This window comes from Furipterus horrens, unplaced genomic scaffold (genome assembly GCF_987537825.1).
Source record: "Furipterus horrens unplaced genomic scaffold, mFurHor1.1.pri manual_scaffold_2, whole genome shotgun sequence".
Classification (NCBI taxonomy): Eukaryota; Metazoa; Chordata; class Mammalia; order Chiroptera; family Furipteridae; genus Furipterus; species Furipterus horrens.
Window position 1 is genome coordinate 168,025,566 of NW_028327172.1, and position 144,179 is coordinate 168,169,744.

The 144,179-nt window shown below is 38.6% G+C and overlaps 2 protein-coding genes, 3 long non-coding RNA genes and 1 other non-coding gene across 6 annotated transcripts in view; 2 read left to right on the forward strand and 4 right to left on the reverse strand.

Moving 5' to 3' along the window:
* Positions 1–6,641: 6,641 nt before the first annotated feature.
* On the reverse strand, positions 6,642–10,790 carry LOC150019905 (uncharacterized). Its single transcript, XR_016509095.1, has 3 exons — positions 10,692–10,790; positions 8,020–8,065; positions 6,642–6,860 (listed from the first exon to the last, which is right to left on the reverse strand). It is a non-coding gene; the product is annotated as an uncharacterized LOC150019905 (long non-coding RNA).
* A 1,516-nt stretch (positions 10,791–12,306) lies between these two features.
* Positions 12,307–14,512, reverse strand: LOC150019906 (uncharacterized). Its single transcript, XR_016509093.1, has 3 exons — positions 14,374–14,512; positions 13,734–13,843; positions 12,307–12,526 (listed from the first exon to the last, which is right to left on the reverse strand). It is a non-coding gene; the product is annotated as an uncharacterized LOC150019906 (long non-coding RNA).
* Positions 14,513–26,937: 12,425 nt separating this feature from the next.
* Positions 26,938–29,433, reverse strand: LOC150019907 (ankyrin repeat domain-containing protein 26-like). Its single transcript, XM_090267379.1, has 3 exons — positions 29,302–29,433; positions 28,366–28,932; positions 26,938–27,168 (listed from the first exon to the last, which is right to left on the reverse strand). Exons 1-3 carry the CDS (start codon positions 29,431–29,433, stop codon positions 26,977–26,979), a joined length of 891 nt encoding a protein of 296 aa, XP_090123505.1. The 3' UTR covers positions 26,938–26,976.
* A 21-nt stretch (positions 29,434–29,454) lies between these two features.
* On the reverse strand, positions 29,455–63,467 carry LOC150019908 (uncharacterized). Its single transcript, XM_090267380.1, has 5 exons — positions 63,096–63,467; positions 59,113–59,227; positions 58,786–58,959; positions 53,720–53,817; positions 29,455–29,578 (listed from the first exon to the last, which is right to left on the reverse strand). The coding sequence occupies exons 1-5, from the start codon at positions 63,317–63,319 to the stop codon at positions 29,455–29,457; spliced, it is 735 nt and encodes a 244-aa protein (XP_090123506.1). The 5' UTR covers positions 63,320–63,467.
* A 58,562-nt stretch (positions 63,468–122,029) lies between these two features.
* LOC150019909 (U1 spliceosomal RNA) lies at positions 122,030–122,193 on the forward strand. Its single transcript, XR_016509411.1, has one exon. It is a non-coding gene; the product is annotated as a U1 spliceosomal RNA (small nuclear RNA).
* A 19,826-nt stretch (positions 122,194–142,019) lies between these two features.
* LOC150019910 (uncharacterized) overlaps positions 142,020–144,179 on the forward strand; it is a 22,027-nt gene continuing 19,867 nt past the window's right edge. The window contains exon 1 of the long non-coding RNA XR_016509098.1: positions 142,020–142,134. This is a non-coding gene — a long non-coding RNA (uncharacterized LOC150019910). The remainder of the gene's footprint in view (positions 142,135–144,179) is intronic.

Here is a 144,179-nt window from a genome sequence, read left to right on the forward strand (position 1 = left end):
AATTTTCTTTGAAAGTTAATCAGGAAACGAATATAGAAAAAAACTTTATTATGTTGGCAGAGATACACAGTGCTCAGAAGTGAGATGTTTTGTAATGTCATAACCTTGACAGCAGCAGGGGCTGGAGAAGAAGGGGAGAGATCAGGCTTGGATGACTTTGATCACTTCAGTTTAAGAGTACCAGATTTTTTCTTCTGTATATTGAGGGAGGTGTGAGATTTTTCCCTTTCTGTACTCTTGTTCCTAAAGTGGGTGCAGTGGGACCAAGCCTAATTTGAAACTGAAGTTAAATGCAAGACTTGGGTCAGGCAGGTAAGGAATAGCGTCCCCTCCTACTAGGGGGATAGTGATCAAAAGCATGGCCTTAGGGGATTAGACGGCCACTTGGCTGGAAAACAAACACAATTACTTTTTAAAGCAGATAGTTATGGGGGGGCGGTAAAGAGGTAAATGGAGCAGCCAGAGAAAGGGGGAAAAAAAGACTGAGTGAGGGAATTTGAGCAAAAAGGCCTAGTTAGGAGAACAGGACCTGGAAAAGCCAGGACTTTCCAACTACAGGCTAAAATCTTGCTTCTCCTCTTGAGAACTAAACCTAAGTGGGGAATGCACCACAAAGATGGGACAGTGAGATTGCTTTTACAGAGTGCCTCTCACTGCGTGGGCTTCTGCCTGTGGCTGGCAGGAAACCTCGCATTCGGCCCTGGTCCATGTCCCAGGTTATCCTCTCATGGATGTCCTTCTTTGCAGTGAGCACCCTGGTGGCTTTTAAATGCTTGACCTGTGCCCACGGGGTGCAGCAATTTCTTGAGAAGAAGACATTCACTTGGCAAACTAACATTGCCCCTCCTTGCAGCTCCTGCAAGGAGTATTTGGATGCAAATTGAGTTGCTAGAAGTCATCTGGGCTATAAAGAAATGCAGTAAGCTTACAATAGACCAATGATTTAAACTGACTTTTCTCCTGGCCAGGTTTAGAGGCAGAAAAGGCTAAGGAACCCCTTTGATGGGTCAAATGTGCTGTTTTGTGAGAAGGGCTTCCAAAGGCTGCTATACCTTTGGTCATTTCCCGACTCTTTTACTCTTTTACGTCTCAGTTCCTCCTGTCTAAAACAGCCAAGGGGGCTCAGAAGACCACTCCTTATTTTGAGGGTTCCCGGATGAGCCACAGTTGTATTACAGTGTTGGGAGTTCCCTATGAGGCCCCCGTACCTCCTAGGGATTGACGCTAGACACCTCTGCCAGGCCCCTACTCATGTAGGGATGCTAGAGAACTTGGACTGGATGAAGGAAGCGCCTCTTTTGTCTTCAGAGCTTGGGGGGAACCCGAGCACTCATTTCAGATTTCATTGTTTCTACCTCCAAAGACAGGTCTAGCACGTTTGAATGCTCCACCCCCAAAGTGCAGCATCTCCTTTACCCCAAAGGTGAGAGACTGTACTCACTATGTTCCAAAAGGCTAGAGACAGAGTGGAATCCGAGACATGGCAGCATTTCTGTTAAATAATGGAGGGAGGAGAGTGGGAAGTGGCAGGTGATTGGTGAGCAGAGGGAAGGAGTATCTGGGCCTTAAGCTTGACTAGAATACCTCAGCAAAAACATATTCTTCTAAGGAGCACGGAAGGACAGGAATAGTGGACGGTTGCGAGACTATGCAGTCAACTGTGAGAAACACCTCCATCCCATCCAAAACTCAACAAATGGACGTGGAGACAAAGAGTACAGCGAAAGTGAGGCTTTAATGGAGGCCTTACAAGACCGGGTGTCTGTCTGGTATGCTGGCACACCCAGTGGAGGCACAGCAGGATTTTTATTCCCTAGTGCGGGGGTCTCTTCCCCCAGTTTCTCATTGGCTGAGTACTGTGGGAGGTACAATCTTTCTGATCGTGTTTAAAAATGATTGGCTATCCCCTCCTCTCTTTGTTCTCCAAGGCATTTACAGCACGTTGCAGAAATCCCCAGCTCCTGTCACACCTTCTCTCATGTATCCTGTTCCTTTTTTGTTCTTCAGTTTCCTCAGAGACCCTCTAACCAACATTTTGCGGTTTTGGCATGCCTACTATGCTGTTTGTGCAAGCTGACCACCAGTTGTTTTCCATTAACTGTACCACCCTGAAAATAAGACTATTAACATCTCTCTATTCTTATATCAACCCAAACAATCAAGATTGAGGAACTGGTAAGTGGCCCAGTGTATCAATAAGAAAAGATATTGGCTTCCCTGTTACTGATAGAGCTACCCAATGTTCCATCCTGAATACAGGCATGGGGCTCATGCAGCCCCTGGGCAGCTTCGGTCCTCCACTGCTAGTCCCAGGAGCTCTGGGAGGTCAGAGCCAGGAGTCCGTCCCAGGCGGGTAACCAATATCCCTGCGCCTCCTCTAGTGTGCACAGCAGGCACAGCCCTGGTGGGGGGGGGGGGGCTCATGGATTTGGGCACTGTTTAGCCCAGAGTCCAGGCTTGCCGCATTTGAAGCAGCGCCCTGGAGGGGTCAGACTTTTTCCTTTTGATGGGTTAGGTCTGCCGGACTGTTTCAGAACAGAAGCCAGTAATTGGAAAGCCTGAGTTCACAATTGGGCATGCTCCTCATCTTGATGGTTAGACTTTTAAAGCCAGATTAACACATTTGGTCTGACTGGTTTGAGGGCTAGCCTCTAATTTTTGGAGCTTGTGGTGTATGTTGGGAGCTGACTGTGAAATAAAATGCATATGGAGAAAATGTTCTTGGGGAATCAGGATTTAGGTAAGTGAAACGCTGGAGGGCTTCCCTCAATCTGGCCAGGAGGCACACTATCATATGACTGTGGGCCTGTCAGTTTAGAGTACAATATTCCCTCGCTTATTGTGGGTATTACATTCCAGATGCCCCCGGCAACAGGTGAAAATCCACTAAGTAGGAACCTTACATTTATTTTAGTATTTATATATATTTTAAGGCTTTATAAACCCTTCCCCCACACTTATAAACCATTCCCAGTCCCTTATTAACCTTTCCCACTCCCTTATTAACCTTTTCCACACTTTTATAAACACTACTTATGTTCTTAAACATATTCTACAGTCTTAAACCTACATAACTTTAACCTATGTATACAGTACCACAAAATCCCATGATATAGCGAAAAATCTGCGATAATTAAATATAATATTTTTAAAAATCCTGCGACGCTGAGTCTCCCTCCACAACTAGGAAGGAATACAACTACCTTAAAACTAGAGACAACCACAACTAGGAGGGAATACAGCTACCTCAAAACGAGAAACAACCGGAAGTTCCAGGGTGTCAAACTGCATGGAAGTCTAGCAAACAAAGATATGAAGAGGAGATGCTCATCCGGACAGGTGGTAGGGCTGGAGACAGGGTGGAGAGGATGTGGTATGGTGGTGGCAGCAGCGGCGGTGGCGGCAGGCCGGTAGAGAGCCCAGTCACACGTTTTGAAAGGTCAGGAGAGACACCTGGGGAGCGTTCCCAGCTCCTCACTGGACCTCGCAGCTCATGGTCCTAGCACTGGGGAAAATCGAGCCTCATTGCTTCTGATTGTGCAGACCAGTGGGGGTTGGGGTGGAGGCAAAGACTGCTGGTCTCTCAGCAGAGTCCACTTGTTTAAAGGGCCCCCATGGTCCTAGATGGTCCGCAGACCCGCCCACCCTGGGAACGATGGCCAGGGCAATAGCTGGAGGGGCGCTGGTCCGGTGCAAAGGTGAGAGAGGTGCCTAGAAGAGGGGCGAGTGCTGGGCAGGCAGCATTGTTCCCTCTCAGACCCCTCCCCCACATACAGCGCCACAACGTGGTGAAACAGGTCACCGTGTACTGACGAATCCCTAAGGCTCCATCCCTTACAACGTAACAGGAGCGACAGCTCTATCTGGGACACGAAGGCAAACAAACACAGGAGCCTGTCAGAACGAAGAGACAGAGAAGTATGGCCCAAAAGGGGGAACGGATCAAGGTTCCAGTGGGAGAACTAAGCGATGAGGAGATAGCAAACCTAACAGATGAGGAGATAGACAACCTAACAAATGCAGAATTCAAAACACTGGTGATAAAAGATGCTCCCAGGCTTGACAGCTATGCTTGAGTATGGCAAATGCATAAGAGAAGAAGTGAAGGCTATGCTAAGTGAAACAAAGGAAAATCCACACAAAACCAATGGTGAAGGGAAGGAAACTGGGGTTCAAATCCATGATTCGGAACATAAGGAAGAAAAACACAGTCAACCAGTGCAGAATGAGGAAGCAAGAATTGAAAAAAATGAGGAAAACTTCGCAAATTTTGCGAAGGAGATGGACATACAGGTCCGGGAAGCACAGAGGGTCCTAAGCGAGTTGGACCCAGAGGGGACCACACCAGGACGCATCATGACTGAGATGCCAAAGGTGAAAGATAAAGACAGTCCTAGGGGCAACAAGAGAGAGGCAGAGAGTTGCTTACAGGGGGGTGCCTATAGGACTATCAGCTGATTTCTCAGAGGACATTTTGCAAGCAGGAAGGGATTGGCAAGCAGTATTCAATGTGATGAAAGGCAACCTGCAACCAGGATTACTCTATCCAGCAAAGCTATCATTTGGAATGGAAGGGCAGATGCAGTGCTTCCTAGACAAGGTAAAGCTAAAGGAGTTCATCATCACCAAGCCATTATTATATGAAATGTCAAAGGGACTTAAGAAAAAGAAGATCGTACAGGTGGTGACAAATATATCAATTTGCTCTTTAGCTATATTAAATTCAATTTTGCATAAAAGAAAAAGAAAAAGATCAAAACTTATGAACACTAAAATGACAACAAACTCACAACTATCAACACCTGAATCTAAAAAAGAAAAACAAAATCCAACTAAGCAAACCAGAATAGGAACAGAATCATAGGTATGGGGATCATTTGGAAGGTTATAAGCTGGGAAGGGGGAGGGAGGAAAATGGGGAAATGGTGCAGGGATTAAGAAGCAGAATTGGTACAAAATAGACAGGGGGAAGTTAAGAATAATATAGAAAAGGTGAAGCCAAAGAACTTATATGCACGACCCATGGACATGAACTAAGGGAGGTGGGATTACTGGAGGGAAGGGGCGTACTGGGCAGAGGGGAGCAAAGGCAGAAAAAAATTGGAACTACTGTAACAACATAATCAATAAAATATACTTTAAAAAAAATCCCGTGATACAGTGAGGCCGCGATAAGTGAACCGGGATACAGAGAAGGACTACTGTATTGGTATGAGGCTGGGCTGCCAGCCACACCCACTCTCTTTCCTCACTAGCTATACAGGTGGACAGAATGACAAAGAGATCTTGCCAGGTAATAGGAGACAGTGAGATATTTAAATTCCTTAATGAAATGGGTTGGGTCAGTATAGTAAGAACCAAGGCGTTGTTCTACTTGAGAGAGGTCGGAGAGGGAAAAAGCAATGTGAAGCCGAATGGGTTCCTGGAGCTCAGCAAGCTGTCTAAGACAGAGGACAGGATGAGGCTGAGAAATTGTCTCACGATGTAGTCTGGGGAAAGCGGTGGGTTGGGTTGGCCACCCCTGGGGCATTAGGAGGTGGAGGAGCATAGGGAGGAGAAGAGGAGAGGAGGCAGTCTTCTAGGGCATCTGAAGGGGTTTTAGGAGTCAGAGATGGAGTAATGGGATCAATAGGATCAGGTGGATGGGTTTTTGGGAGGGTAGAGTGAAGGAGGATGATTTGGTAAGTGGAACAGGATTGACAGAGGAAGGGGTGCTTGTGTAGGTCAAAAAAGCCTTGAATGGGTCTGGCTCAGTGGATTGAGAGTCGGCCTCCGAACCAAGTGTCGCTGGTTTGATTCCCAGTCAGGGCACATAACTAGGTTGCATGTCAGGTCCCCAGTTGGGGGCGCGAGTGAGAGGCAACCACACAGTGATGTTACTCTCCCTCCTTCTCCTTTCCCCTCTCTAAAAATAAAAAAATAAACAAACAAACAGATAAATTATTTAAAAAAAAAAAAAAAGCTTTGAATGGAGGGAATTTCACTCTACTTGCCCAGGTGGTGACAGTAGTTGTTGAGATCAGTTGATATTCGGGGCCCAAGAGTCCCTTTCTCGGGCCAAACAGACCTGTTGTCTAATTTATATTGAGGCCAGGCAGTATTACAGAGAAATATCAGTCTTTTTGTTTTGAGGGCCATTTAAGGCCTAAGTCCTTGAGGTTTCTCAGTAGTCACTCCAGGGATGGTGTTCCAGGGACGGTGTTCCACTAGGGCTTGGATTGGCCTGAATGTGAGAAGGGTGAGGAGTAAGGCCTGTCTCCCAGCTTGAGGGCCTCTCAGGGGGTGTACTGCCCTGTGATCCATCAGAGCAGTGACAGAGGAAGAGGAGAAAGGAGAGGGGTATACCTCGGTCCTCTTATCCCTCAAGGGTCCAGAACCTGGTAGCGCCTCTCACCCAGCACTGGGATTTCGGAGTGATGTGCAGTGACAACAGGAGCAGAGAGAGGGCTGGAAGTGCGGGGAGAAGCAAACTCCTTACCCTGGTAGAGATCAGCCAGTGTGGATGCAGGGACAAGGCAAATGGGTGTCCCTGAACACATCTCATTCTAGGTTTCAGCCAAAATGTTAGGCTTGTGCGAAGAAGACGGTAGGAGACATGTAAACCAACTCAAAGCCTTTATTGGGGAGGTCTGAGCAGGCCTGGCTGAATCTGGAGTGACTGCAGCCACATAGTATGTGTTTAATGGAAAATAATTAGAATATTATGTAAATAGTCCAGTAAATAATTATCTTTCAGATCATATATTTTTTCTTTAACATTTGTGTATATTCTTGGGATGTTTTCAGAAGTAGATTTTCATATGTATCTGCCTGACCTATAGGATAAGCTGTGCAGGCTTCAGATTTAAATTCCGCAGCACCTGGAAAAAGAATTAAAGGATTATATTCTTTATCTAAAATACAAATAAGTATGTGTTAAGAAGAATGAAAACATTTATATATGACTACAATACACACACAAGATTACTATGAAATATAATTTGTCCATGGTTGCCGACTGTATTCATTGCTATTGTGGCTAAGTATCAGAGCTTCTGGTTTTTTTGTTCTTCATTCATTTAATCAACAACCATGCACTGAGTATGACAAGCACTGGAGTTACAAGGTGGAGATGACACAGTCCACCCCTGAACAATCATATATTATAAACTCAAAAGACAGATGAATGTGCAATTTCCACTCAGAGTCATATATAAGATGACAAATATTAAGGGCGCTCACTACTGGAGCACACAGAAGGGACATCCAAGTTTTGTGTCAATATTGTCAGCTATTTGATGAAGGTGATATATATATATATATCTGTAAGTGGGTAGCTGAAGAATTAGGAAAGAGTGTGCCAGAGAAACAAATGAAGCAGATGCCCAGGCTATAGGTGAGGGAGAACACTTGTGGAATTAGAAATAGTCTAGTTTGGCTAGATGCTAGAGCAAAGGGGCAGAGAAGGGTAAGTGGTATTTTGAAATAAGTCTGAATTATTTGGCAAGAACTAAATGGATTTCTGTGTTTTTATTCCATGCAAAGGAATCTGGAGTTTTTCCTGAGGGTCAAGGGTAAACCAATGACAAAGTCGATGACTGGAGATTTAAATGTTGCCCCTCAGCGACAGCTATATGAACTGTAACTGCTTGACTAAGCATTACTAGATGAGTCAGGTTATTGGGCCTTATATCTCTAGCAAAAACATGAGAGGTGGATGAAGCCCACTTTTCTGACAAGAGGTTCAGTGTGCAGGTTGACAGACCCATAGGCATGGCAGAGGAAAGGAAGGGGACAGCCAGAAACTAAAAGAGATACATGGACTTTTGAGATTTTAAAAAAGCTATGAAATGTGATAAATGAATGCAAATAAGTGTATTCTTCCTTGTGAATGTTTATGCTTTCACATTTTTCAATCCCTATGTATAAGAAAATACTTAATACAGTATGGGTTACTCAAACATGTAAATGGATGCCATTTGCTATTTATTTCAGAAATCAATAATATCAAAATTTAATTAATAAAGTATGGCAACATACCTTCTTCTAGTTCTCTAGTTAGAATTTTTTCGAACTCCTGCCGCATCTGAAATAAGTCAAGTATAATTTATAACAATGAAGTTAAACAAGAGACATTATTATAAGAATGACATATAGCTTATGAAATGTGAGCTTTAAATAATTTTATTTAATTTCTATCTATTTTTAAAAGGTTTCATTTATTTATTTTTAGACAAAGGGGAAGGGAGGAAGAGAAACATCAATGTGAGAGAGAAACATCAATCAAGTGCCTCTCACACGCACCCTGACCAGGGATGGAACCCACAACCCAGGCATGTGCCTGAACTGGAAATTCAACCAGTGAACTTTCAGTTTGTGAGAGACGACACCCAACCAGCTGAGCCAGGGCTAAATAATAATTTTAGAGACTAGCCCTAACTTGGGGATTGCGTAAATAAATAAATAAACAATCACATAAGTAAAATCAATTCCCACTAACTTTTATGAATATGTAAATGCTACTTAGATTAATCTGATAAAAGGTACAGTTGATATTGGTCTATTGAGTAAACATGACTTTAGGAAAGTGATGTTTGATCCCATTGGTACAACAAAGTTTAAACAGGTGAAGTCATATTTTACAAGGAATGCATTATTTTGCAATTGTTAGGAAAACTGCCCTTTGTAAAAGTTTAATCAGGGACTCTGCTCAAGATGGCAATATAAGTAAATGCAGTACTCACATCCTTCCACCACCACATCAAAATTGCCACTAAACTACAGAACAACCATCATTCAGAACCACCTGAAATATAGCTGAATAAAAGTCCTGCAACAAGGGATTTAAAGAAGCAGCCACATTGAGGCTGGCAGGAGGGGCAGAGATGCAGAACGGGCTGGTCCCACACCCATGTATGGTGGATAAATATCGGGAAGGATATCTTGGCTGCAGATATCCTGAGAAGCGAGGTGGGTCCTAGCCCCACACCAGGGCCCCTAGACCAGTGTTCCCGTGCCAGGAAGAAAAGTCCCCATAACTTCTGGCTGTAAAAGTCAGTGGGGATTGAGGCTGAGTGAGATGGAGGGCTTCTGAGTCCCAGGCATTTTTCTTAACTGTCCCACACACAGACTTCCTTGGACTCACTCCCTTTGAGCCCCAGTACTGGGCAGCAGCTTAAGACACAAGAGACACCCAGGGAGGAACTGAATTGCCTGGCATCTGGGTAAGAGCTGGGTGGGGGGCAGTTTTCTGCCAGACAAAAGTGCTAGCAGAGGCCATTGTTCTTTTCTGAGACCCTGACCCACTACAGAGAGGACAGGTGGGCACCATATCTGAGTCTCCATCAATCAGACAGACTCACACCGTTTGCCCTGTCCTGGTTATTCCCTGAGACCCCACTCCACCCAACCAGTGGGCCCACCTAAGCTGTTTATAGTGGCTTTTTAAAAAATATGAATGGCCTGTCTTGGCTCATGCTTCAGACTTTCCTAAAATACCTCAAACAAGCAGCAGCTGGCCTCAGTATGCCCTGTACCTATCACTAAGTGGCCTCAACCTAGCACTAGCAGCAGCTGGCCTTGGTTGGCATCTTGTCCTTACCTAAGCACCCTGAAGCCCAGCATAAATAGATGGCTTTTTACAGATTTATTTGTAGCTCATGCCAGTTGGCCCTGGCAGAACACAGGTGGCAGCTGACCCTGAACCTTCCAAGAGGCCCCAGAGCCCGCGCTCCCGTTGGATATATCCAGACCACACTGAAGCAACCATCCGACCACTCAACATGTGAAACACTGAAGGGGCAGACTCAACTGGCACCAGACCCCAATGAAGTAAGTCCTGCTCTGTGGGGTGGGCCGCTGCACAGCTGATCCTCCACAGTGGTTGGTGGTCGCAGCCAGTCCTTGCAGCCAATGGGCCTGAGAGTAAATATCTTCCATTGATGTGCCAACACCAATCAAGGCTCAACTATAAAAGGAGGGAGTATAGAGCCCACACAAGTGGCACGCCTGGAGTGCCAAGCTTGTGTGATCAGGGAGGTTGTGTCGCTGGACCCTGCAGAACACCTACTACATAAGGCTACTCTACCAAGCCTGAGAGATGTAGCAGCTCTACCTAATTCATAGAAACAAACATAGGGAGGCTGCCAAAATGAGGAGACAAAGAAACATGTACCAAATGAAGGAACAAAGCAAAACTCCAGAAAAACAACTAAACAAATGAGACAAGAAATCTACTAGACGCAGACTTCAAACACTGGTTATAAGGATGCTCAGTGAACATAGTGAGAACTTCAATAGCATAAAAAAGGACATGGAAATCATAAAAAAGAACCAGACTGAAATGAAGAATAATTTGCAGAGAGTTGACTCAACAGGACAGTGGATGAAGCTGAGAATCAAATCAGCAAAAGATACCCAATCAGAACAGCAAATGAAAAAATAATCCAAACAAATGAAGATAGTATAAGGAGCCTCTGGGACAACTTTAAGCATACAAACATTCACAGCACGGGGTTGCTGGAAGGAGAAGAGACAGAGCAAGAAATTGAAAACCTATTTGAAAAATGACAGAGACTTCCAAAACTTGGTGAAGGAAATGGACATACAGTCCAAGAAGCACAGAGTCCCAAATAAGATAAACCCAAAGAGACCAACACCAAAGGTTAAAGACAAAAAGAGAATCTTAAAACCAGCAAGAGAAAAGTAGTTACCTATAAAGGAGTTCCCATAATACTGTCAGCTGATTTATCAACAGAAACTTTTCAGGCCAGAAGGGATTGGCAAGAAATATTCAAAGTGATGAAAAGCAAGGACCTATAACACATGTGAAATGTGCAAGAGTCTTGTTAGATTCAGTGCCAAGGTTTTTATGGCACACTAATCACACAGGCATCTTCCCCATAGCATGTGCCAAAATACAAGATTCCCAGAAGGAAAGGAAGTGTTCAGCATGAACCCCACTGTTTGTACAAACAGTTTGGGTATAGTGAACCATTCTTATCAGTTAGGGAATGGTGGGAACCCTCCCCAGATTCAGGTTTCCAGACACCAACCAAGGCCAGATATTGAAGCAGGACTTTCTAAGGATAGCAGCCTTAGGCCTGCTGTATGAAATTGTTCTGCACAGCAGCTATAGCCCTGACTTAATTTCTGGCATTGTCTTAAAATTTATCTAACACAGATTTAAAGAACACAGATTGAGGAACTATTATGTCATGCACTGTGTTAGGAATACAAACACTGACAAACACTTGAACATAAAAAAACTGTAAACCAGAGAAATCTCATCTGTTATGAAATTGTCTGAAATAAATTTTTAAGTTTTCAGTTCTAAGAAGATCTAATGAATATCCGTTCAATGATATCTGTATTTTATAATATCATTAAATAACACAATTGAAAGAAATTATAAATTACTTCTGAGGTATTGGACAAACATTAACTAAAATGTGAAAAGTCAAGGTAAAAATTAGCAAAACAGATATGGAGTAGTCTACAGTACAATGGAATCAAGTGGGCAATGCTAAACTTCATGTAATGGTAAGAGAGGCAACAAATTAAATATCATGAAAGACGAGAAAATATGCTTCAATAACCAGTGCAACTAAAGTCACAGACTTAGGTGATATGTTATTATAATTATTGTCTTTAAAGTTAGAATAACAATGCTGGGTAAGAAATTCACAGTATAAACAGTCCAAAATGTTAAATAAAGCTTGTATAAATAAAAATAGCAATTAAGAATATTCTCTCACATAAGATGACCAAAATTTTAACTTAAAAATAGAAATTAACCCATTTAGTGTTACAAGATTATTTAATTCATAAAAAGGATTTATCTCAGTTTCATTTAAACAATAAATATCCAATATGCTTAAGTACTTGGATATCAATCATTCACTTATTCTTAAGCGTGGAAAAATCAGGGTGCAGCAAAACTTTTAAATTGTTATGAAGCGTCACCAAACTAAAACCCATTACAAAGTAAACCAAAGCATCGCCCAGTATACCATAAGTTATTAGGCAGTAATATTTAGTTTCTAAAATTGAAATTATATGTAGCTTTAAAAAAATTTTTAAATGTGTCAGTTTAGCTACATTTGTTGAGTAAAGTTAATGATAGGCATCTCTTTAAAATGAGAGATCTGGGGACTTAAAAACGATTGTAGAATTTATGTCTCCTTTCTATATTAGCACAAATAATTAAGGCCTTTACTCAGTGTGCATTAGTCAATTAAACAACTTGGAATTTCACCAAATTAAACACTAAAATTATATCAGAAATCTGAAGCCCAAGGGAAAAAAGATACTATAACTAAGCTTGGCCAAGTAAGTCTCCATGCTATTATTTGAAGTCCGCGGCCTTAAAGTAGGAATCAAGTTTTCTTTTGGAGTATAATTTCCATAGAGTACAGAACTATTACTAAGATTTCCAACACAAGGCGTCTCCAGGACTAGCCTTGTATTAGGAGTGTTGAGTAAAAATCTGTTACCCTCTTTCTGCAGGAGAAGTTCAGTGTTGACTTCAGCTAGCCTCTCGTTAGTCCTGTGAAGATTGTAAAAATAAATGCTTAGTATTTCATTTTTCCCTAAGTGACTTGCATTTTTTAAAGTTGCTGTAGTAGTAAATGGAATTTCCCATTAAACAGCATTTTAACACTGAAAATGTGTAGGAGTAGACCTACTATATACAAGTTTAAGTTCTAAATTGTTCTAAAGAAGTACATATGCTTGAGGGGGGACTGTGGGTGTTCCCGACGAATGAGTAATCGAAAGCAGGGAGGGGAGAGAAATGGCTACCAGTGATGTACGAGGCTTAACAGGTAATACTTGCTGCCTTCTGGAAGGGCTGTACTTACAAGATTCTTGAGGATTACCTTGGACATATTTAGTAAACAAGTTTAGAGACTTAAAAAAATCCTTCATAGACATTGTCAAGCGTTTGCTTTCACCACCCTTGTGCAAATCACTCATTACCTTGGAGATTTTAACCACTTGGCACTGAGGCATGATTTAGAGCAACAACCTCTAAGGGAGAACAAGGTAGCCTAGTTGGTGATCAGAATGAACCAGAACAGCTCCAGAGGCAATTATAACGTTGTCACCAAGGCACTGGAGGGGAATCTGCCCTTTCTGTCTTTCACACCCCCCTCAGACAGACCACCTTACTATTTTTAGCCACTTTGTCAATTATGCTGCCCTTCACCCCGATATTAATCTTTCCCTATTTAACATGTATGCCTTTATGTAGAGTACAAAAACTATAAAGGATAGTTAGTCTCAAGCCGCCCTCTAGTGATAATAACAAAGATCACAATCAAGAAAATAAATTTGCCAAACACCAGAATGTGCCCAGTATTGAAACTTTTGGGTTTAAGTTGTTTTCTTTCAAAAAATAGTTAAACTCATTAACATTTCTATTTAGGGAAATTGCAACAAGCAATTTTATAATAATATCACTGTCTAAATTATAAAGCTTCAAAAACACCTAGCTTAAAGACTAGTAGATCAGGTTAACTATATGAAAACGGGGGGAAAAAGCCATGTAAAATTTAAAATGGGGGAAGAGATGCAAACTGTTCTGGAAAAACATTTTAAAGATAAGTTCATTTACTAACATAATTTTCCAAATGACACTACTTAGTGAGCTTCCACTTCCTACTAATCTCATAAACCTGGTTAGATAAAAATTATGCTTTTGAAACTAATTAATGAGGTAAATTTGTTTTCCCTGATTCCATGTTTTGACTTACTTCTTTAGTCCAGATTCTAGAGCTTCATTTCTGAGTTCCAACTGCCTTATTACTGAAGCATTATGAGTCTCTCTTAACTGCTCCCGATGTTCTTGAGATGTTGCTTGTGTCTAAAGCAAATAAGCAGAATATATTTTAAAAATAAGTATAATCTGAATAATTATACTTATTTTCTTTAGTTTTGAGTCAATGATTCAGAGAGCATCTTTAAACATAAAAAAGCTGAAGTTTAAAATATTTATTAACAATGTCACAACTAAATTATAATTATAAAGTTACATCTTTTATTAGTACTCTTGCATTCTGATAATTCAAAGAATAGCAGAATCAATGTAAAATTTTAAGAATTGCATAACAATAATGGTATAATTTTAAAATTGCAATTTATTTTTTATTCCTAATATTCTTGTTTTATATCAACTGGTCTTTAAAATAAAATTATCCTCTAGTAAGAATTATTTTGAAAGAGCAATTTAGTAATAACAATGATAGAAATTGAAATACTGAAAGGGAGAAACATTCTACCTTCCTTCCTTAAATTTACAAAACAAATTGCTATTAAAAGAAGGAAACATACAATGTCTATTTCCAAAACGTAATCTGCAGTGAAATGAATTACTTTAAATATCAAGAAATTAACCTGTAAAAATAGATAGACTTCTTTAAATTTTTCTTCTATATCCTGTCTTAGTCTTTCTTCAATCTTCTGTTTATACTGTGCTATTTCACTGTTTTCTACCATATGCATTTCCATATGTCTTTTGAAGTTTATTTCTTGTTTCCACTTTTTTTCATTCTTTAGTTTTTCATATTCTTTTTGCATTTCTTTCAGAGATAATAACTCCTGTTGAAGAAGTTTATTTTTTTCATCCAGACATAGATATCTTAAAGATGCAGTTTCCAGTTCTGCTGTAAGATGATCATTCTGCATGAATAAAATAATATAGTTTGGTTATGAAGGTGTAGACTGAGAACAGTCTAACTCAACACAAGTATCAAATTTTGAAACAAATTCAGTTGCAATAAAGTTATTGGTACTGTAGTAGAGACTTATAATGTGAAATTTTTAATTACTCAGAATAAAAAACAAAGTTAAAAAGACCAGAAGTCACAACAAAATATATTTAATGTTATTGTCTTTGTCACAGAATGTCTGCATTTCATTTTATACTTTTTTTCCTATGACTGTTTTCATGTCTTCCTCCACAAAATTACCGTGAGTCACCTCTTAGTAGAAAGTCTATTACCTCTTCCCCAATACGAATTCTCCATAATTTTTAAAGGAGTTTTAGGGATAGCATATTGAGTTATTTAGGCCTAACTCAATAAATGCCTCCCAAAATAAGACTTAAAAAGTAATAGTGTAATTAATGAATCTTATATAATTTTTTTATTTTAATTTTTAAAATATCTTTTATTGATTATACTGTTACAGTAGTCCCAGTTTGTTTTCCCTTTGCTCCCCTCCAACCAGCGACACCCCCTCCCTCCAGTTGTCCCCCCCTTTTAGTCCGTGTCCATTGGTTATGCATATAGTTCTTCTCAACATCTTTCTGTCTATTCCATTCCCTTCTACTATGCTTCTTAATTCCTGTACTATCTCCCTCCCTTTCCTCCTTCCCCCTCCCTGCTGACCTCCCCCCAGTATGTTCCCCATACCTATAGTTTTCTTTCCACTCAATTCATTGTCTATTTAGTTTGCCTTTGTTTCGATTCCCTAGCTTCTGTTGTTGGTTGTTGTGATGCAGTTTTCATTTTAATGTTCATAATTTTGATCCTCCTTCTTCTAAACCAGTCCCTTTAACATCTCATATAATAGTGGTTTGGATCTAATGAACTCCTTCAGTTTTACTTTGTCCTGGAAGCATTTTCTCTGCCCTTCTATTCTGAATGACAGTTTCACTGGATAGAGTATTCGTAGCTGTAGGTTTTGGATTTTCATTACTTTGAATATTTCTTGCCAGAGCCTTCTTGCCTGCAGGGTCTCCTTTGAGAAATCAGCTGATAGTCTAATTGGGACCCCTTTGTACATAATTCTTTTCTTCTCTCTTGCTGCTTTTAAGATTTTCTCTTTAATTTTTGACTATTTGATTTTAATGTGTCTCAGAGTGGCTCTCCCTGGGTCCAGTTTTTATGCAACTCTCTGTGCTTCCTGGACCTGTAAGTGTATTTCCTTCCCCAAGTTTGGGAAGTTCTGCTTCATTATTTTTTCACATAATTTTTCCATTTCTAGTTCTTCTTCTTCACCCTCTGGCAATCCTATTATTCAAATGTTTGTTCGCTTATAGCGGTCCCAGAGGTTTCTAAGCCTCTCCTCGTGTTCCTCCCTTTTGTTTCCTCTTTCTGCACTGGTTGACTCTGTTCCTTCCCTTTGTTCTGATTCGTTGATTTGATCTCTGATATTCATTTCCTCACCACTTGTTTTGTATGTTTTCGTTCGTTTCAGTGTGACTAGCTTTCATTCCTTCCCTGTCTTGTTCCAATTCTTTTGTTAATTCTGTAAGCCACCTTATGACTATAGCTCTGAACTGAGCCTCAGAAAGATTTCTTATTTGCTCATCGGTTAGGTCCCTCATCTGCTGCCTGGTGAGCTGCGTCACCGGGATTTCAATCATGGTCTATTTCATCTTGTCAGTTTTCTGTTTACCTTTGTTTCCTGGGCGGGCTGTAGGGGGCGGCACCATGTGCACTCGTCACTACCTGGCGACCAGGGACCTTTTTCACCACTCCGTGGCGCTTTGTGTGGGGTCAGGGGTCCAAGATGGATTCCTGCCATTACTTTCCGCTGAGAGACCAGGAGCCTCCTTCCCTATGGTCTCATCATCCAAGGCAATGAGGGGTCTGCCTTCCCCAGCATTGGAATTGCGAGCTGCTGGGTCTCAACTGCAGCCGGGATTGCTCCCCTGGTGTTTCTCGCAGTCCCGCTGCTACCACGGACAGCACGCCCAAGCTTTCCATCCCGATTCAGGTTTCGCCCTTCCTACCCACCCAGACGAGCACCGCTGGTTTAAAACTTCATACGTTGGGCTTCTATGTAGTTTTATTTTCTAGAATTTCTGGTTATTTTTGGTTTTGAGGTAGTTGTATTCCTACTTAGTGGTAGAGGGAGACAGAGCATGTCAGTCTAAGCCTCCATCTTGGCCGGAAGTCTATTTTTCTAATTAATGAATCTTATCTAGATTCTAATACCATGAGCCTTAAATGAACTACAAATGTTTGATGCTAATTTGAATTGCATTCCAAGAAGAAAGGATTCCTAGGGTTAAAGAGAAATCATATCTTCCACTATAAATGTTTAGTGAGATGAGCTATACATTTTTTAAATCAACCACAAAAGGCTTAATTCAGTAGTGCTGTCTTGCAATTCTTTGTTACTTCCCACAAAGAGAATATACTAAACAACAAAAACTCCCTAGAAATTCTGTCATACTGAGTTGAGAAATACTGAGTTGGCCAAAAAGTCCGTTTAGTTTTTCCAGTAAAATAAAAGACATACAAGTATTTTTCATTTTAACCAATATCTTTATTGATTTGGAAATTTTGAGTATGTTGGCTGTCCCCCGTGGGGTATAACGTTCATTGTTCTCAGTTAACGTCTCGTTTGATAGCTATCAATTTCAACTGGTCTACCTGACCACGGAGTATTAATAGTCCAGCGAGATATCTCCAGCACGAAACTTCACACTTTTGACACATTGGATCAGTCATAGCGCCTTCTCCATACCCTACACAAATCTTTTTTTTTTTTTTTTTTTTTTTTTTTTGCATTTCAGTTGTAATTTTACCCTTCTTGAAATAATAAAGCATAATGTGCCAAAAATGTTGTGTATTTTCTTTCATGTTCAATATTAAAATGGCTACACAAAAATTCAATTTTGATCAGCTTTTTAAAAATGTATGCTGATATAGCAGCTATCAAAATACAATCTAACAAAACTGTTTTGAATGAAGTTCAAGACAACTAAGTGCTATTAGAGCCATCTCATGGGAGAGAACAAATGAACCCAATACTACTTTCCTTTATTTGATAAGACAAGGTGAGTGATGCAGAGTTTTTAAAGGATGTCTACAAATTCTTTGGCACTCCTCCCATGAAACAGGTGCTGGCCTTAGTTAAGTAACTATTCCTAGTGAATAGAATATGGTGGAATTGCTGTGTGACTTCTGTGTCTGGGTGATACAGCTTCTATCTGACTTTCTCCAGGGAAGCTCACCCTGAGAGCCCAGCCACATTGTCAGGAATGAAGCCACCCAGGCCACAGAGTCAGTCCTCATATAGGTGTTCCAGCTGGGATTGTTCCAGCTAACGTCCCAGCCGAAAGCCTGCTCCAACTGACAAGCATGTGAATGAACAAGTCCTTAGCTGCTTCTAGTTCCCAGCTTCACATCATCCCAGCTGGATGGCATGTGGAAAAGAAACGAGCTGGCCTCACTGAGCCTGGCCCAACTGCAGATTTGTGAACAAAACAATGCTGTGTTGAGCCACTAGGTTTGGAAGTGGCTTATTAAGCAGCAATAAATAACTAGCACAGACACTGATATTTAAAACAGAGTGCTGCCACTAAAAAAAAGAGAAAAAAAAAAACAACAAAAACCCAGACACATGTATGAGTGCCTTTGAAACAGGAGGCAGGTGGAACCTGAAATAAAGTGAAGACGCGTGAAAATGGAAAACAGAAGGGCCTCCCAGAGACGATTAGTGGAGGCCTGATGGCCCCTGAAGAGGCTGACAGCAAGGGATTCCAGGCAAGTGAACAAAAGGACCCTGGAACCTGGACAAAAGGGGACTCCTACTATAAAGGAACTCAAAGTAAAATGGATGTGAAAGATAAGCTTAAGAAAGACTATTAAATATAAAAGAACCAGGACTTACTGGTTTCAAATACCCATTTCTCATAGCTTCTCCCACATGTCCAACTGTCAAGTAATGCTAAAATAAACAAATGGCTTCTAGGCTAAGATAAAATCCAGGGTGCTTCCAGGAAAACATGGTCTGAGGATGAAGCCAAGACTGGAAAACCCTTAAGGCCTCAGAAAGATTAAGATGGTGCCTCCAATTCCTTTAAGGATCTTCAGAATATAAGAATTTTAAAGGCACTGTCTTATAATAGGTCCAGGAAGCCCTAGGTGAAGTTCTTATCTTAAAACAATTTATAAGAGTGGTTTTTCTAATGGCATGAACCTGATAAAATTTACAGGAAACTCAAAGCTTCTGACAGAATTGTAGAAGCACAAACCCTGCTTGCTAGCTTGGACTAAAGGAGACCGAGACAGGACACAGTAAAGAGGCCTGTGGATCTCAGATGTTCAACAGGGAGCAAGCAGGCTGAGAAAAGAGCTGCAATCCCAGGTCATTTCTAATGAAAAGGGCACAACAAAGAGCTCAGAGGGAGCAGCCAAGGGCCATAGAGAAGCAGTCCATGGTTAGGACTAAGTTTTCCATTCCTCCTTCAGTGAGGAAATAGAGGAAAGTTTGAAATCATTTTAAATCCCACTATTAAAAAAAAGCAAAAAAAAAAAAAAAAAAAAAAAAAAAGCAGTGTCCTTTGGCACTATTAAATACGTACAATTTCTCCTCTACCTTACTTCAAGCTTGTTTGTATGAAAAGGTAAGAACATCTCATCTTTATGTTACACCACAATGTTTTTCCACAGCACACAAATTAGCTTTAAAATTTTGAAATTTCAGAAGGAGACAGCCCACATTTTGTGTGTGTGTGTGTGTGTCTGACTTACTCCCCTTGAAAGCAGCACCACTAAGTAGAGCAAAACCTGCAAAAAAAAAATCCATGATGGTGATGCTTTCACCTATTTTCAAGCTTTTTTAAAAAAACTGAGTATTGGGGTGACATTGGTTCGCAAACCATACAGGTTTCAAGTGTACAATTCAATAAAATATCATCGACACACTGCATTGTGCACCCACGGCTCCAAACAGTCTCTTTTTGGCCCCATTTTCCCTTCCTTTGCCCACCTCCACCGACCTGCCATCCCCCTTTCCCTCTGACTATCACCACACTGCTATCTTGTCTGTGTTTTATGTACCAGTGTATGTTTTATTTTAAATCCCTTCACCTTCTCTCATCCATCCCCTCAAACCCATTACCCTCTGACAGCTGTCAGTCTGTTCTCTGTAGCTATGCTTCTGTTTCTACTTTGTGACTTTATTTTGTTCATTAGATTCCATGTGAGATCATTCAGTATTTGTATTTCACTGACTGGCTTATTTCACTTAGCATAATAACCTCCAGGTCCATCCATGCTTTTGCAAAAAGGTAAGATCTTCTTAATGGTTGCTTAGTATTCCATTGTGTAAAGGTACTACAGATCTTTTACCCACTCAACTACTGATGAACACATGGGCTGTTTCTAGTTCTTGGCTATTGTAAATAACACTGCTATGAACATAGGAGATTCTTTGGGATTGCTGGGTCAAAGGCAGTTCCACTTTTTTATTTTTTGAGATATTTTCCATACTGCTTTACACAGTGGTGGCACCAGTCTGCATTCCCACCAACAGTATACAAGGGTTCCTTTTTCCCCACATCCTCACCAACACTTGTTGTTTGTTGATTTATTGATGATAGCCATTCTGACCAGTGTACGGTGATATCTCTTTGTGGTTTTAATTTGTGTCTTTCTGACGATTAGTGACATTGAGTGTTTTTTTTCATGTACCTATTGGCCACCTGGAGAAGTGTCAATGCAGGTCCTCTGCTCATTTTTTAATTGGGTTGTCTTTTTTATGTTGAGTTGTATAAATTCATAGTATATTTTGGACATTAATCCCTTACCAAATGGATCATGGGTAAATGCGTTCTTCTATTCAGTGGGTTTTCTTTTCATTTTGTTGATGGTTTCTATTGCTGTGCAAAAGCTTTCTATTTTGATGTAGTCCCATTTGTTTATTTTTTCCATTGTTTCCCTTGTCCAGGAGATATAGCAGCAAAAACACTGCTATAAGAAATATCTAAATTTTTTTTAATTTTGTTTTATTTTTATTTTAATTAAAAAATTGTAATTGTTTTTCTATTACAGTTGTCCCATTTTTCCTCTCATTGCTTTCCCCTACCCTGCCCACTCCTTCTCCCACAGTCAGTCCCCACAGTCAGTCCATGTCCCTGGGTCATTTATACATGTTCCTTGACTAGACCCTTCCCCTTATGACCCTCCTTCTCTCTTTCCGCCTTCCCCCCTTGTCACTGTTAGTCTGCTCCTTGTTTACATTGTCTCTGGTTCAATTTTGCTCGTTTGTTTGTGTTGTTCATTAGTTTCCTGTATTAGGTGACATCATATGGTATTTGTCTTTCGTTGCCTGGCTTATTTCGCTTAGCATAATTCTCTCTAGTTCCATCCATGTTGTTGCAAATGGTGGGAGTTCCTTCTTTCTTTCTGCTACACAGTACTCCATTGTGTAAATGTACCAGTTCTTTGATCCACTCATCTACAGATGGGCACTTAGGTTGTTTCCAGCACTTGGCTATTGTAAATAGTGCTGCTATGAACATAGGGATGTATAGGTTCTTTCGAATTGGTGTTTCAGGATTCTTTGCATATAATCCTAGCAGTGGAATCGCTGGTTCAAAAGGCAGTTCCATTTTTAGTTTTTTGAGGCAATTCCATACTGCTTTCCATAGTGGCTGCACCAGTCTGCATTCCCACCAGCAGTGTACCAGGGTTCCCTTTTATCCGCATCCTCGCCAGCACAAGTTGTTTGTTGATTTGTTGGTGACAGTCATTCTGACTGGTGTGAGGTGGTATCTCATTGTGGTTTTTATTTGCAGCTCTCTGATGGCTAGTGATGTTGAGCATTCTTTCATATGCCTATGGACCCTCTGTATGTCCTCTTCGGAGAAGTGTTTGTTCAGGTCCTTTGCCCATTTTCTAAATTGGGCTGTCTGTCTTCCTGGTGTGGAGTCGTGTAAGTTCTTTATATATTTTGGAGATCAATCCCTTATCTGAGGTATCACTGGCAAATATGTTTTCTCATACTGTTAGTTAGTTCCCTTTTCATCTTGCTGATGTTTTCTTTTGCTGAGCAGAAAATCTTTAGTTTGATGTAGTCCCACTTGTTTATTCTTTCCTTTATTTCCCTTGCCTTAGGTGATGTATTGGTGAAAATACTGCTGCGTGGGATATCTGAAATTTTCCTGCCTATGTTTTCCTCTAGGACTTTTGTGGTGTTACAGCTTACATTTAAGTCTTTGATCCAACTTGAGTTTATTCTCTTGTATGGTGTAAGTTGGTGGTCTAGTTTCATTTTTTTGCATGTCCCTGTCCAGTTCTCCCAGCACCATTTGTTAAAGAGGCACTTTTAACTCCATTTTATGTTCCTTCCCCCTTTGTCAAATATTAGTTGGCCATATAGACCTGGGTTTATTTCTGGGCTCTCTATTTTGTTCCATTGATCTATATATCTGTTCTTATGCCAGTACCAGACTGTTTTGATTACGGTGGCCTTGTAGTATAATTTGATGTCAGGTATTGTGATTCCTACTACTGTGTTCTTCTTCCTCAAGATTGCTGTGACTATTCAAGATCTTTTTTGGTTCCTTTTAAATTTTTGCAGTATTTCTTCGAGGTCTGTGAAATATGTCGCTGGTATTTTAATAGGGATTGCACTGAATCTATAAATTGCTTTGGGTAGCACAGACATTTTAATGATGTTGATTCTTCCCATCCATGAACATGGTATTTACTTCCATTTATCTGTATCTTCCTTAATTTCTTTCTTCAGTGTTCTGTAGTTTTCCAAGTATAGGTCTTTTACCTCCTTGGCTAAGTTTATTCCTAGGTATTTTATTTTTCTTGTTGCTATAGTAAATGGGGTTTATTCTTCTCGTTTTTATCTCTGATATTTCATTGTTGGTGTACAGAAATGCCTTTGATTTCTGAATATTGACTTTGTCCCCTGCTACTTTGCCAAATTCACTTATTAGGTTGAGTAGTTTTTTGGTGGGGTCTACAGGGTGTTCTATGTACACTAGGACGTCATCTGGAAATAATGACAGTTTTACTTTCTCTTTTCCAATTTGGATGCCTTTTATTTCTCTTTCTTGTCTGCTGTGGCTAGAACTTCCAACACTATGTTGAATAGGAGTGGAGAGGGTGGACATCTTTGTCTTGTTCCTGACCTCAGGGGAAATGCTTTCAGTTTTTGCCCCTTGAGTATGATGTTGGCTTCAGGTTTCTCGTATATGGCCTTTATTATGTTGAGATATGCTCCCTCTATTCCCACTTTGCTGAGTGTTTTCATCATAAATGGGTGTTGTACTTTATCAAATGCTTTTTCAGCATCTATTGATATGATCATGTGATTTTTGTCTTTCATTTTGTTTATGTGGTGTATTATGCTTATTGATCTGTGAATATTAAACCATCCTTGCATCCCTGGGATGAATCTTACTTGATCATGGTGTATGATCTTTTCAATGTGTTGCTGGACCCTGTTTGCCAATATTTTGTTGAGGATTTTAGCATCCATGTTCATCAATGATATTGGCCTGTAGGTTTCTTTCTTTGCTGTGTCTTGACCTGGTTTTGGAATTAGGGTAATACTGGTTTCATAGAAAGAGTTTAGGAGTCTTCCCTCTTCTTGGATTTTTTGGAAAAGTTTGAGAAGGACAGTAGTTAGTTCTTTTCTAAATGTTTTGTAGATTTCACCTGTGAAGCCATCTGGTCCAGGGCTTTTGTGTGTCGGGAGTTTTTCCATTACTGCTTCAATTTCACTAGTTGTTATCAGTCTGTTCAGGCTTTCTGCTTCTTCTTGATTCAGTTTTGGAAGATTATATGTTTCCATTTGACCTAGGTTGTCAAATTTCTTGTGATACAGTTGTTTGTACTAATTTCTTACAATCCTTTGTATTTCTGTGGTATCGGTTGTGATTTGTCCTTGAAATGTCTGAAATTCTGCTGCCTATGTTTTCTTCTAGGAATCTTATGGTTTTCTGACTAACATTTAAGTCTTTAATCCATTTTGACTTTATTTTTGTGTATGGTGTATGTTGGTGGTTTAGTTTCATTTTTTTCCCCCACATGTTTCTGTCCAATTTTTCCAACACCATTTATTGAAGAGAGGTAGTGAAATCTATCACTGAGTCTATGAATTATGAGTTAAACACAGTGGAGCAAATGCCTAAGTCAGCATATCCTGTTACCAGGACTTAATGGAAATGGGAGTGAAGTGAGAGGTGTTGAGTTAGAGACTGAAGGTTTGAGTGGAGAAAAAAAGGAATGAACATTGTCTCTGTAAGATTACTTTCCCGTAATGTCAGGTCAGCAAAACATAAAGTGGCCACAGGCTTTATGAAGAAGCAATAAATCTCCACAAAAGTAGAGTTAAGGACATTCCACTACACTGACTTTTTATTATTACATAAAAAAAAAAAAAAAAAAAAAAAACAACTGGTAATATGCAAGATGACCAGGAAAGAGTTCTTATAAAATTTGATGCAGTAATAGAATAATGACAGACATATAGACCAATGAATTAAAAGGGAGAATCCAAAAATTAACTCTCACACATATGGCTAAGTGCTTTTCAATAAGGGTGTCAAACAATTAAATAAGACATGAATAGTCTTTTTAACAAATGATACTAGGAAAACTGAATATCCACATGCAAAAGAATAAAATTAGACTGCTACTTCATACCATATATAAAAATTAACTCAAAATGTAAAACCTAAAACTATAAATGTTTGTCAGATCAGTGGATGAAGACTGGCAGGGATAAAAATAAAGGTACAAATCCAGGAAAGAATGTGCAGGCATCACTGACAGAATGTTCATGAAACAACAGAAAGCAAAGAGGGCACCACCATGCTACTCTAGGTAAGAAGACATGTGGTGCTCTGGCTGATGATAGAGTTAGGAAGGAGAAGTGGGTTCCAGCTGGTTGCAGGGAGAGGGATGAGTCTTCCATTTTGATTTGAATATGCAGAGGTTTGACAGGGCCATAGAATACCATTAATATCTTACAGGTATTTGGAGAATACCTGGCTGGTTTGGCTCGGTGGATTGAGCGTCGGCCTGCGAGCTAAGTGTCGCTGGTTCGATCTTCCAGTCAGGGCACATCAGAGAAGGAAAACTCTGACTCCAAAAAACCTCCACTGCCTTGTGGCATACCTCTTCAGGGGAAAGGCTAAGGGAGTAAACCCCGACAGAAAATCCGGAGCCGGAGTCCCTAAGGCGGTTTGACGTTGTAGTCAATACCGGCAACTCCTGCGGCGCACCTGAAGCCAAGCTGTATTGACTCCGTCTTTCCCTTGGACCCTTCAGCTGCGAAGAGAGGGGGGGTCTGCTGCATGGGCAACAGCAGACCCTCCATATCACCCTGCCCAGGCTCTGTAGCTTCAGCTTCACTGGAGAGGACACTCCAGCGTCATCGTAAAGATGTCGATTCAACACGGGAGGAGACAGATACCGTGTCACTCCCGAGTCGGACTGCACAGCCATTCTCGGCGGTGCAGATAGACTCTTAAGAAGCTACACCATCGTCTCTCGAGATGGACGGCTGCCGCCGCCGCCGCCGCCGCCGCCGCCGCCGACGGAATGGCATATCGATATCAGAAAAGCCCTTCCCAGAGCTTTACAGATGGTAAAGTGTTATAAATCTCTAAATCCCAGGTCTGGCTGCATAGTGAAGGAAGGCTGGTTTCTATTTTGTTTGTTTTCTTACATTGGGGACAAAAAAATGCGCTTCTGATCAAATAATTCTCTATTATATTTATATTTAATTGCTTAAAATACATTGAGAATAAAGCTTAATTATATCAATGTCTCCAAGAAGAAAGTAGTGGTGTGATATAAAATAATTTTATCCAAATAGTTAAGCTAAAATATTTTCAATTTACTCGTATACAAAGATAAGTACCTTCATATCGAATAATACACCCCATAGACAAATTTATACTTAAAAAGACAAGATTATGTCTCATAAAAAGAATTAAAGCAATGTAAAATTAAGGACTGGATTGTTCAGCACAGACAAGATGACAAGTGCTGAAAAGAACGAGGCCAATGAGAGGACAGTCAGAGAAAGCTTCATGGAGAAAGGGAGGTTGGGAGCTGGGTCCGAATAGATGTCGGATTAGGCAAGAGGAATAGAAACTGAAAAGACAAAATGGACAGCATGGGTAAAGGCCGAGAGATGCTGAAATCAGCACGGTTAAAGCCAATGGCAGGTAAATAAAAACATATGTTTACATAATAACTAATGTTCATAGTAGAATTATTAACAGCTAGGAAGTGAAAACAACACAAAGTTTCATGAACTGATGAATGGATAAGTGGTTTAGCCACATAATGAAGTATTGTTCTGCAATAAAAAGAAATACATAAATACTGATGTGCTATCATATGGTTGAACCTTGAAAGTGTGACATTAAGTGAAAGAAGCCAGTCACAAATGCTGCATACTGTGTGATTTCATTTATATGAAGTGTCCAGAATAGGCAAGTCTGTAGAAACAGAAAGTACACTGGTTGTTGCCTGCCTGGTGGTGGGGAAGACAAGAAGCTGGGAGTGACAGCTAGGAGACGTGGAGTTTGATTTTGGAGTGATGAAAATGTTCTATAATTGACTGAGGTGATAGTGAGATGCATAACTCTCTATATATGTCAAAATATATTGCATGTATAATTTAAATGGGCAGATTATATGATATGTGAATTATAGCAATATAATTTTTTAAAAAAGCCAATGGTGGATCTAAATTTAAGTTTTAAAATTTTCTCTTGTGGACGTGCATACTATAATGATCTGAATATTTCCATGCTTTTGCAATGTTTCTAAGTGAGAGAAAATGAAGGAAATGCCTATTTCAACTGGCTTGTAGAATGATGTTTCCATACAAGTTATTCTGAAGTCTATGAAGTAAATATGGATTCTTTGTCCATTCACAAAAGTGAAGATAAAAAAATTTCTGGAACATTCCGTTACACATTGTCCTCCGATTTTATCTGTCAGTTCATCATGATAATGGAGATAGCACTAATAATATTGTATAGTAGAAAATAAAGTCTCTTGAATTCTGTGAAGAATAATGCACAATTCTCGACTTTCCTAAGGGTAAATATTATGAGAAAAAACATAAATACAAATGACTGAATAAAGCAACGGTTTAATAAATGTAAGTGCATTATAAAGATAATAAAATTATAATAAGTTAATTACAATAAAGATAGAAAGAAAGCTGCCCATGAAAATTAGTATCCTAAAACATATTCTATTACTTAATCAGCTATAGATTAACTGATGGCATGTTAAATTCCATACATACTTGACTTCCGATTTCTTCTAAGTTCTTCTTTAAATCCTGTGTCTCTTCTTCCAAATTCGTACGATAACGTGATGTAACCTCCAGTGAAGCCTCTGACATAGATAGTCTTTTCAGAGTATCAGCCAGTTCTTCTTGAAGTTGTCTCACAGCTGCCTAGTAAGACATTTCTGTTACTGATTTTATAAATCACACTATTAAGTCATGTTAATAATACATAACTTCATATACAGAGTGGGGCAAAATAAGGTTTACAGCTGTGAATATGCAAAACAAAGAGTTTACTCTTGTATTATTTATTAATTACTGTATTATTTTCCACACAAACAACTGTAAACCTACTTTTGCCCCATTCTGTATGTACTTTGTTAGTCATATTATTAACACAAAATATAACCGGGAAAGTATCACCAATATACATCAATTCACCTTCTTTTCCTCAGATGGACACATTCCTGTTTATTAGGTAATCTGGCCTTGATCTCCCCCCCTGTTACATATAAATCCTACCACCCCTCACTAGTCTGAACTGGAGAGCCAATGCCAAATTAATAAATCACAGAAAACTACAATTTTCTCTGTATTAAACAAACTTATCTCCAAATGATCATAATTGGATCTTGAAACAAAAAATATGAGCAAATTACTTATAAAAATATTCAAACAAAATTGTAAATAGTGGAAAGATTAAGTCAAGTATAGTTTTGCTAAAACTCATCATGTTTGTCTCAAATTATGATTTAATGAAAAGTAGATATTTTTAAAGCGTTTAGAGGTCATAAGATTATATTACTCAAGAATGAAATATTTCCAAATTTAATTCAGATTGACATAAATAAAAATAGCATTATACTAACTAAAATGTATCAGAAGCCACTGAGGGAAAGGTACTATAAGATACAACGTCTACACTTCAGTTCATCTGGGAAATCTGAAATTAACTGTCAAGATAATCCACTTAACTGAAACTTAATTTCAAAATACTCCTTTTAGGAATGAGTATTTCCATTTATCTGCTTCATAATGGTATTGAAATGTGGTGAGATTAAAATTAGTATTTTATCAGTATAAGGCTAAATTGTTAATATAAATCTATATCTATTAACAGTCTATAATATAACCTCTTAAAATTTCATAGACAACACAATGTCTTTACTCAAAACAAAACACCTCTCAAGTCTAATTTTCATTTGCAGGATACAATATCTGCATTTAAACTGATAGAGCAAACAGTTATAATCTATATAGTTTTAATGTTCAACTAGATTCAAAATTTAGCCATCATCAAAAATAATATTACTTTGAATTTTCTTCTAGGAAATTTGAAAAATATCTATCTTTTTGGATACTTACATCTCTCTCTGCATTACTGTTTTCATACTGATGCATTCTTTCCTTTAAATGATGGCATTCATTGGTTAGTTCCTTATTTCTTTCTTTTAGTATAACAACTTGTTTTTCACTTTCGGCTTGAAATATTTTGATGATATCCCGAAACTGATCTGGAATATTAGTTACTGTCATTTCTATATTGTTGGCTTTGTTGTGAGCATCATCTAGCTGCTGTCGAAGCGACATGTTTTCACTTTGTAGGTGAGATAGCCTCTCCTCTAAGGAGCCCTGCTTTCCAATGTACTTATTCATTTTACCTTGTTCTTCTTGATACCTGTGTTCAATCTCCTTCTTTTGACACTGTGTTTGGCTTAGGTCTCTTTCTACACCTTCTAAAACCAGTGTTCTTTCTCTGAGAGCATCTCTTGTGTGATGAAGCTCAATTTCTAGGCTATTGGATTTACTTTCTGCTTTACATAGTTGTTGAGAAAGCATCTCGTTTCTTTTTTTTAGGTCAGAGATATCACGATTCATTTTTTCCCGAAAATGCAACCATTTTTCTTTTTCTTTTTCGTAACTTGCAGAAACCTAAGGAAAACATAGGAGACATGTAACTAACACTCATTGAAATGACGTATCATGATATCCTCTGAAATTAAAGAGTAACATATGTTTACAGAATGAAAGGTTGCAATAAGTGGATATCCCCCTGGAAAAAACAGAGTTGGATCCAAACTTCCAAATCTGTACAAGTATAAATTCCCCAAAATTCAAAAATGTAATATAAAATGATAAATCCATGAAAGTACAAAAGGAATCATAAGAGAAATTTTAAGAATCTCTTAATTAGATAACTCTCCACGATGTCAGAGGAGTGAGTGAAGGCTGCGCTTGCCTCCTACCAGGACCAGTCTGGAATTTTGGCTTAATTGTGGAGAAATCATCTGGATGACCAACTGGACACAGGCTGGAGTTAGCTTTGTAGCTGTAGCAGGCACAGGAGGCTGCTTCGTCACGACCTGTCTGGAGCAGATCGTGGAGGAGATGCAGGAGTGCCAGGAGTCCCAGCTGGGCTCCCTTGGGTGGCATCTGGGGGTGCGGAGAGATGTTTCAGTGCCGCGAGGATTCTCCAAGAAGAGTGGGGGTGGACCTCAGGCTGGGTCTGCTGTTAGAGCAGACAGTGAACCAGGTGGTGCCTGGCTGCACGATGCGTAAAGCAGGATCTCCCTCACCCCTTAAGACCAAGGAGGAATGGCTGGAGGTGCAGTGGGATTCCTGAGAGGAGGGTGTGCAGGATTGCATTTGTGTCTGCTTGCCCTGTGCCCTGAAGTGGACTAGAGATGCTTGCAGAGAGTTCAGGGTGGTGGTGTCGGGGAGAGAGCTGGGGGAGCAGCGGATGGGATCCCAGTGCTGACTCATCGCATGTGCTGCGGGAGAAATATTTCAAGCAGACCACTCTCCTCCAAGTGGCATCAGCCAGAGGGAAAGCAATAGCCCCGCCTGAAGAAATAACTCAGCCCTGTTCCATGGTGTTTGCACCTGATTGCAGATCACACGTAGGACGACTAGAGTAAAACCCAACCAAAAAAGACAGACACAGCAGCAGAACGCCGGTAATTTCAATAAGGCTGCCTAGATCCAGACTGGGATATGATCTGACGTCACCAGGGGTGGGTCAGGAAAGAGAAGAAAGTGGTAAAAACTAGATACTATGGAAACCAATTCCATGTGATCTTCTACAGGAGTTATTTGTCTCCTGCATATGTTTTCAACAGTCATTTCTTGTCCTCCCAGTCTGTGCATTATAAGTAACTAGTTTTTATATTATAGTTTACTTAAAATCTCATACTTTGCTCCTCCCCTTTCTCATTTAATGTATCATCTGGTTTCCTCTTCTTATTTTTGTTTTAAACTCTATCTTCTCTCTTGCCACGACTCGTTTCCAATCTGCACTCATTATTTCTCACCTCTTCAGCCTCTCCATACCATTTTTCTTGTCATTAGTCACCCCGCATTTTTTTCCTCATTCATAAAATACACTTATTCTCTCTCCAGCTTGATCAATCTGTGCCCATTGAGTGTGATATGGTGGTGGTTGTGGCATTTCTGCAACTGTATTCATAGATCTTCACTGTTCTGGTATTTCAAATCTCAAACCTTCTCATCCGCCTCTCCTACTCCATTTGTACCTTCCTCCAGCCCTTTCCTTCTTTAATTTTAAATTTGAATTTTACCCTGCCTTAGCCTGGTTTCGATTCCTCACTCTTAGTATTACTTCTCCCTCCATCATTTCAAAATCACTTCCCTTTCCTCCAGACTTCTCTTAAGTTTCTCTTTCTTTTTTACCTCTTACACCCATCCCACCTATATAAATAAATCTTAGCTCATAGATTGTTGATAGTGTTGTGGTGAAACTTTTTCTCAAATTTGATTCCTATTTTTTCTTCTTATTCATCTTCCTTACTTTTTTTCGTTTGTTCTCTCACACACTATATATAAATATTATAACTTCTGTTTAAACCTAATGCTATACACTTGTCCTCTCTTCATTCTGCCTTCTTCCCATCCTTTTTTTTATATATGATATAAATTTTACTTTCTCTCTCTCATTGCCTTATCCCTACTTGCTACTATTATTGCTCCTCTCCACCCCTCCTCAAAATCATTTTTCTTTCAGTTATTCAACTCTTGTTTGTTTTTCTTTTCTTATAATAGTCTTAATCTCTTTACATCCTTATTCATACTGGTTCATCTGCAGTTTATATGGTGACTGAAAGTGGGGGATGTCTTTGTGAGTGTGGGATTCTTGCCTGGGCTGGTGGTTTGTTCGAGCAGCAGCTCAACAACTGTTTACAAGACAGAGTGGGCGGAGTGACTCTCAGTCAGCTAGCTGGAGGGAAGGACCCACCAGAGAGCAGGACAACACCAACAGAAACCAAAACACTACCAGAGTCCAAATAAATGGCACAAGGCCATCCCAAGAGCATCAGGTTCAGGAGATCAAGGAGTCTGCACCACTGAATCCCACAGGACTCCTACCACAGACGGTAACACCATGAGAGTAGAAAGTCAAAGTAGATCAACCTAAGAAGCAGAAACAAACAAGAAGTCACCTAAAATGAGAAGATGAAGAAACAACATCCCATTAAAAGGAAAGGCGGAATTCGCAGAAAGAGTGATAGATGAACTAGAGGCAAGCAAACTATCAGACATGGAATTCAAAATAATGGTCACAAGGAAGCTGAATGAGCTCAGCAAGCTCTGAGAAAACTACAAAGAACTCCAGGGGAACTACAAGGATCCACAGGGCATCTACAAAGAACTCCAGGGAAACTAAAAGGAACTCACTGGGGAACTACACCAGCATTAAAAAGGACTTAGAAACTATTAATAAAAGCCAGGAGGAAATGAAAAATACAATTTCTGAACTGAAGAACACAGTAGAAGGAATCAAAAGCAGGACAGATGAAGCAGAGCATCAGATCACCAAGCTATAGGAAAACGTAGAAAAAAATTCCCATACAGTGCAACAAAATGAAAAAAGACTGAAAAACAATGAAGAGGGTTTAACAGAGCTGCAGGACAACATGAAACACAATAATATCCGTATCATACAGATAACAGAAGGAGAAGAAGAGGACCAAGGGACAGAAAACCTGTTTGATAAAGTAATAACAGAAAACTTCCCGAACATGATGAGAGAAAAAGTTTCACAAGTCCAGGAAGCACAGAGGGTTCCAACTAAAATGAACCCAAAGAGGCCTACTCCAGGACACATCATAATTAAAATGGTAACATTAAAGACAAAGAGAGGATCGTAAAGGCAGGAAGAGAGAAATAGCAAATAACATACAAGGGAGCTCCGATAAGGCTATAAGCAGATTTCTCAACAGAAACACTACAAGCAGGAAAGGAATGGCAAAAACTATTCCAAGAAATGAAAAACAAAGGTCTACAACCAAGATTCCTCTACCCAGCAAGGCTCTCTTTCAAAATGGAAGGTGAAATAAGGGGTTGCCCAGACAAAAGAAGGCTAAAAGAATACATCTCCACCAACCAGCACTGCAAGAGATGCTAAAGGGACTGCTTTAAGATGAAGAAACAGAGCGAGACAGAGAGGAACACAAGCACAAGGGGAAAAAATCACAATGGTAAGGTTATCAGTAATAACCTTAAATGTAAATGGATTAACTGCACCAATGAAAAGACATAGGGTAGCTGAATGGATAAGAAAATGCGACCCACATATATGCTGTCTACAAGAGACCCACCTCAAAACAAAAGTTCTACACAGACTGAAAGTGAAGGAATGAAAAGAAGTATTTCAAGCAAATGGACATGAAAAATAAAAGCTGGGGTAGCAATACTTATATCAGACAAAATAGATTCCATAACAAACGCCATAAAAAGAGACAAAGGAGGACATTTCATAATACTTAATGAACAACCCATCAAGAAGATATAACCCTTGTATACATATATGCACCCACATAGGAGTACCCAAATTTACAGGGAAAATCTTGGAGGATTTCAAGAAGAATAACGACAGCAACACATTCATAGTAGGGGACTTTAACACCCCATTATCAACAATGGACAGATCTTCGAAGCAAAGAAACACCAAGGATATTTAGGAATTAAACAACACTCTAGATCAAATGGACTTAACTGATAAACACAGAAACTCTCACCCTCAAAAAGGCAAAATATATATTCTTTTCAAGTGCACATGGAATATTTTCAAAGATAGACCACATGGTATGATACCAAACAGGCCTCAACAAATTCAACAAAAATGAAATTATATTAAGCATATTCTCAGATCACAATGGCTTGAAATTAGAAACTAACCTCAAGGAAAAAACTCAAAAACACTGAAATTCATGGAGAATGAATAACATGCTATTAAATAAAACAACAAACAAAGCCCAGAGCGAGTAGAAGAAAGGAAATCATCAAGATCAGAGCAGAATTAAATGACACAGAGACTAAACAAACAATTGAAAAGATTAATAAAACGAGGAGTTGTTTTTTTGAAAAGGTGAACAAAACTGACAAGCCTTTAACTAGACTCATCAAGAAAAAAAGAGAGAAAACCCAAATAAATAAGAACAGAAACGAAAGAAGAGAAATCACAACCGATACCGCAGAAATACAAAGGATTGTCAGAAATTACTATGAACAACTACATGACAAGAAATCTGACAACTTGGGTGAAATGGAAAAATTTCTGGAAACATATAATCTTCCAAAATTGAAACAAGAAGCAGCAGAAAGCCTGAATAGACTGATAACAACTAGTGAAACTGAAGCAGTAACCAAAAGACGCCCGGCACACAAAAGCCCTGGACCAGATGGCATCGCAGGCAAATTTTATCAAACATTTAGGGAAGAACTTACTCCTATCCTAACCACATACTGATGTTTCTCTCCCTCTTTCCCCCCCTTCCCCTCCCTCTAAAAAAATAAATAAATAAATACAAAAAAAAAAACAGTCATAAGCTTAAGAGCAGAACCTTTAAAATACTGTTAAAAGAAGGTAGCCTTTTTAAACAGAAGGATCTTATCTTCCATGAAAAACTCAAATCTAAATTTAAATCACAGCTAAATTGGTCAAAGAGTGAAAAATACAATCACTGTGAAATAAATTTTTTAAAAGACGTCTGACTACTTCCATAATAGCCTCAAGGCAACTTAGCCTGAATGCTAACATTTCAAAAAGCCAAAATTTGAGACTTCTGGCCAAGATGGAGGCGTAGACAGTCACACTGCATCTCCCTCCACAACTAAGAAGGAATACAACTACCTCAAAACTAGAAACAACCAGAAGTTCCAGAAAATCAAACTGCATGAAGTCCAGCAAACAAAGATAAAATGAAGAAATACTCATCTAGACAGGTAGGAGGGGCAGAGAGGATGCGGTGTGGTGGCAGCAGCAGGCCCGCAGAAAGCGCAGTCACACATTTTAAAAAGTCAGGAGGGACACCTGGGGAGCGTCCTCAGCTCCTCGCTGAACCTAGCAGCTCACAGTCCCAGCACCAGGGAAAATCAAGCCTCATTGCTTCTGACTGTGCAAACCAGTGCGCGTTGGGGAGGAGGCAGAAACTGCCGGTCTCTCAGCAGAGTCTGCTTGTTTAAAGGGCCCTCACAGTCCTAGAATGTCCGCAGACCCACCCACTCTGGGAATGACGGCCAGGGCAGCAGCTAGAGGGGTGCCAGTCTGGTGCGGAAGTGGGAGAGGTGCCTGGAAAAGGGGGGAGTGCTGGGCAGGTGGCATTCTTCCCTCTCGGACCCCTCCTCCACATACAGTGCCACTACGTGGTGAAACAGGTCACTGTGTACTGACGAATCCTTAAGGCTCCATCCCTTACAACGTAATAGGAGCGACAGCTCTGCCTAAGACACAGAGGCAAACAAACACAGGAGCATGTCAGAATTAGGAGACAGAGAAGTATGGCCCAAAAGGGCGAATGGATCAGGTTCCAGTTGGAGAACCAAGTGATGAGGAGATAGCCAACTTAACAGATGAGGAGATAGGCAACCTAACAAATGCAGAATTCAAAACACTGGTGATAAAGATGTTCACAGGCTTGACAGATATGCTTGAGTACGGCAAACGCATAAGAGAAGAAGTGAAGGCTATGCTAAGTGAAACGAAGGAAAAGCGACACAAAACAAATGGCAAAGGGAAGGAAACTGGGGTACAAATCAATGATTTGGAACATAAGGAAGAAAAACACAGTCAACCAGTGCAGAATGAGGAAGCAAGAATTGAAAAAAATGAGGAAAACTTCCCAAATTTTGCAAAGAAGATGCACATACAGATCTGGGAAGTATGGAGGGTCCTGGGCGAGCTGGACCCAGGGGGGACCACACCAGGATGCACCATGATTGAGATGCCAATGGTGAAAGATAAAGAGAGAGTCCTGGGGGCAGCAAGAGAGAGGTGGAGAGTTGCCAACGGGGGAGGGGGGGTGCGCCTATAGGACTATCAGCTGATTTCTCAGAGGACACTTTGCAGGCAGGAAGGGACTGGCAAGCAGTATTCAATGTGGTGAAAGGCTACCTGCAACCATGACTACTCTATCCAGCAAGGCTATCATTTGGAATGGAAGGGCAGATGAAGTGCTTCCAAGACAAGGTGAAGCTAAAGCAGTTCATCATCACCAAGCCATTATTATATGAAGTGTCGAAGGGACTTACCTAAGAAAAAGAAGACCAAAACCATGAACACTAAAATGACAACAAACTCACAACTATCAACAACCGAATCTAAAAAATAAAAACAAAATCCAACTAAGCAAATCAGAATAGGAACAAAATCATAGGTATGGGGACTATTTGGAGGGTTATCATCCGGGAGAGGGGAAGGGGAGAAATGGGGATATGGTGCAGGGATTAAGAAGCATAACTGATTGGTACAAAATAGACACGGGGAAGTTAATAATAATATAGGAAAGAGTGAAGCCAAAAATCTTATATGCACAACCCATGGACATGAACTAAGGGGGGTGGGATTACTTGAGTGAAGGGGGGTACTGGGCAGAGGGGAGCAAAGGGGAAAAATGGGAACTATTGTAACAGCATAATCAATAAACTATACTTTAAAAAAATCTCAAAAAATAAAAAAAAAGGCACGATGGAAAACCTGAAGGACTTAGAAAAGACAGGTGTTTATAGGCAAGGCTCAATGGCAGGTAGGTGGCTCAGCTCCTGTGCCCTGAAGGTCACCCTAAAGGTTCTTTGTGTAAGTTCCAGCAAAGCAGACTTAAAGATCATATGTGATCATTTGCTGCTCTTGTTTATGCAAATGAACAGGCTACATTACAAATGGACTTAATGCAGTCCCTTTAATGACAAGGAGGATAATCTTAGGGAGAAAAATCGCGGTTCAAGGAAAATCACAATGCTCAGTGGTAGACTATAAAGAAGTGCAGCTGTCTTTAAAGTTTATTTTCATCAAAGTTTGTTTTCTTTTGAAAGTTAAACTAGGTCTGTGGCATCATCAAAGATGCTTAATTTACAGGCAAAAAGAATGTCAAATGCCTTGCAATTGGATGTCTTTCCAATAAGACAGTCTTACAGATTTAGAGACTTGTTTGTGTGTTATGTTGCATAAATTAACATGTGTTTGCTGTTTTCAGAGGGCATAAGCCCATGATCTCATTACCTGAGTAACTGTCCATACATATAGGCCTCACTTAATCCTGTCTGCATCGCTGCCTCCTGATACTCAATGGTTTGGCTGAACTAAGTGGCTGGGTTGGTGAAGAATGGAGTGGTCTGTGGGCTTCACTTTAAAACTGGTTTCTCTTTTCTATCCTAATGGCTTGGACAGAAAAGGCCCAGAGGTCTGAGAGGGGGGGAAACCTAAACTATTTACCTCAGCTCAAACTAAGTATAATGGGCAAAAGGGTTTTGGACAGGCAAGATGTGCCTAGCACGCCTTCTTACAAAGAAGCCCCCCCCTTTTATTTTCCCCTAATATGGAACATTGAAAAATTAATCCCTGCCTTTTGTCATCTAGTAGTTATGGATTGAATGATGTCTTTTAACCATTTTCGCCAAATCTGTTGCCCCCAGAACACAACAAGGACACCAGCCTGTTAAACCAAGCACGCCGTTGACCAGAGACAGCCAACTGACCTGGAGTCTGCACGATCCTTCCCCATGTGGGAAGGCCACCCTCCACTCCACACCCCAACTCTTATTGGGGTTTTCTGGACCTAAGGGTAGGTAGGACGACAACCATGTCCAGCTTGAAGCAGCTAGAGGAGCCTGAGACCTTCGCCCATTGTCCTTTACAAGATTAAAAAGGGTCCTAATATTTGAGGGGGGGGGAATAGTTAATTTCTACGAACCAGGGGTATGGACTTGGGGGGGATTGCTGGGGGAGGGGGTGCTGGGTGGAGGGGAGCAAGGAGGAGAAAATTGGAACTGTTGTAACAATATAATCAATAAAAAAAATTGAAAAAAAAAAGAAACTATGCAGCCCTATGTTCATAGCAGCACTATTTACAATAGCTAAATGCTAAAAACAACGTAAGTGCCCATCTGTAGATGAGTGGATCAAAAAAACTGTGGTACATTTACACAATGGAGTACTATGTAGCAGAAAGAAAGAAGGAACTTCTACCATTTGCAACAACATGGATGGAATTAGAGAGAATTATGCGCAGTGAAATAAGCCAGGCAACGAAAGAAAAATACCTTATGCTATCACCTATATTACAGGAGACTAATGAACAACACAAACAAACAAGCAAAATTGAATCGGAGGTATGTAAACAAGGAGTAGACTGGTGGGGGGGCATAGGGGGTTAGAGGGGGGTAGGGGTCTAGTCCGGGAACAAGTATAATGATCCATGGACATGGATGGCTCGGTGGGGACTAACTGTTGGAGAAATGGTGGGCAGGGTGCAGGGAAGCAATAGGGAAAAGAACGGGACAACTGTAATAGAAAAACAAACAAACAAAAATTTTTAATGGGGGGGAAATAAAAAATAAAAAATGGAAGTGCAATTTTAGTGAATATTAGAAGGACAAGGATTTTCCTTCACACTGTATATTTTTCTCCCTACCTTATCCCTCCAGAATCTGGCATCCTGAAGAAGTAATGACATAAGGTTCTTTGCATAAAACTAATAAGACCAGTTGTTAATAGAGGTTTTGTTGAGCAAGACTTTGACTGGAATGTCATGCCTAAAGGAAAGATGCTTGGGCTCTAGTTGTTACCAAAAAACCCTGAGTAACTAAGGTTGACCTTAGAAGGTAATAAAAACCCTCGAGAAAAAAGGCCTGGTACCTGGGTTGGTAGTGCGGTCTATGGCAATCTCTCCAGGGAAGGAAAAAAGGTTGCTTTCCTGAAAGATGGCTAGAAGGGACCTTAAGGCAAAATAGAAAACCTGAAAGACTTGGAAAAGACAGGTGTTTACAGGCAAAGCTGAATGGCAGGTATGTGGCTCAGCTTCTGTGCCCTGAAGGACAGACTGAAGATCACCGTAAATGTTCCTTGTGTAAGTTCCAGCAAAGCAGACATAAAGATCATAAGTGATTTATTTGCTGCTCTTGTTGTGTTTATGCAAACGAACAGGATAAATTAAAATTGAGACTTAATGCTGTCCCTTTAATGACAAGGAGGGTAATCTTAAGGAGAAAAATCACTATTCAAGGAAAATCACAATGCTCAGTGGTAAACTATAAAGTAGTGCAGCTAACCGTCTTTAAAGTTTCGTTTCATTTAAAATTTGTTTTCATTTGAAAGTTATACTAGGTCTGTGGCATCATCAGAGATGCTTAATTTACAGGCAAAAAGAATGTCAAATACCCTGAAACTGGATGTCTTTCCAATAAGACAGTCTTACAGATTTAGAGACTTGTTTGTGGGTTATGTTACATAAATTAACATGTTTTTTTGTTTTCAAAGGGCATAAGCCTAGGATCTCATTACCTGAGTGATTGTCTGTACGTATAGGCCTCACTTAATACTGTCTGCAGCGCTGCTTCCTGAGACTCAACGGTTTGGCTGAACTAAGTGGCTGGGTTGGTGAGGCATGGGGTGGTCTGTGGGCTTCACTTTTAAACTGGTTTCTCTTTTCTACACTAATGGCTTGGACCGAAAGGGTCCAGAGGTCTGAGAGGGGGGGAAACCTAAAATATTCCCCTCAGCCCAAACTAAGTATAGTGGGCATCAGGGTTTTGGACAAGTGCGACGTGCCTTGCACGCCTTCCTCCAAAGAAGCCCTTTTTTTTTCTCTAATGTGGAACATTGAAAAATTAATCCCTGCGTTTTGTCATCTAGTGGTTATGGATTGAATGATGCCTTTTAACCCTGTTGCCAAATCTGTTGCCCCCAGAATACAACAAGGATGGCAACCTGTTAAACCAAGTATGCCATTGTCCGGGGACAGCCAACCGACCTGGAGTCTGCACGATCCTTTCCCATGTGGTAAGGCCACCTTCCTCTCCACACCTCCACTCTTATTAGGCATTTCTGGACCCAAGGGTAGGTAGGATGACGACCATGTCCAGCTTGAAGCAGCTAGAGTAGCACGAGATTATAAAGCGTCTTAAGTCTGAGAGGGGGGATTGTTTTTTATTGTTATAAAAAGTCAATCAATCAATTAATTTTTTTTTAAAGAATAATTTAGGAAAGGGTGAAGCCAGAGAACTTGTATTCATGACCCATGGGTATGCACTGGGGGTGGTGGGATTGCTGGGGGGAAGGGGTGCTGGGAAGAGGGGAATAAAGGGGGGAAAATTGGAACTATTGTAACTATATATTCAATAAAATACACTTAAAGAGAGTAAACAACATCAAAAAAAGGGACTCGCAAGAAGTATTCCAAGTGATGAAAAGCAAAGACCTACAACCAAGATTACTGTATACAGCAAAGCTATCATTTAGAATGGAAGGGCTGATAAAGTGCTTCCCAGACAAGGTAAAGCTAGAGGAGTTCATCATTACGAAGTCATCATTATATGAAATGCTAAAGAGACTTATTGAAGGAAAAGAAGATCAAAACTATGAACATTAAAGTGACAACAAACTCACAACTATCAACAACAGGATCTAAAAAATAAAAACAAAAACAAACTAAGCCAACAGCCAGAACAGAAACAGAATCATAGGTGTGGGCATCATTTGGAGGGTTATCAGCTAGGAGGGGGAAGAGGCAGAAAGGGGGAAATGGTACATGGATTAAGCAGCATAATTGGTAGATACAAAACAGACAGGGGGAAGTTAAGAATATAGGAAAGGGTGAAGCCAAAGAACTTATATGCATTGACCCATGGACATGAACTAAGAGGGGTGGGATTCCTGGAGGGAAGGGTGGTACTAGGCAGAGGGGAGCAAAGGGAAAAGAAACTGGGACAACTATACCAGCAGAATCAATAAAATATACTTAAAAAATAAAATAAATATGTAAAATATTTTTTTAAAAATTAATGAAAATGACATAGAAATCAAAGATATATAACTGCAATGAAAAATACATTAGCTGGAATCCACAGCCAATTACATGATGCAGAAGATCTATTCAGTGATTAGGAAGACAAGGGAGTGGAAAACACCCAATCAATAAAACAAAGGAAATATATTTAATAAAAATAAGGATAGCTATGGGACCTCAGGGGTGACATCAAGCATAAGGACATTTACATATAGAGGTACAAGAATGATGAGAGCAAAGGATTGAAAAGCTATTTGAGGAAATAATAACTAAAAGCTTATCTTTCCTGACCGAGAAAATAAACATACAAATCTAGAAGGCACAGGGCGCCCCCCCCCAAATGAACCCAAAGAGACCCACACCAAGACACAACATAATTAAAATGATAAAGGTAGAGAAAAAGAAAAAAAAAGAATCTAAAAACAGCAAGAAAAAACACATTTAGTTACCTACCAGGGAGTTCCCATAAAACTGTCAACTGATCTCTCAACAGAAACCTTGCAGACCAGAAGGGATTGGTACAAAATATTCGAAGTAATAAAAAGCAAGAACCTATAACCACAACCATGATTACTCTACTCATCAAGGATATCATTTAGAATCACAGGATACATAAAGACAAGAAATAAATAGTGTTCATCATCACCAAACCAGTATTACAAGAATGTTATAGGGATTTCTTAGAAAAAAAAATATATAGATGAATAATGAAATGGAAATAACTACATAACTATCAATAATTATTTTAAGTGTAAATTAATTAAATACTCCAAAGAACATAGTGTGGCTGAGTAAGAAAACAAAACCCATTTATGTGACAGCCAACTAAAAAATTTTGCACAGGGAAAAAAAAAACATCAACAGCAAAAAAAAGGACAACCTAAAGAATGGGTGAAGATATTTGCCAATGATCCATCCAAAATAAAGTGTTAATATCCAAAATACATAAGGAACTCATAGAACTTAGCATTAAAAACATAAACAATCCAATTAAAAAATGGGCAGAGAATCTTAATAGATAATTCTTCAACAAGGGCATACAGATGGCCAATGGACATATGAAAAGATGTTCAACATCCCTACTCCTAAGAGAAATGCAAATTAAAACCAATTGGAGATGTCACCTCACACCTGTCAGAATGTCTATCATCAATAAATCAACAAACAAGTGTTGGTGAGGATGTGAAGAAAAGGGAACTCTGGTGCACTGTTGGTAAGATAATAAATTGCAGCAGCCCCTGTGGAAAACAGTATGATCCAGCAATACCACATCTGGGTATTTATTTGAAGAAAGTCAAAACACTAATTCAAAAAGATCCATGTATCCCTATGTTCACTGCATCATTATTTACACTAGCCAAGATATGGAAGCAACTATAATGTCCATTAATAGGCAATTGGATAAACAGGAGGTGGTACATACATACAATGGAATATTACTCAGCCATAAAGAATGATGAGATCTTACTATTTGAAATAACACGAAACAGTGATTTTCAACCTTTTCCATCTCATGGCACACATAAACTAATTACTCAAATTCTGTGGCACACCCAAAAATATATTTTTTGCCGATATGACAAAGACAGATATCATTTTGATTCTTTCACTCCACATGGCTATTGTTGTGTTGACTCTTGCCATTTTAAAAAATTTGACAATCTAAGAGAAAAGAGGTCATGACTAAATAGTCCAGCATTGCATGTTTTAAAAATTCTTGCTGCACACCAGTTAAAAATCACTGACACGGGTAGACTTAGAAGGTATTGTACTAAGTGACGTAAGTTGAAAAGAGAAAGACGAACACAGTATGGTTTTACCTATGTGTGGAATCTAACAAACGAACAAAAAAAGAAACTAATAGATACAGAGAACAAACTAATTAATGATTACCAGTGCTGTGGTGGGCGTGGGGAGGTAGTAAAATGAAGGGATTAAGAACCACAAACTGGTAGTTACAAAACAGTGATGGGGATACAAAATGCAGCATAGGGAATACAGTCAATAATATTATAATGACTATATATGATGTCATGGGAATTCTAGCCTAATTGGGGATATCACTTCGTGATTTATATGAATCTCTTACCACCATGCTGTACACCTGAAACTAATACAATATTGAAGGTTAATTTTAATTGAAATAAAAAGTTTAAAAAGCAACAACAAATTTTCTGAAATTTGATATTTTACTATTTGGTTATTAAGAATTTCTGCTTCTAGAGCTGGTTATTATTTTAAGCAAAACATGTATTCTTTAATTAAATAAATAATTTAAAAGACTCTCAATGGAATGATTTAAAACACAATGGAATCCTTTTGCAATACAGCTTTTGAGAAAGACAATTTAAATTTCTAAAATTACACATTTTGTAATATTATTTCGGTTCAAATAAATATTATTTCTAACCAAGTTAGAAATAAACAAAATAAAACTCTCTCCTAACAATATGATACCAAAATAAAAGCAGTCCAAGGAGAAAAAAAACTATATATTATATAATATATAGTTTTGGAACTGAGAGACACCAAGATTTCTTGATTATTACAGTAAGTAATGGGATCCACTAAAGAATCATTTAGGCATGTGTATTATAAAAATCATGCTGGTATGATTTAGAAGTCATATTAAAAATCCTTATCTCTGATCAAATTTCCTACCTCCTCTTTTCGTGGTAAACTTTCCTCCAATATAATTTTTCTATCACTATATATTTCCCAGCCCCCCCCACCTTCAATACTTAAAGTTAAAAAATATGCAACATATCATACTTCCACCAAAATGGTTTGCTTTGGCTAATTTTTCGTTATAAACATAAAACAACGATAGGTAGACCACTACTAAATTTTAAGAGCAGGAACATTAATTTCATGAAGGAGCACCTTACTTTGGTATCAGAACCGAAGTCTTCATCCTCTGATACAGTCCATGAATCGTCAATGCTAGGGTTGCTGGAATGCCTTTAGAGTAAAAATAGCCAACAAAAATTTTCATTTCTTTAAAAATCCAACCAAAAACCTGAGTGAAAGGTCAGCTATCTGTGTATTAAATGAAGATTCTTGATATAATTAAAATTTGGCCTGTTTTAGAAAAGCTGTCAGTTCTCTATTTCTGTCTTCACCTCTCCCAATCTATAAACTAGTCAATGGAGATATGCTCTAAGTTCCCACAAAGGGTGACAGCCAATATACTGGCAAAGCCTGAAGTTAATTTTTCACCAGAAGTCCTGAAGCCTGAATTAAAAATCCAATAAATGGCTGACATAACTTTTGACTCCTGAACTGGAAAAGATCTGATGACCTGAATCAAGGTGGAAAGACAGACTGTTTCTTCTCTCCATTGTCTGTCCTTGGTTCAAGGACTAAACTATGTCCATCAAAGGACTAATCTAGGTTCTTTAGGAAGGAACTTACTAAGGTGACAACATTTCTTCATTTTACCCTAGAATACTACAGGGAGTTTCTTGAAATGTTTAAAAGTTAAATGTCCAAATGTCAAAGAACAAATGTGTATGACATTAGCCTTCCTACTCCCAGATTACCCTTCTGCAGCCTCCAAGACCATCTCCAAGCTTTAAATCTTCAGCCTACAGAGGCACACACTCTTGAAACAAGAATGGGTTCAAATAACCAAGAGTAAGAGCTCTCGACTTCCCTGCTCCTGGAAAACAAGCTAAATGGATTCTGCCATCCATACCTAACATAGGCGTGTTATCAACTACCCACCTCCATTACTGATTTAACAGCCAGTCCTACCCATTTCCTACCCCATTCCTACATGGGAAGGCTATCAGCTAATTGGGAAAAGGGGCAGAGGTGAGGAGACACCTGCCTTGGGCCACAGATCTATATAGTTCAGCAATCTCCAGCCCCCTACGACTCGAGGGGATCAAAGCCCCACTCTGTAAGTAGGGGTTCAGATAGATGATACCATAGTCCTGTTTGCAATAAGGAGAATCTTTCTAAATTATTCTAATACTTTTCAATAGAAACCTTGAATTTTGCTAGTTTTCCAAATTAAGCAAACAAACAAAAGAACAGGAACATCTTCAGGACTCTCTTGAACCCTTTATTTTAATCTGCCTTTCTAGAAAACTCCCAACATCCTGTGGCCTTCCTTCTTGTAACTTGTCTTTAATTTGTCATAAACCCCTCTACTCTGATCTCTTTCCCCTATCTGATCTCTCCCATCTCTTTTCTAAAACCCTTATTCCTATCCCAACCCAGTGTTCTTCCTCCTGATTTCCCTGCTAATTCTATTCTGTCTTCTTTCACTGCATTCACTAAACCCAATCCTACTAGGCTTAGAAATCTGAATTTACATCTCACTTCCACCACTTACCACATCCAAGTAAGTCACTCTAATTTCTTTGAGTTTCAAATTCTCCATGTGAGCAATCAGTTGGCCAGAATGTTAAACACAGGTTGAAGTACTAGTGGGTGTTCTGATTATTTAATTGCTAAGATTCCTTAAAGTCCTACAATTCTATGTGCTCTTCATTCTATCTATAGAAAAATGGAGAACACGTAACAGGCTAAAGTGGAAAAAAACTAACACAATGAGAGAAACTCCAAAAAAGGCAGAGAAGAAAGTTAAAAATCTAAAACGTCATGAAAGAAAAAAGGACTCTATGAAAAAGAAAAAAACTACAACTAGGCCAAGTTACTGGCCTGAAGAGAAAACCAGACTGGGAAGTCAGTGAGTAGAGAAATCATTGAGAAATATCTTTTAAATAGATGCTGAATTTAATTAACATAACATGGTTTATACACAGATATTTTTCACTTACAGAAAATAATTCATATCAAGAAGAACAGATACTATTATACTTAAAAACACTTGCCTGATTAGGTTTTCCTTAGGTCAAATCTATGGTTCTGTGGCCATAGCTAACCATGATGTGCCCTAAAGTCTTTGTTGTGAAAAACAAGGTACTAGTTACCACTGCAATTGTCGAGTATATTAAGACAAATGCTTGGCTTTCTTAGGAAAACTCTAAATCACAGTTAACACACAACTAGTTCTGACATTCTGAGGTGATCTGATTTGTATCTGTATCTTGATGCCAGGGCCACACAGAAACTTGGCAGTGTATGTTGAAGGACAACAGAAGGGATCTGGGAGCCAGGCAGAATGACACTCCAATCATGGGTCAGCCACTTGTTAACTATGGAATCATGGGTCAACTCATCAACCTCCCTGAACCACAGCTGCCTAATTAATGAAAAGTAGGCTATTAGGGCATAGCTACTTTGCAAAGGTATTGTGGTGACTATATAACACATGTTAATTCCATAGCATAGTGTCCAGCCCAGGGCAGAACGCTCAAGAAATGTTAAGTTTCTTTTCTCTGCATTCCCTTAGCTAACATATAGTTTTTAAAAATCCATAAAATCCTACCTATTCAAAGAGTCTTCTTCAGACTTCTCACTCACTGTTAAAAAAAAGTAAAATACATTTTAAATCAACAGTGGAAAAATCCAGAACTTTAAAAGTACCAGACTGATGCTTTGTTAGAAAGTAGTCCTTTGGGACCTAAGATTATACTACAATGAATATGAATGCTACTATTAGTAGGCAATTTATACATTAAAAATATTTACTTCTCCTCCTTTATATATATCAAATGCAAAGGAAAAAAAAAGAATGAGATCATAATCTGATATCTACAAGTGAACTGCTATTTACAATGATCATAATTCTAACCAAATCCTATCAAACTGACAGAAAATAGTATCATTAGTAGAATCAGTATCATAAACTAACAATGTCAAACTTGAAATGAATAATTTTTCCAGACTCCTACCCTTAGTTAGAAGAGAGTATACTTATTTTGCTGTAATACAATACAATTTCTCAGCTCTGTCCACTCTATCACAAGGGAGCCTGGCTACAGGCAGTACACTTTGCGCATGGCAAAACATAGGAAACAAGACACTTTCTGGCCCTATTTCCCATCGCAGGGTAATTAGACAGACTTTGTGGTTCCAGTTTTATCAAGTATAGCTCCTTGAGACAGTCTCCTTACATGGCTAGAATCTATCTGGACCCACCTCAGAGAGAAAGATGGTCCAAATAGTTAGGGCTATGCAGTAGTGCGTGATGTAATTTTTCTCAACCCTCCCCAGTATGTGACAAATGCCTATAGAAATCATGCTTTCTCAGCTTGTAAGGCATATATCATCAGATCCTATACTGATGAACAACAACAACAGCAGCAACAACCCATAAAGGACAAAAAAACATCTTGGATAACTACATTTAATTACCTTGGAAATTTAGTTTTTTAAACATTAAAAAAAATACCTACTGTATGATTCCAACTATATGACATTCAGTAAAAAGATCTGTGGTTTCCAGGAGTTAGGGGGGAGGGTGTGATAAATAAGCAGAGCATGAAGGATTTTTAGGGCAGTCAAACAATTCTATAGGATACTATAATAGTGGCTACATGTCATCAGACATTGTCAAAGCCCATAGAATGTACAACGCAAAGAGTGAAACTTAATGTAAACTATGAACTTTGGGTGATAATGATAAGTCATTATTTGGGCTGATGTGTTATACCTGTCCTTGAATTTGTTTGTGTTGAGACTTGTTTTGGAAATTCCAGTAGATCTACATCCATGTGAATAAAGACATAAAAGGAATAAAGGAAACAATGATGTCAGAAAATATGTGAAACCAGTAACAATCCTATTATAATCAGAATAAGAAATAAAGACTTCTAATGACTGACAATACATTCTATGGTATGAAACTTCCTATAAAGAAAATAAAAACACCACTGTTAATTTTCTCCAACTAAGCAGTGCTTAATTTTTTATAATAACTGTGCATCAATCACTTGTGATCGCTATAGTTATCATATGTAGTATGGTTACCGGACCCTGGTTCTTCTCACCTATGCAGTAAAGAATTATAGATCAGCGAGCCTGGAAGTGTGCATGCAAAGTTTATCAATGAATGGGAAAGCCAAAGCAAGGGTGGCAAAAACAAGGGTGGCCAAAGGCGGGTGACTAGCACCCATGTGACCAGAGCCCAGGTGGCCAGGTGGGATGAGGGTGAGGGAATTACAGATTGATTGATGGGTAAAGATGGTGCCAGCTTCCCCCAGGTAGATGTGACTACCCAAATGTAGGTATGAGTGGGAGTCTGTTAGTCCCAAACCTTATCTCGCTGCGGACTTTATTTGTTCATTTTGCATACGTGACAGAAGGCAGGCAGTTAACTGAATTCTTGTATGGATGGGCTTTTTCTCTGGACACCGTAGACCCCTCCCCTCCCCACTTCCAGGCCTTGGGATGACTACCTGTCTCAAGGTTTTTCCTTTCCCAGCTAGTGGACATGATACGCACAGACTTTCAAGGGCTCCCCCTGCACTATCATAGTTTACTTCTGTAGTTTGGAATGCCTGGCAGCCTTATCGGACCAGGCTCACGACTACTGGTCAACAGGTGAGACATGTCTCCCTCTGCTTCTTGCCTCCTCTATTAAGTTCTTTGTTAGACTGCGATGCTGAGAGTCCTGCCTTTACTTCCCCCCTGCTACTCATTCTATTTGCTCCCAATTTTTTCTTAATTTCTTATTACGCTAAAAATATAGCTCACTATTAAAGGCACTTGTTGACAGGACAAGGCAAAAAGTCAAAAATAATTGTCTACAAAATGTACATAAGTTATCCATGGATATTCCATCTCAACACGTATGGAAAAAGAAAACTGGTCTTCTCTGTTGACCTGCTGCTCTTCCCTGTTCATGTGATAAAGTCCTAGTCTGCATGTCCAATTAAAATACTAGTACACAACCTGCAAACCTATGAATCATCTTAGATTTCTCTCTCCCTGCTAACTTTTTAAATTCAGTCATCATTAAATCATATTAACTAGACCTCTTCTGTCTCTGCTTTACTTTGCCACTGCTTCTGCCCTAGTCAATCATGGGCTCTTAAGAGATGGCTTTCAAAGGGAAAAAAACACTACCAACTATTATTGCTATTTCTTAAATGAATAAGATTTTTTAAGGAAAATAAATAAAAAACATGTAGGCCTAGAAACAGAGCACATTTTAAGTGGAATAAATGAAGCTTCCTGGCTTTTTTATTTCAACATGGATAGGTGAAAATTTCATAAAGAACTGATGGTAGCTGAAAAAACATTCTACCCACTTTTTAAAAACCCTAATTCCCCATCATGCACTTAAAGTGTATGGGACATATTATGCATTAATAGAAAAGAATAAATAATGATAATTATAAATTCCTAGTGGGCTCTGGTACCTAGTAAGCACTGAATAAAGTACAGTAAGTAATACAAATGACAATAACAACATCCTCTTGAAAGGCAGGGACTGTGTTTTTAAAATATTTGTATTTTGCAACATCAGAGTAACACTTAGCACCTAAGGCACTTGAGAGTTAAATGGCACACCATTAAGCAGACAAATGAATAAATGAACTTTGAAAATTTCTTTGAAAAGTACGTTTAAAAAAACCACAGAAATAAACCAAGGACAGCTCTATCACATTATGAATGCCTTAAATATCAAAACTCTATTTCATCTTTGTGTTTCTTATAACTCGCAAAACAACCTACGCAAGTCCTTTGATAAAGGTCTACTAAGTCAAAGGCGTCCTCATACAGCTCAGGCTGCGCGACGCACTAGGTGTCACATCCAGCTAGCACACCAGCGATTTTTGTTACTGTGAAGCATTTTTATACTTTTATTAAAAATCTGTTGACTTTGGGCTATTGAATATTTATTTTGATTATCTTTTGACCAATGGCAACAGAGTATCTTGTTCTAAAGAAATTACAGTATCATGACAATTATCCAACAAACAGAAGGAAACATCTTGTTCTAATTAAGTCAAAATATCTCATTCTGTTTTGACCTATGAGAAAGGAAGTTGATAACAGTGAGACCCTGTTCGTATAACAACATATAGAATAACTTACGCTTCTCAACAAGGCATTGCTTTTCTGACTTATCTATCGGTAGATATCTTTAAAAAACAATCTCATTGGGAATGCTGCACACTGGCTAAGTTTTGTAGTTCTTACCGCTTGCCATTTGTTTATGGCACTAGGAAGGTATTGTTGAGTTCCCAGTTTTAGTTACTTTTCTTAGTCAGACAAATCAGGACATAATAACAAGTATTTACTTACTAAATATAATCCATTTGTTGTAAAAACTAAACAAAAGAACCATTTTTATAACAAGTACCATTTGTTATTATGTGATTATAGAGGAAACATACAACATCCTAACTTTAAAATCTTTTTTCGTTTTTACATAAGGATATAATATGAAATTTTAGGGGTCATGACTAAAGAAATGAACTTCTTTTCAGACAATACTGTCCCAGATTTTGAATTACCTACAATAAACTGTTTAAGCAGTACTGAATACTAACTATTCTATTAAGAAAGAAATTATGAAAGAAAAACTGTACGTGAGATTTACACATTTTTTTTCACCGCTCTTTCTTATCAAAACTTCTTTACTCTTACTTATCAATGGCAGGACTGCCAAAAGTAATTCACTACTAGATGTCTTACCAAGACTTTTGCTACTTTCGAAACCCGTTTTAGATCTCCTTTCTTCCGTATTTTCACAAGTTAGTTGATTGCTGTGCATAAAATTGGTGATAAATAATATTACTACCTTAATACTGATATCAAAAATATTTTTCAAATATATTAAATTCTTAAGAGTATTTCAGATAATATCTTGAGCTAATATCAAGACTTTATACCATACATTTCAAATTTGTAAATTCTACAAACTTTTTATTAAGGAAAATAAAAACATGAAACAGTCATGACTTGATGGCAATACACTTCTGTAAATTAATTAGAGTTAGCTTGACATAATGGCAAGTGTCTTAAACTCAGAAGTCCTAGGTCTGTAACCAATAGCTATTTGTTCTAAAACAGTACTTCTCTTTGGCTCGAAATCCTCCTCTGCAATATAAGAATCTTACTGCCTTATTCTACAAGGTTGTTAGGATGATTGACTAAATGAGATAATACACCAAGAAGAGATGCTTAGGGAAACAGCATGGTAAAAGTAAAATCTGTTCATGAACTTTATTTGTTGAACCTACTATGAAATCGCAAATCAACCCCAAAGTGGGTTTTTCATAGTTTCTAACATTTAACTGTTGCAGTTTCCAGAAAATAGAATTAAGTTAGTTATTAGCTGCTCCTTCTTTGTGGCTTGTAATTCAGGGCATCTCAGCAATTATATAACTTGCAATGAAATTTATTTAGAAATATATTACTTCATTAAGTCAGATAACATAATATTCCCCTCTTATTGTAGCTAATCATACAAATGGCAGAAAATTAATAGAAGTCAGGACCCGGCCTGGACTACTAGCATCCTTCTCCACCTGCTCAGACTCTGAACCAGCAGATCTTTATGAGAACGATGCTTAATCTCCCTGTTTATCCCCAATAGACTTGGAAGATAAAATCCTACTTGTCAATCATGGATACTGATGAGTCAGGGATAGGGCTTTAGCAATTCTAGTACCCAATAACCTACTTTGACTTAAGAGCTTTCTGTTTACTGACTTCCACATGAGGCATAATTAAAATATTTTGATAAGTGAGGTAAATTCAAGCAGTTGGGAGAGTTTCATTGTTACGGAAAACAGATCACTTGAGGGGTCAACCTTAACTATAGAATCTCAGGCAAGTTGATGCCTATTATTCTAGGAAAGGTGATATGGGACCTTCCTTGACTTAAACAAAGATGCTCTACAGGACAGAAAGTGGCCTTGGGGTAGAAATCTCATAATGAAAAAGAAAGGAAAGTCTGATCTTTTCCTGCAACATTATTTGAACCTCTCTGACAGCTTAGAATGCTTCCAACAAATACCTGCTAACAGAAAAAAGCAAATAAGATGCTCAAAGGATAACTAGTGCACAAAGGTCTGGACTAAGTTGTGAGCTCTCCATAGGTTTTCAAATGTGTGTGGAAGACTGTGGGTGTCTAAAGCTAGGAGGCTCAGCTGCCAGAACAAGGTACGAGTAATTAGAATAAGGGCTGAGCATACAAGCATATGTATGTGAACTAAAAAAAAAAAAAGCTGCAACTTTCAAGTCCAAGTGTGGATCAACGTGAAGACTTGGGAATCTGGATCAGCAAGGGTAACCTAGGAGCATAGGTCTATCATGACTGTAGGACCAGTTTCAATAGCAAGTCTGCAGCAATAGAATCAATGGAAACAACAAAATGATTAGTGTCTTTGTTTTACTTCTCCATCTGACCTGTAAAGGATAACTGGCTCCCTTGGACTTACGGAACCCTTTAGGTTGTTGAAAAATTCAAAGATGAGATTATAGGAGTTCGCCCCCAGAAAATACAGAATCTTTGGCTAAACCTAAGATTTCAAGGTCCCAAATAACTAGTTAGAAAAATCAGAGATGTGACATTATTTTTACCCCATGCATAGGGTTTTACATAGAATGAAATGGGTAATATTAGGATCCAAAACAATAAAGATCTTAAAAGTTCTGAGCTAAAGAATCTGGCCCATTGCTGCTTCTCACTAGTCTAGTCTTTTGCTTGGTTTCTGGCTGCTGGCACAGACTAATTCAGTGCCATTCCCAGACTGCCTGAACCAAACTATGAAATCTTACCTTTTACATAAGAAGTAATGGTTAAATTATTTTAAACCTACGTTTAGCGATACCTAGCATTTTACTGTAAACACTTACAAATGAAGACCACTAACAAAAGCATATTCTTCTGTAGTCCATCCATAGTTATCTTGAGAAAAGAAATCAGTGCCGTGCTGAAGAAAAAGCCTGACTATATTTGTGGACTCATCATTTACTGCAAGCATGAGGACTGTTCTATTATAACACAGAGGTAAACTTCACCCTCGGGAACTACAATTAAGTCATTTAAACATCTAGTTTGATATATGTTATCAAGTCAATACCCTGTTTATCTGTGTAGAATTGATCATTCACATGCTTAAGTGTTTATCTTTGTAAATTACTTCCAAGGCTAAAATAAAGGGACAAAAAGAAAGCCTCTTGTCCCACTTGGATATTACACAGTAGAATTTGCTAATTTAAAATCCTCAAATGGATAAGAAACTATGCTGAGGTCACTAATCTGAAGTAGGTGAAGATTTAAAAGAATTTCCTGTTTCATCCTTAGTCTGTTATATTGTACTTCAAAGTCAGCTAGAAGTCAGGTAAGTAAGAGCTTTTTGGCAGGCTTAAAACAATAATATCAATAATAATTATGATGTTAATAGTCATAGTGTTATTTTTTGTATGTTTTATTGATTATGCTGTTACAGCTGTCCGAATTTCTTTTCCCTTTGCTCCCCCCTTTACCTAGCAACCGCCCTCCCTCCATCAGTCCCCCTGACTTAATCCATGTCCTTGGGTTGTGCATAAAGCCCTTCTCAACATCCTCCCGTACTATTCTGCATCCTCCTACTACGCTTCTTAATTTCTGCACCATTTCCCTCCCTCTCCCCTCTTTCCCCTCTCACCTGACTTCCCTCGACATGCTCCCCACACCTAGTCATAGTGTTACTGATGCTGACAAGCATGAGGTAGGCACGAAGTTAAATGCTAGATAATCTTACACACAACCAGCCTTGAGGGATACATTAGGATTCTCTTTTTCATATCAGGAACATATCTGGGGATGATAAGTAATGTTGCCAAGGTCACGCAGCTGGCAAGAAGGAAAGCTAGCCATTAAACCCAGTCTCAAGTGACCTGAAAGCTTATCTCTTTCCTTTATCACCCGCCTATGACTCATCTTCATTAAAGGAAAAGTTTATTCAATTAAAGTTATCTTCCTTCCTTCTACCATACCAATTAGAAATAAAAACATCAAAATATACTAGAAATGAAAAAGGATGAGTACATAGTATCTAGCAGCAGTAATTCATAGCCACTTAGGGATAATCTAATAACACCAGTATTCATCAGAGAGAGAAATGTAAAGCAGGGTCATCCAAAAGACAAAATCAATTCCTACTTAATTTTAATATACATCTTTTAAGGAAAACTATATGCAAAGTAAAGGTAAAAAAAAAAACTATTAAGGGAGACTAAATCCAATATTGTATCATAATATTAAACTAACAGAATCCATACAATATAAAACTAATAAAACCAAGAGGAAACCCCTCTAGCTGAGATCATATAACCAAAAAATCAGATTGCAAATGACATCACTCAATATTATAAATGAATATGAAACCATGTTATACTCTCCTTCCAGTTGCCTAGTCAGAATAATTGTTTTTCTACCTAGTTGATTATGTTTGGTATTTTTCACTATATAATTATAAATTAATCTTATCATTATTAATTTAATCTTTCTGACTTGAGTGATTGTTCCACTCAAAAACAATAAAGAAAATGAACAACTGTACCTTGCCAACTGATGGACTTTTGCATCTCTGTTTTCTAAAAATTCCACCATTTTCTCTCTGTGTTTACGCTTAGCAAGTGAAAGTGGTGTGAGGCCCTCCTGTAAAGCAGCAAAAACAATTTATAATTTATGAAATAACATATATCCAACCAAATTTTAAAACTTATAAAAGATCCTCTGAACTTAAACACATAATACAGAAAGTAAATAAAAGTAGTCCCTTCCACCCTGACCAGAGTGACTCAGTTGATTTGATTCCCGGACAGAGAACATGCCTAGGTTGCGGTGGTCCCTGGTCAGGGCAGTATGAGAGGTAACAGACTGATGTTTCTCACAGAGATGTTTCTCTCCCTCTCTCTCTCTCTCTAAAAACAAATACATAAAGTATTTTAAAAAGAAAAAAAAGCAGCCCCTTCCTTTTCACCCCTGTGCTGTCACCGGCTGCTCCTTCTCTTTAAAATGCCCACCTCTCCCTCTTCAGTAGATTAACTGCAACATCACTCTCCAGAACTCACTTCAAACACGTACAGTACTGGTTTCAAGAGTCTGTGTTCCTATCACAGTATCTATCTATCGTGGGATACTGGCGTTATTTCATTGCTCCCCATCTAAAACAAGAGCTTCATGAGGGCTGAAGCTATTTTTTGATCTCTGTATTTCCAAACTATAAAACATAGTAGTAAATGCTTTCAATACTTTTACTGAATTAATAACCTAAATAATTAACTCTAGTGTTTCTTAAATTGTATTTCAAAGAATATGTACCCTACTTTGCCAGAATTGTAGCACTATGTCCCAGCAGAGAAAGGATCCAGAAGGATCACCTGTGTTTAAAAAATATGACAAAACTGTGCATTGTATGCTCAGTACTAAAAAAGTATTTAACTTTGCTTAATCCCAATTTGTCAATAGTTTTCTGTGGCAAACATTAACATTTGTAAATTACAGAGTTGCATGGATACAGTTTTGAGAGCTTTGCAACAGAGGTGAAGGTTTTCTCCAGGTTATACACAGTTGCTTGACTCTCTTCTACTGAAGCTATCAGGATCCCAGATGTCAACGTCAGTCACTCCTGCTTCAAAACGGTTTCTAAAAAAATGGACTCTAAATTAAGAGACAGGCCAAACAGTGTGAGCAACTCACAATAAACTGGTTATCACAAGACCTTATTGCCTCTAACCAAGGACACCGGAGAGCAAATGGTATACCTCTCCTCCCTAACCAGAGAATACATAGCCAAAATCACCCTGGTCTGGAAAATAGAGAACAGAGACCCAATTAATGCTAATTGTGCCAGCTAAACCCAAGCACAGATGAAGTCAGGAGTACAAATAACAAAAACCTCATTAGAAGCCTGTCAGACCTAAGGTAACAGTAAAATAGTATAGCCGACCAAAGAATAATCCCAAACCCCTCTATATGCTCATTTTGACGCCATCAGCATATTAAAAATGCACCCAGAAAGCTGTTGAATAGTCTACTGAAACCCTCCCCTAAGATTCTTGCCAGCATGGGAAAAAGAAAAGAGCGAGAAAAAGCCCTCAGGACAAAGACTCACTGCGGGCTTGCACTGGAGCACACCCATGCCCCGTCCGGGCCATGAATTTTTTACTTCTTTCTAAACTCTAAGGGTGTCCATGAGACGTACAGCCAGGGGAGCAGCAGGCAGCAGCAGCTAACCAGTGAGCTAACAGCTGCCCCACCTGGGCTCACTTCCTCCCTACAATGTTTCCAGGGAACCAAAGCAGAGCACTGCCTAGGCTCTCTCCTGTTGCCACTTCTACCCTAAGCCCTTCCTTTGTTTCACGGTCCCCAGCTATAATAAATGTACTCTCAAAATCACTTAGACTGCTGTTGCAAAATCCTTCCTACATGAACTCAAGAACCACACACTACAAGCTGGCCTGATGCAGACCAGCTCTAGGCTGGTCCCTGTGCAGTAACAAGAATATGATTATTTATAGGACCTATAAAGGAAAAGTTTTTTAAAACAACAACATAAATTCTAACTTGAAAAATTCAATCCCATTCTTAAAAGATCACTATAAATATATATATTATAAATGAATGCAGATGGTCTTGAAAATATTGATGTCTTTAATAAAATATAATACAGGAATTGTAAACTCAAGTGCTTATAGAGGTAAAGTAGGTAACTCAAGTAAGAAAATAATCTAGGTAGGGATGGCAGCAAACTAGAGAACACATGTCTCATATGAAAGGGTCAGATTCTCCACAACATAGCAAACAGCAGTATGGGCTTATGGGGTACCATATTTGATTCGTTAAGAGAAGCTTGAAATCCAGATTTCCACATGAGTCTCCTAAATTTAAATGTTGACTCAATTTATGGAAGCAAAATAAACATTCAGGGCCCACATTTAGGCTAGAGCCCACTTGTGTTTTTATTTGCTATGTTTTTAAATGGTTGTGTATAAAGCAAATATTTATATTTAAACCCATTTCTTTCATTAGCATCATATGTCTTACCAATATTTCGGGCCATGTATGTAATAAAAATAATTATTTAGACTAATAATACCCACTACAAAAATTTGCCAATACTTACTAAAACTATAATCAATTTGTATTTAATTCTCTGAAATTGTTAATCAAATAGATAATTAGTTGACAGAACTGCTGAAACTAAATTACTGAAACAATCCTCATCGTCATTGTTATTAAAATTCATGGTTTTTGATGTTTTAATGTTTAAAGCTGCCATCCTGATTATGCCAGGGTTCTATGAATTTAACACAAACTGAAACAGTTCATCACACTATTTCAACTAAAAAGAAGCCTCAAGACTTAATATTATTGCAGGAAAATCCTGCTTGTGGTAAACATTTGCTGATCTAAGGATCTGAACAAGAACAAATGATGCAAAATTCTTAAAGGGTCCGATTCTACTAATTAACAGATGACCCATAAACAAATATCTAAAGACTGGATGGTTGAAAGGAAAAAGGTGTTCTTTAAGTCAGTAGATATTGCCAATAATGGTCCCAGTAACTTCTTAAGCGAAGAGGTGGCAACAGTTGAAAGTCAGGCCAATATTGCTGGAAAGGAGAGAGTTTAAGGAAGTTTCACTTATCAAATTCCAAGTCTTTTAGAGATTGCTTAAGTTTGTGCGATCTGTGAATTTACACATTACACTTACCCATTCAGTAGTTCTTAACCAAGTGTTATATCAGAATCTCAAGGAAATATTTCTAAATACACACGTCCAGGATTATTAGATTTACTCAGGCAAAATCTTTAAGGAAGAGCCTAGAATTGAAAACTTTTTAAAGTCTATCAGGTGACTGTGGTTCACCAGCACACTTCAAGTTGAGAACTAGTAAAGTACACAGTCACTTTAGTCTCGTCTCTCACCTGCCTGGCCAAACCCCTCTGTCACTTGAGGACTGGGACAACTAAAAGTGTAAGAGATATAAATAACTTATCAAAACGGCATTTAATTTCCTGGGTAGGGGTCAAAAGGGACTATTAAACTCAAAATGCAACTCGATTTCATTATTTATAAACTCCTTACTTCCCATCAAGACCTTCTAGATTTGAGAACAGAGTTCAGACTCTTATCTAAGTGACTGTTTCTGCCAGAATAGAATAATAGCTCAGTTAATCACCTGTCCTTTCCTCTTGGGCCCCACTTAATGATCACTGTTCAATGCCAGTCTGGTGGCCTCAGAGCCTCCTAATATTGATCTTGAGGCAAGTTTATAACTCACTGATGCACCCTCCCAAACTAAAAATCACTGTCCCTGAAAAATGAAGAGCGCTTTATCCAAACACATAAACTGCAAGGAGAGGAAAAACAAAAAATAAATCCCAAAAAACCCCAAAAAACCCTTTTCTGGTTATTTCCTCTCAATCAACATATTTCCAAATTGGCCTCGGTATTTCTAATTGCTCTTCCTCTTTCGTTTTCCTTTTTCCCTCTTAGGCTTTGGCCAATGATAAATCACTTTTATATAAATCACTTCTTTATCATATAAAAACTTGTCAATAGCAGCAAGATTTCTATTTAGTATAAAATGTTTTGTTTTGTTTGAGTTTTAAGATAATGCCTATTTCCATGGGATATTTTGCTTTCCTGTGTTGTTTGACATTAATTAGGGAAAAACTCGGCTGAAAAAAATTTTTTAGAAGTTTTACCTCTAATAAATTGTTTTCATAAATAGATATCAGCAGGGCATAAAAGAGAGCTATATCCTCTACTGCTTCTTCAAAAGTATCATTATGTAAAGTGAAATCTTATACAATTAAGTTATTTCAAGATATTTTTATTCAGAGAATGCTTCAGCTTCCAAATATGTAAAATCAACCCCACCTGTGTCCGCCGAGGCTGTTCCTGTCAGGGTTGCAGTGGTGAGAGGTAATGTGTGTCCAGGAGTAAAACTGGGTGGACTGCTTTGCCATCACCTGCGCCCTGTGTACAGCTACAACCCCACTGAGGAGCCACCCGAGGCTGAGCAGGAGGTCCACTCTCACATGGAAAATCCCAAGGAGGTGTGTGGCTGGCGGAGTGGCTATGAGCACAAGTGGACGCCTTTGGTAATGTCAAGACATGGCCTGACTCTCTTGTCACAGCCTTCCAAACTCTGGTGTTCTGGAATGTTCAGGGCCTGTGGACTTCTGCTTCCCTTCTCACTTGCACTCACCCAGCTCCCCCTGCTGGGTACTAGGTCTCTTCCACCCACCCATCCCCAGCAGCGCCCCCCCCCCCCCCCCCCCCCCCCCCGTTTCCTAAGCCCCTGCCTGCACAGGACCCAGCCCCACCTTCACTTCACTCCCCGCAGGCCTTCAGTCCTGGGTGGGCTCTCAGCCTATCACCCAGTCCCAGGCACTAACAGAAACTTTTTCCTTCTGGGCTGAAGGGTGGTAGCTGGAGACAGTGCTTTGCCTTTTCCCTGGACACTACATTCTCCAGCCCTCCCTGACCTGGCTTGGAGTTGTTCCCATGGTGACAGGGCCTGATATATTATATTCAGAATATGCATGTGAGAAAAAAAAATAAATCCATGTATTTCAAATATTTTTTAAATAAAGTCGGTTGATCTATACCTTGTTTCTTGCTTCAATATCTGCATTATGTGCAAGCAGCTCTGCTACTATCTCTGTATTGTGACCCAGGACAGCGTAGTGGAGCGCAGTGTTGCCTTCGATGTCCATTATATTTGGGTCAGCACCACGTTCTAACAGAATAGTCGCACATTCCTCCGCCTGGCATCGTACGGCCTGTCAGTAGTATGCCGAGAAATAGATCATAAATGCTAGGAGTTCAAAGTAAACAGTTCAACAATAACTTACAGCTAAACAAGATAAATTCATTTTTATTCTAAGTAGTTAAATCAAACCCATCTCATGCTGACATAGTTGGCTACTCGATACCGTAATCAGAACTGTCCTTTCAAATATGTCACGGAAGTTCATCTGGCATTTTCTGTCTATTAGGAGAGTGACCACTCGCGCATGGTCATTGTCACAGGCCAAATGTAGAGCAGTTCTGTGCAAGTGAGAGACATTTTTAGGAACCTAGAATGCGCTATCTCAAAACATACAATTATTCATGCAATTGCAAACATTAAAAGTTATCCCCCCCCCAAAAGAAATGTAAACAGGGATGTACAACAACAAAATGACTTAATAATCCTTCATTACAATGATAAATATCTACATTTAGAACTTTATAGTTTAAAAATAATAATATGAAGATAATAATAAAGTTGTATACACTCATTGAGTTCACAATATCTACCAGGCTCTATGTTAAATGATTAATTAAGCATTTATTATTATATGTAAACTATTAATAAATTTTTAAAAAAGTTATCCCTATGCCTTCAAAACAAATATTTAGTTTTTTCCTGAAGACAGTACAATATGTATTAGTTTTTGTTACTCACCACATTAATGAAGGAGCAGCTTAATGGAATAGAGAGACCATGACCTGGGAATTCAGCTCAGCTTGGGTCTGATCCAATTTTAACCCTGTCACTTATTAGCTATCACTTAGCCTTTCTGTGCCTCAATTTCCTCATCAACAAAATGGGGTTAAAAATAGTAGTTATCTCATAGAACACTGTTTGCTTAAATGAAAAGTTATGCAGTGTTTACTACAGTACCTAGCACAAAAAAAATCTCAGTAATTGTTAGATTCTTATTATTACTATTACTATAACTTTACAAAGATATTCAACTAAGAAAATGGTAATATGATACCTACTTTGCAGATGTGTTTTAAGAATGAGAAGATATACTGTATTTCAGTGATTCTAAGATGTTATTTTCTCACACTTTAACATCTCACACTTTGATATTGGAATGCAATTTATAATTCAGAATGTCTTACAACTATAACTGGCAGCATTAAAAAAAATTCCTACATAAAATATTAGGCATCATACCATCCCTGGTGCCCCACATTAAGTGAAGTAATGGTAAACATAACAGATCTTTTGCAGTTCTAGTCATATGGTTGGTATGTAAATCAGTTTTAGTTCATAAAAGCATTATGGGGAAAGACAAAACAAGAAAACAATTTTTTTAAAAGTTTAAGAAACTTTAAGCCAAAGGGAACTATGGGTTCAAGTGAATAGGATGGCTCATTTTATTTAATATTTAGACTTACAGACTGTATGGAAATTAGATATTTCCAATGATCATTATTAGTATTTAATAATATTACACATTTCAAAAGGGGAGGTAAAGGTTATCTTTTACAATTTCCTACCTTCAGAAATACTTTTGTTTGAAAGGAGGGAGAAAAAGCTTTAGCTGTAGTCCTAATACTTCAATTTTAAATTTCTTACTTTGCTAATACTGAGCAACACCAAGTTTTTAAAGGAAAAGAGTCTGAGGATAGACTGAAAGGGCCCTGAGTAGAAGACACATGCTACAAAGGTATTCAGGTTATATTTCATGAATAAGTAAATTGAAAGAATGGGTAAATATAGTTTGAGAGTTCAATATTCTTAAAGAAAATGTTTATAAAGTAAAGCAATCCTTCTGCAATATAATAATCTCTTATACTTGCTAGCTTTGATTTTTTATTTTCATAAGAACACAACTAAAATGATTATAATCATTTACATATTACGCATAATAAAACTATATAAAATAAAAACCATATACATATAATTAAATATATGCATAAACTCTACAGGCACAGATAAAAAGATTTCCTTTACTTTTTTTTTAATTAATCAATTTATTTGTTTGTTTATTTATTTATTTTATTTTTAGAGAGAGGGGAAAGGAGAAAGAGGGGGAGAGAAACATCACTGTGTGGTTGCCTCTTACTCGCGCTCTCAACTGGGGGCCTGACATGCAACCAACCTTGTCATGTGCCCTGACTGGGAATCGAACCAGCGACACTTGGCTCGCAGGCCGACGCTCAATCCATTGAGCCTCAGCAGCCAGGGCTTCCTTTACTTTTGAAGATGCTAAAAGTTATCAAAATATATGACTCCTCAAAAAACATTAAAAAAATATAAAGTGAGAAATTATTTTTATCTGTTCAAGATTCATAGTCCTGCTCTTCACCAAGATTATTTCATTCAGAATAAAATTTTACTAAAATTTCTATACATGTTCATTGTAGAAATCAGATTTTTTAAAAAGGAAGAGAAATTTTCCCTTATAATTCAAATGCTCAGAAATAAATTTGATCACATTTTGCACATTTTTTGGTTAACATAAGGGCATAGTCTGTGTGTATATATAATCAAACTGATTTTTGTCTCCCTTTCTCATCTACCAAAGTACATCTTTTCATGTCAACATACGTCTATTATCTAGTCCACCTTTAATGGTCACATATTATTCCATCCTACAGATGCACTGCAATTTTTAAACAAAATCCATTTATATGAGTTTTTAATACGCTGTTACTTTAAGCAGTGCTGAGAAAAACAAATTGCATGTAATTTATCTAATTATTTTATGGAAATATTTTAGTATAAATAGGATAGATAAAAAACAATATATATTTAAATGTGGTACTTATAAACAAATTGCCTATTTGAAAAGTCAGAAGTGACTTAAACTTTAAGTAGCAGTATAAGGACTATTGCTGGTCACCTTCACAAACTTTGTGGATGGAAAACGGTATTTCACTACTTTTCAACATAAATTCCTTTTGTTTTTTTCCCCTATGTCCATTGGTCACTTGTAGATATGCTAAAAGTACTTTGTCCAATTTCAAATTAGAGTTCTCTTACTTGTTGATTTCAAAATCTCCTATGTAAAATAAAGATATATGTTTTCTCTGATATGCATGTTGTAAATATTTTGCAAGTACATTTTCTTTTATTTTATTAATATTAATTTCTGAGTTTTAATTTTTTTATATTGCTCAATCAACCACCAGAAGTCTTGCAAAATTTTGAAGTCTTTGTCAACTTAAAAAAATATATAAATATGTTCTGTCTTCTTCTGATAATTTTTGCATTTTGTATATTTGAAAATTTTAGTCTACATCCCATCTGGAACTTATTTTTTGAGATTAAAATTTAGCTAGTTTTCTCCAAATATTTAAGTTATTTCTCCATTTATAAATGATTCATCTTTTTATGTAAACATAAAATGTTAACAGTACCAAGTTCTAAAGACTTAAATCTATTTGGATGTTTGGGCATTTCTATTCTGTTCCAATCCCTTCTTTGTCTTTTCATCTATTGGTAAGTAAATAATTTGTGGAAATTGATAGCACATGTTGATGTCTAGAAGGGCAAATCTTCACTACTGTATACAGTAATTTTCTTAATTTCATCACAACAGACAGCATGTGTAACTCAATTTTTATTTAATTTATGTAAAATTGGTAATGATCGGAAGAGCACACATTTAAAAAAAACGATTCTCCCTATTTCTATTTAAGACCACAGCCATCTTCCAATTTCAAAACTCCCTTCTGAGGTCCTTCAACAAAGAACATATATACACCACTGTACACTGATATAAAACGGATATTGGATTTTATCCGAAGAATTTTTGGCCCAGAAGTCGACCTATTGTGGAAATTATTTCTCTTATTATGCACTTTTCTATAGTATACAGCATTACGGTATAAAAATGTGAACATCAAATAAAAAACGCTGCATATACTTCAAGTGTTCTGTGAGAGGAATTATGAATGGGTCTTTTAAGTTTGGGTTTTTGCTGCTCCTAAAGTCGGCCTGAGTGCAAGACCCCACCTAAGGTCTCCACCACCGAGGTGCTACGGAGCCGCGGGAGGGAAGACAGCCCAGCACCCTCGGCGACAGGAGGGCTGAGCTCCACCTGGCTGAGCCCCGGCAGGTGAGCGCTTCTCCCAGGTCCACACCACCTCCTCCCGGTCCACCCCTGGCTGTGGGCCTCGCGGTCCCTATTACCTGTGCATATTGTCTCTGTCATTCACGCCACTGATCCGGAGCAACAGAATCTGCTTCACTTTTGTTACGCTGCCCACAATGGCGGCTTTGTGGATCTTTCCCATATCTTCGTCCCGGTGGTGCCTACGTTGGGAATGCCTTCCTCTCACGCAGCTCCCCGGGGTGTCCGACTTGACAATGGGCGAAACGCCCTTCCTACTCCCGAAACCAAACATCTTCTTCATCTTGGATAACCTAAGGGCTTTAGAACAGCCTCATTTTCCCCTCCGCTTTTCACCATCTGGTGAGCCACATTACCGCTCCAGACGAGCCAACGTCTTCACGGAACAACAGCCCGGCAGGGTAGTAGGGCTCAGAACCTTTCAGCTCAGAATAATCGTAACCAAGCAACTACCCCACCCCCGGCCCCCGCAGACACAACTGCGCGTGCGCGCCTCAGGGATTACATCACAGACAGTGAGCACGGAAGCCTGCAGTCAGAGATACCCAGAGCGCATGTGCCAGGTCCAGACGTTTTAAAATCTCAGCGTTGCTTGTGGGTAGTGTGGGTTCCGTCTCAATGTCAGCGGAAGTTTGGCAGTGTTTTGAGACAGCTGCAAAACTTAGCTTCACCCCAGTGGAAAAGCTGTCTTTGCCTACGTCTGGGGCTAGAGTGGTGTGGAAATCTAGGGTGCTGAAGGCCTCCTCCCCCAGGAAACTCCTCTAAAAAAAAATCTATATGTCTTCTTGCCCCTCAGCTCATTCCTCTTCCACATCCCTCTGGGCCCCAGCCAATCCCCATGGAATTAGGTAGATGCAACAACAGCAAGAACTTTTAAAAAATTAGCTACTCACATGTGGCAAACCACATTTTCTCACCTAATTTAAAATACCACTTTATTTTGCATTAAATATTCCGTTTTGTTTTTGTTTTTTTCTTCTTTCTGTTTCTGGATTTTCTGTTCCATTCCACTGAATGATATACTTTTTGCAAAAGTACTCCAGTATTTGAACTTCTTTATAAGATGTATTTTAATATACATTAGGGATCCAAAGTTTCCCCTCTTTATTCAGTATTCTCCCGGCAATGTTTACGTCGAAATTTTTTTTTTAATTTATGTTTTGGTTATTCAATTACAGTTGTCCCATTTTCCCCCTTTTGCTCCCCCCTCCCAGCCCATCCCTTCTCCCACAATTATATCCCTCCCCGTTGTCCATGTCCATGAGTCATTCATATACGTTCCTTGACTAGACCCTTCCCTTACTTATCCCCCTTCTCTCCCTCCCCTCTCCCCCCTCCGTCGAAATTTTTTGAGATGAATCTTAGTGAGATTTTTATTTTAGGTTGAAAATTAATTTAAGCTGAAAATCTGTTGAATCAGTGTATCCAGATAGATATTATGTCTCTTAATTTATTTCTTATTTTATCTCCCTAATCAGTTCTTGGCAGCCTTTTTCTTATGTAAATCCTTCAGTATTCCTTGGGGTGACCTGTAAGACCAGTAAAGACTCTCTGTAGTGACATCTGAAGAGAAGAATATGACATTTTTTGAAACAGCCTGTAATGAGGTTCGAAGACCTTACCAGGCTACGGAGAGGTAGGAACCACACACCAAGACTCCAGGTCAGTTTTAGAGATTTGGTTGACACTAGTGTTTTCGTACAGACCAAAGATACTTAAGGAGTATATGTTAGACCAACTTTGAGCTTCTGTGTTACTTTGTCAAATGCAATCTGGATCCCCAGACTTTCTTACAAGCAACAGGAATTTAGGATTGCCCATTCCCAGACTTCTGTGGAAACTAGTTTCAGATCCACAGCAGATGACCTGTAGAAGGTTGCTACTTAGCACTCTCATGCCTATTTAACACTCAGATAATGCCCTGGTTGAGCTCTCCTGCACTCTCACTTAATAGTTATGCTAACGGAATTAATAATGGGTAGAGTGATATTTGTTTTGTCATGAAAAACAACTCGGAGGTGGATGCCTTAACAAATGCCATAGCTAAGGTTTTCCAATTCTAACTCAAAGGCTATTATTAAAGTCTTCTTCATGTTAATGTTACTACAAAACAATCAAACACTTTTCCACAACTGGTTAATTTGTTCTTTGCGATGTCTTCCCATGCATTCTGCTGTATCTATTAAGGAAATCTGAAGTGATGGTTATTTTAAAACAATATAAAAATAGAGTCTGTTTTGTTCTTTCTGAAAATCTTTTAGCAACCAGTTTCTCCAGTTGTTCTATGTTTTTTGTTTGTTTTTTCCCTTTTTTCCTCCATTTTCTCCTACCTCTGCTTCTTTTCATTACCTGGCAAAGTTATATAGATGTAACTAATGTCTCAGGTTGAAGAACTGGTCTTTAACATTCCTCAAAACTGAACGGTAGAAAAATTTGAGGAGATAGCCTGAAATCATTTCTATGGAACAGAAAGTAGGAAACATGAAAGATACAGCACATTTTAGTGAAACATATTCACTCAGATATAGTTCTCTGTTAGACTGACACACAATCCTTCCTTGCATTTCTGTATTTTCTAAAAAAGAAATCAGATTTTCCTCTATAAGAAAAACACTTCAGTCATTTAAAGGATATCTCCTTTATAGTTATTCTCACTGTGATATTTTCAGAGATGAAAGAGTCATTCAATATTCATTATCTACATAGCATAGTAAGCCCTCTGAAGTGAGTTGATCCATCTATTCCTTGCTCTGCCTGATGGTGGGAGAATTAGGATAATTAATCTACTGAATACCTATTCTTTAACTCACTGAAATAGTGTTAGCTGATGACCTAGAAAACACTCTTTTTAGTCCTAGAGATACAAAAGTATTCACAATTTCTTCCTAGAACGCACCATCAGGTGGGAGAATGCAGACCTAGAAACAATAAGTTAGAGAACAGTTTATTACAGAAGTACCAATCAAATGCTGTAGGGAAACAGGGAAAGCAGTTGGACATAGAGCTTAAATAGAAAAAGGCGGGAGAGAAAGACTAAGAAGTCACCAATGTACAGATGGCAGAAAAATATGGAGAGAAACTAAAAGGACTAAGGATACAATTGTAGAGTTTATTAATATGAAAGGAAAAGTAAAGAATAAAAACCCACAATATAATTCCTAAATTTTAACATCATCATAGAATTGTTATAACAGAATAAAGGAGGAAATGAGAGCTATAACAAACTAAAGTATTCATCAGAAAGGGTTTCTTTTGTCTTCATTAACTTAGCAGTATTACAAACAGATAATTCTACCAGAACCCTGGATTAGCTCTTTCAGTCTTAACAGTATTAACTTTGATAATTATGTAAAAATACCACCACTAAATTTCACTGAAAAAAATGTTATGGGCATATTTATTTTTATTTTTTATTTTATCATTTTAAATCATTTTTATTTTTCAATTACAGTTGACACATATTATATTAGTTTCAGGTGTACATCTCATTGATTAGACATTACATGAATCTCTTGCCCATCTTGTGACAGAATAGTTAAAAGCTAGGAAAATTCCTGGGTAAATGGAATGGGGAAACTGAGATAAGAAAATTAAGGCTAAACAGCTTAAGGAACTCACAGCAAGCTGGTGAATCATAAGACCTTATCTCCCCTAACTAAGGACTTGAGCGCAAATGATTTCTACCTCTCCTCCCTAACCAGAAAATACATAGCTGAAATCACTTTCGTTTGGCAAATAGAGAACAGAGACCCAGTTAATGCTGTTTTGCCAGCTAATCCCAAGCACAGATAAAGTCAGGAGCATAAATAACAAAAACCTCATTAAAAGCCAGATAGCCACAAGATAAAAGTAAAACAGTATAGCAGATCAAAGAATAATCCCAACCCTCTCTATACATTCATTTTGACTCCATCAGCATATTAAAAATGTACCTGGAAAGCTGATGAATAGTCTACTCAAACCCTCTCCTAAGATTCTTGCTAGCAAAAAGAAGAAAGAAAGAGAGAAAGAGAGAAAGAAAGAAAGAAAGAAAGGAAGGAAGGAAGGAAGGAAGGAAGGAAGGAAGGAAGGAAGGAAGGAAGGAAGGAAGGAAGGAGAAAGAAAGAAAGAAAGGAAAGAGAAAGAGAGGAGAGAAAGAAAGAAGGAAAGAAAGAAGGAAAGAAAAAAAGAAAAGAAAGAAAAGAAGAAAGAAAGAAAGAAAGAAAGAAGAAAAAGAAAGAAAGAAAGAAAAGAAAGAAGAAAAAAAAAAGAAAGAAAGAAAGAAAAAGAAAGAAGAGAGAGAGCCCTCAGGACAAAGACTCACTGTGGGCTTGCTCTGGAGTACACCTGTGCCCTTCCCAGGCATGAAATTTTTCCTCCTAAACTCTAAGGGTTCCCAAGGGACTTGCAGCCAAGGGAGCAGCTGGCAGTGGCACTCACCCTGGGCTTACCCCCTGATCCTATTTCCAAGGGTCTCTTTTTCTGACTTCAGAGTGAGCTAAATGCAGCACTCCCATCCCAGGGCTAACTTCTGAAACTGTGACCTTCACTTCCCAGTGAGCCAACAGCAGCCCCACCTTGGCTCACTGCGTCCGTCCGTATATGTTTCTAGAAAGTTAAAACAGAGCACTGCCTAGGCTCTCTCCTGTTACTCTTTCTATCCTAAGTCCTTCCGTTGTTTCACTCTCCCCAGCTTTAATAAACATATTCTCAAAATCAACAGGGCTTGCGTTGTAAAACCTTTCCCACATGAAGAACCCACACACTCTATGCCTGCATGAGGCAGACCTGCTCCAGGTCAATCCCTTTTTGTTAACAATCTGACACCATACATAGTTATTAGAATACTATTTACTATATTCCCTACGTCATACTTTACATCCCCATAACTATTCTGTAACAACCAATTGTACTTCATAATTCCTTGACCTTTCTTAGTCATCCCCCTAACCCCCCTCCTATCTGTCAATCATGAAAATGTTCTCTGTATCTATGAGTCTGTTTCTGTTCTGCTTGCTTGCTTATTTTGTTTTTTGGATTGAATTGTGTGTGTGTGTTTGTATACATATGTGTATACATATATATGTATATATATGTATACACATATATATATATCCATTTTATTGTTCATATTTTTGGTCTTTTTATTCTTCTTAAAGAAGGCCTTTTAACATTTCATATAATACTGGTTTCTTGGTGGTGAGCTCCTTTAGCTTTTTCTCAACTGAGAAGATCTTTATTTGTCCTTTTCTAAATGATAGCTTTGCTGGATAAAGTTGTCTTGATTGTAGGTCCTTGCTTTTCATCACTTGAATACTTCTTGCCAGTCTCTTCTTGCCTGTAAAGTTTCTTTTGAGAAATCAGCTGATAGTCTTATGGGAGTACCATTGTAGGTAATAACTGCTTTTCTCTTGCTGTTTTAAAATTCTCTCCTTGCCTTTAACTTTTGGGAATTTAATTATAATGTGTCTTGGTGTGGTCCTCTTTGGGTTCATTTGTTTGGAACTCTCTGTGCTTCCTGGACTTGTATGTCCATTTCCTTCACCAAGTTAGGGGGATTTTCTGTTGTTTTTTTCTAAGTAAATTTTCAATTTCTTGCTCTCTCTCATCTCCATTCAGCATCTCTATTACCCAAACGTTTGTACACTTGAAATTGTCCCATAGGTTTCTTATATTATTCTCTCTCTCTCTCTTTCTCTTTTTTTGGATTCTTTTTCTTCTGCTGTTTTGGTTCGGTGTTTTTCTTCCTTATACTCCAAATCACTGGTATGATTCTCAGCTTCACCTACTCTACTATTGATTCCCTGTAAATTATTCTTCATTTCAATTAGTGTATCCTTAGTTTCTGATTAGTCCTTTTTCATGCTGTTGAGGTTCTCACTAAATTCATTGATCATCCTTATAACCAGTGTTTTGAGCACTGCATCTTGTAGATTGCTTGTCTCCACTTTGTTTACTCCATTTTTTTGAGTTTTGTTCTAATCTTTTGGGATGTGTTTCTTTGTCTCATTTTGGCAGATTCCTTTTGTTTGTTGCTATGTGTTAGGTAGAACTGCTATATCTCCCAGTGGCCCAATGTTGTAGGTGTCCTGTCAGGTCCAGTGGCACATCCTCTTTGATTACCTGAGCTGGGTACCAGAGGTGCACCCCTTGTGTGGACTGTATACAACTTCCTATTGTAGTTGAGCTTAGTTTGCTGTTTGCCTGTCCATGAGAGAGATTTATACCCAGGATGATCAGGTGCATGGACCCACCACCAAACTTTGACCACCAGAGAGTATCAGCTGTACAGGGGCCCACTCCACAGAGCAGGACTTACTTTAGCAGGTCTCTGTTGCCTGCTGAGTCCACACCCTGAGTGTGTCACTTGTGAAAGTTGTTGGGTGGTGATGCTTTGACATGGTCTGAAGCTATCCACTATGGGCTCTGGCTCTGGGGCCTCCTGGGAGGTGCAGGTCAAGGTCAGTTGCTGCCTGTGTTCTTCCTAGGGCCACCTCGCATGAGCTATAAAACTATTTGCGGATGACTGCAACTTGTGCTGGGATTAGAGTTGCCCAGGTGAGGCTAAACTGAGAACTGAGGCTGACTCTGCTTGTGCCAGGCCCGGGGCCACTTCGCAAGAGATCTGGGGCATGCTGAGGTCAGATGCTGCTTGTTTGAAAGAATTTTTAAAAGTTTGAAGCATGAGCCAAGACAGGATATTCGTATGGAAAAGTCACAGGAAACAGCTGGGGTGTGTCCAAAATTAGGGTAGGACAGGGCCTTAGGGAATTATCAGGGTGGAGCAAACAGTGTGAGCCAGGTTGATAGTGTCTCAGTTATGGCACCCACCTGCCCACTCTGTGGAGAGAAGGCTCATCAAAGAAACAATGGCCTCTGTCAGTACTTTTGTCTGGGTGAAAACTGTCCCCCAAGGTCTTGCTATGATGTGGGGCAGCTCAGTTCCCCCTACATGTCTCTGGTGCCTTTTGAGCTGCTGCCCCGACACTGGAACTTACAGGGAGTTAGTCCAAGTAAGTGTGTGTGTGGACCCTTTAAGAAGAAATCCCTGGGACTCCAGAAGCCCTCCATTTCACCAGCCACAATACCTGTTGATTTTTACAGACAGAAGTTATGGGGACTTTTCTTCCTGGCACTAGACCCCTGGGATGGAGGGCCTGGTGTGGGGCTGGGACCCCTTGCTCCTTAGGTGGGCACTCCACAGCTAAGATATCCCTGCTGATTTTTTAAAAATATGTTTTAATATGTTATTACAGTTGTCCCAATTCCTCCCTCATAGCCCCCCTCCACCCAGTACCCCCATTCCCTCCACAAGTCTCCCCAACTTAGTTCATGTCCACGAGTCATGCATATAATTTCTCTGACTACTCCACTTCCTATACTGTTCTCAACATCCCCTTGTCTATATTGTACCTACCAATTTGTGCTTCCTAATCCCCTCACCTTCCTTCTCCCTCTGATAACCTCCCAGTTGATAACCCTCCAAATGATCTCCATATCTATGATTCTGTTCCTGTTCTGCTTGTTTGCTTAGTTTGTTATTTGGATTCAATTATTGATAGTTGTGAATATATTGCCATTTTAATGTTCATCATTTTTATCTTCTTTTCCTACGTAATTCCCTTTAGAATTTCATATAATAATGGCTTGGTGATGATGAACTCCTTTGTCTGGGAAGCACTTTATCTGCCCTTCCATTCTAAATGATAGCTTGGCTGGATAGAGTAATCTTGGTTTAAGTCCTTGTTTTTCATCACTCTGAATACTTCTTGCCAGTCCCTTCTTGCCTGCAAAGTTTCTGTTCAGAAATCAGCTGACAGTCTTATGGAACTCCTTTGTAGGTAACTCTCTGCTTTTCTCTTGCTGCTTTTAAAATTCTCTATCTTTAACCTTTGGCATTTTAATTATGATGTGTCTTAGTGTGGTCCTGTTTGGGTCCATATTGTTTGGGACTCTGTGCTTTGTGGATTTATGTTTAAGTTTCTTTCACCAAATTAGGGAAGTTTTCTTTCATTATTTTTCAAATAAGTTTTCAATTTCTTGCTCTTCCTCTTCTCCTTCTGGCACCCGTATGATGTGGATGTTGGTATATATAAAGGTTCTCAGAGGCTCCTTAGCCTATGCTCATTTTTTTGAATTCTTGTTTCTTCCGCTGTTCTGATTGAATGCTTTTTTCTTCCTTGTGTTCCAAATTGTTAATTTGATTCCTGGCTTCATCTTCCCCATTGTTGATTCCCTGTAGGTTTTTTTCTTTAGTTCACTTAATGTAATTTTCATTTCTGCCTGAGTCTTTTTTATGCTATAGAAGTACCCAATGAATTCCTGGAGCATCCTAGTAACCAGTGTTTTGAACTCTGCATCTGATAAGTTGCTTATCTCTATTTCATTTAGTTCTTTTTCTGGGCCATTTTTTTCTGTTTTTTCATTTGGGCCATACTTCTTTGTCTCCTCATTTTTTCAGACTCCCTGTGTTTGTTTCTGTGTATTAGGTAGAGCTGCTTTGACTCCCTGTCTTAGTAGAGTGACCTATTATAGAAAAGTGTATCTGTTAACTTGCATGGAGTGAAGCCTTAGGTAATTGCCTGGATGGGGCAACCCATGTCACTGCTCTGTTGCTTTCTGTGAGGGAGGGCTCATAGAGGAGACAATGCTACTGCCTGGCCTCTGGAATTTTGCCCAGGAGAAAGCTCTCTCCTGACGCTTGCCCTGTTGCCAGTCGTTTCACTTTCTCCCTGTATGCCACCAGTGCCCCTCCAGCTGTTGCCCTGGTGCTGAATCCCAGAGGGGGTGGGTCTGTGTGAGTCCTAAGTCCATTGCTGTCCATTCTGTCTCTTGAGAATCCCACAGTTTTTTCCACTGCCCCATCCCCCCCTGGTTTTACAGCCAGAAGTTAGGGGGACTTATATTTCTGGCACTGGAACCCTGGGCTGGGTGGTCTGGTCTGTGGCTGGGATCCCTCACTCCAAAGGTATCCCTCCCAATTTTTATCCACCAAATGTGGATGTGGGACTGCCTGTTCCATGTTTCTGCACCTCTCCATGTCATTCCATGTCTCTGCCCCTCCTACTTGTCTGGATGAATGTGGCTTCTTTAAATCTTTGGTTGTAGGACTTGTGAATAGCTCAATTTTCTGACAATTCTGGGTGATATGTTTTGTAGTCTAGTTGAATTTTTTTCTCTAGTTGTGCAAGGAGGCAAGCAAAATGTCCCCCTCCTGATTTTTATCCACCACATGTGTATGTGGGACCAGCCTGTTCCACATCTTGCCACTGTTACCAGTCTTAATGTCATTTCTTCTTTAATTCTGTAGTTGTTGGACTTCCATTCAGCCAGATTTTAGGTGGTTCTGAATGATGTTTTTTTTTTTTTTTCTTTCTGTAGTTTAGTTGTAATTTTGATGTGGTTGTTGGAGGAGGCGAGTATCGCATTTACCTACATTGCCATCTTGACTGGTATACACATTGAAATTTTAAGGGGAAAAATACTAAGCCATGACATAGTATAATCAAAATTATATAAAATACAAAGACAATAGTTTCTTTCCAAAAGTTAATTTAAAGGTGACATTCACGTACATCTCACGCATTGTGATAAATTATGCAAATATTTCAGCTTTGAACAATCATATCACCAAAAAGTGTTCAAACAAAAACCCATTAATATTTGTAACCACTTTTTTGATTCTTGGGATATTATTAGAAAGAAACATTGTTTCCTACTATCCTTTAAATATTCAGATATTTTTCTCCCAACCCAGGTTGAAAAACCTTACTGTCAAGTAATAAAATGTCCATAGGGTTGCTTTAACTCACAAAGAACTGAAACAGAATTGCCAACCCCACATAACTATAAAAAGGCCCAAAGTCAAAATTGATCAGCTAGGCCAGACTTCATGGCCACTTGCATTAGGGGTTCAAGGAAGATGCAGTACTTTTCCTCTTTCCTGCTTAATTCCATCCCCCCACCCCCAGGTGATTTTACCAAGATCAAAATTAGGGTGCATAGTTGAGTTCTTCTCTGGCTGATACTATAAAATGGTTTTGAGCAGTCTGGATCTGGTGATTATTTTAAAGCTAGCTCTTCTTCTCAGGGTTACTTCTGTACCCATAGCTGTTTTCATCTGGAACTCCCTTAACCTCAGTGAACGCAACCCACTCTCTTGGCCTTTATTTCTTCTTAGCTTTTAGGAAATAAAGATATCCACTTTGGATCATTGTCTTCAGAGGCCTCCTTAAACTTCTAGATTTTTTGTACAGTATCTAAAATGGCTTCCCCATAAGGGCTCACTCTTTTATGTTTGACAAACATCTGGTCCTTCATAAACGCTCAAGCAATTTTAGTCAAAATAAATGCCAAGAATGCAGATAAGTCTAAAACTATTAGCAATTATTCTCCCTTCATCAGCCAAAGCAACTTACCAGTTGTTTCAGGTTCCAGGTTACCTGTGTGATTCAAACCCCAGTTTCCAGAACTGCAGATACATATCAAACTCACCAAACTAGATTTCATGAGAAATAAGTACCCTTTCCTTCTCTCCGTATGGCATATTTGCATATATTTTTTCATAAAATGCATTTTCAAATTTATACAAATTCTGAACAGATCCATTACCATTATGTTACCATATGATGCAAGAGTGAAAGCAGTGTAGCATGTATATATATGCTAATTAAGTTTCTATTGTAAATGGAGTGGGTGTTTACATTTTTGCCTAACAAAATGGGGATTCATCTGTAACAGAAATTGGTGAGGAAAGAACTTACACAGAAATAAAATCTTTAGTTTTATGACTAGGTGTTATTTCTTCATTCTAAAGATGATATCTATATTCCTACATATTTTATTATATTTTACATACTTACATTAAGAAATATGTGCATAACTAGTTGGGTTGAATTAACTCAGTATATACTTAAATGTTTTTATATGTTTTATTTAACCCAATATATCCAAAATACTATCATTTCAACATTGAATCAATATTTTAAAGATTATTAAGGAAATATTTACATTTATTTGTACTAAGTTTTTAAAACCCTGAATGTATTTTACACTTACAGCGCATCTTGATTCAGGTTAGTTACATCTTGTGTACTCGGTAGCCACATGTGGCTAAATGCCGCCATATTGGACAGCACAGGTCTAGATCCTGAATGAAGGTATTAAATGAGATCATAATTTCAGCTCAGACCTCTGTTAAGGTCCTTTCCTTCCTCATATTTTCCCTGCTATCACTACCACCACCACTGCCACCACAGTTTAGAAATGTAGTTCTCTCTCAGGCTAGTCTCTCCAGCTAAGTAGAAACCATGCCTTGGACATTTCTGCAATCTCTCTCCCATCTGCTACTCTCCCTTATATCCCCTTCATTTCATAAATGGGAAAACTGGTGCCCAGAGAGATTGGTGATTGGTCCAAAGTCACACAGTAGCTAGAATCTAAATTCACTCTTACAGATGACTAGAACAGAGCTCTTCGGACTCCTTAAGCACTCAACCATTTCCCTCTCCCTATTTCTGCCTTAGGGCTCAGTTACTCTCCCTTTTCATTTGTTCAATTGAATTTATTGGGGGTTACATTAGTTCATAAAATTATAGGTTTAAGGTGTATAATTCTATAAATAGCATCTGTATGTTGTATTGTGTGTTCACCACCCCAAGTAATGTCTCTTACCATCACCATTTATCCCCATTTTACTCTTTCCTGCCTCCCCCCACTACCATTTACCCCTAATAATGACCATACTGATGTGTATGAAATTTTTTTCTTTATCCCTTCACCTTTTCCACCCATCCCCCCTACTTCCACCCCTCTGACAGTTATGAGTCTGTTTCTATTTTGTTTGTTAGTTTATTTTGTTCATTAGATTCCACATATAAGTGAACTCATAGGTAGGTATTTATCTTTCTCTGACTGGTTTGTTTCACTTAGCATAATGTTCTCCAGGTCCATCCATGCTATCACAAAAGGTAAGATTTCCTTCTTTTTTATGGCTGAGTAGTATTCCATTGTAAAAATGTACCACACCTTTTTTATCCACTCCTTTGTTGATGAGTAACTGAGCTGCTTAAAAATCTTAGCTATTGTGAATAATGCAACAGTGAACATAGGGGTGCATATATTCTTTCAAATTCATGGTTTGGGTTTCTTCAGATAAATTCCCATGGGTGAATTCTCTGGATCATGAGGCAGTACAATTTTAATTTTTTGGAGTTACTCCATAATACTTTCTACAGTGGCTGCACCAATTGCATTTCCTAATATCCATATCCTCACCAACACTTGCTGTTCTTTGATTTATTGATAATAGTCATTCTGATAGGTGTGAGGTGATACTTCATTCTGGCTCTTTTAAAAAGGATATTTTATTGATTATGTTGTTAAGTAGTCCCAATTTTTCCCCTTTGCTCCCCTCTACCCATTACTCTCCTTCCCCCAGCAATCCCACCCCCCACCCCCTTTAGTTCATGTCCATGGGTTGTGCATATAAGTTCTTTGGCTTCACCCTTTCCTATATTATTCTTAACTTCCCCCTGTCTATTTTGTACCAACCAGTTATGCTTCTTAATCCCTGCACCATTTCCCCGTTTCTCCCTCTTTGCCCTCCCAGCTGATAATCCTACAAATGATCCCCATACCTATGATTCCATTCCTATTCTGGTAGGCTTAGTTGGATTTTGTTTTTATTTTTAGATTCAGTTGTTGATAGTTGTGAGTTTGTTGTCATTTTAGTGTTCATAGTTTGATCTTCTTTTTCTTAAATAAGTCCCTTTATCATTTCATATAATAATGGCTTGGTGATAATGAACTCTTTTAGCTTTACCTTGTCTGGGAAGCACTTTATCTGCTCTTCCATTCTAAATGATAGCTTTGCTGGATAAAGTAATCTTGCTGTAGCTCCTGGCTTTTCAACATCTTGAATACTTCTTGCCAGTCCCTTCTTGCCTGCAAAGTTTCTTTTGAGAAATCAGCTGATAGTTGTACAGGCACCCCTTTGTAGGTAACTCTCTGTTTTTATCTTGCTGCTTTTAAGATTCTCTCTTGATCTTTCACCTTAGGCATTTTCATTTATGATGTGTCTTGGTGTGGTCCTCTTTGGGTCTAGCTTGTTTGGAACTCTCTGTGCTTCCTGGACTTGTATGTCTATTTTCTTTTCCAAATTTGGGAAGTTTTCTTCCATTATTTTTTCACAGTTTTCAATTTCTTGCTTTTCCTCCTCTCCTTTGGGCACCCCTATGATTCAGATGTTGGCATGTTTAAAGTTGTCCCAGAGGTTCCTAAGCCTCTCCTCACTCTTTTCAATTTTTGTTTCCTCATTCTGTACTGGTTAACTGTTTGTTTCTTCCTTATATTTTAAACCATTGATTTAAACCCCGGTTTCCTTCCCTTCACCATTGGTTTTGTGTGGATTTTCCTTCGTTTCATTTAGCATAGCCTTCACTTCTTCCCTTATGCGTTTGCCATACTCAAGCATATCTGTCAAGCCTGTGAGCATCTTTATCACCAGTGTTTTGAATTCTGCATTTGTTAGGTTGGCTATCTCCTCATTGCTTAGTTCTCCCACTGGAACCTTGATCTGTTCCCTGTTTTGGGCCATACTTATCTGTCTCCCCATCTTGACAGACTCCTGTGTTTGTTTACCTCTATGTCTTAGGTAGAGCTGTTGTACCTGTTTCGTTGTAAGGGGTGGAGCCTTAGGTGTTCCTCAGTACAGGGCTCCCAGTTTCACCACGTTGTGGCACTGTATGTGGGGGAGGCGTCAGAGAGGGAATAATGCCACTTTCTCAGCACTTGCCCCTTTTCCAGGCACTTCTACCACTTTTGTATGGGACTGATGCCTCTCTAGCTGTTGCCCTGGCAATTGTTCCCAGAGTGGGTGGGTCTGCAGACATTCTAGGACTGTGGGAGCCCTTTCAAGAAGTGGACTCCACTGAACACTGGCAGTTTCTTCCTCTGCCCCAATCCCCACTGGTTTGCACAGTCAGAAGCAATGAGACTTTATCTTCCCTGGCGCCAGGACTATGAGCTTTGTGGTCTTGTCAGGAGCTGGGAACACTCCCCAGGTATTCCTCCCCACTTTTAAAATGTGTGACTGTGTTTTCCACCAGCCTGCCACTGCCAGTGCCACCACATTGCATCCTCCCCACCCGGGCTCTGCCCTTCTTACCTGTTTGGATGAGTATTTCTTTTTTATATCTTTGTTTGTTGGGCTTCCATGCAGCTTGATTTTCTGGAATTTCTGGTTGTCTCTAGTTTTGAGGAAGTTGTATTCCTTCTTAGTTGTGGTGGAGACCCAGCATGTCTGTGTAGGCCTCCTTCTTGGCTGAAAGTCTCATTGTGGTTTTAATTTGCACTTCTCTGATGTTTAGTGACGTTGAGCATCTTTTTATATGTCAAGGCAAATAAAGGAAAAAATAAGCAAATGAGACTACATCAAACTAAAAACTTTTTGCACAGCAAAGACCATCAACAAAATAAAAGGACATCCCACCGAATGGGATAACATACTTACCGATACATCTGATAAGGGGTTAATATCCAAGATTTATTAAAAATTTACAAAACTCAACACCAAAAACAAATAACGCAATAAAGAAATCAGCAAAGGAACTGAATAGACACTTCTTCAAAGAGAATTCAGTGTTTACTTTAAAATGTAGATTAAATAAATACAAAGAATATCTAAAAATAAAAGTCGTTGATTACAAAAAATAATCAATTCAACAAATGTAGTTTACATGTGAAACTCTTGTACCTGGTAGCTTTGAAAAGTTTACAACTCTTTCCAATGTCCATTTCTATAAAACTGTTGTTATTGGAGTGTGATTCTGAATAAGTCAGGGAGTTTCACTTTCATCATGATGAGGTGATGAATTTGACAAAGCATCTCTACCTTTGAAAAGCAACTATAAAGTCGGACAAAATTCTTTTAAAATACGTTTTAGCACTCTGGAAATCTACCGAAGACCTACAACAAGCTAAGAAGTGTTTATTTGTGAAAACCTCTGAAGTTTGGGTAAAAATGGTGTGAGTCTCTGCTGCTGTGGTCCCACAACCCATGCCAGGGCTTGTTACCATTGCCAGAGGAGACCCACTTTACTTGATGCATTCTAACTGAGAATGGTGATCTCCATGGTAAGCAAACAGAGTTTGATAGCCTGAGGTTGTCCTGTTTGAAGCAAACAACAGATAGAGTAGCTAGCTATTTCACTGGCAGTATTGGAAGGTCAGATGCCATCTGGATTTGATAACACTTTACATACTCCAGATTTACCAGAGGAATGAAGAACAGAAACTGAAGCTTGTTCAGGCCATTCACAAACCCATGGTTACCAAAGACTACATATATGCACAAGAAAAATCAGAAAGGCCCACGAGAAAGCAAAACCAGGGAAGACCTGAAAATGACCTGAACATTAGATGTACTTGCCAGTCCACACTCAGACCCATCAGCAGCGTGGAGGGCCTGGCTGATGGGATAGCAATACTTACTATAAATCAGACAAAATTAGACTTTAAAGCCAAGGCTATAATAAAAGACAAAGAAGGACACTACATAACGATAAAGACATTAATCCAAAAAAAGGATATAACTCTTGTAAATATTTATGCACCAAGCATAGGAGCACATAACTATATAAAACAATCTTGATGATATAAAGGCAGAGATTGTCAGTAATACAATCACATTAGGAGATTAGAAAACTCCATTTATGTAAATGGATAGATCTTCTAGACAGAAAATCAACAAAGAAACAGTGACTTAAAGGACATGTTAGACAACATAGACTTCATTGATATTTTCAGAGCATTTCACCCCAAAGGATCAGAATATATACATTTTTCAATTTCATATTAAGCAGCTTCTAAGGTAGACTAAATGTTAAGACAAAAAAGAAATCTCAAGAAATTTAAAAAGATTAAAATCATATCAAGCATCATCTCCAACTACAATGGTATGAAACTAGAAACCTATTACAAGAAAAAACTTAAAAACACAAAACACATGGAGGCTAAATAACATGTTACTAAACAAACAAACAAAAAATGGTTAACAGTGAGATCAAGAAAGAAATAAAGCCCTGGCTGCTGTGGCTCAGTGGATTGAATGTCAGCCTGTGAACCAAGTGTTGCTGATTCAGTTCTCAGTAAGGGCACATTACTAGGTTGCACATCAGGTCCCCAGTTGGGGGGTACGTGAGAGGCAACCACCCAGTGATGTTTCTCTCCCTCTCTTTCTCCTTTCATCTCTCTCTAAAAATAAATAAATAAATAAATAAATAAACAAGTAGATTTTTTTTTTAAAAAGGAAAGAAATAAAAAGATACTTTAAGACAAATGAAAAAGAACACACAGTAACACAATATCTATAGGACACAGCAAAAGCTGTCCTAAGAGGGAAATTTATAGCAATACAGGCCTATCTCAAGAAGCAAAAAAAAAAAAACGAAGAAAAGAATTCAAATAAACATTCTAATCTGACATCTAATGAAAGTAGAAAAAGAACAACAAAGCCCAAAGTGAGTAGAAGAATGGAAGTAACAAAGAGCAGAAAGAAATGAAATAGAGTTTTAAAAAAATACACAAAAGATCAATAAAATCAAGAGCTGGTTCTTGGGAAAGATAAATAAGAATGATAAACCTTTAACCAGACTGATCAAGAAAATAAAAAAAAATAACCCAAATAAATAAAATCACAAATGATAGAGAAGTAACGAGTAACACTAGAGATATACAAAGTATTATAAGAAAATATTATATCAACTATATGCCAACAAATTAGAAAATCTGGAAGAAACAAATAAATTCCTAGAAATATACAGTCTTCTAAAACTGAACCAAGAAGAAACAGATAACCAGAACACATCAATTACAACTTATCAAAACAAAAAATAATCAAATATCCCAGCAAACAAAATTCTTGGACTAAAAGTCACAGGTGAATTTTACCAAATATTTAAAGAAGAACTGATCCATCCTTCTCACACTATTCTAAAAAAATCAACAGGAGGAAAGACTCCCAAACTCATTTAATGAAGCTAGCATTATCCTAGTTCCAAAACCAGGTAATTATACAACAAAGAAAGAAAATTATAGGCCACTATCAGTGAGAAACATAAATGTTAAAGTCTTCAACAAAATATTAGCAAACTGAATCCAGCAACATATTAAAAAGATAATACACCTGGGAATCTGGTCAAGGTGGTAGTGTAGGAAGACATGGCTTGCCTCTTCCCACAACCACATAAAAATTATAACTAAAATATAGAAAAACCATCAGCCAGAACTGTCAGAAATCGAGTTGAATGGAAGTCTGATAACTATGGAATTAAAGAAACCACATTCACCAAGATGAATAGTGGGGTGCAGATGCAGAACTGGTTGGTCTCTCACCCACGTGTAGTGGATAAAAATTTGGAAGGGATTTCTCAGGAGTGAGAAGTCTCAGCCTCACACCAGGTCTCCCAGCCCAGGGTTCCAGTGTCAGGAAGTAAGTCCTCACAACTTCTGGCTAGAAAAACCAGTGGGGATTGAGTCGGTGGAGGAAACTTCTGGAGCCCTAAGCAGTTCCTCTTAAAAAACTTACTCCTTCTAACTAAAGCACTGAGGTAGCAACTTGAAAGGCATCAGTGATATAGAGAGAAACCAAAGTGTCTGGCATCAAGGCAGAGGCTATTGTCTTTTTTATAAACGCTCCCCTGACAGAGCCAATGGCTGGTGCCATATCTGAGACTCCATCAACCTGGCTAAGACTGTTTGCCTCACCTTGGAGGTTGCCCAGAGACTCCACCCCACCCAACTTATGGGCCCACCCAAGCTGCCTTTCCATATGAATGGCTGGTCTTGGCTCATGCTTCACAACTTCCTAAATCATTTCAAACAAGCAATAGCTGGCCTCAGTGAGCTCCAGGCCTGGCACTAGCAGCAACCAACTTAGACTCATAGCTTGGCTTTGCCTGGGAATCTCCAAGCCCAGCACAAGCAGCAGCCATCTCAGAATGCTTTATAGCTCAGGCAGGGTGCCCTGGGCAAAACACAAATGGGGGCTGACCTTAGCCTGCACCACCCAAAAAAACCCAGGGTCAGCACACCCAATGGACAGCAAGAGACCACTCTGGAGAACCACCACCCTACCCCTGCACAGCTGATCCTCCGCAGAGGGCATAGGTTGTTGGTCAGTGGTCACAGCCAATCCTTGAAGCTGACTGGCTGGGTAAGTCCTTCCCATTGATGTGCCAACAGCAACCAAGGCTCAACTATAAGAGGAGGGTGTACTCAGCCCACATGAAGGGCACACCTCGAGTACCCAGCTTGGGTTATAGGAGAGGCTGTGTTACTGCATCCTCAAGACACCTACTACATTAGGCCATGCTACCAAGACATGGAATCAAAGCAGCTCTACTCAATACACAGAAACAAACACAGGGAGGCCTCCAAGTTGAGGAGGCAAAGAAATATAGCTCATATGAAGGACAGAACAACACCCCAGAAAAAGAACTGAATGGAATGGAGATAGCCAACTGAGCAGAAGCAGAGTTCAAAACACTGGTGATAAGGATGCTCAGAGAAATGATTGAGTATGGTGATAAAATAAAAGAAGAAGTGAAAGTTATACAAAGTGAAATAAAGAAAACTATACAGGGAGCCAACAATGATGGGAAGGAAATCAGGATTCAAATCAATGATTTGGAACTAAAAGAAGAAATAAACATTCACTTGGAACAAAAAGAGGAAACAAGAATTGAAAAAAAATGAGGAGAGGGTTAGGAACTTCTGAGACAACTCTAAATACACCAACATTCGAATCATAAGGGTGCCAGAAAGGAGAAGAGGAAGAGCAAGAGATTGAAAACTTATTTGAAAAAATAATGAATGAAAAGTAATGAAGAAAATAGACATGCAAGTTCAGGAAGCACAGAGAGTCCAAAACAAGATGGATGCAAAGAGGCCCACTTCAAGACACAGCATAATTAGGTTAAATATAATGAGAGAATCTTAAAAGAAGCAAGAGAAAAACAGTTAATTGCCTACAGGGGAGCCCCCATAGTTGTCAGCTGATTTCTCAAAAGACACTTTGCAGGCTAGGAGGGGTTGGCAAGAAATATTCAAGGTGATGAAAAGCAAGAACCTGCAATTAAGTGAAGCTATCATTTAGAATCAAAGGATAAAGAGCTTCACAGACAAGAAGAAGCTAAAAGAATTCATCACCACCAAACTATTATTATATGAAATGTGAAAGGGTCTTCTTTAAGAAGAAGATCAAAAATATTGATAATAAAATGGTAATAAATACATATCTATCAACAATTGAATCTAAAAAACAAAATAAACAGAACAGAAACAATATGTAGATAGACAGAATGTTTTGATGGTTGCCAGAGGGGATGGAGGTTGGGGTGATGGGTGGAAAAGGTGAAAGGATTAAGAAGTACAAATTGATAGTTACAGAATAGTCATGGGGCTGTTATAGAAAAAGAGTAGTCAAAGAACATAATGCAGGACTCATGGTCATGGACAACAGTGTGGAGATTGCCTGGGGGAGTTGAAGGGGCTGATTGGAGGGGACAACGGTAGAAAAATTGGGGCAACTGTAATAGCATAAACAATAAAATATAACTTAAAAAAGCCTTCTGGATATGATTGGATTATGGTAAATGCAGTTCAATTTGAGGAAAACAGATATCTTAACGACATGGAATCATTCTATCTGTGAATATGGTTTATCTCTCCATTTAGTTGTCTTCTTTAATTTCTCTCAAAAATATCTTACCAATTCGGTTAGAGTTACTTCTGAGTATTTTTATTTTTATGGCACTTAAAATAATACTAATTTTAAATCCCTTTCTTGTTATTTTACTATTAGAGTTGAATTTGGTATACTTACCTTATATTGTGTAACCTTAATAGGATCATCTATTAGTTTTTGCTGATATTGAAGTTTATCTAGCAATTATGCAAAGGTCACATAAAGGCCATTTTATTTTTTCTTATTTTCTTTAACCTCTCTCTCTCATATCTTTTTATTTTTTGCCTTCTAATGTTTAAGTAAATTCATGTTAAAACACAAGCAAAAACATCTATAGGTGCAGCAATTTAAGAGATCACACATGGTAAAGATAACAGACTTATAAAAATATTTTATAAAAGTCAGTAAACAAGCAGCTACAATCTAAAAGAAAAAAAAAACCTGAGGAGGGAGAAGAATCTCATTTACAGAGATACCACCTTATAATATTTAATATGTCTAGTTTTTTTTTTAGGTATATTTTATTGATTATATTGTCACAATAGTTCCATTTTTTCCCCCTTTGCTCCCCTCTGCCCAGCACACCCATCCCCCAGCAATCCCCCCCCACCAGTCCATGCCCATGGGTCACTGATACAAGCTCTCTGGTTTTTCCCTTTCCTATACTACTATTTTTAAAAAATTAATTAATTAATTAATTGATTTTTTATAACACTCCCCCCTCTCATACTTGAGATCCTTTATAATCTTATAGAGGACAATGGGCGACGGTCTCATGCTCCTCTAGCTGCTTCAAGCTGGACATGGCCGTCGTCCTACCAACCCTTGGGTCCAGAAATCCCTATTAAGAGTGGGGGTGGCCTTCCCACATGGGGAAGGATTGTGCAGACTCTAGGTCGGTTGGCTGTCCCCGGAGAACAGCATGCTTGGCTTAACAGGCTGGCATCCTTGTTGTATTCTGGGGGCAACAGATTTGGCAACAGGGTTAAAAGGCATCATTCAATCCCTAACCACTAGATGAGAAAAGACAGGGATTAATTTTTCAATGCCCCACATTAGGGGAAAAAGAAGGGCTTCTTTGGAGAAAGGTGTGCCAGGGACATCATACCTGTCCAAAACCCTTTTGTCCACTATACTCAGCTTGGGCTGAGAGAACTATTTTAGGTTTCCCCCCTGTCAGACCTCTGGGCCCTTTCTGTCCAAGCCATTAGGATAGAGAAGAGAAACCCGTTTTAAGGTGAAGCCCACAGACCACCTTATTCTTCACCAACCCAGCCACTTAGTTCAGTCAAACCGTTGAGTCTCAGGAGGCAGCGCTGCAGACAGGATTAAGTGAGGCCTATATGTACAGATAATCACTCAGGTAATGAGATCCTAGGCTTATGTCCTTTGAATAAGAAAACACATGTTAATTTATGCAACATAACCCACAAACCAGTCTCTAAATCTGTAAGACTGTCTTATTGGAAAGACACCCAGTTGCAAGGCATTTGACATTCTTCTTGCCTGTAAATTAAGCACTTTTGATGATGACACAGACCTAGTTTAACTTACAAATGAAAGGAAACCTTAAATGAAAAGAAACTTTGAAGATGGTTAGCTGCACTACTTTATAGTCTACCACTGAGCATTGTGATTGTCTTTGGATCATGATTTTTCTCCCTAAGATTACCCTCCTTGTCATTAAAGGGACTGCATTAGGTCCAATTTTAATTTATCCTGTTCATTTGCATAAACACAACAAGAGCAGCAAATGATCACTTATGATCTTCAAGTCTGCTTTGCTGGGACTTACACAAGGAACATTTAGGGTGACCTTCAGCCTGCCCTTCAGGGCACAGAAACTGAGCCACATACCTACTATTCATCCTTTCCTGTAAACACCTGTCCTTTCCAAGACCTTCTGGTTTTCCATTGTGCCTTAAGGTCTCTTCTAGCCATCTTTTAGGAAAGTAACCTTCATTCCTTCCCTGCAAAGATTGCCATGGACCGCACATCCAACCTGGGTACCAGGCCTTTTTTCTCATGGGCTTTTATTACCTTCTAAGGTCAACCTTAGTTCCTCAGGGCTTTTTGGTAACAACCAGAGCCCAAGCATGTCTCCTTTAGGTATGACATTTCAGTCAAAGCCTTGGTCAACAAAACCTCTATTAACAACTGGTCTTATTAGTTTCATGCAAAGAACCTTATGTCATTACTTACTTTTTCAGGATGCCAAATTCTGGAGGGATAAGGTAGGGAGAAAAATATACAGTGTGAAGGAAAATCCTTGTCCTTCTAATATTCACTAAAATTGCATTTCCATTCTTTATATTTTCTTTTTTCCCCCTATTAACGTTTTTTGTTTGTTTCTTTTTCTATTATATTTGTACCACTTCCTTTTTTCCCTATTGCTTCCCTGCACCCAGCAAGAGAGAGGCAGAGAATTGCCTACAGGGGTGTGCCTATAGGGCTATCAGCTGATTTCTCAGAGGACACTTTGCAGGCAGGAAGGGACTGACAAGCAGTACTCAATGTGATGAAAGGCAACCTGCAACCATGACTACTCTATCCAGCAAGGCTATCATTTGGGATGGAAGGGCAGATGAAGTGGTTTCCAGACAAGGTAGAGCTAAAGGAGTTCACCATCACCAAGCCATTATTATATGAAATGTCAAAGGGACTTACTTAAGAAAAAGAAGATCAACACTATGAACACTAAAATGACAACAAACTCACAACTATCAACACCTGAATCTAAAAAATAAAAACAAAATTTAACTAAGCAAACCAGAATGAGAACAGAAGATAGGTATGGGGATCATTTGGAGGGTTATTAGCCGGGAGGAGGGAGGGGGAGAAATTGTGATATAGTGCAGGGATTAAGAAGCATAATTGATTGGTACAAAATAGACAGGGGGAAGTTCAGAGTAATATAAGAAAGGTTGAAGCCAAAGAACTTATATGCATGACCCATGGACATGAACTAAGGGGGGTGGAATTGCTGGAGGGAACGGGGATACTGGGTAGAGGGGAGCAAAGAGGAAAAAAAATTGGAACTACTGTAACAACATAATTAATAAAATGTACTTAAAATATACTACATATATATAATTTCACACACACACACACACACACACACACACAGGAATATTATTCAGCCCTGAAAAAGAAATCTTGCCTTTTGTAACAATATGCATGAAATTTCAGAACATAGTACTAAAAGAAATGAGTCAGAGAAAGATAAATACTATAAGATCTCACTTATATGTGCAACCCAAAAATAATAAACAACTGAACTCACAGATAACAGAGGAAAGATTGGTGGTTGCCTGAGGCAGGGGAGGAGGGAATGAGTGAAATAGATAAAGGTGGTCCAAGGTACTAACTTCCAGTTATAGGATCAGTAAGTCATGGGGATATAATATATAATATGATGATGATACTTAACAATACCATATCATATACTTGAAACAATACTGTATCATATACTTGAAAGTTGCTAAGAGGGTAGATTTTAAAAGTTATCATCACAAGAAAAAAATACGTACTTCTGTGTGATAGCTGGTATTAACTAGACTTATTGTGGTGGTCAGTTCACAATACTTTTAAATATTGAATCATTATGTTGTATACCTCCAACTAATATAGTCCTTTATGTTACTTATACTTCAGTAAAAAAAAAAAAAAAGAGTGAAATTATAATACAGTTATACCTATAGTGAAGAAATAAGCATTTATAATTATTACTTTGATTTGAAACTCAATCCTTAACCGATATCTGTTATTATATATGTATACGTTTATATATAATAGAATATAGAACATTTATGATAAAAACCAAATATATGACATGCATGTTTGAATAGGATACAAAATACATGTTTAAAGATGTTTATATATTACATAAGTATGTGATAGAAATATCATATGTATTATAAAGCTATATGTAAATATATAGGATAAATATACAAATATACATGTATGGTATATACATACAGAAATGTACATGTCATATGTGATAAAATAAAATACTGAACTGATTTGTAGAAACTCTGTGTGAGCAAACTTCTGCTATTAGGTTCAACTGTTGTAGCAGGGACAAGGTATGAATTTTTCAGATTGTTTTCTAAGTAATAAAGTTTATTTCCTATATTAGCAATACTATTTAAAATGAAGGTAATAATATTTCTGGAATAGAAATATAGTAACTTTAAATATAAACAATAACATTTCATTTCAATAGTTTTTTGTTGTTCACAAGAAAATACAATACTGAAGACTTTACCAACAATTATTAATAATAAAATAAATTAGTTCTAGTACATTGCACAATTCCTTTGCCAGTAGGTCATGAATAAGTGTAACCTACAACTTCAATACTATTTTCAATAATGTTTACATATTTTCTACACAACTGATGCCTATTTCATCCTCACATAGACAAATATGTCCAAGACCAACCACTGCCAAATAGCTCTTTCTTATTTTCCAGCTGAAATGTGATAAAATGCATACAATTTCAGGGTAACTTCAGGAATGTTAAGAAATGTTTTGTTCTCTAAGGAAAAGATTTATTACTTTCTTGGTATGAATTTTGCCTCCAGTGGATTCATTTTTCTAACAACATTTTGAGACCAAAAGCTTTTCAGCAGATTGTTTTTCTCGAATAAAGCTCTACTCACATATTTGTGTTTGGTCTCCACTGGTATTTCTTAGCAGGAAAAGGTGATTTGGAAGTTTCTAATCACCAGTGGCTATTTGCCTCATTTGGCTAACTCATCTTCCTCTGACCAAAGTAAGAAGCTTCAAATGCCTGAGGGCTGGCAGCAGAAAAAGGTGCATAGATGAGATCCAAGATCAACTTAAAATACGTTGCACCACATGTTACTTTATCACATTATTCTGGATTTGGCTGTGCTGTGAATCAGTTGGGTACATAGTCTTAGTACCCAAGTACTAAGTTGGATAACCCTTCGTGTGCCTATGGAAAAGAGTAGAGGCGGCCAGCCTATGAAAGAATGATCATTGCAGCTTTCCTTCCTTTAAGTTGCCTCCTCTCTTGGTCATCACCTGCCATGGACTTGCACAGAAAAATACTACTTTATACAGGGATGATGTCTGTTGACGGCAGAAAAAAATTATTGCATCTACTGCCACAGGGACTGTGTTTTATTTTTAAAAGTTGTAGAGCAACTTTGGGGTAGTACAACAAATGCCCCAGGACAAAATGACAAAACCAAAAGTGAAGAATCATATTATGCCTGTACACAATGTGAGACAGGACCTTGACATATTTTGTGTGTGTGTGTGATATTTATTCCGACAGGTAAGACTCTCCTAAAGTCAGTGGTATTCATTTTAAACTATAACAGTGATATCTTAACAGTGTTCAAATGTCAAAGGATATAACTTTTTAAATACATTATTATCCTGAAGGTGTATTGAAGGTGAATAAATGAAGAACCATCTGAATAACAAAACTTCTAAGGCAGGAGCCTGACCTCTTAGATAATACAATTTGACCCTTTAGATTTGGAAACTCATTGATTTGAGTGTGAGAAACACTGCATTTAAAATTAAATGTTGTGGACTTCTGGCCAAGATGGAGGGCTAGTCAGACACACTGCGTCTCCCTCCACAACTGAGAAGGAATACAACTACCTCAAAACTAGTGACAACCAGAAGTTTCAGAAAATTGAGCTGCATAGAAGTCCAACAAACAAAGAAATAAAGAAGAAATACTCACCCAGACAGGTAGGAGGGGAGGAACCCGGGCAGAGAGGGTGTGGTGTGGTGGAAGCAGCAGCGGCTGCAGCAGCATACCGGCAGAAAGCATGGTCACACATTTTAAAAAGTCGGGAGGAAAACCTGGGGAGTGCTCTCAGCACCAGACCAGACCTCACAGCTCACGGTCCCAGTGCCATGGAAAATAAAGCCTCATTGCTTCTGACTGTGCAAACCAGTGGTGATTGGGGAAGAGGAAGAAACTGTTGGTCTCTCAGCAGAGTCTGTTTGTTTATAAGACCCCCACAGTCCTAGAACATCTGAAGACCCACCCACCCTGGAAACAATGGCCAGGGCAATAGCTAGAGAGGCACCAGTCCCATACAAAAGTGGGAGAAGTGCTTGGAAATGGGGCGAGTGATGGACAAGCGACGTTGTTCCCTCTCAGACCCCTCCTCCACATATAGTGCCACAAAGAGGTAAAACCAGTCTCTCTGTACTAACAAATACCTCTGGCTCTGCCCCTTACACCGAAACAGGTGTGACAGCTCTACCTAAGACACAGAGACAAACAAACACAGGAGTCTGTCAAGTTGAGGAGACAGAGAAGTATGGCCCAAAAGAGGGAATGGATCAAGGTTCTAGTGGGAGAACTAAGCAATGAGCAGACAGCCAACCTAACAGATGAGGAGAGAGCCAACCTAACAGACACAGAGTACAAAACACAGGTGATAGAGATGCTCACACCTGACAGATATCCTTAAGTATGGCAAACTCATAAGGGAAGAAGTGAAAGCTATGCTAAATGAAGTGAAGGAAAATCTACACAAAATCAATGGTGAAGGGAAGGAAACCGGGGTTCAAATCAATAATTTGGAACATAAGGAATGAAAAACAGTCAACCAGTGCAGAATGAGGAAGCAAGGGTTGAAAAAAATGGGGAGAGGCTTAGGAACCTCTGGGACAACTTTAAACATGCCAACATCCAAACCATAGGGGTGCCAGAAGGAGAAGAGAAAGAGCAAGAAATTGAAAACTTATGTGAGAAAATAATGAAGGAAAGCTCCCCAAATTTGGCAGAGGAAATAGACAAGGAAGCACAGAGAGTCCCAAACATGCTAGACCCAAAAAGGACCACACCAAGACACATCATAATGAAAATGCCAAAGGTGAAAGATAAAGAGAGAATCTTAAAAGCAGCAAGACAAAAGCAGAGAGTTACCTACAAAGGGGTAACTATATAACTATCAGCTGATTTCTCAAAAGAAACTTTGCAGGCAAGAAGGGACTGGCAAGAAGTATTCAAGGTGACGAAAAGCAAAGACCTACAATGAAGATTACTTTATCTAGCAGAGCTATCATTTAGAATGGAAGGGCAGATGAAGTGCTTCCCAGACAAGGTAAAGCTTAAGGAACTCATCATCACCAAACTATTATTATAGAAAATGTCTAAGGGATTTACTTAAGAAAAAGGAGATCCAAAATTATGAACATTACAATGACAACAAACTCATAACTATCAACAACTGAATCTAAAAATAAAAACAAAATCCAACTAAGCAAACCAGAATAGGAACAGAACATAGGTATGGGGATCATTTGGAGGGTTATCAGCTGGGAGTGGGGAGGGGGAGAAATGGGAAAATGGTGCAGGGATTAAGAAGCATAATTGGCTGGTACCAAATAGACAGGGGAAAGTTATGAATAATATAGGAAAGGGTGAGGCCAAAGAACTAATATGTACGACCCATGGACATGAACTAAGACGGGTGGGATTGCTGGAAGGAAGGCGGGTACTTGGCAGAGGGGAGCAAAGGGGGAAAAAATTGAGATACTGTAACAACATAATCAATAAAATATACTTAAAAAATAAATTAAATTAAAATTGTACTCAGGTTGGTGTGGCTCACTTTGTTGGAGCACCATCTTGTAACTGAAATGCTGCAGGTTTGACTCTCAGTCAGAGCACATACCTAGGTTGCAGGTTTTGTCTTTGGTCCAGGCTGGGCACATACAACCCCCAATCCAGACACCTAGAATCTTCACTCTGGGCAATAATCCCCAGTATGGGTGTGAATGGGAGGCAACCAATCAATGCTTCTATCTCATATGGATGTTTCTCTCTCTCCCTTCCTCTTTCCCTAATAGCAATAAAAAACAAACAAACAAAAAAACCAAAAAACTCCCCAGTGAGGATTAAAACAATAAAATTTAAGGTAGTTTTTTTTAAACCATTTTGCTCAAAATTAGTTGTAAAGGCAAGAAAATGCTGGCACTGAAACCAGAAGAGCAATAGGGTAGAGAGTTATGTTCATTCTTTACTTTGCTCTCTTACTCCTCCTCTTGGATCCCATAGATTTTTTTTTTTTTTCTTTCTCTAATGCAGATACTCTCCAGCTGACCCATCATGGTTCATGCTACACAAACTCCAGTTGAGGTCGTCTGCCATCCAGAGAGGGACCTGTCTGATTCACTTAAGCATAGTTCTTTTCTGCAATATTCACTTGATCCATAACATCACAGATCCTTGTTGCTCAAATGGTATGTATGTTCTTCTGCTGCCTTTCTTCCTGGCCCTGATAGTGGATAACTCCTGCCAAAGTCCTGCCTTTAGAATTCTTAAAGCAACAGTCATGCCCTAGTCTCTCCACCAGGGGGAGGAGAAAGGAGAGGGCACAGAGCTTCTACCTATGCATTCCCTATGCATTCCCATCAAAGAATACTTCAATAAATCTCTACCCTTCTCTTTTTACACTGCTGGAAAATGACAGTCACCGAAACTTAAGGATGAAATAAGAATTCTTTCACCCATTGTCCTCAGCTGAAATTCTGTGAAAACAGAAAAAGCCTCACTCCTTTTGTGTTTTACATGTCTGCAAGCTACTATAGAACAAAACAAGATTTTAATTCTTCACACATGAAGCATGTACCTGCCTGAATCATGGATATAGAGGAAAAAATACTGGCTGAGTAAGAAAAGCACGATTCCCATGCTGTCTTCTCTTTCTAGCTGTGCAACTGGCTAAGAGTAGCTTTACCTCAGTAAACTTCCAGTTAATCTATAAAATGAAACACACACACACACACACACACACACACACACACACACACACACCTAGAATATCTGGAACAGAATAGAATAGACTATTTAGAATGAAATCTATATTTTTAAGCTGAATGCTACAAATTCTTTTGAGGTCCCATTTTATGACTTGTCTGAAAAAGTGACAGAAAGGGATCTTCTCTGGATGGCACTCTTTAAGGTAGGGAGAAACCAGATACCATTAACAATCAATGGATTACTCAAGGAAAATGTTGAAAGAATCAGTTAATTCTTTGGAAAAATAAATCCCAAACTATTTATTCCCAAACAAATTCTACGCGGATTAAAGATTTACATTTTAGATAAAAGTCTAGAGATAAAAGAAGAAAAAAAATGAATATCTGTATAACTTTGGGATGAAAAAGATTCTAAATATCAGAATAAAAAGGCAGAAACCATAAAGGAAATGTCAGAATTATTTGAGCAAGTATCACTTGAGACTCACAGAGTCTTGTAATCTCAGAACTAACAGTGACAGTTTATCAATCTCATGTCTTTTCAGATGAAAAAAAACTGACACCTGGAAAATTTCCAAAAGGACCCTTAACTGAAATATGTGATTATCTAAGGGTCTTCTGGAGTAACTGGGTCTCAGCTCATCTCTTTAAAATCTAACTGTTCTCAGAGTGATAGATATCGGGGGGGGGGGAGATGGGAGGACTGGAAGAGATTAGTCAATGAATGTACATCCATAGAGGCATGGCTCGTGGCCACAGACAACAATGTGGGGAAGGCTAGGAAATGGGGGCAGTTGAGGCAGTGTGGAGGAGTCCAATAGGGAGAAAATAGGGAACATCTGTAATAATGTCAACAATTAAAAAAAAAAGAACAGAAAACAGGAAAAATAAGAAAGAAAGAAAGAAAGAAAGAAAGAAAGAAAGAAAGAAAGAAAGAAAGAAAGGAAGGAAGGAAGAAAGAAATGAGCTGCCGCTTTCTAGTGCCTCACGGCTAACCCAGCATAAAATTATTCTCAAACATTGCATTTGCTCACTTCTCCTAAGTTGACTTATGAGGGGGAGACTCTTTAACATACTTAGAAGCTAATGGGAGGATTTGGTGAGAAGTAGAGCCTAAAGTTACAAAACTAGACAATGGCTTATGAATATTGTAAAAAACAGCAGAAAGAACAGAAAGATGAAATCTAAAATACAAATGGGGAGATGAGGACTTCCGGCCAAGATGGAGGCATAAACAGATATGCTGCATCTCCCTCCACAAATAGGAAGAAATACAATTACCTCAAAACTAGAAATGATCAGAAGTTCCAGAAAATCAAGCTGCATGGAAGTCCAACAAACAAAGATATAAAGAAGAATTACTCATACAGACAGGTAGGAAGGGCAGGGCTGGGGTGGAGAGGACATGATGTGGTGGCAGCTGCAGCGGCGGCAGTGGCAGGCTGGCAGAAAGCACAGATACAGGTTTTAAAAAGTCAGGAGGGACACCTGGGGAGCATTCCCAGCTCCTCACCAGACCGCGCAGCTCACTGTCCCAGCCCTGGCGAAAATAAAGCCTCATTGCTTCTGACTGTGCAAACCAGTGGGGGTTGGGGCAGAGGCAGAAACTGCCAATCTCTGCTGAGTCTGCTTGTTTAAAGGGCCCCCACAGTTCTAGAACATCCATAGACCCATCAACATTGCGAACGACGGCCAGTGCAACATCTAGAGGAGTGTCAGTCCCATACAGAAGTGGGCAAAGTTCCTGGAAAAGGGGTGAATGCTGGGAAAGCAGCATTGTTCCTTCTCAGACCGCTCCCCCGCATACAGCACCACAACGTGGAGAAATGGATCACCCATACTGACGAATATCTAAGGCTCCACCCCTTACAACATAACAGGTTCAGCAGTTCTACCTAAGACGCAGAGGCAAACAAATGCAGGAGCCTGTCAAGATGAGGAGACAGAGAAGCATGGCCCAAAAGAGGGAACCGATCAAGGTTCCAATGGGAGAACTAAGCAATGAGGAGATAGCCAACCTAACAAATGAGGAGACAGACAACCTAACAGACACAGAATTCAAAACACTGGTGATAAAGATGCTCACAGGCTTGACAGATATGCTTGAGTACGGCAAACGCATAAAAGAAGACGTGAAGACAACAAACTCACAACTATGAACAACTGAATCTAAAAAAAAAAAAAAAAAAATCCAACTAAGCAAACCAGATTAGTAACAGAATCATAGGTGTGGAGATCATTTGGAGGTTTGTCAGCTGGGAAGGGGTAGGGGGAGAAATGGGGAAGTGGTGCAGGGATTAAGAAGCATAATTGGTTGGTACAAAATAGACAGAATGGAGTTAAGAATAATATAGGAAAAGGTGAAGCCAAAGAACTTACATGCACAATCCATGTACATGAACTAAGGGGTGTGGGGTTGGGGGAAGGAAGGGAGGTACTGGGCAGAGGGGAGCAAAGGGGGAAAAAATTGGAACTACTGTAACAACATAATCAATAAAATATACTCAAAAAACTACAAGCGGAGGGATTGGCTATTGAGGAGAAGAAATATCTAAACTGAGAATGATCAAAGTAGAGACCCAATGCTTTGGGAGAATTTGAGCATGAAGGGCCAGAATCCAACTGCCCTGGAAGCCAGGCTACCTTTGGATTCTTTAGTTAAATGAGAAAATAAGTTCCACCTTTGCCTTAAGTCCTTCGGAGCAGATGTCCTAACACTTGTAAATTGATGCAGGAAATAAAATGATAACAGACATGCTTAATCTGATGCCACCCCATCATTGCCAGGTCCTGTCCTGCACTTACCAGGAGTCAGTCTCAGAGCTATAAAACCAACACAAAAGGAGGTTACAGTGCCGAGTTCCTTAAAAACCAACACCTCAGGAAATGTGATCATGGAATGTCTAGCCCAATTCTATTTTGTAGTCATGTTGAGGAATCTAAATTCCCTTTATAGGATAACTGGAATGCAATCTGCTTTGCTTAAGGACATTGGACATCCAGACTCATTAATGCATTAGATAATGGGTAATGTAGATATACGGCTGGATTTGAAACATGCAAATTGATTTCTAATATTTATTACTTTGTACTGAATGGCTTGTGGATAATTGTAGTCATGTTGTTCTCTCCTCTTCACATGCACACACACAAATCTGATGCATTTGTATAAGAAAAGGCTAACAAAATTGCCAATATGTGGCTTTGAGTTTGAAACTTACTCTGTAATGTCGGATTTGTGAGCAAAATTACTGCAGTATTCCACTTTATTCATTAGAGTCACTCCCTCTACTTTGAAGCTGTGGGATAAATAATGCAAATCACAAATCTTATTCCACCTGTGGGTTCTTACTTAAGTCAGTGACCTCAGTTTTATAGTCTGTGATTTCATATTTGAGAAAAGATTATAACTGAATCCCATGCAACACATTGTACTCTTGAAAACAAATGCAAAACTCAAAAGCAGAGAAGTGCCAAACATTAAAAAGAGAAAATTGATGCTATCTTGTGGTAACAGAGAAGTAAGACTAAATATTTTATCTCTATTTTTATATATTAAAGACTCATTGGCAAAAATCAGACCTACCTTAAACAATCCCTTCCCTCAGTATTCTTTAACACCCAAATAAAACCTCTGTACTCCTTTAGGATATTGTCAATGTGCAGACACTTCATTGAAAATCAGATTCATGGTTTCAGCCAAGAAATTCTAATTTCCTGAAAAAGTAGTTTCCATGATTATACTTTGATATTTGAATGAGAGGCAGATCTTAATTCTGCATGTTAAGGTAATGCATTCATGGAAAAAAGCTCTAAACCATTTTTTAGGCATTGACATAGTAATCACCAAGTGTCTTTGAGAGATGGCCCAGATGCCAGAAACAGCATGGGACTTGATTTTTGAGTCCATATAAGTGCATATTTATTTCCAGGAAACGTAGTGCTATAGAAAAGGGTATTGGACGTACTCTTCCTAGAAACTTCTTGATTGAGCAAAGAAATAAGATGAGCATGAGCTAAGATGTCCTCCCCCATGCTCCACATTTGTCAAGTAGACTGAAAGAAAATGCCAAGTGATCCCGAAGTATCCTTACTTTGAATAAAGGCAGAACCATGGAAAGCACTGCAGGCCTTGCTCTGCGCTGCAGATGCGGCCTGGTACCTCGCTGGGCAGTCAGTCCATGAACATTAAAGGCATAATAACCCGGTGATATGCATTTATACTAGCAGATAGGACCTCTTAGCTTCAACTGATATGTAATTTAAATAATTTATGCTTAAAGTTAATAATATACCTCAATATTTAACAGGAAATACTTCCTTATTTTATAGGAATAAAAAAATTAATTTACAAATTTGCACTACTTGTCTGGTGGAATTATTGACAGGAAGGATGGCCATACAAGTAGTAGAAAAAGTAAAAGAAGAGAGTCAGGGAAAGGAGAGAACGAGAGCAAGAAGGTGTTTTACAAGCATAGGGTTAAAATCATGTGTAACGATCATATGTGGCTGATTAGAATAAAAGCCAACATTTGTTGGACACTCACCAGATAGAATGTTATGCTCTAATTGTGCAATATTTTATTTAATCCACTTTGAGAAATTTAGTTGAGCTTCCATACACTACTATATTGGATGTGTAGATTAGATGTTGTTGATTTTTTTTTTTTTTTTTTTTGCACAGAATTTTTCTCCAGTTTTAAAAAAGCTAGAAATCACATTTAATATCTTCAGCATTCTTCATCAGTACCTAGCTGGGTGCCCTTCACTGACTAATCAAATATGCCAGATGTTTTTATTAAAAAGACATTTTTAAAAGTAGATACTGTGAGATAAAATTGCCTTGTAAATACAGATGCTTAAAATCTCTTTTGAAGTCACTCTTGAAAGCGAGTTAGGTGAATTTACAAAATAAAAATGTCTGTGGAGTGGCTATGCTCAGGGGTGAGGAGAGAAGGGAGGCCTGTGCTCAACAGAGTCCTGAGAAAAGGCTTCCTTTAGCTTCCTGGGACCCTGGCATGTAGGTGACCAGGCCTTCTGCTGTCACAGGCGCAGTCTGCAGTGTTGGGCCTGCCTTAGGGCTTTGACACCTGGGGAGGCAGAGGGAACTTGATCCAAACACAGGCACCAGAACTGGAAGTCTTCTCAGAAAATGAGAATGGTTCAGCCTCTGGCGATTGGATGAAAGCATGCAATGATTATTTCTTCCTGCTCCTCACTGAAGTGACTACAGTTGGGGGGTCTAGGTGAGTTCCTGGAAGATCTGTTCATGTGCGGGATGAAATGCTGTTTTCATTTCTGCTGGTTATCTGTACGGGAAATATCATTGTTTGGTTTTAGGACCTGCCAGGTTTATTTGATTGAATTCTTAACCACATAATTTTTGAATGCTGACCTGCTTAAGATCCTATTTTCTATGGATATAAATAAAATTAGTCAGACAGACCCCTCAAGAAAGTAAAAAGAGTGAGAAACATGTCTTCCTTGCAGAATCTATACACAGGTTCAATCTTATACCACAAACTTTGACACAACTCAAAATACAACACCAGGAATGAGAAAGCAACTTACTCTGCAGAGAAGGCTATGCTCAGCCGCAAATGGGGAAATTCTGTAAAACCCCACTCAGTGTGTGCAGTTCAGGGGGCAGAAGGAACATACTGAGTTCCGAATATCTTTTCCGTGCTATAAGTAAAGGACCCCAGACCCATGCTGCCAACTTTATCCTCCACTTTGGCCCAAGGAGAAGACACTTAGTGCCCAATGTAATCACCATTATTATACACCTGGCAATAGGAGTAGCAAAGATTCAGCTACAATATCCAGTCGTATTATTTTCACATTTTAATAATTTTGTAATCTAATTGCTTAAAAAATCTACAGCAAAAGAAACTTTCCATCTCCCAGATGAGAGAGTAAGAGATAATATAGTCATCGTTTCCTGTACTTTGCTCTCACCTTTGGATAGAAGAATTATATTGTGTTGCTTCTTAAAAATGTATTCCTAATGTGGATCACTGTTTTATAGATATCCTCAAAGAAGTATCGCATGAGGCACCATTAACATACAGCTATAGTAGATATCTTCACCATAATGAAGAAAATATCTGTTATGAAAAACGACTGCCCTTCCATTCAAATTAGTTACTTTTTCTGCGACTTTCTTGGACCTTTCTCTGTGCTGAAAGAATTGGATTATGAATTTAAAGACATTCCCTATCCCAAATTGTGTCCAGCCATATTTCCCAATATAGCCTCTCAGAGTTTCTGCAATAAGGTTAAATAACATTGTGATATTAAAATTAAATTAAATATGCCAACTTTAATTAAAATATTCCCCAAATTATGTCAAAACATAGTGATACTCCATAATTAAGTATGTATAACCCCTCTCATTAATTTGCTAGTTAATTTAATTTAAAAGATTTAAATCTTGACAAACTAAAATCCAAAATCTTTCTGTTAAAGTTCATTAAAAAGGCTAAAGTGTAAAAATGTCCCAATGTCCTTGTGAATTATTAATCCAAAGAAATTAAAGTCCCAAACCCCAACTCAAAGTCTAAAATTGTCTTTTGCAACTTTTCATTCTTCTCACCTTCAGTGAGATGATTGTCCATGTCTGCATTCTTTCAGAAACTCCAGCCTTTTTGGAAAAGGTGAGCACAGGACACTGAAACTGTTCACTGCAGATCAGCTCAGGAGCTCATGTGTAAGGATTCAAAGCATCAAAATTACAGCAGCTGTTTTCTCCACCTATACACTTTAGAAAATTAAGCAATCCCCAACTTTTATTACAGCTATAGCAAATATAATTATGTTCTAAAACCCAATACTTAACGTTGTCAAAGACCATAATGTAAGATTGATGCAAAAATAATGTCCAGTTTTGAGGTCTATTTTAAAAATGACAATCCCCCAGCCTTGGACTTGTAAAAACCAGCCTTGGAGTGCAGCTTGGATCATTCTGCACACACCCAGGCCCAGGAGAAGGAGCCACAACTGTGGATCACTGACAGCTCCAAACAGGTTTCCCAGGCCAGTCACAGACAGCATCTGACATGGGTCTGAATCAGAGTCTCTCCAGATCTTCCTAATACATAGAAACAAACACAAACAGGCAGCCAAAGTGGGAAGACAAAGACACATGCCCCAAAAGAAGGGCCAAGAGAATTCACCAGAAGAAGAACTAAATGAAATGGAGGCAAGCAATTTATTAGATATAGAGTTAAGAATAATGATTATAAGCGTGCTCAAAAGCATGACAAAAGACATAGAAACCATAAAAAGGACCAGTCAGAAATAAAGAATATATTATCTGAAATAAATACACTGAAAGGAGTAAACCCATGCCTTTATAATCAATTACTATTTATGGAGGAAGCAAGCACATTAAATGGGCTAAAGATAGTTTATTCAATAAATGGTGTTGAAAAGCTTGGACAGATATCTGTAGAAAAAGAAACTAGGCCATCTTCTTACGCCACATACAAATAAGTTCAAAATGGATTAAAGACATAAATGTTATACCTCAAACCATAAATATACTAGAAGATAACAGAGGCAGTAAAGTCTCTGAAATGGTTCGTAGCAATATGTTTTTTCTGCTATATCTACTCAGGTAAGGGAAACAAAAGAAAAAAAAATAAACAAATTGGACTACATCAGAAACAAAAGAAAATAATAAACAAATGATACTATATCAAATTAAAACAATTTTGCACAGCAAAGGAAACCATCAACAAAATAGGAAGACAACACATTGAATGGGAACACATATTTGCTGATACATCAGATAAGAGGTTAATATCCAAAATTTATAGAGAATGTATAAAATTCAACATCAAAAAAGCAATCTAATTAAAACATGGGCCAAGTACCTCAATAGACACTTCTCCACAAAGGACATACAGATGGCCAATAGACATAGGAAAACATACTCAACATCACTAATCATTAGAGAGATGCAAATTAAAACCACAATAAGATATCACCTCACTTTGGTCAGAATGGTTATCATCAATAAATGAACAAACACCAAGTGCTGGTGAGGATGTGGAGAAAGGGGAACCTTTTTGCACTGTTGGTGGGAATGGAGCTTGGTGCAGCCACTGTTGAAAGTAGTATGGAGTTACCTCAAAAAGTTAAAAATGGGAATGCCTTATGACTCAGTGATTTCACTTCTGGGAATATATCTGAAGAAGTCCCAAACAATGATTCAAAAAAATATATGCACCCGTATGTTCATTGCAGTATTATTTGTAACAACTATGATTTGGAAACAGTCCAAGTGTCTATCTGTAGATGAGTGGATAAAACAACAATGGTACATTTACACAATGGAATACTACTCAGCGGTGAAAAGGAAGAAAATTTAACCCCTTTCAACAGCATGGATGGTCCTGGAGAACATTATGCTAAGTGAAATAAGCCAGTCAGAGAAAGACAAATACCATATGATTTCACTCATTTGTGGAATTTTATGAACAAAATAACAAGCAAAATAAAGACAAACTTATAGATAGGGCAGGCTGAGAGCTCTGCTTGGTGGTAGTATAAAGGATGCAGGGATCAAACAAAAAAGGAAAAGGACTTATGGACATGGACAACAATGTGGTGATTGTGGGTGGACGGGGTAGATGGAGATGAAAGAGAGTATAATGGGAATAAATAATAAAAAACACAATAAAAATAAATAAAATAAATAAATACCTATAGGAGGATTTAGCATGATTGGGAGGTCATGCACCTCACTTCATCAAGGTTTGCTAAGACAGTCTATGAATAGAGGAATTAGTATTTTTGGGACTCTTCTGTCCCAAAGATGGTATTTAAGCCACAGCAAATCAGCCAAATCATTAGGATATGTGTGGATCCACCAAAGCCACATTGGTCTTGCCTGAGGCTTTGGGCTTTCCACCCCAAGAAGTAACAAACAGTGGCACAAACCGGGAAACAGACAAGCCATGTGTTTGTGAAAACACTGGAAAATAAATTAGGACAAATAGAGAAAAAGTCTTTACATTATGTTAAAAACTGAGGGACAAGAAAATGTACATTTTTAGCTACGAGCTCCCTTGATATTCATTCCATAAAGGTTTTCTCTCAAGTAAAACAATGAACTTGCTGGTGTGATAAATTAGCAGACACCTCCTTGGGTGTGAAGTATTCCTGCGTTGCAAATCACTGATTTTATTAGATGGCAGCTCTAGCAGCAGTCTAATGTTGCCTCATGAAAAATCCATAACAGTTCACCCTCATTTTAATGATTTTGGAAAATAATAGGACGTATTTGAGAACAACCCACTTAATCATAGTCCCACTTTTTAGTCATGTGTGCTAAAGTGAACGTGACCCATGGACTTTTGTGGCCATTATTATTATTTAGCAATGTATGAGCCTAACTCAGTTTTTCATCTTTACCTGACTGATTCACACATCAACTCTCCCCAGCATATTTCTTGCATCCTGCATATGTTACAGCTGGTTTGGTTTCTAAGCTCATTGGACAAAGATCAAAACTAATTCAGATGAACATTTAACCCCATTATGATGCTTGTTTATGAAAAATGCACATAATGGCTTACATTTTTAGTTTAGAGAATAACTGAAAGTAACTGTACCCAAGATTCTCTTCAGACATATAATCAGAGAACAGGAGGAGTTTCTAAGATAAACAAAAAATTGATGAAAGCCAATCTTGGAGTAAATTGTACCTCTGTCTTATTTGTCTTCTAATTGTACTTTGTTTACTTATATGTAAATCTTTATTCATGTGATACCTTCATTGTGAGAAAGTCATGCCATTTTCCTGGCAACACAAACCTTCTGGGAACACAAGAGTTTGGTGTATGCTCTCAAATAAGTCACTTTCTTTTTTTCTTTGAATAGATAGAATAATTTATCTTTGCAGGCACAATATTGGAAAAGAAGAGGACATTACTGCATTTTTTTGTATGTTCTGATTCTTGTGTTAGGACTACCATGTATTCATTGATTAGACTATATCTCAAGGTAAGAAAAGATGTTATTTTTCAAGTTCCATAGTTGTTTAAATTACTTTTCTAGATGGACGCATTTATAATATTAGTATATGCTCTTTGCATGATATTTTCAGGTAGGATCATCACTTATCAATAGCAAATATTTAATCTGCTAATAAAATATCAGTCTGTGTCTTTGTTTCTATTACTGTCTATTTTCTGGTACACATGCTTTTAGTGTGATGTATATTTATTGGTGTACAATTCCAGCAATATGAAGACTGTTGACTTTATTTTTGTCTTTATTACATTTTAATGCTTTTTTAATCACCATTTGTTGTCTGCTGCTATTGAAAAATTCTTTAATAGAAATACAATACTTTGAAAATAAGTGGCAACAAGAATGTCCTAAAAGAAAATCAGAGTACTGAAATAACAATAGATGTTTAGTTGCCTCAGTTTGCCCAGTGAGACTGTGAATAGACTGCTCTGGAGAGATGCAGATTGAAACAAAAGGACATTTTTTTGTTGATTCTTCTATGTGGGTGTGCATGGCTATGTAGGACCATTTGCCTGACTCACCATTGTTGGAGGTTAGGGATGTCACATTCTGTTATCTGACATATTACATATAGTACTTCTGGAAACATTGGTGACCCTTCATAGAGGTCCTTGGCCTTTCATGGATCAGGTTCCATCATTTCTGTAGTCCTACATTCCCAAATTTTTATAGCCAAATATATTTGCCTCATCCTATTACTCCTCAGGTAATTAAAAGACGTATTAACATACAAAAAGCAGAGAGCATAGCCCAGATTACTTGGTAATCTGGAAAACATCTCATTTGAATCATACCATGTGAAAATTTTTTTAAAAACCAAAGGAGGAATAAGTAACTTAACATAAATTTTGGCTGATTTTTCTTATGCCAGATGGAAATGCCAATGGATCATTCATACATTCCCCAATAATTACAGAGTATTTGTTTTTAAATAAATTTTAAATTATGTTTTATTGATTATGCTATTATAGCTGTCCCAGTTTTTCCCCCTTTCTCTCCCTCTTCCTTCCAGCAATTCTCCCCACTTAGTTCATGTCCATGGGTCGTGCATATAAGTTCTTTGGCTTTTCCGTTTCCTATACTATCCTTAATATCCCCCAGTCTATTTTGTACTTATCAATTATGATTCTTAATCCCTGTACATTCCCCCCCATTCCCCTCCCCACTGATAACACTCCAAATGATATCCTTATCTATGATTCTGTTCCTGTTCTGGTTTGTTTTTTTGTTTTTGCTTTTAGATTCAGTTGTTGATAGTTGTGAGTTTGTTGTCATTTTAATGTTCATAGTTTTGATCTTCTTTTTCTTAAGTGTGTCTCTTTAAAATTTCATATAATAAGGGTTTGGTGATGATGCACGCCTTTAGCTTTATCTTGTTCTAGAAGCACTTTATCTGCCCTTCAATTCTAAATGATAGTTTTGCTGGATAGAGTACTCTTGGTTGTAGGTCTTCGCTTTTCATCACTTGAAATAGTTCTTGCCAGTCCCTTTGTGCATGCCACGTTTCTTGTGAGAAATCAATTGATAGACTTATGGAAACTCCTTTGTAGGTAACTCTTATTTTCTCTTGCTACGTTTAAGATCTTCTCCTTATCTTTAGCCTTTGACAATTTAATTATGATGTGTCTCGGTGTGGTCCTCTTTGGGTCCAACTTGTTTGGGACTCTCTGTGCCTCCTGCCCTTGTGCATCTATTTACTTTGCCAAATTAGAAAATAATTATTTTTTCAAATGAGTTTTCAATTTCTTGCTCTTCCTCTTCTCCTGGCATCCCTATGATTTGGATGTTGGCACTTTTGGAGATGTCCCAGAGTCTTTTTATTTTCTGCTTACTTTTTTGAATTCTTGTTTCTTTATTCTGTTCTTGTTGAATGTTTATTTCTTCCTTATGTTCCAAATAGCTGATTTGAACCCTGGATTTCTTTCCTTCACTGTTAGTTCCCTGTATATTTTTCTTTATTTCACTTAGTGTAGCCTTCATTTCTTCCCTTATACTTTTGCCATACTCAATGAGTTATCTGAGCATCTTCATCACCAGTGTTTTGAACTCTGCACCTGACAGATTGGCTATGGCAATATCTTACTGCTGTGTTTATATCTTCATTTTCTCCAGGAAAATCTGCTAGGGAGTAGGCTGTGGGATATCTACCCTTTATATTTTCTATCTTATATCAGTATTAGTGCTGATATCTTTAAAATATTGGTCCTGTCCCTCCAGTTCCTAAGTCAATCCTTGATTGATGCTGGACAAGGTGGGCTTTATAATGGTAGACTTGGACTCATGAGTTGGTAGGTATAAGCTTACTGGTGCAGTGATAGGTTCTTATACAGGATGCTTGGAGTAATGTTTGGGTATTTAGGCACAGTTGTACTTTGAGGATATGCATGCATTAATACAGACACAATGTCTTACCAGTATGACTCATGACTACTTCTTTTATGTTGTGATTCATTCCAATACTAGCATGTTGCCTTTTCCTTGACCACTTTTCCAAATGTTCTTACTTGGCCTTCAGCCCACTTTCAAGAGACCTAAGTTACCTGGAAAAACAGGTAGAAGGGATCACGTTGTCCAGAAGGTAGAAAGAACATCTCTAGAGCACATGGGGAACTTTCCCTGGCTTGGCCTAATTTATATGCACTTTCTGAATTCTTGTATTCTTCCCTGTGCCTGTGCTTGTTCCTAAATAATGAGGAGACATGCTTTCAAGGTGACTTGTGTCCTCTACTCATTGTCTCTTCTCTTATTAACTTTCCCTCAGCTTCTGAAGTTCCCCACAGGATCAGAGTAATTGATCTATGATGCTGTTGGTGGTTGGTGCTGGAGTGCAGAGAAGACATTTAACATTGTTCCAAGGGATACATAAAACCACAGGATAAATTTGGCACAGTTCCCCAAAGGTCAAGCTGTTATTTCTTAAATTTCTGCAGTTTAGAGTGGGCTCTGCAGGGCTATTCTACTGCTCCAGATGGCAACTGCTGGAGCTGGAATCTTTAAGATATCTTCTTTATTCACATGTTTAGTGCCTCAGCTACAAAGTCTGCAAGAGCTGGTGGCTAGCCATGCTTCTATCTCTTTCTCTTTCCACATGGTCCTTCCATTAGGATAGCCGGATCTTTTTACATGGTGGCTCAATGCACCAAGAAAGAGCATTCTAAGAGGACAATCTCCATTGTGAAATCACTTGTCAAGCTTCTGCTTGCATTCTGTTTACTTAATGTCCCATTAGCCGACGTAAGTCATGTGGCCCAGTGCATGAAAGGGTTTGCATCCTGAAGGCAGGATTTATTTGGGAGCTGCCAACCTAATAGTCTACCATATAGAGAAATATACCAAATTTAAATCAATTTTGAAGATGAAACAATAATTTCAAGGTAACTTTGCCTTTATGGTGGGCCAAGACTCAACCACTTTGGATAAAGCATTTACTTTTTTTCTGCTGCGAGAGCTGACCGAAGCCAGTTAGGTGTGCACAGCTATTAGGTTCCTTTTGGGTCTTGAGAGCTGTATATGGTTAGTGGTAACGAGGGGTAGGTAAATGCACTCTTATAACCTTGGATCAGGCTACTAGGAAATGAAGTCTCAGACCAATTTTTGGTATTAATATAGACCTTTCTGCAGGCAGGCGCGAAACAATCTTAAACCAGTTCTGTAAATATCACTTAAGGATCTTGCCAAGGGCCCCCTTCTTAAAAATAAAGATTCCAGGGCTCACTAGAATCTACCTCCTGTTTTAGCAAGCATGGAGTATACATACCTATAAAATATCATAGCCAATTAAAATTTCTCCACTGCTACTAATTTCCCAAATGAAAGTTCCATTTTATCAGCTAACAAGTCACTAATTTCACCAATGAAAACGCACTCCTAACATTATGTTGATTAGGAAAGCCCTGGCATTAAAAGGAGAAAATAATGACTGAAGATCATTTAGTCATTACCTCTAGTGTGCAACTTTTCTAATAAAGTTTAGCTAATCATCCCCAGAATGTGGATTTCTGATTAGGGCAGTATCCTGCCCTAATATTGAGATTGTAACTAGCGCACAGTCTATGCTAAAGGATATTAAAAGAAGGTGTAGATACTATAACATATGCCTTAAAGCATGCTTTGGTGGAAAAATTCGAAACATTTCACCACAATATACAAAATTATGACCTTGGAATTAAGCTTTGTGGATACATTGCTTCTGGAAAGAGCAAAATGCGTTAGGTAACTTTCCAAAACTAATTTAAGTTTTGTGTACATGTGAAAAGGTCATAATTAAAAATTTTATTAGAATTTTTAATTTAATTACTTTTTATTTTTTATTATCTATTTTCAAACATATACATACCCAGCTTCAGTGCTGATCAGTTATGATCAATTATCTTCACACCTCTCTACTTCCCTCCCAGCTGCATTATTTTAAAGTAGGTCCCAGATATCACGTTATTTCATCTGTAAATACTTCAGTGTGTATTTCTAACAACAGATGAGAATTCTTATATTAGTAAGATAATGCATAATCCTACTAATATACCTAAGAAATGAACAGTTCCTCAATATCCAGTCAGTGTTCAAACTTCTCTGAATAATAAATGTCTAAATACAATTGGTTTGTTTGATTCAGGATTCAGACAAGACTTGATATTCACCATAGGTTCTATATTTCTTGTGATAGACCGAGACAAGGTTTCTCCAGTTCAGCACTATTAACAATGTGGACTGGGAACTGTCCTGTCATTGTAGGATATTTAGCAGTATCCCTGACCTTTGCCTGCTAGATACCAATAGCACTAGCCCCTAGCGTGACAAACAGAAATGTCTCCAAATATTGAATAATGTTCTTTGGGGGAAAGATTGCCTCAGCTGAGAACCACTGATATAGTATTCATGTTTAATTTTTTGGCAAAAATATTTCACAGTTGATATTGTATATTTCTTATTGCATCACATCACAAAGTACAAAATCAATGGTTAGCTCTCTCATTTTAAAAATTAATTATTTATTGATTTGAGAGAGAGAGAGAGAGAGAGAGAGAGAGAGAGATATTTGTTTTTTCACTTATTTATGCATTCATTGGTTGCTTCTTGGATGTGCCGTGATTGGAAATCAAACCCACAACCTTGGTGTATCGGGACAATGCTCTAATCATCTGAGCCACCAGGCTAGGGCTGGTTAGCTCTCTTTTTGATTAGTGGGTCCAAATGTTGTCTACCTGATTCATATACTATGCTGAAGTTTCTCATTTATCTTTCACTCAAGAATTTTAATAGCCACTGATGATCATTGCCTACGGCCATTATTTTATTAGGGATTGCAAAACGGTGATTTTATTTTGTCATTCTTTCTACATTTATTAGCTGGGATTCCTCTATAAAGAATGTTTCTTCAATAATAATTTGACTACACTGTAAATGAAGAAACATTGTGTTCCTCTGCTCACAGCAGTTCTGACACCAAACATTTGGGATTTCTACCGAACAGTTCTGTACCCACAGGTTAAGTGCTCGGTCTCACAAGACTACTGCCTGCCCCCTTCCAATGCCAGCTGCAAGTCCTAGATAGGTTGCCACCTGTACTTCTAAACAACCAACCATAAATTGGGAGTTCCTATGATTCCCCATCCTTGGGTTCAATAATTTGCCAGAATGGCTCACACAACTTGGAGAAATGTTTTACTTACTAGATCACCAGTTTATTATAAAGGACACAACTCGTTAACAGCCAAATGGAAGAGATATGCAAGGCAAGATATAGGGTTGGGGCACAGAGCTTCCACATGCTCTCTGGGCATGCCACCCTCCCAGCATGCTGATGTGTTCCCAGACCTGGGAACCCTATGAACCCTGTCCTTTATGGAGGTTGCCTTACATAGGCACACTTGGATAAATTTTTGGCTATTTGTGATTGAACTTAATCTGGAGGCCGACTCCCCTTGGTAGCTGGGGGTGAGGGTGAAGGTTCCAACCTTGTAACCACACAGTTGTTTCCTCTGGCAACCAACTTACATCCTCTGAGAGTCACCTTATTAGCATAAACTCAAGTGTGGTTGAAAGCAGGCTTGTTATTAATAACAAAAGTTGCCCCTCTCGCTACTATCACTGAGAAAATTGCAAGGGTTGATTTAGATACTCTGTCTCTGGAACTAGTGATAAAGTCTAAAATATATTTCTTGTATCACATTTCACCCTCTGGTTTTTGAACACTGATTCCTTGCAGTAAAGTGATCACAAAAGTCTAAAGGTACTGACACATTACTGAAATCCATTCGGTCATTAAATAACTACTTAGTCCATCATCACATTATATGAAAATGTCTCACAGAAAGAAGGCACTCAAATTTTTAGGCTTTCATTCAATCTTGTCAGGTTCTAAGAACAGAAGTAATCTCAGCAATAGATGTTCTTCACTTGCTTTTTTCACTTAATATATCGTGGAGAATACTCTATAGCAGGGTTCATCAATAGTAGCGCTATGGACCAGATAACTCTTTGTCCTGGGACTGTTCAGTGTATTGTAGGATGTTTACCAGCATCCCTGGCCTCTAGTCACTAGATGCCAGTAACACACCTATTAGACAGTCAAAAATGTCTCCAGACATTGCCCAATATCCTCTGGGAGGCAAAAATCACCCTTCACTGAGAATCAGTGCTTCATAACAATATTGAGAGCTTTCTCCTTTCTTTTATGACAACATTGTACTCCATTTTGTGAGTGTATCATCGTTTTTTCATGCAGTTCCTATGGTCAGGTATTTAAGTGGTTTCCAGTCTTTTACTATTACAGTGCTGTGGTGAATGGTGGGATGCCTATATCATTTGATATTTTTGCTAATGTATTTTTGGCAGGATTCCTAGAAGTGGGATTGCTGGGTCAATGGGTAAATGTGTGTGTAATTTGTCTAGATATTACCCTAATTCTTCTCCTTGAGGATTGTACTATTGAATATTTTTCACTTTCTATAGCAAGGGAATGTTTCTCCACAGCCTCACCATAGAACATGTTATTAAACATTTATAATTTTGTCCATATATTTGAGGCATTTGCTTTTCTTTTTCGGTGAATATCATCTGTCCATTTTTCTATATGTATTTCCATCCTCTAGAATCATCAAGAGCTCTCTTTATGTTAGAGATATTAACACTTTGAGTGATATAAACTGTTAATCTCCTTGCCTCCATCAGTTTGTATTTGTCTTTTGCTTTTGCTTGTTACTTTTTTTCATGTGAAAGTTTCTATTTTTATGTGGTCGAATGTAACCCATTTCCTTTACTGCTTTTGGATTTTAAGTCAAGGAAAGCTTTCCTTATTTTCAGCTCATAAAAAGAATGACAAATGTTCCGTTCTAATATTCATTCATATATATATATATATATATATATATATATATATATATATTATGTTTAGATTCATTTGGAATTTATTCTGGCATACAGTGTGAGGAATGGTTTCAGTTTTATATTTTTCTATGTAAACAACCAGCTTTCTATTAGGCAGTCATTTTTTTTCCTTACTGATTTGAGATTCTGCTTTTATGACATCTTAAACTTTTATTTTCAGTTTTATATATTTTTGAATTTTTATTTATTATTTTCTTGCTATATCTATCAATTCATGTGCCTACACTGAAGGCTTCAAAATAGTTTTTAATATCTAGTAGGGCTATCTTCTCTGCTCTATTTTTTAAAGCATTTCCCTGGATATTATTGCTTGTTTGTTCTTTCAAATAAAATATGTAATCAACTTAGCTAGCTCTGGGGAAAAAACAATATCTATTTTTGTTGGGATTATGTTAAATTCACAAAGTCACTTAGGATGAGCTGACATTTTTATGATGCTGAGTTTATTTATCTAAAAACACGTGTCTTTCCATCCATTTGAGCCCACCTCTATGTCTATCAGGAATGTTTTATGGTCTATAAATGTTTTTTCTTTATTATTTTTTAAATTTATTTTTTCCAATTACCATTTACATTCAATATTATTTTGTATTAGTTTCAGGTGTACAGCATAGTGGTATATGTACAACATATACTTTATGAAGTGTTCCCCCTAATATTTTCAGTACCCACCTGGCATCATACATAATTATTACAATGTTATTGACCATATCCCTTATGCTTCTCTTCACATCCCCATGTCTACGTGTAACTGCCAATCTGTACTTCTCAATCCCGACATCTTTTTCACCCCGTCCTCCAAACCACCTCCCCTCTGGCAACCATCAGTCTGGTCTTTGTATTCATGAGTCTGTTTCTGTTTTGTTTTATATTGTTCTTTAGATCCTACATATAAGTAAAATCAGATGATATTTGTCTTTCTCTGACTGATGTATCTCACTTAGAGTAATAACCTTTAGGTTCATCCATGCTATCACTAATGGTAAGATTTCCTTCTTTTTTATGTAGTCTATAAAATATTAGATCATCATATAATGTGAAGAGTAAGGCCGTCCTCTCATTTCACACATGACTTCCAGGGTACATACATGTTTTGAGACTCACCCTCTTATTTTTGTAGCCACGATCATTTAGACTTGATTCTACCTTTCTGAAAATTTGGGAGGTAGGGAGAAGAATTGTATGTAGAGTGGTAAGGGTATGGACTTTGGAGTTAGACTGCTTTTGGTTTGAATTTGTCTCATTTATCATTTATTTGACTATGGGCAAGTCCTTATGGGCAAAACAGGGATTTTTACCTTTTATTGTAGTAAAGATGGAAAGAGATAACATATGTAAAGCAGCTAGAACAATGCCTATATGAGTAAGAATTTGGTTTCAGTGGTAACTGATACTTGTGGTTAAATTCTCCCAGTAAACTATCCTGGTCCTGAACAGTTTCCCGTATGGAAGCTGGCCATGTGTGTATCTCTTTATACCATATATATGTGTGTGTGTGTATACACAGTATATATATACTGTGTGTGTGTATATATATATATATGAATTCATCCATCTTCCATTCATGTTAATTTCATTGGTGGTAGGCAATACCAGGCTGTTTTGAGCTTTTTCTTTTTTTCATGAGTTGGTATTTTTTTAGACTTTATAATTTTTTGTCTCACTTTTACAAAATGCTGAAATAACTTGCAAGTTGTGGCAGCAGCTTTGCTCATCTGAACACTGATGGATCATCTTTCCTGGGAAGCCATCAATCAACAACAGCTAACAAGAATATGGAGTGGGGCAAGAATGGGAAGGGGTCCGAAGGTCACTTTACTTGGTTCACTGACTACTTGCTGTAAACCCTTTTGATTGATGTTGTGGAAATTTCTGCTGATTGCATCACTATTTCGGGACAGCGTTGACTTGCTTTCTCTTAACAGGTTTCTGATTTTAGTTAAGAATCAGCATTCTCAACTTTCGAAATTTTATGCAGATGGCAACATTAATTGAGCACTGCTGTCTACTGAGCAGTGCACAGCAGAGTTAAAAATAAGTGGAAGGGCCAGTGATGTCCTGTCCCAGGCTGGGGCTGGGTTAGGCATGCTCTGTTCTGACATGAGCCTATCTGGCTGGGCAATTTATAGATTCAGGGAAGGTGGGCTGATGAGTGCTCAGCTAGCATAGTGGTTGCAGGGCTGGGAGTGCTGGTTCATGAGGGAGGGTAATCACAGGAAAACCAAAGTAGGGAGCAGGAATGAAGTTAGCACCCTTTATTGGACAAAACAAGGAATGAAGGTCGGTACTGTGGCCAACAGCAAGAAGAGGCAGCCCTGTAGTCTGAAACCTTGGTTGAAAGCTGTGAAAACTGAGCAGATGGTGGAACAGGAGTTAGACCAAGGTCAGAGGCAAATAGCCAGAATTTCTTTTGCGAGTGAGTTGTGCAGACAGGGTGTGAGGTGCAGTGCCACCTTTTTCAAAAAGCTGCACAGGACATCCCTGGGAGTCAAGCCAGTGAACTGAGGGCCCTCTCCTTAAAGGAACCTGTCCTCAGGGTTGAAGAGGCTCCAGACATGGCTAACGGGCTCCACATTCTATCAAGCAAACCTGCTATATGCAGCGGGGATGGAATTATCTTAATAATAGTAGCACCTTCATTTCTTTAGTGCTTTTAATGCTTCAGAGTACCTTCTCCCCTTTCCCTATGAAGATGATGCTCATGGCTTTCCATTAATACTTTTCCTTGGCTTTGTTTTCTTGCAAAAATTTATGGACTTAGGTTGATTAAAACACATTTTTTAGCCTGGTAACCTACAAGATCTAGAGGTGTCAGAGTGAAACTGTGTATTGTCTGTATACTCACACTTTTGTGAGATGCATACACACCTTCATTAATTCAACTAAAAATTTGTATTGTGCACCCATTAGGTAGCAGGCACTGCTTTGGTGTTATAGACATGCAATTATTTCTATATATAAAAGATATGTCTATGTGGGGGACAGACAGGCATGGGCAGGTGTGGGAAGCAGACAGGCTTGGTTTAAAAGACTCTGACTGTTGTGCGGAGCCGCCCCCAGCTGGGCCCTTAGCGGGCAGGTTGTCTTCCAGGCCTGCTCTGAATCCCACCCTCCGGGGGATTTTAAAGATAAAAAAGAAATACAAAGTGGCTTTTAAGGAAAAGGGAACCTGCTCTGTTTTTCTCTGTAAAGCCTCAAATCCTTGTCAGTAAAATGTGAAGAACAGAAAGATTAAGTAAGAGGAAATGCGTTTGACCTTGTGTAAAATACCTGGATATTTCAACCCTGTGTTGAACTGCATTTCCCTTTCACTCCCTACCATTTGGGGAAGTGCTGCATATTTTCCTTAAGTACTTCCGCATGTGGAAAGTAGATAAAAACATTGGCTAATAAAGAAATGGGGGTGATTTTCCACTAGAGAAAATCCCCTCCCTTCCTTCCTCAGATGCAGAGTGTCTGAGTAGTTTCTTCATCCACTCCGAGGGACCCAGAGTCTGTCACATGTCTATATGTTTATTATTCTATAATATCACCTCTTATCCAGAGGTCATACTGATAATAACCTCAACCACTCAGAACGTAAATTGGAAAAAGGCAGTGAGAGCGGTTAGAAGTTGCAAACTGAAGACTTATCCTGTAGGAAAGACAGAATTGCCCTCAGGCAGTTGCTCAGAACAACTGTGTGTATAACGCAGCAGATGACAGCAGCTGGACTCATTGACCTCCTGAGAAATGAGAGCTGACAACAGAGGGAGGAGACAGAAAAAAAAAACCCCTCAAAAATGAAATAATTTCTTTTGTTTTGTTTTTTAATGAAAAAATAGAGACATTTATTGAAGAAGATACAAGATACAAGAAACATTATACATAGTCCCCTTCAAAGTAGAGACCTTGGGACCTCACACAGTTCTCCCAGCATCTCTTCCACTGTTCAAAACACTCTGCAAAATCTTTTGTTGGAATCACCATCAGCTGCCCCGTTGTATTTTCCTGAATTTTATCGACTGTCTGAAATCCCTTCCCCTTTAAAGGTGATTTTTGTTTGGGGGAAAAGTCAGAAGTTGTAGGGCGCTAAATCTGGGCTGTTGGGTGGCTGAGACACTTGGGTTGCCTATCGTTGTTAATTGTAGCCTGTATACGTTCAACATTCTCAGGTGTTCTTCTTGTTGCAGGCCTTCCAGAACATGGATCATTTCAACAGACTCTCCACCATCTTTGAAGCATTTGTACCACATTTTCATCTATACTGCACTCATTGCATTGTCCTCAAAAGCCTTCTGAATCATCTGAATAGTTTCCATGGAGGAATGTTCAAGCTTAACACTAAATTTGATGCATGTTCGTTGCTCTGCTCGCTCAGTCATTTTGAATGCGATGGCCACACAGTACACACACTCACTCAGTGGCGTTTAACATCCCCACCAATTAGTGCAGTGAAGTCATCATTGTTCAAACATGCACATTCCAGTCCACTCTCTTTGGCTGCCAGGTTACACCAATGTTGCGCAAATCATTCTTGTTACATTAACAATGGCTGGACTTTTCCAGACAGACCACATGTTCATAGATTCCTTGGTACTTCTCCCATCAAATAATGAAACTTAATTCTCCTCCCGATGAGTGTGGGCTGAATTTAGTAACTCTCTTCTAATGAATGTAATATGATGGAAGCAAGGTTGTAGGGCTCAAGCCTAGGTCATAAGCATTGTGGCTTCTTCCTCACTCTCCTTAGATCATTCGCTCTATAAAAAGCCAGCTGCTATGTGGAAAGGACACTCAGTCAGCCCTTATGCAGAGGCACACATGGCATGGATCTGAGGCCTCCTGCAGAATGCCATTAAGGGCATGGGGGGATTCTTGTGAACCTTTAGTGGACTCCCTACACTTCCTTGGAAATGTCCTTTGGCCCCAGGGCTCTCTCTTCTTCTACTTCCCCAAGCGTTTCCTGGGAACCTACTATAAAGAACAGTCTTGAACACCGCTTGCCTTCTATCCATGTGTTCTCTAGGGGTACTGGGCTGCTCATATGGCTTCCATTAGTGCTCGTTCATGGATAACTCCTCGTTCTCCTAGAGCTACCACCTCTCTGCCTCTCCCTGGAAGGAATAATTCTTTTTGAATTCACCCTAATTCTTCAGCACAATGGTCTGAGCCATTTAGTTTAGGAGTAAAGAACCACAAGAGTGACAATCTTTGAGGACAGTACCACATTAAGTAGCACTATAATTAGTGTTCATAAGGCTACCAGCTCATGTTTGCACAGCTTTATTTTTTAAATACAGTTCTTTACATTACTGGTTTTATTAAGGCAGCACAAAATCTCTATGGCAACATGCATCAGAATCACCTGCAGGGTTTGTTAAAACACAGAGTGCTGGACCCCACCCTACAGTTTCTGATTCAGTAGGTCTGGGGTGGGGTCCCCAACTCTGCCTTTCTACTAAGTCCCTATGTGCTGATGATGCTGGTTCAGGGCCACACTTTGAGCTGATTTAGAGGGTATGTTTGGCCTCTTGTGTTAGTATTGTCTCTATTTCACATGGGAAGAAATGGGATTTTAGAGAACTTAAATTACTTAACTAAGGTCACACAGGTGGAGGATTTCAGACTCAAATGTAGGTCTTCTAAGAAGAAGCCATATGCTTTTCAACTATGTGCTGTTTTCTCAGATTTTCCCTTAAAAAATTAAGAGAAGGTTTAATACAGTTTAGATTTTAATCAAAATACCTGGGATTAAATGCATTGCCATTCTGACTATTATCGAAAAAGACAAGAGGTGACAAGTGCTCTTGAGGAAAGGGAACCCTTGTGCACTGTTGGTGAAAAAGTAAATAAGTGGAGCTACTATGGAAAACAGCATGGAGATTCCTCAAGAAATTAAAAGTAGTACTACCATATGATCCAGCAATTCCACTTCTGAGTGTATATCTGAAGGAGATGAAATCACTATCGCAAAGAGATATCTGCACCCCCATGTTCATTGCAACATTATTCATAATAACTAAGATTTGGAAACAAGCATTCATCAATGGATAAGTAGATGAAGAAAATGTGATACAAACACAATGAAGAAGGAAGCCCTCCCATTTGTGACAACATGGAACCTTGAGGGCATTATGCTAAGTGAAATACAACAGGCAGAGGAAGACAAACACTATGATTTTAGATGTATGTGGAATCAAAAAAGCCAAGCTCATAGAAAGAGAGTAGATTAGTGTGTCAGGAGCTGGGGCAGGGGGTGAGGGGCGGTTGGGGAATGGGGAAATGTTGATCCAAGGGTACAGACTTTCAGTTATAAAATGAGTAAGTTCTGGGTATCTAATGTACAGCATGGTGAAAGTTGCTAAGAGAGGAGATATTAGGTGGTCTTACCACATGCACAGAAAAGGTAATTGGGGTGTTATGGAAGTGTTAACTAACTTCATTGTAATCACTTCACAATATATACATATATCAAATAATCACATTACACACCTTAGACTTACACAGTATTATATGTGAATTATACCTTAATAAAATGGGAAAAACATTGCCCTTCTGGTTTATTAGAAAATTTATGTATATCGCAAATATTCATCCTTCACGATGCTGGATGAGTTTGGGGGATATCCAGCCTCTTTGACACTTAGAACATTTAAGTAAGTACTAAGAAATAAGGATGAGTGGATAAAAAAAGAATACAAGGAGGAAGTGGGTGTTTGGATTGACTGGGGCAGGTGAAGATCCTTTGGTAATGAGCCATGAGAGAGTGGGAAAGCATGGGATTTGGCAGACCAGTAGAAAGCTGGTATTTTAGGAGCATCTCTCTGCAATAATAATTTACCTGGAATGCTTGTGTTGACTTTGACTTGATGTTGCTCTTTGCTAGATGAAATCTGTGATAGTCTTTTCCAGACAAACAAGCGGTCTACTTCCAGGGTTGAAATGTCTAAGAAAAATCTATTCTGTTCGTGTTTCTGTGACCGTTTTACTTCTCCGTGGTGATTTCCCCTGAGTTCTTTGTTCCAAGTCCTTTCTGAATTAATTAGAGAATTATTCAATATGATGAAGCCTCCTAAGAATCTCTAAAAGTATCTTAAATAAAATTCTGACATCACATACATCCTTTCATCTTAAGACCTTGATAGTAGCTGCCTTTAATGTGGAGAAATGGCATTAGTCTCTCAGGCCACAACCAGGCTGTCTCATCAGGGTTGGTCAGAAAAACAAAACCACCACAGGCATTTTAAACATGAAGATGTTTAATACATGACAGAGGTGCTTACTAAATTATGGAAAGGCTGGAAAAGTGGAAATTATGGAGGTTCCCTGCCACAAAGAAGTGGAGAGCTACTCCCACCCGGAATCAAGAACCTGCAGAGAACGTGGCTGGTGGCCTCAAAGCCTCTCCTAGCTCTGCATAGTAGAAATGACAAGAAAACAAAGAGACTGTTGTAAAGACACATCTGGGAAATGTCCATATCCATCTGCTAATGCCACCTGAGGAAGCAGAAAGGATGTCTGTATTCTCTCTTCCCTTTCTGAATCCTGTAGAAGTACAGTGTCATTGTTGAGCCCTAGGACACTTTCAGGATTCCTGCAGTTTCAGGATTTGATTTTGCTTGACAGATATTAGTGACTTATTACACAGGGGAACAATTTTTAACACAATTCCTGTTGAATTCTATTTTTCAGCTGTTTTAGACTTAAATAGGCATGCTGGTTTCAAAACTGCAGTCAGTTTTCTTCTCTCACACCAAGTTTTTTCTGTACAGCTTATCTTATGTGACCACTCTAGGCTGGATTGAGGCTGGATTGAGCCTGGATCAAGGGAAGCACTAGTGTTCTCCTACTGGCTGAGAGCAAACCTCCCTCGAGTGGGGAGGGGTGGGGGACAGCCTCGGAGACCAGCAACAGGTTCATACTTGTCTAGGCTATTCAGTTACACATGAGACAATGTGGTGAGAGGTTGTGTGCCGCTCTGTATAGTGAATTGTATTCCGAGGTGTAGTCTGAGTTCTTGTCTGTATACAAGGAGTTAGCAGAATTTATTTTTTTATTTACATATATACTTATTTTCTTTCCTTCAGATCATGTCTGCCTCTGCTATTTATTGTCATAAGTGCCTAAACAACCCTGATTCATTTTGCTATATCTGTGGCAGTTTCATCATTTCCAGTCAAAGGACAAACATCAGCACATTTGTCAGGCAAGCCTATTTTGCATACTTTAAAGTAAAACTTGGTGATCAAGATAAGTCTTGGGCCCTTCACAAGGTGTGCAATGCAAGCAGTGTGTCGAGAATTTATGGATGTGGATGAAGGGAACATGTGATAAATTGCCATTTGGTATACCTATGGTTTGGCAAGAACCCAGAGATCATTCAAATGACTGTTACTTTTATACAGTGAAAACATCAGGGTAGAACAAGAAAAATAAATGTAAAATAGAGTATCCTAGTCTACCATCAGCTATGTGCCCAGTGCCTCATTCACCTTGTAAGAAACAAGGACATAGTGACTCCCAAACCAGTAGAAAGTCATTAGTAACAAAGGGCAAATGTAATTAAAGGATCTCAAGGGCAAATGTAATTAGAGGATCTCTGAGAAGGGAGTTGACAGCATTAGCATATTTACAAATCACAATAGGGGCATTTAGATGACCAAGTTAGATTGTAACTCCAGAGTAACCAATAATGGAGAAACTGGGAAGAAGGAAAGGGGTGGGGAAGCTAATCAATTTCACTTTAGGGTGGCAATTTCACTGTAGGGCGAGGCACTTTACTATAAAACCAGCTTTCTTTGTCTACTTTTCACGCACATTCTCCTGGCTGAGGGTGTGCCCTGCAGACTCGTGAATAAATGCGTCGCTTTGCTGCTCAAGTCCTGTGTCCCGGTTTTTATTGTGAGCATTTCTCACAATCTGAAATCCCAGTGCCAGTTTTCATTGAACTACCCTCTTTTGCAAAACAGGAGTATGGTGAAGAACTAAGCGACAGCAACGATGAAGATTTTGAAGTTGAAGATGACTCAGTTTGTAAGGGATTTGATCAGCATGAGTTGAATGATTTGGCATGAGATTTGCGACTATCCAAAAGGGCTTCAGAACTCCTAGCATCAAGACTGCATGGGAAAAACTTGCTTGAAAAAGGAGCAAAGGCATCCTACTCTCGATCAAGAGAAAGTGTATTTCTCCAGTACTTTTGAAGTGACGGTGGCTTTGTATATTGCCATAACATCCATGGTTTAATGAAGGAGTTGGGAATTACAATCTATAACTCAACTGAATGGCAACTGTTCATCGATAGCTCAAAGCATAGCTTGAAGTGTGTCCTCCGCCACATGGCAATTTATTTGGTGCAGTCCCAATTGGCCATTCAGTTTGTTTTCGTGAAGAATATGAAGACATAAAGTGAGTCATTGACCTGTTGCAATATCACAAGCACAATTGGATCATCTGTATTGACCTTAAAATGGTCTGCTTCCTTCTTCCTCAGCAATGTGGATACACCATGTATCCCTGTTTTCTGTGTATGTGGGACAGCAGAGTTCATGAGAAGCACTGGGTAGAGTCAAATTGGCCTCCAAGATCTGACCTCGAACCTGGTGATCCAAACATTCTACATGAGCCACTTATTGACAGGAAGAACATTCTATTCCAACCTCTGCACATAAAACTGGGTTTCATGAAGCAATTTGTTAAAGCTTTGCCAACTGAAGGAGACTGTTTCAAGTATCTCATTTTGGCATTTCCTAGCCTGTGGTTTGAAAAGATAAAATACCTTAATATATATGTTTGGTAGCAAAACCTTATTACTTGTACACACTTGGACTTACAGTAACAATATATAGCCTTTATATGAATAAAATAACTCCAAATAAACAGTATATTCAGGTAAGTTTTTTCTTTATTTTCCTTTGTTATGTACATTTTGTATGCATTTTGGGACAAAGGGAGGGTATCCTGTACCTTAAAAAGTTGATGTCATAGAGAAAAACTGGGTCATTTTTGGATTCAGATGCCAAAAGCTAGTCAAAAACAAGTGTCAGATACAACTCAACGAAAATTGTGTTCCCCAATGTTTATATATATATATATATATATATATATATATATATATATATATATATATACATACACACACAGACACACACACACATTTTAGGATTTTTATTTTTATTTATTGGTTTTAGAAAGGGTGGGAAAGAGAGAAAAAGAGAGAGAGAAAGCGAGAGAGAGAGACAGAGAGAGAGACAGAAACAATGATTTGTTGTTCTATTTATTTATCCCTTCTTTGGGTGATTCTTACATATACTCTGACCAGGGATCAAACCCACAACCTTGGCATATTGGGAGAAAACTTTAATCAGTTGAGATTCCTGGCAAGGGCCAATAATTTTTCAAACCAATTTGACAGTTTTACATTTTATATATTATGGAGTAATCTGTATAATGAGCTTGTCTATTAGAAGAAGGCATGCTTTCATAATTTTATGAAAAATATTATAATGAGATTTAGCAGCAATAAAAATATGTAGTAAGTATATTTAATAGTTGTTACATCTGGGTTATGGGGAGTTCTATTTTCTACTTCTGCTTACTTATATTTAAAAATTTATTTAGTATGACTACATATAACTTTGTTTAAAAATTAAATAACATCATGTCCTGACTGCATAACTCAGTTGGGTGGATGTCGTCCAGCAAAGTGAAAGGTCACTGGTTTAATTCCTTGTCAAGGCACATGCCTGTGTTGCAGGCCTGGTCCCTGGTTGGGGTACATATGAGAAGCAACTAATTAATGCTTCTTTTTTCACATTGATGTTTCTCTTCCTCTCTTCCTCTCTCCATTGCCCTCTCTCTAAAATAAATCAATAAAAAATTTAAAAAATTAAATGACATCTTAAACACAATGTGTTTTTCTTTTTTAATTTTTAAGTATATTTTATTGATTATGCTGTTACAGTCGTCCCAATTCTTTTCCCTTTGCTCCCCTCTGCTTAGTACCCTCGTCTCTCCAGCAATCCCACTCCTCTTAGTTCATGTCCACTGGTCCTGCATATCAGTTCTTTGGTTTCACCCTTTCCTATGTTATTGTTAACTTCCCCCTGTCTATTTTGTACCAACCAATTATGCTTTTTAATCCCTGCATTATTTTCCCATTTCTTTCCCTTCCCCCTCCTAGCTGATAACCCTCCAAATGATCCTCATACCTATGATTCTGTTCCTATTCTGGTTTGCTTAGTTGGATTTTGTTTTTATTTTTTAGATTCAGTTGTTGATAGTTGTGAGTTTGTTGTCATTTTAGAGGTCATAGTTTTGATCTTCTTTTTCTTAAGTAAGTCCCTTTGACATTTCATATAATAATGGCTTGGTGATGATGAACTCTTGTCTGGGAAGCACTTCATCTGCCCTTCCTTTCTAAATGACAGCTTTGCTGGATAGAGTTGGTTGTAGGTCCTTTTTATTTTATTTTATTTTTTTTACCACCTTGAATACTTCTTGCCAGTCCCTTCTTGCCTGCAAAGTTTCTTTTGAGAAATCAGCTGATACTTGTATAGGTACCCCTTTGTAGGTAACTCTCTGCTTTTGTCTTGCTGCGTTTAAGATCCTCTCTTTATCTTTCACCTTTGGCATTTTAATGATGATGTGTCTTGGTGTGGTCCTTTTTGGGTCTAGCTTGTTTGGGACTTTCTGTGCATCCTGGACTTGTATGTCTATTTCTTTCGCCATATTTAGGAAGTTTTCCTTCATTATTTTTTCACTTAAGCTTTCAATTTCATGCTCTTCCTCTTCTCCTTCAGGCACCCCTATGATTTGGATGTTGGCACATTTAAAGTAGTCCCAGAGGTTCCTAAGCCTCTCCTCCTTTTTTTCAATTCTTGTTTCCTCATTCTGTACTGGTTGACTGTTGTTTTCTTTTTTATATTCAAAACCATTGATTTCAACCTTGGTTTCCTTCCCTTCACCATTGGTTTTGTGTGAAGTTTCCTTTGTTTCATTTAGCATAGCCTTCACTTCTTCCCTTATGTGTTAGCCATACTCAAGCATATCTGTCAAGCCTGTGAGCATCTTTATCACTAGTGTTTGGAATTCTGTGTCTGTTTGGCTGGCTATCTCTTTGTCGCTTAGTTCTCCCACCGGAACCTTGATCTGTTCCCCATTTGGGGCCACACTTCTCTGTCTCCTCATTCTGACAGACTCCTGTGTTTATTTGCCTCTGTGTCCTGGGTAGAGCTGTCACTCCTGTCACGCTGTAAGGGGCAGAGCCTTAAGGATTCATCAGTACGGGGCTACCTGTTTCACCACATTGTGGCGCTGTATGTGTGGAGGGGTCGGAGAGGGAACAATGCTGCCTGCCCAGCACTCTCCCCTTTTCAGGCACCTCTCTCACTTCCGCACCGGACTGGTGCCTCTCTAGCTGTAGCCCTGGCTGTCATTCCCAGAGTTAGTGGGTCTGCCGACATTCTAGGACTGTGGAAGGAGCCCTTTAAATAAGTGGACTCTGCTGAGAGACCGGAAGTTTCTGCCTCCACCCCAACCCCCACTGGTCTGCACAGTCAGAAGCAATGAGGCTTGATTTTCGCCGGTGCTGGCACCATGAGCTTCTGGTCCGGTGAGGAGCTGGGAATGCTCCCCAGGTTTCCCTCCTGACTTTTTAAAATGTGTGACTGCACTTTCTGTTGGCCTGCTGCTGTTGCCACCACACTGCGTCCTCTCTGCCCTGGCTCTGCCTCTCCTACTTGTCTGGATGAGTATTTCTTCTTTATATCTTTGTTTGCTGGACTTCCATGCAGTTTGTGTTTTTTTTGGACCTTCTGGTTGTTTCTAGTTTTGAGGTAGTTGTGTTCCTTCTTAGCTGTGGACGGAGATGCAGTGTGTCTGTCTATGCCTCCGTTTTGGCCGGAAGTCCCAATGAAAGCCTTTTTGATGTAGCATTTGTTTTTGTGTCATTTTATCAACCTTTAGTTGTCTGTGCTATTTAGGTAAGGAAAATCACGAATATACAAAACCAATGCTCTCCAGAAAAGGTTTATGAGTTAGATGTTTTCTGAAATAAATACTCAAAGCAAATACTAAAAAATTATTTAAATAATACTTACCTGGCAGGGGAGATACCATGATCACGAAGGTGGTTTTCCCAGGGCGAGGCTTATCCATTGCACTCCGGATGTGCTGACCCCTGCGATTTCCCCAAATGTGGGAAACTCGACTGCACAATTTTTGGTAGTGGGGGATTGCGTTCGTGCTCTCCCCTAGGGAAAAAAAAAAAAAAAAAAAAAAAAGAACAAGAAAAAAAAATTATTTAAATAGTTTATAAACAATGATTGACTTTTAACCTTAGTAAAGGTGGTAGTATTTACAGTTTGCGATACAAATGAAGAGTTCTTTAGAAATGATTAAAAAAAAACCCAACTCTGATTTTATTTAAATTACCTTTCCACTAATGTTTCTTTTCTTTTTCAGGAGATGAGCCAAGATACCATGGTGTATTTAGAATGCATTTTATTTTATCAAGTAATTTCTATTGTTCCTATATTTTATAATTATTGCTGACCAATAGAAGTCTTGACTATTCTCTGTGTGTGTGTGTGTGTGTATTTTTTTTCTCCTCTATGGCAAAATAGGAAAAATAAACATCGGGGATTTGAAGTCAAATTGACCTGAGTTTTAATCCTAATTTGCTGCTTAATTTTGGGGTGTTGGTCAAGTGCTCTAAATTCTCTAAACTTGTTTCTTCATCGGTAATATAGAAATAATATTAACTAATACCTACCTCACTGAGTTGTGAGGACTAAATGAACTGTAGTAGTGATTGTTGGTATTATTAATTATAGTCTAATGAAGATACTAAAGAAAGAAAATTATCCAGAGAGCATATGGTCAAGAATGATTTTTTTTTTTTTAATGGGGGAAGAGGAATGTCACAGAAAAGCCACAATTTGAAAAACCAACTCCAAAATAATCACAATTGATTGTTCAGTAAAATTAAGGAGCTTCTCTATTTCTTGCCAGCCTATTTATATCAAAATGTGTAACATGGGACCAGTTTTGTTTCTTGGCATGTTTCTGGCTACTTGTAAAGAAAATGTTCAGTTGCTGTTGTTCTGGGAAGCAGATGGGTGGATGGCATTTATGAATTGTGCTTCAGATGGAGAAACTGAGGCATCAAGTAATTGATTGTTTTTCCCAACATTCCACATCCCGGAAACATCAAATTTGAAGTTACAGTTCATGAATATCTTATGCCTTCCAGCTATGCACTGCAGAAAGCAATTACCAATGGATGAGATGCTAAAAATGGGGGCTTTCTCTAAGGGAGGCCAGCTTCGGAGTCGTGCTTTTGTGTCTGGTACAGATGGCCAACTGGTAGTGCCTACCAGGGTTTCCCCCCTGCAGCCACCCACCCTCAAGTGACAGCTTTTTGCATCTTCTTGTCTTAATTAAACCACCAACAGAGAATGCCAGTTATCTGCTTGTGTGACACCTCTGAATATTAAGTAGCTTTTGTAATTAATTATTTTTTGAAAGCCTTTATCCTCCATAATTAAATAAATCTTTGAGAATTAATAATAGGTTAGCATGGTATATGGGCTGAAAATTCCATGAGCAATAACTTGGCAGTGTGGGAAGAACTTTGCATCCAATACAGTGTTTCTATTGATCAATCCATAATGATCTGAATGCTCCCAATACTAACATTACGACGTGGTCCTTCCTTTCTCTGTATTCCCGTGCACCCAAGTGGAACCAATTGTTTCTGCACAGGGTAAGATATAAAAATGCAGATTTGCTTGAATAACTTCTTGTCAACAAGGCAATCTGTGTTGTACATGAAAATATGCTGGAAGCAGCTGTCTGCCTCATATTGCCCTCTGGGTTATGACGGTGATACTGTTTAGTAACTTTTGTGTCTTTTTGTGCTGGCAGCCACTTTGAGACCAGATAATAGATGCTGGCAAGATCTTGCTTGAAGTCACAGGCCTGGAAAGAGTGGCTTTAATCAGCTGGCCCTGATTAAAGTCACTCTCCTACAGCGATCTTGTGGAATGTGACTGAGGTGGCCCAGCCCACAGGACAATCCAGTATGCCACAACTATCTTAGAAGGGGAGCCTGCTTTTTTGCCCTTGAGAGGCCAGACAGCTGGGGAAGGGGGATACTCTGCCTCAAGGGCCTGGTGTCATGTAATTTTGCTTTTTACGTGGAGGCCTGGAGGCCGTTTAATCTTAGCTGTAGGGGGTTTAGGTTGTTAGCTGCCAAAACTGGATAGAACAGGTGTTTAGCTAGAAGCAGTATAGGGGAAGGGAAGATGGCTGGAATTAGGTGAGCAAAAACAGGGATGTGGTCATACCCATACTTATATTTAAAGGATATTTCCTGCCTTTTCCTTCCATCCAGTCCCATTCTCTTTCATTCTTCCTTTCTTTCCTATCCTTGCCTGTCCTCTTGTTCACTTGTCCTAATTTTGTGTTTTTGTTTTAATGGCTGGCACCAGGATTGTCTTGCTTAGGTTTCAGCTTTCAGAGTAGCAGGATCATGCCTCAGCGTTACAGAGTTTTAGATCTGGAAAATGTCTTGGGAGTTCTGGTCCAACCATGGAGAGTCTTGAATCTAAAAGATTCTGGAAAGATTCTAGGGGTCCTCCCAGGGGTTTCACTTTTTTTCAGATAAGCCTAGGAGTGCTGTGTGGCTTAGAAACTTACATGTGAAGCTAGTGGCTTTCATGACAATTATCACCATAACAATTAATATGCATTGAATGATTCACACTATATATCTTGTCTTTGACATTTTGGTTAATTTTAAAACAGGTAATATGTCTACATGGTTCACAATACAAAAATCATAAAAGAAATCTAGAAAAAATTTCCCTTTTCCCCTCCACTGAGTTACTACCTCCCGAAGAAATATAAAATTTATTTATTTATTTATTATATATCCTTTCATAAATTTTTGTGTATAAACAAGAAAATATGAATATATATATATATATATATATATATATATATATATATATATAGTTTCCCTTGTTTCATGGTACAAATGGTAACACATTATACATTGTTCTCTGCTTTATGCATGTCTTTACTTAATTCTTACAGCAGACTTACGTGGAATGAGCTGCTTTTACCCCATTTTGCAATTAGAATTCAGTTCTAGCTGAGTACTTGCTCAGGGCGACATAACAGAGTGATGGACCTGGGATAACCTGACTGTCTAACTTGATCAGCTGTGATTGTCATCAGTCAGGCTGTGTTGCCTCACTGGAGCCTCTCTGGGCTCCTCAGGGTTCCTGCTGATTTGCACAAGTTTCCCAGGGACTCAGCAGTGCTGGCTCCTAACCACAGACTCCTGCCAACGATAAGGGAATGTGGCAAAACTGATTCAGCTCTGTATCAGCTGGCATTTCTTTCTTTCTTTTTTCACAAAGTAACAATTTTTAAAAAATGTGGTCAAATGCATATAACCTAGAATGTACCATCTTGGTCATTTCTAAGTGTATAATTCACTGATGTTAAGTACATTCACATTGCTGTGAAACCAATCTTCAGAGTGCTTTTCATTTTAGTAAGCTGAAACTCTGTTCCCATTAAACAATAACTCCTCCTTCCCTACTCCTGCAGCAGCTGGTAACCACCATTTCACTTCCTGTCTCTCCGAGTTTGACTACTCTAGGTACCACATATAGTGGGAAGATACTGTATTTGTCTTTTTGGAACAAGCTTATTTCACTAAGCATAATGTTGTCAAGGTCCATCCATGTTGTAGCATGTGTCAGAGTTTCTTTCCTTTTTAAGGCTGAATCACATTTAATTGTATGTATATATCACATTTTGTTTATTCATTTATCTTTGGTGAATACTTGGGTTGTTTCCATCTTTTGGCTTTGGTGAATACTGTTGCTGTGAACATAGGTATGCTAACATCTGTTTGTGTTTCTGCTTTCAATTCTTTGGGGTATATACCCAAAGTGGAGTTGCTGGTCCATAGGATAGTTCTACTTTTAAGTTTTTGAGGAACTGCCATACTGTTTTCCATAGTTCCTGCACCATTTTACCTTCAGTGCACAAGAGTTTAATTTCTCCATATCCTCAACATTTATTTTCTGTGTTTTTATTTTGTTGTTGTTTTGTTTTGTTTTTTGTTTTTTTCATTTGTAACCATCCTACTTGGGTATGAGATGACATTTCCTTTATAACATGCCTTTAGACACATATCTTAAGTCTCGTATTGGGGCCCCTGGCATAGAATTCAGAGTTCTTCTCACCTCAGGCTTATCTTGCAGTCAAGAAAGGCTGTGGAAGGGGAACCTGCTGGGAGGCCAAGAGAGGCTAATGTCTCTGCTCAGAACCCCTGGTCAGACCCTGCCCCACGCCTGGGTCCTTAGTGACGTCACTCTGCTTTATTGTGTCTCTATCTTGCTGGTTATTCCTCAGGTAGAAAGATATTCTTGACCTTTGCCAAAAAGATGGGATGGGCTACGAGAACGCAGAGGAGACTTGTCTGTTTCTTAGGTTACTCACGTTCTTCATTCTTTCTGGATAGTTATTGGCTTTGTCCAAATGCGAGACTTTTTAAACCTAGTGACATTTTCATTCAGTAAGCCACGTCCACCTCCCATCTTTACATTTTATCCTCCCTTGGAAGAAGATGGGAATGTTTCTTTCCCATGGTGTAATGTTGCAGGAGATAGCATGTCTCCTGCAGACTCCCTCAGGTGAGTGACTCAGTTTGGCAATTTAGGTGAGTCATTTTTTCCCATTTCCTGGCCTGTGCTCTCTGTGATGTTTCTTGGAAATTATTAGAAATTTGTAATTAGGACTCAGTGTGACCTCAGAACAGCAAGAGAGTGAGGTATTTTTCTGTATTTCCAGCCGTAATCCAATATCTAAACCAAAGTTTAGCTGCCATTAGGATGGAAGTGGAGCACCTTCATTTGTGATCATTCTCCGCCCATCTTCTGCACATCACTGAATATGGATATTTTAAAATGTGGCGTCTTTTTCTAATCACAACAGCAAATACGCCTCCCAAACAGAACCTTGGAAAATGAAGAAAAACACACCATTACAAACATTTTCGTTTATAAAATCATAACATAGGTAGTTTTATAGCCTACTTGTCTTCTTAAGAGGTTGGATAATTTTCCTACACTAATACATATTCTTTACCATGTAACTTTTAGTGATAATATTCATGGCATAAAATGGATATTCTGTACTTTATTAAAAAGTTTCTTTATTGTTGGAAATTTAGACAATATCCTTTTTGGTGGTTAGAAATTTTCATGAACATCTTGGTACATATATCTATAACAATTCTGTTATTTTTATTTGAAAAAATTTAAGAATTCTTACCTGGGGACATTTTTTTTCATTGTTTTCAGAGGCAAAGGAAGTGGGGGGGAGAGAGAGAGAGAGAGAGAGAGAAAGATATCAATGTTAGAGAGAAACATCGATTGGTCACCTTTTTGTTTGCTTGTATGTGCCTCAAATGGAGGATCAAACCCGCAACCTGGGTACGTGCCCTGACTGGGAATCAAACCTGTGATCCTTCCGACTATGGGATGATAGTCCACCTACTGAGCCACACCAACCAGAGCCAAAATTATGTTATTTTTAAATGCTATTTTTGGAAAGATGTATAAGAAGGTCAATTTTATGGCAGGTGACCACGACTCCACAGGGAATTGAAATGACACTATAGGGTCTAATGCTGCTAAAAGTGAGTGGAAATGTTCCCCTTGGGTTTCTGCACTGACACCAGTTCCAGAGAACTCTGAACAAACTCAACTTCAGTATTGCTTTGCCAATTCCATTTGACACCCAGAGTTCTAAGATGTTTAGGATGCTCTTTTTTTCTGCCTCCCTGTTGTTTGTGGTCCCAATTAGTGGAACCCCTGGAAATATGTAACTAATCAAGACAATAGCCACATCCTCAAAATGTACATCTAAGTCTTTGATTCTTTGTTTTGTGAGGTGTTAGATGATCTTAACAGTGTATTTCCTGAAATAGTCTGTATTTCCCCAGGAGATTTCTTTAGTTCTTATTATATGTACAAAAAAGCATTATCTCATTGTTATTCTTATTGTTATTCTGGGTGTATCCTCAGTGTTGGTGATTTACTACAGACAGTTCTGGCTTTTTTTGCCCTAACACATTCCTGGAAACTCTGTCATCGAGCAGATTTTTAAAAATATCATGTTTTCTAATGAGAGTAACAACACAATTGGAGACCAATATATTCCTACCAATTAACTTGCAATCAAACAAGTCATGGTTATGGTAAACAATATGTCATTAAAACAAACAAATATCTTTCTTTAAGTTTTCTAAATTTTCTTTGGAGCAATCAGAGATTCAAAGTGGTTCCACCAATTCAGGTCATATAAAGTGAACATAAATCTATGACATGTATTATTTATTCAAAGGGCCCCAAATGTACATAGAAAGTGTTAGTAAAGACTATAAAAACATGGTGAGATGAATTTGTGTGATAAATTTGGCCCACATCTAGATCTTTGGAGCTGGCAAAACTAAAACATGGCTTATCCTGCTTCAATTGACAGAGAAGCAAAATGGGTCCCATAGCATTAAGTGACTTGCTGAAGGTGACCATGCATATATTAACCCAATATGTACTTAATAACAGTTTTGCTTCCTTCCTTAGATCTAGTAAGCAGATAGTGTGGTGTGCCTATCGGCTGAAACCCTTATTACCCCAACTACCGAGATAGTGGCTGTGGACAATTCTGAACTAAATCCCTCTCGTGGGCTTGCCCTTGGCTGCAGGAAGCCTCTTTAGCCAAGGGCTGCTCCCATCTGATGACTGGTCTGTCTGGTCGATGCAGAGATATAAGGACGTGGCCCTCTCAGTCCCAACTAAGGCAACTGGAAAGGGCCAGTAGGATCACCTGAAGACTTTGTTGTCCCTGCACTGTGGCCCAATTTCTCCCCATGCCAGTGCTGCTTCCTTCCCCTCCCTCCAAGTACTGATCCTGAGAACACTTCCTAATAAATGTCCTGCATCAAACTCACTCCATTTCAGAATTTGCTTCTCTGGGAACTGAACTGTGATGTTAGACAAATCTTGGGATATTTTGGATCGTTGAGTATTTTAAGAAAATTTGTAGCATTAAGTTTGAACTGATGTCTTATTTTTTCATACTATTTATACATTATTTTTAGAAACATATGTGAAGTGGTTATGCTGTCTCAACTTTGAATATGTAATACATATAATTGTGTACAATGTACATTGTATACAAATACACCCATATTTCTCTGATAATCTTGCAGCATCTCAATAAGGACTTTAATTTGGAAAAGATATAACTTATTAATTTTTTTCACTCCTTCCTTTTTCATCAAACAAACTCACGGTCACTATTAAAAGGAGAAGAAAATTCCCCAAGTTTTGTGTTTGGGAAGAAGAGAGGAATAATTGGTGGGAATAAGAAGATGAGAAATATTTATGAGCTGATTTCATGGAAATTAAGTCAGGATTTAAAAAAAAGAAAAGATGCAGAAAATAAAATGGCATAATACATACACATGTATCTACTACCCAGAATTAGTACTTGTTAATAAATTGTCATCATCGTTCTTTTAAAGTATGAAATAAAATGTTAGGGGCAGAGCATTTAGGACTGTCTCTTAACCACATCACAGAGCCCACGGGCCTGCCTGCTCTCTGCGCTTGGCTGGATCACCAGCCAGACAGCAGATCTTTAACACCAAAAACAACAAATGGCACACGTGGACAGGAGCCACGTGTAAGCGTTGCTGGGTAGCATCCAATGAGCAGAGTGATGAACTGTGTTGAGAGCAGAACACACCTTCCCTATACATGGACATTCACTATAGTGGAGTCAGGAAGGTACAAATTGAATTCCAGACAGTGAAGGTTCAGTGAACAAACGCTTGAGGAAAAATCGCTCTTTTTATAATACAGCTGGTAGCATTTAAAAAGTCTTCAAAATTTGTGGAGGTTAAACTGCTTGTGTAAAAGAGTTTGGAATGCATGATGAATTCATAAATAACTCCTTGTTTTTCCAGACAAGTTCATCCTCATTATTCTTTGTTCCAGTAAACCTCCTGCCTAGTCACATGAGTCAGAAGCCTGGGCATCTTCCTGGAATTCTCTTTATCTGCCACACCCAGTTCATTTACCTTTCTAGGAAATTGTTTAAATCCATTCCTTCTTGTCTATATTTCTTCTGCTGTCTTTATCTGAAATCTCTTCAATTCTGGTTAGGCTGCTACAGATCTCCTAACTGGTCTTGATTCTTTTAACCTTGCTTCCTTCCCTGTCACCTGACCCACCGCACCTCAGATGCAGGATTCACACTACCACCAGCGGGGTCTTCCTAAAATGCAAATTTGGCATCATTCTTTTTTGTTGTTGTTGTTTTGAAAGAAAATATTTTTATTTCAATTTTTAAATGTTTTTATTAAATTTATTGAAGTAACGCTGGTTAATAAGATTATGTAGCCTTCAAGTGTACAGGTCTATGATACATCATCTGTATATTGCATTGTGTGTTCACCACCCAAAGTCTCCTGACACCATATATTTGACCCCTTTTACTGTTTACTACCGCTCCCCACCCCCTTTCCCTGGTGATGGTTGCCTGCATGCTATTTCCTGTCATGAGTTTTTGTTTTTCTGTCTTGTCTGGTTGTTGCTTTCTATTTTACATCCGACACATGAGTGAAATCATATGGTTCTTGACATTTTCTGTCTGACTTATTTTGCTTATCATGATGTTTTCAAGATCCTTCGTTGTTGTCTCAAATGGCAGTATTTCATCCTTTCTTATGGCTGAGTAGTATTTCATTGTATACATGTAGCACATCTTCTTTATCCAATCCTCTACAGAAAGACCCTCCAGTTGGTCCCATGTCTTGGCCACTATGAATAAAATGGCAATGAATACAGGAGTGCATATATCTTTGTGAATAAATGTTTTCAAAATTTTCAGGTTGCTTCCCTGCCACCTGTCCCAGCCCACCTCAGATGCAGGATGCACATGACCATGAGTGGGGTTTTCCTAAAATGCAAATGTGGTATATTATTCCTTAAAAACAAACAAACAAACAAACAAACAAACAAAAGAAACTACTTGGCAGTTCCCCACTGCTCTTAAAATAGATTCAAGCCTCTCTGTGAGATATTCAAGCCCCCGACATTCTCCAGCTTCACATAGCACCTTTCCAGGCTTTACACTTCATATTCTAGTGATGCTGAGCTGTATATAACCCTACACCAAATATTTAAGTATTCCACACCTCCAGGCCTTTGGTCAGGCCTCTTCCCTATCTTGCTCCTACTACTTCAGTTGGCTAACTTCTACTCAAGGCTCAGTATTGGTGTCTTCTCTTTAGGAGCTCTTCCTCAATTTCTTCCAGCAGGGCAGAATTTTCCCTGTTTTTATGTCTTCCCCTCCCACTTTCCTGGAAACTTCAAATTTTACTGAACTCTGCATCCCAGTATCAAACACAATACCCGCATTTAATGAGTGCTTTAAATGTTTGTTGAGTGCCAAATCAGTGCAGCTGGGAAAGAGGCTGAACCACTATGTGGACCACATGTTGCTGGGTGGAGCATTAGTGCGTGACTAGCTGGGGCATCCTGAACACAGGTGGGTCACCTGCAGAGGTCTCTTCTCTAAGGAGGCAGAGGACTAGACACCAGGTATGTTTTGAGTTTTTGCTGAATCTCTGAGAGCCTCTTGGGCCCACACAGGCTAGATCACTAGAGTTAGGAGAGAAAGTATGGACTTCATGTCATTGGAGGAGTGGGAGTGGAAGGGGGAGATGGTAGATGGGACAAGATGTCACTGAGCATTACAGGACCGCACAAGGAGAGTAGGAAATTTTGCATGAAAGAGACTGATCAGAAGATATTGTTCTCCTCTTCTTCACCCTCCTCTTCTTTTTCCATTCTTCTCTTTCATTCCTTCCTCCTTTTTATGTCTCTTCTTCCTTTGTCTCTTTTCTTTAGTTTTGGTAGGTATATTACATTTTACATTCCAAGTAACCTTTTAACATTAGCGGTGTAGAGAGAAAAGGTAGAGAAAAAATATGTAAGCGTACAAAATAAAAGGCATCTTAAAAGGAGGGTGGAACTTAAAGAGATGACAAGTAAAATGGTTCATTCATTAAGTTGGTTATTACCAGCTTTAAAATCAGTTGTAAATCAAGCACTTGCATTGTGGAAGGCATATTGCCTTGGTGCATAAATCTGCTAACAGTAATGCTGCTAAAATAAAGTACAAGTTCAGGATGCTTGGGTTATGAGATAAAGTAGGAAAATAAGTAATGTTAGGTGAAAAGGCGCAATGCTTAATCTCCTCCTGCCCCTGTCAATCATGCATAAGGTATTAAGTTTATTTGGTCATTTGTGGACCATAATTTGCATAAGCTAGTTATAACTTCCTGTGAAGAGTTTGAGAAGCTGAAAACAAATACTAAACTTCAGAGCGTGTATATCACAGGGAAACCGACAAGTGCTAGAGTAAGACCACAGAGGAATTTCAGTGCTGTTGGATTTACAGTATCTTTGCTTAAAAGAATTGTATTCTGTGTTTAGTTTAAGATAAGCCCATAGGCCTGGGCATCATTTCAGCCTCTCTACTTGTTGTTTCTCACAGCATGGCCTTTGACCTGCATTAGAATAACTTGAGGTGCTTGCTTTGGTCCAGATTGCTGGCCCCCACCCCTCAGATCTACAAGATCAGGATACCAGACAGCAGGTGCTGGGCTCTGCAGTTTGTTTTAAAGTCATCAGTGCCCATTTTCTGTGGCACACCCACATAGAGCCTACTGACGTGCATTATGAAAGTGATGGTTAGTATCAAGTAGCCTGGACTGAAGTGAGGAAACATCATGTAAACTCTAAGTCATGTCGGATGGCCAGTGTGGTTTGTTGTCAGAAATTGTTGAACTGGAGTCAGAAACAAAGGGCAAAGCTGGTGAGCTTCTAAGGTCTGACCTAATGGTGAGCAAGAGCTCCTTTGTGGCCACGGGAAACCCTTCCCTCGTGAGATGACTAACCAGTGGCTTGAACAGTGCCCGTGACCCTGGAGGGCCCTGGCCAGAGGGTCTTAACCACAATTGTATTTGGCTGCCTGACTCATGCATGGGAGATTTTTTCCAGAGAATAACCCTGACCTTGAACAAAACCACACAGGGAAGTGGTCTGTTTTGTAGGCTGTGAATTGCATCCAAGCCACAGCCTAATTCATCTGCTGCTCTGTACAGCTCCTGAGACTTCAACCAGCCAGCCCTTCTGCCATCAGCAAAGCAGGCACAGTAAAGCTGTAGGGCCAGATGCATGGGCAGCCGGCCCAATGTATCTTAGTGCATGGAACGGAAAGTCGTATCACAATCCCTCTTTATGGCTTTCAATCCATTTGATGGTATTCCAGAAGTATATAAACATATTTTCCTGCTCTGATCCACTCCCTTTTCTGATAATCTAGAACATCGCTATAACTATTATGATGTTTCTGTCCCTAGCAATGTAATACCTAACAAAGCATGCCATTGAAAATGCACCCTCTATTGTATTTAATAAAAGCATTACTGTCTGCGATATACACACATGACATCTTGGAAAATGATACTGGATTTATTCCAAGAATTTTTCAGGTTATTCTAACATCAGAGTATGAGAACATTTACTCCTAATTCTAAAAGCTGTTACTTTTCTGTTGTAACACCCAGATTCATTATTACCAGACCAAGTAGATTGTGGTCACTTGTTCTGGCTCTGGGTCTTCCCATCTGGCTGCAAGGTGAAACATTTACAGTGCCCCCAAGGACTTCAGTGTGCTCTCATCTTGACCTCACAGAGAGCCCAGCAGCTCTGCCCCTGCAGCAGTCTAGGTGAGAACCTCCTCGCATATCTTGTGATTGTCAGGATTGTTGTGTTTTATGACATGCTTCTATGGGCTCCAGCAGGCTACCCCCACTTAGCCTGGAGGGAGGACCAAAGAAGGGAGAGAGCAAAGGGCCTCTAACTCAAGGTCTCTGATATCCTTTCCCATTGGTTCATGGCTTCTTGCTTTTATTGGTGAACTTCCAGATTCTGGACCTTATCTGTCAGGAGCTGTGGCACCTACCAGTGCCTCCTGGCCTTAGCTGACCTCTCTGGAATGCACTGCTTGTAAGACTGATTCTTGCAGCCTTCTCTGCCTGCCTTTGTGTCTCTCACCAGTTACCTGTTAGAGGCTCACCTGGCAAAGCAGGCCTCTAGTACTGACCCCTTCTGGTTCTCTGGATTCTGTTGCCACCAGAATCTAGAACTTAACCAGACCTGGACTTAAGCTCTGTGGGCGTAGTGAGCAGGCACTATGTTGCTTTGCTCACTCCTGTATTTCCTGTAACAGGTACCTAGTAAATGCTGGCCAAAGGCTGAATGAAGTTGCGTACAAACTTTAACATTTTAAAATGTATAACTATACATTATAGGATCGGGAACCCAGAAGGAAAATTATTTGAATAATGATAACATGAAAGCTGTAATTCTCCTTATGTTCTTAATAATTCTTGTAGTTTCCGCTGTTGTCAAGATATTTCTTATAGTCTTTTCAGTTTAAGATTAACAAGTAAAAATTGCTTTGCTATTCCTAAATACTGACTAACAGGATTTCCTTCCTGTTATGGGCCGTGCAGAGAAAAAGTACAAAAAACTTCTTCAAACCAGGGCCTTCAACTGAACTGTTCTGAGGCCTAAAATCTAGAAGAGGCCACTGTAATTAGTGTTTCTGATTCTCAATCAACTACTTTTCTTTTTCCCTCCTTAAATTCAAATATCATACATGCCAACTTTTTCCACTGAGAATTCTTGATAAATGGTATGAACCAGAATGGAATCAATATATACATATTCTCATTCCAATTCTTATTCATAAAATAAGAAGAAACACCACTCAAGTGTGACTTATAGTGCCTTAACTAAATTAACTGCTTGGCTCTATGTTCCCTAACATTGGAATATTGTCAAATGAACTCTTGGGGCTGATGTTTCCATGAGAAATTTGCATGGACCATTCTCTTTGAAAATTTTATTTTTCCCCAATAGAAGAAACTAAAAAAAAGAAGCATACCCTTAAGACAAAGCCAAACTCTGGATAAGAATATCATTTGTTTTTACACAGATTTTAAAAGAGCAGAATGTACCTCAAAACGAGAAAAGCCCAGTGACCTCTTAAGCTGATCTCTGGTGTGTGTTCACGAGGAAGAACAATGGACAGGAAAGAGATCCTTATACCTGACTGACCTCAGGACGGCTTTACGGGGCCAGCAGCACGTGGTGACTAGCGCTGGTGCAGAGCTGTCAGTTTGCAAACGTTACCTCCTCTGAGCTTCTCAGCAACCCTGAGGTGTAGTTGGATAGGCAAGAGTGTTCATTAATCTTGTCTTCTACATAAGAAATGGATGCTCAGAATGTTGCCAAATCTCACTCAGCAAGTAAACGAGAGGGTTGAGAATCAAACCTACGTCTTTTGACCATAAATCAGGCTCTTTTCCATACACCCCTCCTGAAACAGTGACTGCTCTATGTTCTTCAGAAGCTAAGAGAAGGCTAACTAATAATCTCCTTTGCCATGGATTGTCTGAAGACGAATTTGTATGAGATATTGACTTTTCAGGAGTTTTGTTTTTGGTCTCTTCTTTTAATATTTATTCCGGATGATTTCCCTAGCATGCTGTTGCTTACTGGGTCCAAATTCCTGAATAAATATTGATATTTAGCCTACTTGGAGTTTATTTAAATAAATAATATCTTTGATAGTAAAGACAATAAAGAGAAATTTGAAGCATGGTCAAAGGATTTGGTTTTCATTCTTTGGATTCTTTAGACCTGAGCTGTTGGGTTTAAGTAGTGCCATAAATCATACTGTCCCGACAGAAAGGGGAATGGAAGCCTCATGGCATCGCCAAAATATTTAATTTTCCTTTCAAACGCTTCATTGATTATGAGTTTTGCTCTTTTTTTTTTTTTTTTTATGTTGGAAGAAGAGGCATTAAGCAGATTTACTCTATAGTTAATTCTTGATGATATATGTCCACAATCTCTTACCTGTAATTCTAAATTCCAGAAAGTTCTGAAAATCTTATTTGTTTCATAAGTCAGGTGCAAATTTATTGGTGGAAATACCAGATCTAAAATGAACAAAGTTTAGGCTTTATTTACCTTATTTAGGGTAGATATTTATGTGTTTTGCTATATAAATATTAATACAAGATGTTCCCCAGATCCATTTAGTGTATTATCTAATAATGGTTGCATAAAATCTGAAAAATTTTTAATTCTGAAATGCAACTAGCCTCAAGGATTTCAGATAAAGGATTGTAAATCTTTTCTCAAGAAGAGAAGGCAGATGTGTGAGTGACAGAATATGGAGAAGCACAAGCAGGGGACCGCAGTACCTTTCACTCACACGAGTGCCTTTCCTAATGGGAGATTACATATCCCCACACTGCTGAACTCATGCACAACCACATGATTGATTTTCTCTAGCAAATATGAGCAGAAGAGATGAGTCATTTCCAGGCAAAGCATTAAGCTCATGTATAGCTCTCCATTCTCTCTCTCCCTTCTGTCATGAGCTCAACAATGTTTTAGATGAAGGCTGGGGTCCTTCAGCTTGGATTCCCAGTGCAACCTGATGTCGAGCTATGGTTGATCTGGAGATGTAATGTGAATGAGAAAGGAACCTTTATTGTTCTTTCTGCAGTATCACCAAATCTATCTTCACTGACACATGCAAGATCAATGGCCTTTGGGATGGAGTTGTCCATTAATATAGCAACTGTGGGCACTGACACAGTCAATGACCAACAGTCAGTGTCCTCTAAGGGTTTGAAGTCCAGCTATACAGATAAAGAGTTAATAAGGAGACACCAAATCAGGCCTGGCCTGCCACACTTTCTCCCACATCTAGGCCTAAGGCCAAATGTCTCCTGACTTTGTGTATCTAAATATATGCTTGGATAATAACATACATTTCTTCTTTGCTGGATTTAACAAGTCATGTAAGTAATTAATGTTCATTTTAATAAATAAAACAACATGAAAGTATGTAAAGAAAAAGTTAATTTTATTCTTCCTATCTCCTTTCAATGATATATATCCTTCCATGCCTTTTCTGCGGTGAGAAATATAGTATATGGGTTCACTTTTTAGTATTATCTTACCATGATATTACTCTGCCAATGGCATCCATTCAGTTACTAGCTCTAACTAGGCAATTAATTCTTTAATTATTAAAAACTTCTTTTATTGGATGCTTACTATGTTCAATTCACTCTTATTAACACTTCATTTCATCCCCTGTCAATCCTCTGAGTTAAGCACTGTTATTACCAGCATTTGCAATTTGAGAAAACCGAGGTCCAGATAAATAGAATAGTTTGTAAGAGTCATGCAGATTAGGAAGTGGTAGAGTGAGAAACCCTGGCTTTATACACCATGCTTTCAACCTCTAATTTATATCGCTTCTCTAATTATGTAATAGTCCATGAATAAATGGGCAATAATTTAGTCAATCACTTCCTTATTGAAGGTGATTGAGGTGATTTCCTTTTTTTCTTTTTATTTTGCTACCACAAAATGAACAACACTAAAATATATTCTGACACTTTTTTTTCTGTTGAAAAGAGATCCATGTTAATTTCTTCCTATGCTTTATTTGGGAGAATCCTACCAACCCTGGCCGTCTTAGTCTTGGTTCGGCAAGGGGTCCTAGTTATAGTAATTCATTTTCCAATGACCAGTTAGGAATTCTTGCTTCAATGGTTCTTCTGAACCCTCTACGTATCTCTGTAGTACAGGGTAAAATGGAGAGCCCTGTTTAAGTCAATACAGTTTACATTTAGAAAGAGGAGGAAGTGAACCGTAAGAGATTACTGTCTCCTAGATGTGTCAGATGCAATCACACGGCATGGATTTATGAAGCAGACTAAAATATTTGTCTTGATTGCTCACTGATTAAGAATATACTCTAATGTACAATCTTGACAGGCATCTAGGCCAACTACCCTTACTTTAAGGATCTGGGTCAGGGATGCCCAACTTCTTCTAATTCAGCAGTCTCATTTCATTAAAGGATTATGCAAAGAAGCCTCAGCTGGGTTTGTACAATTGGCTACTTCATCTTCAGTATTTCATATAACAGGAGCCCCAGTGGTTGCCAGTGTTACTGTTCATCGATTTGTAATGTGGCCTTCCTCATTGTTTAGTATAGAGTTTGAAAAAGCAATCAGCTGGAGATCTTAAGAAAAATGGATATACCACATGAAAAGTGGACATACAACTTAATACTGAAATAATTCATGAAGATATTTGAGGTAAAGTGTTAGACAAAACCCCATATGTTGGAGATGCTTACAAATGGGATTTTGCAAAGACTGAGAATTATTTAGAAGGAAATGATTAAAAATCTCAAGAGGTATATTTTTAAATTTCAATCTAAAAGCACTGCAGGGTATGTATTTTTCAGCAGATTGCTGCATTGTGCTACCAAATGAAAACTAGAAACTAAAACAGATTTGGTTACTTTAAGGTAAATTATCCAGTAAAACGCAGAGAAGAAAGTTATAGCATAATTTGGGAGATCTTGTGTTTGTTGCCAGACAGTGTATTTTTGTGTGGGGTAGGGACTAAGGGTGGACCTGCATGTGGTCTCCTTTAATTTTTTTTTTTTTAAGTACAATACAGGCATTAGGGTAACCAGTAGTCACTCTATATAATATGTATTGGAAGGAAATGCATTCAAGAGATTAAAAATGGATTCAAGAACTTCTGCTTTTGAAATAAAGCATCACATAATCTGTCCTAGAATGTCAGTTTGTCTGTTTCTCTCCTCAGCACCTTCCATTTCTGTCTACATTTATACTGACCTAGTAGGGAGTGGGGCACAGGAGTTTTAAAGTATGAAGCCTCATGCTTAAGCATAGATGCAGGCATCAATCTGTTCTTTTATTCTATTCATGCAAGGTTGAGGAATATTTTAACCAGCCTACACTATCTTAAATACTAGAGCCTATTTCTTCATCCATGGTGTTGATTAAGGTGCTGCTGATTTCACCAATGAATTTTTTATACTCATTAGAGAAAGCACTGAGATATGAATACCTGTAGCACAAGGAACTGTAGACCCTGTGGCATGTGAGCTTTTACTTTATGAATGTGGGATCCTGATTAGGACAACTGATTGCCCCTTGAATGAAACTTAAGCCAACTAACATCTCATTGTGTCCCATTGTCTATATTGAACATTTTGAAGTACATACATTATAGATACTTAACTGCAACGAACTTATGCAAGCCCGTAAACTCAGCTGCTCTCCTTCTTATTTCTATTTTTCAGTTCATTCAGATTTTGCCTTTGGCTACATACTTCTTCCCACTTCTAGCTCAACTCATGCTCCAGTTTCACTTATGATGACTGTTCTCTTTTTAATACCTAAGTGTATGAAAAGGTACAGTTACTTTTTTGACTGATCATTTACATTATTTTATTTGCTATTGCCATTGTGCTAAATGCATTGTTTTGACCTGAAAGATTAATCCTCTGCCAAAAGAGAAAAAAAATGACCAGCTTGCCCTTGATGTGGAATGCCTTCCATCTCAAGTCCTTTGGGGCTCTGCTTCTTTTCACCTGTAAAGTGAGAGATTTGGACCACAATCGCTTATCCTTCCCTGACAGTTCTGATAATTTGAGATGGTCTTTCTTGTCCCAGCAGTTACACCTTAAGCTAAACCTGCAGCAGCCTGTGAAGTAAAGCAATGGATCAAGGTCTGCATTTTAAAGGGCTTGCTGATTTTGGGTCTTTTCTCTTATGATGTTGAATCAGAACTCCAGCGTCACTATTTGATGATCCAGCCAGCTCTCTTCCTATAATGACTAATGGATATACATGGTGATGGTGCCAAACCTCTGCCATAGGCGAAGCATCCCTTACACCAGGAAGTACATCAAAGGGGGAATCCATGGGATTCAACTGCCTTCCTTCAGTTTTTATGCAGTGATTGACCAAAACAACATGAAGAGTATAGCATATCTTCCCCGCTTTGCTTTTATATTGAGTTCTGCATTCTCAGCAGGTTGCATAATTTTTTTCAAGACAGCAAAGATTCTGCCTTTGAATATCAAGGGTTGTCTTAACAGTTATAATGCTCTGGCACTGATGCCTGTACAGGTGTCCCTGGCTTACGATGGTTTAATGTACCATTTTGTGACCCTATGATGATGTAAAAGAAGTACACAAAATAAATTACCTGAGCTATTCAATACTTTATCATAAAATGGGCTTTGTGTTAGATGATTTTGTACAACTGTAGGTTCATGTTAGTGTTATGGTCATGCTTAAGATACTCTAGGCTATGATGTTTGGTAGGGTAGGTGTATTAAATGTATTTTTGACTTAGATATTTTCAATTTATGGTGGGTTTATTGGGTTGTAACCCCATTGTAAATTGAGGAGTGTCTATATTTAATCTCAATTTAAATATTATTTTATAATAGGCATTTGTTTCAATGTCTATTTATTCGTTAATGGCAGAGGTATTCTTCATTACACAGACACTCAGTATAGTGACACTTATAAAAAGAATTTATAGATATAGAGATGTATTCAATATTGGCACCTGCTCACTGAATTCAAGGAATGTGCAGATCCCTTGTCTGATGTTCTAATAAAAGGACACGCTCATTTGTTCCTTTGTTTATATTCCTTTTTTTTTTGTTTTTTTGTTCTCTCTTCTCTTGTTCTCATGGTTTTGCTCATTTCCAAAAGGAAGCCACTTAGACCACGTGCTTGGACACTGTCTGAGGTTACTATTCACTAGAAAATATGAGGAAGGATTAAAAAAATTGACTGCTTTTTCATTCTGTTTCCCTCCACCCTCAGATAGTTTAATTCAACTTTTTGCTTTTCCTCGAAGTCATCAAGCCTTCAGGTCAAACACAGAAAAAAACAAACTTACTGTTATACTTTGATAATTCTTGATTTATCAGAAAGTAAAAATGTAAGGGTATATTATATATTTTTTCTGTAGTCTTAAGTGTGACTTTAAAAATCATGCTTTAAGCCAAACTTTCTCTCTTCCCACGTCCCATCCTCATCCTTGGGATAATATAACTCTCTATACTTCCTTTTGCTGACTGAAAAAAAAAAACAAAACAAAACCTCATGACACTAGGATTCTCACTTATATTCATGTTTGATGAATCTGTTTTCTTTCTCAGATCCACTCTGCAGTTTTCCCACCTAGTTCTGTGCCCTGGTGGTTGGAGTACTTCACCAGGCTGCCTCATCGTCTGGCCCTGGTTGTTTTGGCCAGTGGGAGCTTTGGCAGGGGTTAGAGGGAGGGAGGAGAATGAGGTCTGTGAATTTATGGACTCTCCCCTCTCTTTGTGTTTCCCAGTGCTTTGGCTGCATTTCTGGACTAACTTACTGTTTCTGTGATATGTCCCTCTCCACTTAGCCTCTTTGTTTCCGAATTTCAGCATCTCCCTTGCCCTTTTAGGTTTATGGGTATTAACAGCAACCGCTGATCCCAACCCATTGTCCCTTGAGGTTTCCCTACACCTACCCACCCCTTTATTAAACTTTCTTCAAGTTACTCAGATGGAATGTGCCATCATTTCTTGTTCGGGCCCTTGATGGATAAATAATACAATGAATGCTTCTATTACCGGGAAGTAGTATGGTATGATGATTATTTTCCATTTGGTGTCAGAATTGATCTAGGTTTCAGTACATCCCCATCACTTCATTATTTAACCACTCTGGGCCTTCATTTTCTCTAATTTAAAGTGGGGAAAATATTACCCATTTCACAGAATAGTTACAAGAATATATATGAATACTCAAAATGTTAATTAGTATATTAGTTCAAATATAGATATATGTGTGTTTGTATACACATGAATGCATATATTGGAAATTTTCATTTCTTTTCAATTTACCTTAAATAACCTCTTCACTAGGAAGGCCTGGGCAATTACAAAGCCGCTATTTTTAGTTCCTCTACACCTTGTGCTGCTGATCCCTGTGTTTCAAGTTACGCGGACCGCCACCCATCCAGTGCTCCACAAGTTCCTGCTTATCTAAATGACACTTCATTTCCTGGCGGCTCTGGTAATCTTACCTCAGGTCTGTGGAATGTCTTCAGCTGGTGAGTGCTAGAAGTCGGGGGTCCTGGTGAAGGGAGAATCTTTTGCGGACATCTTAACTCAGTGTAGGCTGCTGACTGCTGAAGTGCTAGCATCATTCATATTCGTTCCAACTGCTTTACAGAATAGCTTATTTTTTGTTTCTGTCCTTGTATTATAGATATACACTGTTTTGAGAGCCCTGGCTAAGCCCGGAGAGGTGCTTGCAAGGATTAGCTAATTGATTATTTTAAATGCTTTGAAACTGGCAGAGTTTCGTGAGAAGGATGGGCCAAATAATTTTAGCAGGCTCAGTGGGAGGGCAAACTCTACCAAATGACTCTTAATTTGCTTTGGTATATAGTAGGACTTGCTTATTGTACAAAATGTCCAGTTAAAGTGAGTTATATATGTTATTGCATTTAAAACATGACCTAGGAAAATGCTTTTAAGATAGGAAGAGGCGTTTGGGAAATATATACGAAGCTTTTGTCGAATGGAGTTGCAGCTACTGAAACCACTAGGTTTCTCTGACTCTAAACAAGCTCTGTGAAGCATGATTCGGTACTTTTAAGGGCCTGCTCTGTGTCTGGGCTGGATATGGTCACCATGGTTCTCTGCCTCAGAGTTCCAGAGACCACAAGAAGAGACCGATATACACAGTCAAAACCCTTTAATAGGGTGCAAAAAGGGGATAGCAATTAGAATATCCTATAACATCCAGGGAGTGTTTATCAGAGACTGTGGCTACATTGGAGTTAAAGAATATTACATTCAAATATAACAATGGGATTTGGGGATAGTTGTTAACCTGGTGGGGCAAAGACTTGAGATTGTGGCAGGTATCACCGGAAATGTGGCTGTAATGATATAGGTTGGGGCTTACACATTTTGACTTTATACTGTAGATAGTGGGAAACCATTGAAATTATTGAGCAGGGAAGTGCCATGATCAGATTCCTGTGGCAACATCATGGAGTATGAATTGGCTTCAGGAGAGATGTGAGGGAAAAGACCCAACTGTGACACTTCTATACTCCAAGTGGAAAGTACTAAAGATTTTTAGGGTTGTGTAGGTTTGGGGAGAAGATAATGAGTTTTTTTATAATCAAGATAAATTCAAAGTGTCTGTGGGTTAGTATGTAGGAAGTCCAGTTAAGTTCTTGTCTGTGAGATAACCAGTAGAAAGGCCAGTAAGTCCTTGGAACTCTCCTTGAGAAAGAATCAGCACTTAAACTATCACTACCACCAGAGACTTTGAGAACTGGAGGAGAGGAGGCTCTCTGGAAACCCCAGGGAGGCAGTGAGGAGCATGCACAGCAGGGGTAGAAAAGCAAGAAAGAAACAGAAGAAAATGGTGCTGTCAGAATCACGGGACAAAAAGAAGGAAAGGTGGTTCAGAAATGAGAAAATTACCTGCACAGGAAGGAAACTGTTCTCCTTTCCCGAGACATTTCTTTTCCCCCTGCCTATAGGTTTCTGCTCAAAGGACATCTCTTCAGAGATGTCTTCCCAGACCATCTACCTAAAATAGTACCCTTCCCCACTCCATATCACCTTTCCCAAGCACTGTTTTAAAATATAGGTTTTAAAATGTTTTATTCAGGTTTAGTGAGGCCAGCAGGTCAGGAGAAGACTGCCATTATTTCTTCACTCCGTTTGGGCCTTCTGTCTAATGTCCTCACCTCATCGCTGGAGACAGATGACTTTCTGGGGGTAGAAAGCCAGAGAAGTGGATCATTACATTTTTCTTTGCACACTGGATCAATTATTGATTTAGAAAACTTCTTGTCTTGGATTTCAGATCCAGTTAAATGGGATAGAGATATCTGAGGTTCTTATAAGATCCCATTAAAAAAAGAAGATTTTATAAATTTCATGGTGTAGATGTTTCAAGGTCAAAGCCATATTTGGCTACTTCCCCAATTAAAATATATGGAAGAAATAGACTAAAACTGGAAGAAAAAAGGAAATGGAGAAAACATCCTGAAAAAGTAATTTGTAAGTTGAAATATGTGTGTGAAAAGGAACCCTGCTTGGGTGGTTGTGGAAGGAAAAGTCCATGATG

Coding starts and splice junctions, on each gene's coding strand:
- LOC150019907 (XM_090267379.1), bottom strand. CDS start 29,433: ATGCCACCCAAGGGAGCCCAGCTGGGACTCCTGGCACTCCTGCATCTC. Junction 28,933..29,301: donor CTAACTCCAGCCTGTGTCCA/GTTGGTCATCCA, acceptor TGTTTTCCTTAG/GTTTCTGCAAGTTACGAAAA. Junction 27,169..28,365: donor ACAGTAATGCAGAGAGAGAT/GTAAGTATCCAA, acceptor ATGTCTTACTAG/GCAGCTGTGAGACAACTTCA.
- LOC150019908 (XM_090267380.1), bottom strand. CDS start 63,319: ATGAAGAAGATGTTTGGTTTCGGGAGTAGGAAGGGCGTTTCGCCCATT. Junction 59,228..63,095: donor GACAGAGACAATATGCACAG/GTAATAGGGACC, acceptor TCACTTGCACAG/AACTGCTCTACATTTGGCCT. Junction 58,960..59,112: donor AAAGGACAGTTCTGATTACG/GTATCGAGTAGC, acceptor TACTACTGACAG/GCCGTACGATGCCAGGCGGA.